Source organism: Crassostrea angulata, chromosome 10, assembly GCF_025612915.1.
Source record: "Crassostrea angulata isolate pt1a10 chromosome 10, ASM2561291v2, whole genome shotgun sequence".
Classification (NCBI taxonomy): Eukaryota; Metazoa; Mollusca; class Bivalvia; order Ostreida; family Ostreidae; genus Magallana; species Magallana angulata.
The window spans coordinates 7964446-8108624 of NC_069120.1; the positions used below are offsets into that span (position 1 = coordinate 7964446).

General features: G+C 34.3%; 12 protein-coding genes and 2 pseudogenes across 27 annotated transcripts in view; 11 read left to right on the forward strand and 3 right to left on the reverse strand.

The window, feature by feature from the left end:
• Positions 1-3573: 3573 nt before the first annotated feature.
• LOC128164389 (neuropeptide SIFamide receptor-like) lies at positions 3574-16508 on the forward strand. The gene is made up of 3 exons (XM_052828179.1): positions 3574-5173; positions 13914-14013; positions 15697-16508. The coding sequence occupies exons 1-3, from the start codon at positions 4900-4902 to the stop codon at positions 16442-16444; spliced, it is 1122 nt and encodes a 373-aa protein (XP_052684139.1). The 5' UTR covers positions 3574-4899; the 3' UTR covers positions 16445-16508.
• Positions 16509-25783: 9275 nt separating this feature from the next.
• On the reverse strand, positions 25784-28528 carry LOC128166190 (epididymal secretory glutathione peroxidase-like). The gene is made up of 3 exons (XM_052831191.1): positions 28208-28528; positions 27093-27328; positions 25784-26585 (listed from the first exon to the last, which is right to left on the reverse strand). The coding sequence occupies exons 1-3, from the start codon at positions 28491-28493 to the stop codon at positions 26328-26330; spliced, it is 780 nt and encodes a 259-aa protein (XP_052687151.1). The 5' UTR covers positions 28494-28528; the 3' UTR covers positions 25784-26327.
• Positions 28529-33690: 5162 nt separating this feature from the next.
• On the forward strand, positions 33691-46926 carry LOC128165881 (protein transport protein Sec24A-like). 2 transcript variants are annotated; one of them, XM_052830803.1, is made up of 23 exons: positions 33691-33991; positions 34364-34879; positions 35128-35220; positions 37064-37156; positions 37543-38441; positions 38627-38860; positions 39014-39123; positions 39231-39333; positions 40142-40268; positions 40393-40502; positions 40766-40832; positions 42087-42251; positions 42372-42529; positions 42620-42721; positions 42836-42959; positions 43072-43230; positions 43352-43525; positions 43803-43913; positions 44029-44207; positions 44315-44452; positions 44646-44843; positions 45513-45616; positions 45793-46926. In XM_052830803.1, exons 1-23 carry the CDS (start codon positions 33901-33903, stop codon positions 45905-45907), a joined length of 4170 nt encoding a protein of 1389 aa, XP_052686763.1. In that variant the 5' UTR covers positions 33691-33900; the 3' UTR covers positions 45908-46926. The 2 variants fall into 2 exon arrangements, with proteins under 2 accessions (XP_052686763.1, XP_052686764.1); XM_052830804.1 differs by lacking the exon at positions 35128-35220.
• LOC128165882 (meiosis inhibitor protein 1-like) lies at positions 46911-63219 on the reverse strand. Its single transcript, XM_052830806.1, has 29 exons — positions 62845-63219; positions 62050-62097; positions 61695-61768; positions 61501-61606; positions 57059-57259; positions 55172-55381; positions 55007-55052; positions 54506-54576; positions 54312-54411; positions 53557-53691; positions 52647-52844; positions 52301-52445; positions 51804-51958; positions 51432-51556; positions 51246-51336; positions 51060-51171; positions 50913-50958; positions 50564-50688; positions 50314-50442; positions 50075-50146; positions 49886-49988; positions 49553-49648; positions 49356-49466; positions 49055-49188; positions 48634-48879; positions 48464-48545; positions 47755-47864; positions 47410-47550; positions 46911-47047 (listed from the first exon to the last, which is right to left on the reverse strand). The coding sequence occupies exons 1-29, from the start codon at positions 63080-63082 to the stop codon at positions 46982-46984; spliced, it is 3516 nt and encodes a 1171-aa protein (XP_052686766.1). The 5' UTR covers positions 63083-63219; the 3' UTR covers positions 46911-46981.
• Positions 63220-65551: 2332 nt separating this feature from the next.
• Positions 65552-88100, forward strand: LOC128164992 (myosin heavy chain, striated muscle-like). 9 transcript variants are annotated; one of them, XM_052829154.1, is made up of 38 exons: positions 65552-65695; positions 66963-67254; positions 67495-67638; positions 69579-69735; positions 69897-69924; positions 70413-70533; positions 72238-72330; positions 72909-72972; positions 73769-73867; positions 74096-74199; positions 74291-74429; positions 74541-74659; positions 74746-74895; positions 74997-75167; positions 75267-75449; positions 75554-75680; positions 76621-76688; positions 76790-76995; positions 77139-77396; positions 77591-77672; positions 77808-78191; positions 78299-78508; positions 78586-78731; positions 78895-78985; positions 81546-81602; positions 81730-81816; positions 81904-82070; positions 82597-82675; positions 83514-83956; positions 84090-84439; positions 84519-84759; positions 84865-85057; positions 85141-85401; positions 85499-85738; positions 85832-86032; positions 86129-86293; positions 86436-86559; positions 87680-88100. In XM_052829154.1, the coding sequence occupies exons 2-37, from the start codon at positions 67048-67050 to the stop codon at positions 86535-86537; spliced, it is 5937 nt and encodes a 1978-aa protein (XP_052685114.1). In that variant the 5' UTR covers positions 65552-65695; positions 66963-67047; the 3' UTR covers positions 86538-86559; positions 87680-88100. The 9 variants fall into 9 exon arrangements, with proteins under 9 accessions (XP_052685114.1, XP_052685110.1, XP_052685117.1 ...); XM_052829150.1 differs by lacking the exons at positions 70413-70533; positions 72238-72330; positions 82597-82675 and adding exons at positions 70802-70922; positions 71698-71793; positions 82341-82419; XM_052829157.1 differs by lacking the exons at positions 70413-70533; positions 72238-72330; positions 82597-82675; positions 86436-86559 and adding exons at positions 70802-70922; positions 71698-71793; positions 82341-82419; positions 87168-87187.
• Positions 88101-91804: 3704 nt separating this feature from the next.
• Positions 91805-93483, forward strand: LOC128167045 (salivary glue protein Sgs-3-like). The gene is made up of 4 exons (XM_052832543.1): positions 91805-92027; positions 92328-92405; positions 92555-92640; positions 92757-93483. Exons 1-4 carry the CDS (start codon positions 91954-91956, stop codon positions 93179-93181), a joined length of 663 nt encoding a protein of 220 aa, XP_052688503.1. The 5' UTR covers positions 91805-91953; the 3' UTR covers positions 93182-93483.
• Positions 93484-94148: 665 nt separating this feature from the next.
• On the forward strand, positions 94149-96660 carry LOC128167048 (anterior pharynx in excess protein 1-like). Its single transcript, XM_052832546.1, has 5 exons — positions 94149-94320; positions 95261-95338; positions 96036-96124; positions 96233-96317; positions 96460-96660. Exons 1-5 carry the CDS (start codon positions 94253-94255, stop codon positions 96479-96481), a joined length of 342 nt encoding a protein of 113 aa, XP_052688506.1. The 5' UTR covers positions 94149-94252; the 3' UTR covers positions 96482-96660.
• Positions 96661-100289: 3629 nt separating this feature from the next.
• On the forward strand, positions 100290-103220 carry LOC128167046 (uncharacterized). Of its 2 annotated transcripts, XM_052832544.1 has the most exons (5): positions 100310-100458; positions 100754-100825; positions 102129-102214; positions 102296-102373; positions 102451-103211. In XM_052832544.1, exons 1-5 carry the CDS (start codon positions 100388-100390, stop codon positions 102558-102560), a joined length of 417 nt encoding a protein of 138 aa, XP_052688504.1. In that variant the 5' UTR covers positions 100310-100387; the 3' UTR covers positions 102561-103211. The 2 variants fall into 2 exon arrangements, with proteins under 2 accessions (XP_052688505.1, XP_052688504.1); XM_052832545.1 differs by lacking the exon at positions 100754-100825 and having other exon boundaries at positions 100290-100458; positions 102451-103220.
• Positions 103221-104701: 1481 nt separating this feature from the next.
• On the forward strand, positions 104702-105876 carry LOC128167043 (uncharacterized). Its single transcript, XM_052832542.1, has one exon. It carries the CDS (start codon positions 104780-104782, stop codon positions 105500-105502), a length of 723 nt encoding a protein of 240 aa, XP_052688502.1. The 5' UTR covers positions 104702-104779; the 3' UTR covers positions 105503-105876.
• A 6046-nt stretch (positions 105877-111922) lies between these two features.
• Positions 111923-114683, forward strand: LOC128167044 (uncharacterized; annotated as a pseudogene).
• A 1913-nt stretch (positions 114684-116596) lies between these two features.
• LOC128167049 (uncharacterized) lies at positions 116597-118135 on the forward strand. Its single transcript, XM_052832547.1, has 5 exons — positions 116597-116694; positions 117021-117098; positions 117498-117586; positions 117684-117762; positions 117909-118135. The coding sequence occupies exons 1-4, from the start codon at positions 116627-116629 to the stop codon at positions 117752-117754; spliced, it is 306 nt and encodes a 101-aa protein (XP_052688507.1). The 5' UTR covers positions 116597-116626; the 3' UTR covers positions 117755-117762; positions 117909-118135.
• Positions 118136-123599: 5464 nt separating this feature from the next.
• LOC128167050 (uncharacterized) lies at positions 123600-125914 on the forward strand (annotated as a pseudogene).
• Positions 125915-127511: 1597 nt separating this feature from the next.
• LOC128165235 (uncharacterized) lies at positions 127512-129553 on the forward strand. 4 transcript variants are annotated; one of them, XM_052829546.1, is made up of 5 exons: positions 127512-127706; positions 128596-128676; positions 129016-129101; positions 129188-129265; positions 129379-129553. In XM_052829546.1, exons 1-5 carry the CDS (start codon positions 127636-127638, stop codon positions 129459-129461), a joined length of 399 nt encoding a protein of 132 aa, XP_052685506.1. In that variant the 5' UTR covers positions 127512-127635; the 3' UTR covers positions 129462-129553. The 4 variants fall into 4 exon arrangements, 1 of the variants encoding a protein (XP_052685506.1); XR_008241029.1 differs by lacking the exon at positions 129016-129101; XR_008241030.1 differs by lacking the exons at positions 128596-128676; positions 129016-129101.
• A 9276-nt stretch (positions 129554-138829) lies between these two features.
• Positions 138830-144179, reverse strand: part of LOC128165234 (disks large homolog 5-like) — a 19812-nt gene continuing 14462 nt past the window's right edge. For all 3 annotated transcript variants that reach the window (XM_052829544.1, XM_052829543.1, XM_052829545.1), the window contains 12 exons: positions 143687-143789; positions 143459-143588; positions 143146-143323; positions 142852-142954; positions 142492-142714; positions 142137-142351; positions 141980-142021; positions 141650-141751; positions 141175-141302; positions 140757-140866; positions 140508-140617; positions 138830-140251 (listed from right to left, as the gene is read on the reverse strand). In XM_052829544.1, the coding sequence (XP_052685504.1) occupies positions 140145-140251; positions 140508-140617; positions 140757-140866; positions 141175-141302; positions 141650-141751; positions 141980-142021; positions 142137-142351; positions 142492-142714; positions 142852-142954; positions 143146-143323; positions 143459-143588; positions 143687-143789 (1551 nt within the window). In that variant the 3' untranslated portion in view covers positions 138830-140144. The remainder of the gene's footprint in view (positions 140252-140507; positions 140618-140756; positions 140867-141174; positions 141303-141649; positions 141752-141979; positions 142022-142136; positions 142352-142491; positions 142715-142851; positions 142955-143145; positions 143324-143458; positions 143589-143686; positions 143790-144179) is intronic.

Below are 144179 nucleotides of genomic sequence, written 5' to 3' on the forward strand. Positions count from 1 at the left end.
CAAATGGGTTTTAACAAGTTCAATATTTGGTCTTTTCAATTACATGAGTGTTTATTTCTGAATAATGCATTTCCCCGCACAATATTTTCATTTCGCGAGGGGATGCTCCGCTTTGCGGTGCCCTTGTTTCAGGTTTATTTTTCTTGACCAGTTGAGATGTCAAGAAATACTTCAAATTATCTATCTAAGTAATCCCTTATTATACTAAAGAATGCTGGGTATTTAGGGTCACTACCCTGGTTTACCGCTTGCTTACAGGACAGCAGACAATTTGTTATTTTGGCCTCCGTATGGGAAAGGTGGTTTCTAATTGTGCAGCAGGCAGACATGTAAAGCATAGGGTGTGTTTCTAATTAACTTTGAAGATGTTTAAATCCCACTTCCATTTCCAAAATACTATAAAGCCCCCAAGTCGCATGGCGGTTTTGCTCCCACTCCCACATTTAAACCCTTCCCACCCTCCAGCTCTTTCTGAAAACCAATCCCTACATTTAAAACTTCATTGTGCTCCACTTCCTCTGTTACAGGAATCAAACGTAGTTTTCAGGCTCATCACCTCTTCATCTTCTCATTTCGTTGACCACTGCCAACAAATTAAAATAAAATCGCAAAATTTTTTTATGTTCATTTCAGAAATGGCGTGTCAGCCTGAGATTGGTCTTGCTCTTTGCAATGTGGTCACATTCATTTCAATTGCCATTAAAAACGGAGAGATAATCAAACCCAATACATTTTGTTAAATAAATGTGCTACACATCACGTGTTATGCTAGCGAGCGGAAGCTCAGAATTTTATGTCCGGACGAGGGGGCTTTTGGAACTATTAATCTAAAACCTTGATTTTCATTATCATGTTTATAAGTTTTTCTCAACACAGGGGTAAAATAACTGTATCTGATTGTTGTTCCCCTTGATTGAAATTGATGCTTTATGAAAACTTGTTGGGATTCGAGTGGGTGCGGGAACAAAGACGGTGCATTACAGAATATGTATTTCTGAAAACTAGACGAGGGCAAAAGAGTCCCATTAGATTTAGCTGTCATTACAATTGACCCTTATTCCTAAATAGTCAGCATTGTGTGGTTATGAACAGACTATCCAGTGTGTTTTTGTAAGTGCACTGAGGTGATGAAGAGATACATATAATCATTAAGAATTGAAAAAAAAAACACGGTATGCTTACAATGTTTAATATGTATTTGATTCTTAATATATTGATACAGCAGCGTTAATCCCAAGATAATAATGTAAAGGTTACTGACATGGAATACAATTGAATAATGTGTGCGCACATTGTAAAGACGCCCACGACTTCGCCCAATTCATGCTAATTGCACAGTAATTACATGACAGGTCCGAAGTATTCACATATAAATTTTCACAATTTACAAATTTGTAAGAATCCTTTTCAAGACAGAATGCTTGTATGCTGCTTTATGATATGTTTGACTTGATTTGTTTGTGCAATTTTCCGTATTTAGAATGTCCGAAAAGTTATATCATTTGGTTGATGATAATCAAAAATAAAAAGAATGTTTTCCATGCATGTATAATAATTTTATGATAAACCATAAGCAAAAAAATAACAACTTTTAAAATTAAAATTAATCAAAAATATATTCTTGCAAACACAGTACTCTAGACGCAGGTCTGTAGCTTCCGGTCTAAAAATTCCGAATTTGTTTGAACCGGGAGCAACAAACCTGCACCTAACAGGACTCCTACATGTTGACTCGATCAAAATTTATTTTTGGCGAAACAGAAATGGTAATTGTTTTAGATTTTTACTAAATGTCTTCTTTGTACTTAAGTGACATATTAGTCGAATTTATCAGAAATGTTTGAAGAAGGTGGACACTTTCTGTAACTGACACGTTTCATGGAATGGTTTTTACACAGAAAGAAACAGATCGAAACAATATATTTTCTATTCTACTGGAGGCAAACAAAGTACCTCACGTATCCTTTTTATCTTTATCTCTATCTGGATCCATTGTTGCTTTGTCCATCTATATAATTAAAGATGTTGGATGTCTAACACATCAGGACCTTAATAAGAAAACTAATCAGCAAAAAGTTTATTATATCCGATTCAAATTCTCCAAACAGCGTTGGATATCCCATATTATTCCATTCATGCTTGTGGCTTCAAATAATGCTAATTAGTCTCGTTATCTGACAATACAATCGTAAAAATGACGGATCAATTTATTTCGATGTGAATATACTCTTAAAGTTCTCATTCGTTAAACTAAATTTAAATACTTGATGAGAACAATTTAAATTTTAAAAATTTATGGTTTAAGAAAAACGCCTCTTTCAATGTTGGTGATTTCATTGTTTTATACAAAGAGGAAAAAGAAATAAGCATAAATCAATTAGACATTACTAGGTGGACCAAGATCCCTGGAGCCAGAGAGCAGCTTTTTTTAAGGTACTTTAAAAAATCTCTTAGCGCGGAAGCAACAGCAAGCAAACGAATTTTGCAGGTGGAGATTCACATTAAAATTTTGATATTTGATTGGGGTTTTTTTCCATATTCCTACATTTCATCTTATTATTTAACAACTTGTCAGTGGACTGCGACGTTTAAGGGTCAAATGTTCCATTCCCTCTGTTAGTAAAATTTTGTATTTCCACAAGAGTCCGAATTTCTCGAACTAAAGAGGGTACTGTCACCATATTTTCACAGTGGCAGTGGTTGATTGCTGGCTTGTGACCTTGAGAAATTTTAACCTCTAAGTATGAGACTTCGATGTTTCCCAGCAAGATTGTGAAAAAAAATTCCCATATATTTTATTTACGGTAGGGCCCGACATTCTCAAACTTGAGATGAAACCATCTCTATATTTTCACAGCAGCAAATCTCTATTATGTGACCCTAAATTTCAGCACTTAAGGTAGGAGACTTTCATGTTTCCAAGCAAGATTGCCTTTATGTATACGAAGTGTGAGAGTACAAGCGTTCTATCAATAGTAAAGTCAAAGAAACTTATGTTTAATAAATCGTGCCTTCTCTAAACCAAGAAACAAATGAACGTGTGAGGAAGCGAGTCATCATGTTCCCCAGGCGGCTTGTTTTCTCTTTCTGAATTCATCTAAATGCAATCACTTTTCTTACTTTCCGTTTTATATGTATTTATGAATATTGTTATATTCACTGTCTTAAGATTGTTTATTACAATGTCTATTCTAGTGATGAATTTCAACTTTTTCTATTGTTTCAACATTCATACTCAGTTGAGTTGTGTTTGCTGTTCAATGGCTGTTGTTTACGAGAGCACGGTAATACCGTATCCATTGTGTACGTAACGTAAGTGGTTTATTTCAGCTTTTTTGTTTTGACATGTCTGAGCACACATTGCAACCCTCGGATTACTTAATTCTGCATGTTTCTGCTAGTTATTTTGGTAATAAGACATCAAACCAGCGACGCTCTATTTCTGACGGATCCTACACGCGCCAAGCGTTGACCGCAGCGACCCCTGGTTTTTGGACGCCGTTCTACTACATGTCATAGAAAACAAGCGAGATCTTATTAGAGACGCGCTAATAAAGGAGATAATCTTTCGTTTCGATTAATATTCAAAGTGTTAGCCATCAAAAACAAATCTGTTGTTGACGCATGCGTTTCCGATTCTTTTGCATGAACGTAATGTATTTACAATTTCAGCGGAACAACTCGCTATTGTCAATATGCTTTTCTCCGATAAAAACAGTAGGAGATGTGAATTAAGGGAGTTCCGTTTTTCACGTGTAGGGAGGAGTGATAAATCTGAAGTTGTGCGTAAAAATAATTTTTCCCTCAAACGTGTAATAATCAGTATCATATCAAAATTAGCTCGGTTTTGTTGTGTAGTATAGTTATAAAAATTATTTCGCTCATAAAATATTTTCGATGAATAAATGATAAAAACGAGATAGTAGCCATAAATTTTATTATACATGTCATTTTCTTGAACTAGGTTCTCATTCCTCTTTTGACACATGATTTCTTTGATCAGCATCGGGATAGAAAACCTAAAAAATGAAATAAAATTACAAGGCCATAAGTATTGAGAAAACGATAAAAAATGATAATTTCCACAGTTCTACAGGGGATAATTACAACATGTCAGCACACAGAAAAACTGTACTTGGCTCACGGCGGCTGATGTTAAGAGACCACGCCGTCATTTGCGGATTTACCCGTCCATAAAGCACTGGACATAATTATAGTCTGTCGCCATCCGCGTATGCATCTTCCCTTGGTCCACTCGTAGGGAATTATGACAGGATTTGTATTACAGAAAATCGTAGCTTCAAGGATGTCATCGTCTTCTAACTTAATCAGGTAGAAGGGGAGAAATTGGATGCAGACAATTAAATAAATATTTTCATTAGAAAAGGGAGATCAGGACGAAATGCACGCTTGAACTCTTGCCATGTTGTTCTTAGATTTTTATCAGCAAATAAAATTTGTATAAAACTTCTTTTTTTATTGCGCACATTAAGCCTACTCACGGTCACGTCAGAAGAAACTTTCCAATTCTTGGAGCATATAATTGAGTTAATTGATAAAAAAGAAATCTTTGGACCAAATGAAGTGCCAGGTTACACTGAATCGTTTAAATGTTCCAAGTTGTGAGCAGGAATATTTCTTAAAAATGAACACCTCCAATCAATAAGGATCAAGTAACGAGAACAAAATAAAAGATCGTTAGGCGAACAGCGAAAACATTAGAGCCCGTCATATTCTCCGCTAGGACCACAATCGACGGAACACGCCGTAGTCGCGCGTATTCCAGAGAGCGAACTCCCCCGACAGATAAACCAGGAACACTAGCCATAACCCCCCTACACAAACCACTTATTTTGGTGAAAAGCATCTACCAGTGAAAGATCTTATGATTAAACTGTAATGGAAAGAAATTCCAGTGGTGATGTTGTGAACGGGACCTCCATTTCTTTCCCTGACCTGAAGCACGACATTGACATTATAGTGGTGTATTCCGTGGCTTACTCTCTCATATTTCTGTTTGCTCTGTTGGGGAACCTTACTGTTATTGCAGTCGTGGTCAGACATCGATGGATGCACACCAAGACCAACTTTTTCATCGTAAACCTCGCCGTGGCAGACCTATTGGTCGCACTGGTCGTTATGCCAATCAATACAATGATTAATATATTCTTAGGTAAGTCAGTTGATACTATCATACAATTAACTTAACAACAATATACCCGGTACTTATGCTAGGGTAAAACTTACAATATTTAAATAGTTTCCACGATTTCGATTTGATTTTCTATTTCAGTATGAAAGCCAGGACATAATTCTGATTAATCTTACTAGTTTCAGGAGTATATGTATTCGGGTATTTTTTATTATATTATCAGAAAATTTTCAAAATCAGAAAATAAAACCAAAACTTTTAATAAGAATAAATGAGTGAATCTTTCATTGAAGTTTTTTTCTTCAACGTTAGATCTGTAATATTTAAAATTTGTAAACTGTGTCGTCAAGCTTTGTTTAAGCTGCAGCATCCAACCAGAGTCAATTAAATCAGATTAAACATGCGGTATTATATTATGAATATATGAATCGTGCGCTCGTAAAAATTAATCAATGAAGTCATATTTTACGTTGTGGAATTTGCATAAACCTCTTGGATTGCCAGACATCTGAAATCTTTATTGCATTACGTGAGGTCTATCATGATATTGCGGTCTCGTTTTTCAAAATTTTTCTGAAAATACGTGATGCAAGACAACAGCCATATTTTTCCATATAGACTGGTATTTTGTATATGTTGTTTAATATTGAAAAGAAAATTTTTTATTATTGTGTGATACCAAGTTAATTGTATTTAAACATAACAACCACAACTCTATCTGAACAATATATGTACAATATATATTGAACATGTTGAACTACTGATGTGACATACCTGTAGATATGTGGGGTTTCTCGTCTCTAATTAAACACTTCTCTCAGTAACCGTGATCATCTCACAAAGAATTAGTTTTTGAAAGAGCCAGTTCGTGTAATTATGTCAATAGGCAAAAAAAAAATAAGACAGAAAAAAGTAAAAAAAAAAAAATATAAAATAGCTCGTGCCTTGAAATTGCAAGTCAATATTGATATTGAGAACAGAAAAGCAAGAGCTTGTGACCCCCCCCCCCCCCCCTCAAGATATGATAAAAAAAAACTGTTTTAATGTCCGTTTATTTGCGTTTTTTAATTTAAATTTTTTTTGGTGTTTTTTTTTTTTTTTTTTTTTGGTGTGTGTGTTTTTTGTTTTTTGTTTGGAGGGGGTAGTTCTTTTACTTTTGTTTGGTTGATTAAGAAAATGCTTTCCCACATACATAAATTAAAATTGTACCATATAACAATTTTCCGAGATTTCTATTTATAACAAACCGAATGGTTTTTCCTCCTTGCTATCGCTTTTGATTATATCTTTAGGTAGTTCTTTTTTTGTATAACGGGTCATTTAATGAATTATTTAGATACAAGTCAAAGACCCGCAACAAATGTCAGTAGAAAATTTACTTTCCTTGGCCCATTTCCCATCCATTTTGTCAACCATTTATATTATCCATTCTTGGTAGTCTATTTCTAATTTATATAACACCATTATTCAATTTTCGTGACAATTTTGTTTGCTTTAAAAAAATCTTTAATATTTCATGTTATTTCATTAATACTCACTTATTCTCAAGACTCATATTGACTAATTGTTTTTCAGTTAAGCTGTGTTAAGTGCGTTTTGTGATATTCTCAATGAAGCCGACATTTTGAAAGGCAGCTCATAGCAGGCGTCTTACCATTAATTTGTCCGTTATATGCAAAACAACGTTGATAAAACCGTGAATGGGCTGGAGCGGATACGTGGACGAGACAGTCCCATTAATGGAACAGCAAAACCGCCATCTATCTCGAACGTTGATGTAACTTGACTTAGTTTCAGATTGGGTAACGAACGTTCGTAAACCACCATTTGCTTTTAAGTCTGGGCGCTCAAGTAGGTCGTAATGGACATCTTGCATCTCTAACAGAACTTTACGACGACTATGTAGCGTAGAAATTTAATCAGAATCCGTCTCCTTTCGAAAACTCTTTAACCGTTTTAAATATCCTGTAAATAATAATGATCTGCGTCCTATTTTAATACAACAAGGAAATTAGAAAATCGGTATCGCAGAGGGGGAAGTAAAACACCTATAAAGCTGCTTTGGCAATAGATTAATTTGTCTAAAGAAAACTTGTACGTAATGTCTCTTTAAAAAATAAAACTTTAACAGGTATTTCTTATTATAGTTAGTGAAAAGGTTGAGCAGTTTGAGAAAATGCGAATTTATATTTCAAGATCGTTTGATAAAAAAGTCGATGGGAGCTGGTAGGAAATAATCTGTTTCAGGTGTTAAAACATGAATTATTAGAGACTATAAAATAGTCCGGGCATGATGCTCTGAAAAGTATATCCAATTATCCGATTTTTTGTCTGTATATAATTGAGTAATGAATTGAATAAAGCGACAGTTCTCTCTTGAACACGTGGTTAAGTCATTTATAAAGCAGCCATCCATTCTTCAAACACGTGTTACTCTGGCGGTTGATTTTTTTTCTGATGAGATGGTTTGCCACGATTTCTGAAAAACAAATAGTAAATATCTTCAACTGTATATACGTTTGAATTGCTTAATTGCCCATTATCCTTAACATTTATCATTCTGGTTGAGATATACAAAGAGACAAATCTACACATCCCATAGTTAATTAATTGTTTGCTATTTCTAACTCTTAAAATGTTCTTCTCTCTTTGCTTCCAAAAGTGATCTTCTATTTTCTGTATAGTCTTAGATAATCTGTGACGAACTAACAATCTCTAAGAGTCTTGTACCTATCACTAAAGTGTGGATATGTTTCTTTAAGTCAACTCTTTTATCTCATTCATTTTTCAACAAAGCTAATAAGAGGAACTACTGTATACGTGCAAACATTCGCCTCCGTTTTATTTTTGGTCCTTATGCCCTCATTGTCAACGTGTGAATTTAAAACTGGGCGTATTAAAAACAATTTTGCAGGCACAAAAGGGTGAAAAATAACCCTCTATACAGTACCTCTTCTGATGATTTACACCTTACACAATAAGTTTTGTAAAATACTATGATGTAGTGACAAAAAACTTGTTATATTGCATCGTGAAACTATTAATCCAGACATGAGTCGGTATCCACACGAATTCAGTCTTGGGAGGACATTCTGAAAACGTCTTAGCTCCACGCACATGGTGCTCAATGCTTTCTGACATCAATCACAGACCGGAAGGAATCATTACACGACACCGAGCAACGAAAATCACAGTCCCTGACTGGTCCCCGGACGTTAAATCTTCGATAAATATTGAACAAGGACCAGTCTATCACAGCACCGAAAGTAATTCAAAAATAGTGTGGGTTATTTAGATTATTGCTCAATCCATTTGGAAAGAATCATTTGGGGGAATATTTTGAGAATTTCAGAGTAGAATTTTAAAATTATTATAGCAAAATAAAAAAAAAATTTAAGTCTACAAGAACTAAACACTTACGAAATACTGAACTCAACCGAGTATCATAAATCTCAGAAGGTAGAGAATACATGAATGAAAATAATGCATGTACAATAAGAGGGTCAATCAAAACATATGAAGAATTTTGCCATAGCTATTTTACTTAGCGTCATATTGTTACTAAATTTGGTAGACATAATTGAGCAATAGTTTCAGATAAATTGAAATAAAAAATATACATGTATATTCCTTTATAACTAAGAATCATTAAAAATTTAATCCTGAGAAAATGAGGTCAAGGAGCACGACTAGATTCTGTGTCATGTCAACAATAAACCATGTAGTGTCTATAGAATGGGCTTAAAACCAAAAGTATATTAAAACATGAAGTTAGACTATATATTGTCATGATATTCTATGTATCAAATTATGACAGGATTTATTTCGTTGAACAGAAGTCAGTAACTAAAGACAGATATTCTCATTAAAATTCACTTTATAAAAAGATGACGTCGCCTGACGTCACAGAGCAACGAGAAGTGGTAGCAATATAAATTTAATTCGCTCATAGGTGTTAAAATGTAGTACATTTTTTGGGTAGTGGTACCGGTAACAGTTTAGGTTTTTTTGTCCCCCGCCGCAACGCGGTGCGGGGACATAGAAATGCCGGGCGTCCGTCCGTGCGTCCGTGCGTCCGTGTGTCCGTGCGTCCGTGCGTCCGTGTGTCCGTCCGTCACACTTTTTTGTAAGCGCTCTCATGCCTACAAATTTTGACGGATTTTCATTAAATTTATACCAAATGTATATACCACTATTACCTTGGTCAAGTTCGAAAATCAGCATTGGTCGATACTTTTTGTTGGAGTTATGAGACTTTGACCGCAATAATGACTCGGTTTTATCCAAAAATTGACCTTGTAAGCGCTCTCATGCCTACAAATTTTGATGGATTTTCATTAGATTTATACCAAATGTTTATACCTCTATTACCTTGGTCAAGTTCGAAAATCAGCATTGGTCGATACTTTTTGTTGGAGTTATGGGACTTCGACCGCAATAATGACTCTGTTTTATCCAAAAATTGACCTTGTAAGCGCTCTCATGCCTACAAATTTTGACGGATTTTCATTAAATTTATACCAAATGTATATACTACTATTACCTTGGTCAAGTTCGAAAATCAGCATTGGTCGATACTTTTTGTTGGAGTTATGAGACTTTGACCGCAATAATGACTCTGTTTTATCCAAAAATTGACCTTGTAAGCGCTCTCATGCCTACAAATTTTGACGGATTTTCATTAGATTTATACCAAATGTTTATACCACTATTACCTTGGTCAAGTTCGAAAATCAGCATTGGTCGATACTTTTTGTTGGAGTTATGGGACTTTGACCGCAATAATGACTCCGTTTTATCCAAAAATTGACCTTGTAAGCGCTCTCATGCCTACAAATTTTGACGGATTTTCATTAAATTTATACTAAATGTTTATACCACTAATACCTTGGTCAAGTTCCAAAATCAGCCTTGGTCGATGGACTCGATACTAGACAGCTTGACCGGCGGGGGACCCAGGAATTCTATTCTTGTTACATCAGCGAACCGAACTAAAATGGAATATCAGTATTTGATAAGAAACGTCATCAGACGTTCAGGGGTTTCACTACCGTAAACGAAGAGATATGGTAAAAAATTGAAAACTTCGAGGTACCTAACTTATGTGAGCAAATAAGATGTCAGGTTGAATAGTGTCGTTTAAATTATAGGATGAAAGGCACAAGAAAGTAAGCGTGATATAAAGATATAGTATTTTGCATACTGTGCATGCGTCATCTTGCTCTGTGCGATAAAACATGCTGGGTTTTTTTAAATCGGGTAACAAAGATTCATTTTCATCAAATGAAACTTCGCACATCGAAAATAAGTGTTAGTGTATAAATTAATCTGTTAGTTATAACTTTAATGATATGAATATATATGATAGACAGTCACGTATCCGATTGGCGTAGTTAGAATTAAGTTACCTTGATCTATTAATAACAAAGTAATAAAGAACAATGTTAAAAAGAAAGAGAAAACCCAAAAGTATTACTAGTATCATGAAATACAATTTCAAACTTAAACAACTTAGGAGCATGTGAAAATCAATATTTTGTACTTCAAGTCAACGAAAACTAGATACTGAGAAAGATGATTTGTCAATTGTACCTGAACCTGATGGATTCAAATCTCGATCTTAAAGTTCTCTATTCTAGTGTCATACTGTAAATTCTGTATTTGATGTATATTGATAATGGCGATACTCAAACAAGACGTTCTCGAGATGTTCAAAAGCAAAAAACAAAACAATAGGACGATAGACGATTTATGGCATTCATATGTTCCATATAGCCTTTTATTTTCGTCTCAATCCTCCCACAGACGTCAATACTATTTCGATTAGAAGAACTTTTATTCAAGCGCCTTACCTTTACTGTTTTTAAACGCCTCATATGTCAAAACATGTATGTCTTTCTTATCTATTCTAAATTATGTGAAAATGTAGATATTTATATGATTTATCTTAATATCATCGTTATTGCCAAAACGTGAATTTACTAAACAACGATTTTGTTATAGCATTGTTGTTTGCAAGGACTTTTTATTGCAAATATTTCTTGTCGCGAATTTATTGGAAAAAAAGCTTTATCGCTAAAATGAATTGCTACAAACCAGTTTATAATTGATAGGTTGTAAAAAAAGGTCGTTTCAAATAAAGGACATGGCATACATTATGTCATCAGTGCAAACCACCGCCAACATGTACATGTACAATACTCTCCCACCTGGAGGATAGAGTCCGCTCCTCGGATCATGGCTTGAGATGTTGGAATAATGTCCGATGTATCATCATATTCCGGTATTCGATCTCCATACGTCTTCATTGGCCTAAAAAAGAATATGAAATCTGACACATAATAACCATTGACTACGTATTCAATAAAAAGATTATGCTCTCTATATAGTCAAGTAAATTGGAATCTTTTAATTTTATATATCTTTTTAAAAAGGTCAAATGGACAAGAAATAAGCACCGAATTAATTCTTTAAGGATAGAAATTTCTCACAGGGAATAATTATTCTCAGGTTCCGACCATAAGAAAACTGACATGTAAGAAATCAAATTTTAAATTTGACAATAAAAATCGCAAAAATCGGGCCCCGGTGTCGCTGGAGACCTTGGTTTAGGCACAGTTACCAAATCATAAGTGTATGCCACACATGTTCGTTGGAATATGTCACGTTCATATGACGCCCTTCTACTTCCAGAGAGTAAGGTTGTATTGCTAAACCTTACCCAACGACGAATCTTGTGGGATTAAACTTAATTTTAACAGGAAAATGACTAACAAGATGAAGTTACAATATTTCTCAGACATGTTTCCCTGGTAACGGTAGCCATACATGACACTCCAAACTTAATAATGACCCGCTTCGTTTCAGGTTTATTTTTTTAAGTTTGGGCAAAGTTCGGCGAAATTAACCTTATCTTTTTTGTACAGTTGTCTTTACAGGGTACAGTAATGACACTGGTATAGGGGTCTTTTATTTTACGGCCTCAGAATTATTATCGGTTCTTGTCCGGTTTGTATCGCTCTCGATTTTGATCAATTCATATCAAAGGTTTTCATTCGTAATAAAAACTCCATTAATAATGCCTTTGGGTCAAGTTCAAGGTCACTCTGATGGATCCATATGGCAGTGATGCGGTTATGAGTCATGAAATATATCAGGGTTCCTCTTTAGGCGGCGAACGACGTAATGGGGACACTCTTTCATATGTCCCTCTGCAGAGCGAAAGTCTCAAGTTTGACAAATCACCTAGTCTGTTTCTTAAAGCCAATATTGTCAGTTCAATAATTCTCAAGCTTAAGTTGTTCTTTGAGAAAAAATATCTGACATTTAGACCAATTTACAGTACACCATGTAGTAGTACATACTAAATTTAGATTGGAATTAGACCATACCGAAGTAATTAGTAATGCCAGACGTATCTATCTGGGCACTTCCAAGCAGTTGAAATGGGGCATGGCTTTCTCTAAGGTTTGGAGTGATATTTAACTAATTGTTGTAAAATAAATAGACCATGTCCATCTGTTTCAATGCTTATCTAGAAATTTTCAAATTTCATTCAATAATGAGTTATGTTACGCAAGTCCTTCTATATTCACTCGGGATCAGACAAGAGTAAGACGGCCTTGGGGATCTATTGACAATATTTTACAACTTTGTCTCGATAAATGATTAAAATGATGGGATTTGGCGGTCTTTGACATTTCGATCATTTATGGTTTGCTACCGGAAATTGGACGCAAAATTCATTTTATTTTGCAAACATCGACTCTCTGTGATTTTTCCAGGCTGGTTATATCAATTGACAACTTTAACATCGAAAGAAACGCGGTGCTTTCGTGAATTAAATAGAATACGTACAGGCCCTAAGCGATTCCATTATTTTCTAAATTCAAAAACACGTTCATATTTTACGGAACAAGGACAATTTTGCAGATTCATCAAGATTACATGATATTAATTGGACAGGTGAAAGAAAGAGATCGTCCAAGACAAGGCAACTCTGAATCTGTAACAAAAATCCAAAGATGATCGACCCTAGGCTCGAATATCAATAAAGCCTCGGTGTATAAGCATGTTTCAAAGGTCAAGGCTACCCCGACACAATGTCTAGGGCATTGCATTGAACAGCGTAATTAAACGCACATATATCCTTTTCACGCAGGGGAAAGCAGAGATAAAATGCTAGCATTTACATCACATGCATATCGTTAATTAAATTGATAAATAGATAATTGAACCCAGTACACTCCAATCGGCACTGACCTTATACAACAGTAATGACCTGTGGTGGATAGTGAGACTAAACAATCAGAAAGTGCAATCCTTTGTTCAGAATAATGCGTTTTCCAAATGTTTTCTTCGATCAAGATGTTTTTGAGAAACTTTTCAAGTCATGTACCGATTTCTGAAAGATTTAGATGTTACAAAGACCAGATAGTTTCGTGCATCTCGAAACGTTGCTCAAGTTTGCGGTTGCAGATCATTTCCGTTTGCAATCTGACAGAAATGACATTCCGTTCATATTTAAGTGCCATTACATCTTGTATGTTTCCACAGAAAGGTGTATCATTACAATCAAAATGGCTTACAGCTGCAAAAAAATTATTGTGATTTTTTTATAACATGATGAATATGTGTCTGTTTAACGACAAACACCATTTTGTTAAAGGTTCCTTAGAAATGATGTCCTTTGAACTGGCAGCAATAGATAATTTAAACATATTTAACCAAACCATTGTCTGATATTTTTTCTCCCTTACAGACTGGCGGTATGGTGCAGTGCTGTGTAAGTTGACGCCTTTTCTTCAAGGAATCTCCGTCTGTGCCTCGGTGAATACTTTGGCAGCCATAGCGATTGACAGGTATTAAAGCGATCCGTCTGAACTCAACTTGATTTGTTTTTTCCCCTCGTCACAGTTGTTTTTATCTCCTCTGTATCGGAATAAAAACGTTCTGTTGATTGAATTGTTGATCGGAAGAACATAATTGTAAATGTCCCATCGCTCTGTTGAACAGTTTTGTAAAATATCTTGGCTTGTTGCTATCGGGGTAGTTTGATTAATTAAGAACACGCGCTTCAAATCACGAGATACATGAGATCGGAAATTCACCTCATTCACCTCATCGCCTTAAGGATGTTTGTAAAATTTGCAAACTATATAAGTAGTAAAATAAGTATGAAACATCCCTAACATGTATTAATTTATTACCATACCATGCGTCTTCTTGTGCAGTAACTCATTTGAACGAATACAACGATACTGATATTTTATTCTTTTTACCGAGGAGACAACGCAGTGAATGCATTTTTTAACGAAAAAGAAGAAGGGCTCAAAGATTGTGCGTGTTTGATATCTTTTGTTGCTATCTTTTGTCATGGAAATTATTGATATCCAGTCATAATACAATAAAATAAATTGTTCTTGGCCTCCAAGCAGTCTGAAATAGAAAACTATGATGATGTGCAGCCATCTCGTATTTCCTTTACACCACAGAAATATTGGATAAGTTACCACTTTGTTCAAAAAGTATGCCTAAGTTGCACTTACACATGCATTGTAGTTACCGTGGTACCAGGATGGTGGGAGGAAGTTGTTTGCTTTAACTTTAATCACTTTCATTCCCGAAAGAATGTGGCGTTTGATAAATGCATCAAATGTTTCCAAGTTTCTGGATTTGTTTATGTTATCACATTTTTTAACGATTTCTTGTTAGAAAATATCCGTAATCAGTTTATTTATTCATGTGCCATCTTTTACTTATAATTTACCAAACATCAGACGTTATGCCTTGGGTCGCATAATATAAATACAATGCAATACATGCCATCCACATTTATGAACTCTGCAAATACTACTACTAATTGCAGTGTCATCGGGTTAACGTTTATTCATGACATGCATTGGATTTCATTTTGGTTGGGTATTGGCTAAAAAAAACCTCGTTTTATACAAAGCACATCATATACAACAAATCGGTTTATAGTGACGGAACAGTTTTTTAATTGAAAAAAATTTTTCGATGGATAACTACTTTGGAATAATTTTTATTCGTGGGGGTTTAATGTTCGTGGGTAGCCAAAATTTTTCTGGTTCGCGGGGACGTAATTTTGTTGGTAGCAAGTTCGGGATAATTTTGATAAATATTAAACAAATGCTTGTATATACATTCGTGGGGATGTAAATTCGTGAGCAAGGGTTAACCACGAAAGCCAAAAACATTGGTCCCCCACGAACAATGATGATTCCATAGTATTGCAAATATGACGAGTCCAAGCACTAAGTCAGGGGTTATCCTATTAGAGTTCCTTTTTTTTTTTTTTGGTTAATGTCAGCATTCCTTTGATGAAAATTTATAGTTTGGCGTCTTACTGTATGCTATAGTTACATGCTATTACGTTATCCCCTATATTCACGTAATCACGTTCAAACATTAGTATACCACCAATTTACTTGATGCTATGTTGTTTTGTTTTATTGTAGAAATGGAAATAATTGACGTCTTTGTGTGGGCCTATTATTTGATGTTTCTTTGTTATTTTGCAGGTGCCTGGCCATATGTTATCCTTTAAGCTACAAAATAACATGGAGAACTTGTAAAATAATAATGTGCGGCATCTGGACTTTCAGCGTGGTCTTGATGATACCGTACCTAGTGGTTTATAACTTGGAACTGTACAGTTCCCACCCGGATCTGACATACGTCTGTTCACCGAGGTGGCCGTCCACGACGTTTGAGACAATCTACTTCCTGGCTGGTTCTTTATTGTTTTGTTATTCCATTCCTCTGGTGTTGATTACCACGTGTTATTGTGTGATTGGATATAAAGTCTGGCACAGGAAAGCGCCGGGTGTGTATGGATCTAACGGTATAATACACAGGTCCAAAATAAAAGTGGTCAAGATGTTGGTAGTCGTGGTGGTACTCTTTGCTGCGTCTTGGTTTCCACTGTGGGTGATACAGATAAAAATGCGAATGGATCCACCGTCGAAAGACGACTTCATTCTATTTAATTACGTCATCCCAATCTGCCAATGGCTGGGCTGTGCGAACAGTAGCATCAATCCAATCGTATACAGTTTGTTCAGTAAAAAAATTCGCACGAGGATAAAAACTATCTTAATGTGCAAAAAAGCAGCATACGAAATTCCACGTCAACTGAGTTCGTACGCCAGTACTAGATATGTGTCGGTAGATTATACTAATGGTCACGTGACACTAAGGACTAACGGATTACAAAAAGAGCGCAAAGCGTCTCGAACAGACAGATTATTCAATAATGTTTACGACTGATTTCCGTTATTGCTGTTTCATTCTCTGTGAAGTTGTTGATGCATAAAAAATAATTTTTCATGAATTAGTCTTGTTGAGTTGCCAAATTATATTCAATCCTCCGAGCTATTTTGTTTGTGGAATGAAAGTCTAACAATATAATTAATTAACTGCCTTATTTGCTCACTTTCATTTGACTATAAACAACACAACACTAAACGAATTACCTTTGATGTTAAAGTTTTTGTGTAGATTCCTCAAATCAGGTATGGCCGTTTCGGAAGACAGACATTTTCAACCTATCATTAGTAACAAGAGATTGTAGTCACAAATAAAAGGGTGTTTCTGATCTATCTGCGGTACAAAAGTGCAAAAGTTATTACACGGCTACCAAAGTAGTATAAATCACTTCAATGAAATGACAATGGCCCGTAGGTTTTTATTGGTTAATTAGAGACTTCAAAGTTTATCGGTGCACTTTCGTTTGGTCTCGGGCACAAACAAATAAAGTCGGTGGTTACGGCTTTATGGTAAATCCCACTTTGAGACACAGGATACTATTTAGACACGTGCGGAATGTTTATTATTTTACCGATATTTTTATGATCAAACTTCTTCTGATAACAGTCCGGTATCTATGCCACAAGTTTATAATCTATTGCATCTATATACCTTGTCAAAGCATCAATGCTGGTGAAATCGATAAGACGCCCATGGGTCTTAACGGTCACTATCTATAGATTAAGCCATTTATTTTTGAAATTAAAAAAAAAAGATTTCTTGGCAAGTTTCACTACTATGTTTTGATAGCCCGATACTAAGAAAAAAATTAACTACTGGTTTAAAGTAAGTTTTATAAATATACGTTATGTTCAACGTATACACTCAATGGTCTTTGTTATTATATAGAGACATAGAAAAATACATTTATTATACTAGGTTTATCATATGATTAATACACCACTCGAGGTAAAGATTTTGTATTTCATCACGATGGTTTCCGAGAGAAGGAAGAAACTTGTCATGCTTTAAGAATTCAATAAAATCAGATTACAATGTTTTGAGAAGTTGAGTTGGTGTCAAAACCGGACCACGAGCAAGATTTGTGCTTCCGGAGACCTGCAACATGCAGGTAGTAATAACAGTCAATACCTATACAATTCCAAGTCAAAAGTTCAATATTTCGGATCTCTTGGAATTCGATTTCCATGCTGTGCCATTTTAAAGCCAGACAAAACAGTTCTGTTATATACATGTATATGGATAGGAAGACGTCCCCCAGCTGACACTTCTGTCAAAATAACTAGAGAAATGATTGCTCACTGCTGTCAAGGGAAAATAGTAAGGAAAGAACAAAGAAACGGTTTCTCTGCTATTTTGCTGTAATCGATTTCATTATATCGTTTTAATTCAAAAGGAGCTTGTATTGTATGAAACTTTCAAAAACCGCTCAGTTTTGTTTTGTGAAAGATGTCATTGTTTGTAGGTTAATGTTGAAAAGCAATATCAATGTGTATAAAACGACTGGTGCGACCTAGCATTGCTAACCTTACGTTGGCATATTTGGAGTTTAATCGGCACTAACCGACAGCAGTGTCACGTTGTACATTTTGAATTTACAGGTTGGGTTTAAATATTAAATTTACAATATGACAACTAATTGTTAATTTTGTATTTACATCCATCCAGTAAATTCAAAATTTACAATATGACAACTGGATGCTAAAATATGTAGATAAAATTAATGTGCTGAACAGTTTGAAAAATATACTTGTATGTTAGATATTTTAAAGCCCACATCGAGAAAGTAACTAGTATGAAACAACATTTTGTGTAAGAAGAATTCATTTCTTGTTCCGGTAAATATTTGTTCTTTTAGCAATCGCAACTTCTCGGGCCTTTCCGGCAAGCTCGGAAAAACACCTCGAATGTATTAACATCACCGGATGTTAGAATTTTATACAAAATGGAGTCGCTTCCCATTAAAATAAGTATCGGCTAGACAGTCTTGTATGTCGCTTCTGTGTTATATTTTAGTGTATATCGTTTACTTTAATGAAGTATAGCTCACATCTCAACAGATCGTAAAATGTGTTCTATTTATTTCAAGTTTTACAAAAAGGGGGGTTGTCATGGACGCCTAGGTAATACATTCGAGGTGTTTTTCCGAGCTTGTCGGAAAGGCCCGAGAAGTTGCGATTGGTTCTTTTAGTAGACAAAGTGTTACAAAAACATTTTGGCATTTGTGTATTCGTGTGTACCAAGTTCACGGTGACTAGGTCCATCATATCCCACACAAAGTAAGTGAAATTATTCCAGATATCCACTCAGATTTCTGATTGAGATATTTTGCTGGAAATTGTTTCTCTTTTCGTTGATGACTGGCACATGCTTGGTTGAATAATACTGCATGAAAAGAATGAAGAAAACAATTTTAACTATGAAATTGTTAGAAAGTTTTAAGCAACCAAGAAAGAAAGCTTTTCCTATTGATTGCAAAATGTTTTTGCAGAAACTGCAATGAAACTGTAATGGTTAATTCGTGTGTGCATTTCTTTGGTCTGCCAAGATGTGATGAATGGATAAATTCTACCCCCCGTGTTGATTTTTATTGACTTTATAGGATCATTATTTTGTGAAGCTATCTTTTATATAGTAAATGTTTGTCCAATTTCTCGAAATTTAAGGGGGTATTTCCGGCGAAGAAAGTTGCAACATCAAACTGTTTGACCAAATATTTAGTTTACATGTATTGATAGTAAAATAAATGAAATCCATTACACTGTACATTAATGACTGTCGATAAATAAGAACAAAAACTTGTTATACAATGTGTTCTAAGGAGGTTGAATGTAGAACCATTTTAACAAGAACTTGGACATTGGGTAGTTTTGTCAAACAGCAATGTGACGTAGGCCTGTCTTTTTCATTGTTAGGCAATTAGCCAGGGCTCTTTGAAATCAACAAGATTTGTTTGGCTGTTGAGCGAAGACTAAGCAATCTGTGCATGTTTCACTCAAAAGCGGCGTCATTTTTTTCTTGTTTTGACGCAAGAAAAAGATAGTTACATGTACATCATACCGAAAGTCCAAGGTCTTTTTGAAATGGTTCTAATAATAATTTCTTTTCTTTTAAGTTGATAGAAACATTTTAAACAATGTCTTGTAAAAATTGAAATAAAAGAAAAGAACATTCATTTTAGGGAAATAGTTTTGAAAAATATGCAACAATAAACGACAAATCATTTATTTAATTTCAAGAGTTTTAGTTTCAAATATCTCGTGAGATTATTAGTTAGTAACCATCGACAATATATTGTGCTACGATAGATTGTGTGGATTTGAGATATATCATGTGAGTCATACAGACAGGAAAAGCGAGTTCTGGGAATAGTAACCACGTGGGTTAAGAGACTTGTCCAACTGGAAGGTACCAAGAATAACATAAAAGCACGTGCCGTTATCATCTTCCTTGTAAGTCTTACTTGGACAAAGGTATACAGAGTTCATATTTTTTGTTACTGCATGGTAGAAAATAAATGTGAACAAAATTTATTTTAATGGCTGATATGTTGCAATGTAAGGAAGATATTTTTTTATTTTGATCTAGATGCGATTTTAAAAATCTACAAAAATGTTCAGTCTTTAAAAAAAGAACATCAACAAATACGCTTTACAGTTCTTTTTTGCGGAAGTATTTGATATTCGTTCATTTCATGTTGTATTTTATCTGATAAATCTATGAAAGCTGTTGTAGAGCATACAAGACTTACTTTCTTGTCATTCTATTTATCATGCAAGCTCAAATACTTGGGCTGAAAATGGTACTTCAGTTATTGGAGAATTGGTTCTTAAGCTGCCGAGCATTTTAATGAATAATAATAACTTGTTAATGAACCAGTTTCCTTCAGTTTACTGATCAACATTTAATAACGATCCTAAACTATTAATTACAATATTGTGGCAATAATATAAAAAAATAATCAATCAAGGATCGCCAAATCATCGATTTTTCTTTTGGAAAAGGTAGAATATGATCATTTTCAATTAGCCTTATCTACTTTGAGTAGATGGTATGTAATTCATCATCTAATAATCCTTCACGAAAAGTGAACCTCATAATGTTATTAGATTTTTTATATATAATGATAAGCTTCGATGACCAGAGTAGAGATAATTCATTTCATAATCTAATGACTGGTTCATCGAAATGATTATACACGGCATAAACTGCCAATAAAATCAACCCCTTGATTCGATGGAGGTGGTCGCTGGTTCGAAATTGTTTTACTCAAGAAAAATCAAAGATACTAAGATCATTTGGTGTGACTTAGCCAATGGGGTTTTTTTTTCGATACAGTCGATGGCTACATACGACGACAAATGCATTTGAGAGCACCAACTTATGGTGCACCCCAGGAGCACGTGAAATGCAAAACCTGCCTTTGGCCCCTCAGGACCTAACAAATAATACGCTTACTTATTAATGAATAAAATACATAGTATTCTCTTTTTATCACGGAATAATGGTTTATTTTACATAAGTTATTGATATTCGATTGGGATGCAGTGATTACCATCTTCTGTTTTGGAAAGATGGCGAGTAACAACGAAAGGGTGAAATTTATCAGTAAATCAGAGTTCCGGATTGAATAAATAATGAGAAGAAAATCTACAAAACCCGATAGTATCCACAATTAAAATAGCTTCACCCATGTGTGTGTGTCTCTTTTATTCCGTCATTGCACAATGTTTTAGTCTGTCTTTCCAACTAAATGTTTGTATCAATCCACAGTTTACTTATAATAATTCACTTTTTAACATAAATTGAATATGTCTCCCTGTATCCCATATACTTTTACATTGTAAAGGTAACATAAGCTTAAATAGGTTAAAAGTAAAGTTTTCTCCCGTATTGGTCCAGATTCAACAGATTCAGATAGATCAAATATTCTACTTTGCCAACTTTGCAATGATGATGGCAGCTCCCTTTGAGATGAAGAAACACGTGTCTGTTCTCACTTCTATGGAGGGAAATCCAGACATGTAAACTTTTAACTTCTACCTCATGCTCAAGTCGGGATTGAAACATCGATCATATTTTTCTCAAAGGCAAACTATGATGAAAGATCCTTTGTGTGAAGTAGATGAAAAGCATAAAAACGCAGTGAATATGAATTGTCAGTGAATTCAATATCAGGAACAAGAAAAATGCAAAACCTCTATAAGATGAAGATAAATGACCTTTTATTCTTTACTCGTCTGATTACCAGTAATTGCTCAAAATCTATTTATTCAATTTTCAATTTATTGGCTCTGAATTTACCTTTACAAAAAAACCAAAACGTCGCTCTCTAACAGGTAGAGTTTATTTCCGTGAGGCTTAATTGTTTCTATCTGCGGAAATATGGTCGGTAAGAAAAGGAACTATTTCTATATTTATCAATTGCTTGTTGATCGATTGGCGTGATACAGCAGTTTGTTTCAATAGCCTGGGTAGGAATTCTATTTCGGAGAAATTTGGTTTCGATTACCGAACCTCATGTTAATGCCAACCCTATCATTTCGCAATCACCGCAATCACTACACGCACATTGTATTACCTTAATTGTTGTTTTAATGCCGAGTTTAATGATGCTGTTTAAAGGTAGGGAGTAGGAAATGGATGTCCCGTTTTATATTATAGTTTGATGACGACGAGGAGAACGTCTTTAACTATTCCTCTCTTCCGTATGCAAAACGTCACATTATTCACAAACATCAAAGATCACGGAATTCTATTGTTCTCTTCCTATGATCTAGAGGAGAATTCTTTGATCGTTTGATAGAAATCGAAACGCTGTAAAACGTCAGTTTGTCTTGTGGTTGCTTCTGACCTTTCCAAATCTAAATGCAGTAACCATCGTAAAATGTCCAGAATAAAACCTCTTGTTTGATGAAACTTCTTCTTTTTTTTTTTTTTGGTATTTAATAACCAAGGGTTCTTTCAAATTGAATTCATTGTTTAAAAGAATACAATTCATAGACTGCTTTCAGTTTTTACTGTTTAATAAATAAAAGTTCTGTAAAAGATCTTAAAGTATCTTTTTTATTTGTGAGTAGTTTTATATCCCATCGAGAATATTTAGTCCCCGCTATGTTTGCTGTCTTATGTTGTCTTTATACAAGCCGAAGGTTGCGCAAACGTAATGTCATACACTAGTATTGCATGTCTAGTTTCATTGGAGCTGTATTATAGAAACTGCTCAAAATTTAGACCATCCTGATTTTTCAATCCTTTTGAAAATTTAGTAGTATATATGATTGAAAAGATAAAGACGTTTAAAACAATATCATTTATTATTTAGTAGTATGTATAATTGAAAAGATGAAGACGTTTAAAACAATATTATTTATTATTTAGTAGACTAAATATGTATAATTGAAAAGATATAGACATTCAAAACATTAACATTTATATGTAATACAGTACGTTATGTATTAACATGTAGTGTTGTGTTTTGTATTTCAGGGGAAATTACAGTGTTGTAAATTTGAAAAGTTCCACATTATACAGTATTTTTATAAAAAGATGTGGGATGAAATTTTTCTAACTAGCAAAATTCTAGGGAACTTTATTATTGTTTTGGTCACCTACATGGTGATTTTTAAGTCTAATTTGAATACACTTTTAAAAAATTCTCTTACACTATCATTAATATTATCTAAACTGTAAAGAGTTTAAAAAATAAACTCTTCAAAAATAAAAAAAAATGTTTAAGAAAGTTAAAAAAAAAAAGCAGTACAGATGAGCAGAAATATTAAACGATGTATCTGATAAACTCTTTATTTATGGGTTGTTTTTTTAGAATTTATACAGGCTTGTCTATCTATCACGCAGAAATTTTATATGAGAAGATAGCACTAACTTGTGATTTTACGTGTAGAAATTTTAGATAGTTCATGTTATCAATGTTTTACACCTCATTTCTTGCCTGCTTATATCTTGTGTGTATTTAAATCTCGTCCTTCAACATCTCTTCAGCTATTCCATTGTCTGCAAAACACAAATGTGTGAAAGAAACAGATTTATACACAATGATTTTACCATATTGCTTGCGCAAATAAAAAAAATATACAAGAGCAAAAAAAAATTGAGGAAATGCCTGTGATCTATTCACGGAGATTCTTAATTTATTTGATCCGTGGTATTGATAGATATGCTCTTTAATGGCATTCCCTTGTTCCCATATTTAGACAAGTCGCTCTTTTTGTGTTAGAGACATTGTGATAGAGATCAAAATATTCGGATTAATTTGTTCCGAGACAACGCATTTATTTTTTTAGCTATTGAAAATGTCCCAGTCCGACATTAAATCAAGCAAAGATGTACAGGACTCACGCCCGCTGTAAACAGATTCCGTGTGAATAAAGAACAGAGGGCAGTGAATCGTGTTCAAATTGTGAGATAACTCCACGTGATGTTCGAAGAGATTTTATCAGATTTACCATGAACAGGGCGCGTAAGATGCATTAAAGGAATTATTATATTCATAGATATGTGGGGAGTATAAAGAGAATGAAATATATCTGAATGGTGTAATGTACTGAAAGGTGCATTATATATTCATCATGAATAGGTTTTAACGATATAATGAGAGAGTGTAGTAACTCACCATGAACATACCTTGAATGATACACTTGGAATAAGCGTCATATATATTAAACATGAGCAAGTCCCATATCATATAATGAACAGAGATAATGGGACCATCATTCGCCGTGAACAGGGTCCAAATTATGTACTGAAATAGTGCATCATGTTAGCCGTGAACAGGGTCCAAATGATGTACTGAAATAGTGCATCATGTTGTAACCATGAAAAGGGTCCAAACGGTGTACTGAACTAGAAGAGAGTGTTCATATTAATCAAGAACTGACTCTGTGTTCATAAAAGTATAAGGGAGTGCATGGTATTCATCACAGGTCCAAGTTGGTGACTTCAGGGCCAGACTGTTGCACTGATGTACTGAGAGGAGTTAAACATACTCATTATGAACAGGCTGCATTTGATGTTCTGAGAGTGAGCTAATCATATGCATTATTAAAAGGTTCGTGAAGAACTGAAAAGAAATGTACCATATTCATCAAAAACAGGTGCTGCATGAATGAATTATTTATGGTCATCATGAACAGGTTCTGCAATATGACAACGCATTTGGAAAAGATACACAGTTTCACTTAAAGTGTGTACTGTAACAAAGTTCGATGTTCTAAAACATAAGCTATCTGAGAAACAGACCAAGCAATTAATACATTTCTGTTTTCATTTCATCACAGTGTCCTGATTCTTACAGTTTTCCATCAAAGACGCTGGAAATTTCGCGCACAGTCTCCAACATCGTAACATTCCAAACGATGGAGAAACCTAGCTGACTTTCAGGTTCATGAGACGGGCGATGGAGTGTGATGTTATCATTGATATATTTCGTATTACTGAAAGATATCTGAGGATAAAATATCGTGATAGTCACGATTAATAGTGTATTTAATAGTTTCTGTAACAAGAAAGACGTATCCCGACAACCGATATATGCAAAAAAGAACATTAATCTTGTAACTATCGTTAATGATTGAAAATTAATAATTATAACTTAACCTTAATTAGAAATAGATGAACTGGTCATTATTCTGGATCGTTTTTTAAATATAACAAGAATCATGAAAAGATACCATGAACACACGACAGACGTAATTCTTAACTTACATATACACATGACTTTTGTCTTTAACTAATTAGTCAATAAGTCAATAACTTTATACAATTAGGAAATAGAAAAGTACTTCTCTGTCCCAAAAACTTGTGTATCTCCACTTGAACCCAGATTTCGAAAACGGTTTTAAACAGCTGAGGGGAAAATCAGACAGATAAGATGGGATCATTTTCCCTTAAAGGAGAAATAGCCCACTACTTGGAGAGATCGACACGTGATTAATACCGGTATACCAACTGTAAACATCAGTGGTCCAGAGAGGCAGATAACAATCGTTAACGAAATACACGTGTAATTATGGTAAGGCGATAATTCTTCTTTACATGAGACGCCTTTTTTAAAAGTGGTGCAGGGTTTTATTTGACCCAATTGCATACAAAGTGTTTTATATGAAACAAATTTGGAATAAAAATCGCCGATTTGTGAGAAAAAAACCCATCTATTCAGATAAAGCAACCACCGGATGAGGTTCTTAGTACAGCAATAATTAGCATATATATATATATAGCTATGTTATATAAAGTCAGATATTATCGAACCTCCAATACTGGTTGGTATAGTCTTATCAGCTTTGCACTTTCAACAAAACAATATCGAAAAATAATAACTCATGTGTAACCTTTTTATTAAATTACAATTCAGTTAAAGTCTACAACACAGCTGATGTAATTCAGTGGACGCTGACTGCCTATCGTTGAGAACCATGTTTTTAATTTCCTAACTGTGTAAAGCTGAGCCCGGTCACCAACATTTACGAATGCATAAATAAATGAAGGCGAACGACATCGAAGTAACTTCCGGTCAGTTTCGAAGATACCTGTCATATGTCAGTTTACAGCAGTTAGAAAATGTACCAACATGATTAACACATATCGATAATATGTATCGAAAAATTTAGTATGGTCCACTGAAAAGAAAGAGAGTGATTGAGTAGAACAATTTTTTTTAAAAAATCATGATTTTGCATTTCCAGAAACCGGAGTGTTAATTTGTATTCTTTTGTTTTGTTTTTTTTTCAAATTGTATCATTTTTTACATATGAAAAAAGTTAAAATTAACAAGAAAAAACACAAATACAAAGAAATATTTCAGACTGAAGAAAATCCTTTTCCCCGAAGAGGTTGTTGGATTCGGACACAGATAGGGTGGACGTCATTTTTTAGGATACTTTGATTCAAGAATCTTCAACTCGGTTTCCAGACATGAGTTACAGGATGGGTCATTAAGAAGCAGTTTCGAAATTTTTAAGATGTCCATTGGTTCCACGGTCGACAGAAATCGGAGCACTGGGACGCCATTACTGTCAACAAGGAACTTCTCGAAGTTCCAGACGACATCTCGGATCTTGAATGTTTTCCAAAAACTTTCGTGTGGATTAAATTTGGCTTCATCGGGAAGTCGACATCGTTCCTGTTGAATATTGACAGAAGAAAAATTAAAATAAAAAATCATATTATAAGAAGGTCAATTCAATAAAAAAATACTGATAAAAGGATTCAAGGTCAACAAGGTCAGACAAAGAAAAGATTCATGTTGACAAAATACGAAAAACACTGATCATAATTCCAAAAGAGCAATCTAATGGGGCCAAATGTTCACGCCTCGATTAAATGACTTAAAGAGTATGTGTTAGCTGGTTATTACAGTGATTTTTTATATGACGATTGTCGGGGTGACATTAACACTCGACTTCATCAGCGTCGCTTCAGACGAACAACGTCTAACCATTATAACCATTCTATGACACTGTCACCAGCCTCCTGCGGCGGTCGCATCATTTCCGCCAGCAGATAGGGCACGACATACCGCCAAGACTGTCTTTGATTCCCTACAGGAAATGCATTACGGAAGCGTTTTTTCCATTTCAATTTACAGTCCGCTACAAATGACACTCTGTCATGCTGAGTTTTTCTATACCTTTAGATAAGTGTACACAAACGATTCCTTTTCGCCGTTGACATCGCCTATTCCCATAATGTCGAAGGCGGGAACAAAGCCACTACCGGGCCGAACGTACTTCAGACCGTTAAAAAGCTCCGTCGCATTGTCAGCCGGTTCCTGGTGGCCGAACTGATTACAGGGGAATCCCATCACCCTCAGGTGACTGTCCTCACCCACGTATGCATTCAGTTGATGGTACTGGTAGGTGAAACCTGCAAGGTAGACCGCAAAGGTATCACGAAAGACCTCAGCATTTATATAAACACAAATAGAAAAATTGTTTGTTTGCCATATCTGATTTTATTATCATATGGTAATGTCTAGGTTTTTATTAAGAATCTGTCAATAAAAGGTAATTGAATGGATAAAATGCGAGTAATAATTAAACGTAGTTGTTGATTAATCACCTCTTCAACCGATACATCTTTATGGTACATTAAATAATATAACATGATTGATTAAAGTCAACATTTTTGTCAATGTATGCAATTGTTAAAGACAGACATTTTACCATCATACAACACACGTATGTTTTAAATAGTAAAGCTTTATAGAAAGTCCCTGTACGATCACCAGTTTGAAAGGAAGTTACGTAATTGTATATAGCTGCAATTTCTCGCCATTAGATATGATATCTGGTTATTCAGTTATGAATGCTGTACCAAATATTTTCTATAATCTGGCAGTTTTTATTAATTATATGATTAAATCTGAGAGGTGATTTTTGTCGGTTATCGATTACTATATATATATATATATATATATATATATATATATATATATATATATATATATATATATATATATATATATATATATATATATATATATATATGATGTCCGAACATCTAAGAAACACTTTCTCAAGTCAGCGAGCTCTGACAGTGGCGTAAAAAAAACAGTAAAAATGTAAAACGGAGTAATGTTTCCAAATTTTTATGGCTTAAAAAGAAAAAGGGAAATATCCTGTCGTTTAGTGTCCAGAATAGCACACAGTTACGCCATATAAAGAGAAATGACAAACGGTTTCCCGAAATGATATCGATCTAACAGCAAATTGCCTTCATTATATGTGTTGAATTTCAAATTACCTCAGAATGTTGCTAGATTAACAACCAAAGTTACATTCCCGGCGAAATGGTGCAGCGTTCGATTGCTTCCATCCAAATCCACAGTTTGCAAGTTATAAAAACTTTGGTCCTTTGGCTTTTTGTCGCATAAAGAATAGAACCGTCCACAATGTGTCGATGAAAGGAAGGGGAGAAGGAGCAGAGAGACAACGAGCGGATTCATGTCTGCCTCTATCCACAACGCACGGCCTTGGAAGCTGTGGCAACAGGCGTAGATATATAACGTTGTATAAACATCTGCTGTCATCCGGGCTTCTGTCTGTTTTGTAACATTTATTTGGGGAACATCATGGGGAACATCTGTTTCAATGGTTAAAAATCACAACATTCACCCACACGTCACCCCTTCAGCTCATCTGTCTATATATGTCATCGAGGGCAAGTTTGTCCCCAGGTGTTTTGTTTTGCGACAATGCAAATTACTTATACGAAACATTCGACAGTTCAAGCACAATAATTTATCGTTAACTGGTATTATTTTAGTAAAGTTAGTAAAGTTCTGCATCTTAATGCAATCTACGGATAAGCACGGCGCCTCACAGTCGGTAGTCTGCTAAAATGTTTAAAAAGTGGCCATTTTATGTATATTGACAGTGTAATTGGTTTGATTAGTTTCAAAATAAGTAGAACTATGGACAGTTTTGTCCTTTTATCCGGGGGTGTACACAGATGTTCATATATTATAATTTAGTAATTATTCTATCACTGATCACTTTATCAGGAACGAATGCATGCTGCGTAAAATAATTTCAATTTCGTTGTACATACCATATTTTACTTGTTTAGTTAAAATGATAAGAGTTAATGAGACATAAATTTAAAAAACGAGAATTTTAAAATTAAGAGAGAGAGAGAGAGAGAGAGAGAGAGAGAGAGAGAGAGAGAGATGACCACATGACAGAGTGAATCACACTTATGGAGAGGATAGGTGTGGCGATTAAACACTAGATTAATCGCTAGATTAATGATCGAGGCGCCCAGGAAAGGACTTCAGGGGTATTTGTCAATCTTGGCAGAGCAATATAAGTTATTACATCTATCATGCTTGAAAATATAAGCTATATTTTATTATAGGAAAACATTTAAATAATGCATACATTTTGTACATTAAAAAATCAAAATACATGTACTTCATTTTCAGATCATCCTTCTGCAATTGTTTCTTATTCGGGGGTGGGGGTGGATGGTGGGGGTCGATTTCTTACATTATCGATCTAAACGTGCCCAAAGAACCCCGGGCATAAAAAAATACATGTAAATACATAACATGAAATTTGATCTCAGGAGGCTCACCAATTAACTCATTTTCACGAGTTGGAAAAAACATTTGAAACAATGTCTTGAATTGTACAAATTCTGAAATTCATTACCTTCTCATTTAGAAAGCAAAGGCACCACTACAGTATGTGGTGTACAAGTAAATAAAGTACAGAATATGACCTTGAAACTTGCTCGTGAATTAAAGGTCAAGGTTTCGTCGGATCCATACATTATGATTTTTGTCGACAGGTCCATTAGATTAGATTGACCATAAACAAATATCAAAAAGTTTGTCTAGAACTAAGTAATCTGATTAAAAAAACGATAGGTTGCCTTAAAGGAAACCGTTTAATAAAATACCAAAGGCAATGGTGGATGTTTGTTGTGCGTGGGCCACGAACGAGAACTCATGTTTTGTGTATTTTGTGTATTCAATTTCTGATAACAGAAATTATCGATTGAGATTTTTTTGGTCAAACAGATTTTCCTTTTTACATGTAAGTGGTGAAAATATGAATTGACAATATTATTTTCAGTATATTCGAATTTAAAAAAAACCCGTAGCCCTATCTGAAACTCTCAATGAAAAGATTTAGTGATTATGGACACTATATATTTACAGCTTAAACATTATATTTTTATATTAAGATAATGTATGAATATTTTTTAAACAAAAAACGACGTACTTCACGAAAACATTCACATGGTCAGTCTACCCAAACGCCTTTGTATTTACTCAGGGTTGGGCGATACATCGTTTTCTAGATTTGCACTATCACTTAAATTCTATAACTCAGCCTATTAATCCAATTAATGCTAAAAAATATTGATACATTAATTTCATTATTCACAATGATGATGTCATGTGCCTTAATTTAGAAATTCTTTCAATTATCTTTAAAAATTTTTAGAAAAGGAGGTCTGTTATAACAAAATCATTCCAAATCAACCGTCGATTAATCGCAATAAAGCTAGGAGTTCAGAGACAAATTAAGTGTTGCTCTAGCTAGAATTATAGTTTTTTATTCCAACTGTTAAATCATATTTATAAGAATCTCCCTATATATATATATAATGTTATGATTTTATATAAAAGTTGTATGTTGTTCTCTATAACGAAAATGCACGCTCTGCAGAGACTTTCTGAAGCCTACTGGTTTCGCATGTTGCGTGCCTCGCATATGTTTATTTATACTTCGTACAATGTATTTGTGTACCATACTGGTGAATCTAATGACTCAAAGTTGAAATAAATGATATAACAATAATAAATAGATAAGGAAATAGGAGGCCTCGATTCTTTCAAAATAAACAACAAAATCTCTTTGTAAGAAGTGGGTATTTTACAGAAGACCCTAGTACATACATAAAATATCAAAAATGACATAAGTAAAGGGGAAAAGGGCGCGTCTTTTAACCACAATGAACCTAAATTAACTTAACTAGGATGAGAATTAGTCTTTAAAAGGTAAATAATTCCTTTCAATTTTAATTCTACCTATTTGACGGCAGATTATATGTCAAAGAATTTTTAAAATGCTGTTAAAAATTGTCTTCTTTATTTGGCACATGCACAAACCTTATACCTCAATATTTTATTTATCTCATTCAATTGTTTAAAACAACTTTTATACACATGTAGATTGATGTTTAAAAGAAAAGCAGCAATGAAGATATTAATAAATACAGTGTAAAGGACAAGAGCGTCCAAGGCCGGACAAATCCCCCGTACCCAGGGTTTTTAAAATGTCATATGAACGTATAAAAAATCTTTATAATTAAAACTGTGCATCACTACATGTACATATATAATAAAGAACTGCATTCTCTTACAAATACATAACATACAATAATACATGCATTTAAAAATTGCTACTTATCTCATTTGTTTTATTTGATGCTTTCTAAGCATTACAGCATGATCTCATATCAATGCTAGCGCTATTTTTATCCGACATTATGTTAAGATTATGAACATTACGTAATTGTTGTCATTATATAAATGGTATTAGATTTTTTTTTATAATAATCCAATAAAAAAGCAGAACATGCTTTACTTAAAAGCAAATGAATTAAAAATAAAACGATTCGAACACCCTCTCCATGGAGAAGGAAGGACTATGAGCCTCCGCTAATCACAGTGAGCGACGCTGACACATTAGAGTACAAGCGAATAGATTTAACTCTTTGACAATTATTAACAAAGTAAAACGTTTTTGGTGAAAATCACAAATTTGACCCATTATGGGTCTAGACTCCATTTTAATATATCAATAATAAAAATCAATATAAACTAATTCTTTAAATAAAAGTACTTTTAGGATGGAGTCAGGACCCATCCATACCTAATTTTGCAATTAAGAACAGTGAATGGTCCAAGATTTAGGCAAAAAACGACGTGCAGCTTAATTTGGAAACCTATACCTGTCGTGTTAATAGAGTTAAATCACAATATTGACTTCCATCGTGAAATTTATAATAAAAACAATGCATACAAGTCAAACATTCATATTTTAACTTGAATTGAAATTCTTTCGGGTGGGGGATATACAACGCCTTGTACGCCCTTGTTCTTTTGATATTTAATATAATCAAGACCTTATTGTTATTTCAAGCTTAATATATGATAAGCTCGGTTCTCGTAATGTTTTACCTGTTTAATTTTAAAGTAATCAGTCATTTCACGTAAACTCTAGATTATTTGATCATCCGATGAAAAAATTTAATATATACAAGGCAAATTTTTCACAGCATATATAAAATGTGGACAAGATGGCTGCACTTTGTAACCCCACCCCCCTTTCAGAATGGGGAATTTCGAATCACGTGTGAATACAATGACCACTTCTGGATAAAAATGCGTTTAATCGTGAGTTACAGTTACAGAAATTATAGCGACATGTACAGAATTCGTATTAATAATGTAATTATGAATAAAAAACATTTGTAATTTTTTAAGGCATCTAATCTATTCTTCGCCTATTACATTTATTGCAAGTTCGGTTTTGTCTTTTGTTAGCGTGCAAAATGCAATTGAATGCTTTTTGATAATGTAGTAGTATACATTTTCAACAGAAATTATATATTCATATAGAAAAATATCAAATAACATATCAAATGTAAGTTGGGGATTACAGAAATGGAAATCTTCACATTGCGGAGATATATAAGAAAAAGTTGAAAGTAATTGATAATAGATCGCATCTGATATTAAATTAAACTTAAATGAAATTTTATACCTTTTGAAAAACATTTATCACCTTAATAAAGTTCATTGTTGTATCATTATTGTAACATTGTTGTTTATCGGGTTCATCGGGGGAGAAGAATCAAAGAACAACATCTGAAGTTAATTACAGATATCGTTTCTTAATTTCATACATGTACTATAGTAAAATATATTTGCCGATGTTACACATATCTTTAAAATTTTCGTTATTGAACAATTGCAACAGCTTGAACATCGATGGTTTCTCATAAAAATATTAATAGGCAATTATATGTGACGCATATCAATGCTAAATTTCATTTATATCGTTTGCTGAATTGCAGGTATAAAAGCTTCATTTTCTCAATCATTTTAATTTGATATAATTTTAGAATCGAGTCAGTCCCCCCCCCCCCCCCCAACAGCATATAAATTTCATTCTATATTGAGACTAGCTGTTTGTCCCCCCCCCCCCCCTTTGTCCTTTCGTTAGTGGCACTGATTGTACGTGTAAAATCGCTGGTCATTTATCTGAAAATTCACAAAGAAAATGTGAAGTTATGAACAAGCATTCTTAACCTTAATTATATAATGCATTTTTTTTTCAATATTAACCGGGGTGTGGGATATCGAAAACCAAAGCCGTTTTGAATTAGTAAGAGAAAAGGTAAATCTTATTTTTAATAATCGTTAATCAATTAATTTAGTTGATGAAAATTATATAATCCATGACATGCGCGGATCTAGAGGGGGGGTCGGGGGGGTCCCGACCCCCCCTGGAAAATGAAAATTTATTAAATTTACATAGTAAAATTATCGCGAAAATATGCCTCGGACCCCCCCTGGCAAACACAATTTTCCTTCGGACCCCCCCCCCCCCCCCCCCCCCCTGGAAAATGCATGAATATAAATAGTTAGTAAAAAGGGAAGTAATCGATTGCCACGTTTGATATGCCCTCGCGCATGACTGTCACAAAGCAACTTCCGGTTCAGAAAATGGACTCGTCAAACAGATAGAGACACCGAATCTTTTTCTTCATTTGAAAGCGGTGTATTTTTCTATAACTCAAGTTTTAATACACGCGAGTGGAGTACTAGATTCTAATACGGAAACTACTACTCTCAAACATAATCTGTTGTTTAAGATGTCGTTATCTTACGGTATTTTGGTGTAAAAGTAAAGAATATGGCGGATCAACATTCACAGTACAAGAGCAGTCCAAATGGACCGCCGAATCTAAACCCTTACTCACAACCAATGCCTACGGCCCCCCCTGGTGAGTCTGATACACATACGTTTTGGTGTAGATTGTTTTTTTTTAACTAAATTTTTCTAGAATGAAACAAGTTGGAGTATTGACAAATCGAAAATGACGTTCACAAGAACACGTTGCAGATATTTTCATGTTATTCATATTCAAAGGTTCAAATTTATTCTGTTTAGACAACATTGATATAAAGCAGCTGGACACATATCGTATGCTTCTTTAACTCAAACTTATTTTATAACATTATAAAACATAAAGTTAACATTATAGTGTTGTAAGAATAGTAATGTCATTCCATTTAGATTTGATTTTATTCCTGTAAAATGATTAACTCTTCAAATTTTCATCGTCTTTTAATATTATTTATTGATTTTGTTACAGGAGGATTGCAGTCAAAAAATGTTCAAGGACAGAACATGAGTAGACCACCAGTTCCAGGAAATTTTCCAAATAATCCAATGTCTGTGGGATATAATTCTTCTTTGAATGGTCATGGTACACCCCCTCCTATGAATAAGTCACCAATGCAGAGAATGCCACCCCCAATGGGGTCACCAGCGAACAGGTTTCCATCACCAATGGTGAATGTTTCAGCCCCGCCACAGACATTTATGAATGGTCCAGTGAACAGGCCTTTAAATTCAAACTCATCTCAAGCTTCTGGAATGCCTCCACATTCTCTTTCAGCATCTGGAAATTTTTCTGGCGGAATTTCTACTTCACCGGTTCCTGGAGTGCCCCGTTCAAGTTCTGCAAATGCAATGAACAATTTTAATATCAGTCAGACTAATTCCCATTCAAATAGTCCAGTTCCCCCAAATTTTTCTGCTCAACCTCCAGGCAGTATAGCTGAGCAAAGATCTGCTTCTCAACAGAGAATAGACACACCCCCAACAGGTGAATTTAGTTTATTTTCTTGTCAAATGATATTATTTTTTTCTTTATTTTTTCATGTGCATATCAAAAGCATGGCCATATTTTTTTTTTCATTAATTTTTGTGAAAGGTTGCACATGCATGATGTGGAGTTCTTTGAAATAGTGTTGAGAATAAAACTGATAGATAAGAAATAATGCTCAAAAGCCTACTAATTTGCGTAATTTATGTTAATTTGCTTGTTTTTTAAATGGTTTGAAACTTTTCTAGAGGGAGGTCTGCCTGTACCTTTTCACGGACAAGGTCAATATTCTCACCAAGTGGGCATGTCTTTAACCCCTGGATTAACACCTAACAATTCAGGTATATCTTGCCTCAAAGCAAAGAGCTTGTATTATCTCAACACCCCCCCCCCCCCTCTCATCTACCCCCCCCCCCCCCCAAAAAAAAAAAAACATCCTGTTCAGTTGATACCAGTAGAAGTGCTTGATCAGTATGTGTCTATCAGTATGTTTTGTCAGTTACTTGTTTTTACATTTGTCTACATATTCACTGGTTAAAGTTCTTGTACAGTAATCATGGTTTATTTTTTACATCTATGCTTGTTCTGCTTAAGAAGCTTGCTTAAAGTGTTGTCTGAACCAATTATTTGTCTCCAAGATCATAATTAGTTGGTTATATTGTAAATTATTTTTTGGACAGTTCTTCTGCCAACAATTTCCTCTGTACTTTTGAACCTAGGAGGTTCCATACATTATTACTTGCAATTGATTACTCAGTGAATCAAGGTTGATGTTTACTTTATGAAAATCAACAGTACATGTAGAACTCCAAATGTAAAAAGTATTGAAAGTCCATATGCTTTAAGAATTTTAGCTGTAAAAACATGTATTACTAGCCTTAATATGAAAATTGCTAACAAATAACTTGAGAAAGAAAAAGAATATTGATTTTTTGAAAGCCATCAGCAACATTGTAATTAATAAAGACATGGTCAGTCAGGCATTACCATCCATGCCAAGTTAAATCAGGTGTTTTGTTAAAAAATATGCAAGTTAATAATTCATGAATTACAGGGGATATTGTCCTTCATGAGTAATAACTTTCAAATAAAATAGATGTTAATACAAAACTGTCCTCCCTTTCCTCTGATATTCTCTGTGTAGCCTCCTCCACCTCCCCTAAATAGTATGTGTGTATACTATTACATGAAAGTTCATAAAGGGAACCCTTGCTTTAATTCCATAATATCGAGGCACTAGGAAAAAAAACGTACACTTTCACTAGCAATATTTATAATTGGTTCAATTCTTACAATAACTTTGTACATAATTTGTATCTGCAAGAAACATTTTAAGTGTGTGACTTTTTAATAACTGCAAGTCAGTTGGACTAGTTAATTAAACTTTTTTTCATTTCTCAAAATTACTTGGCTGTATTCTGAAGACTGTTGAGTTTTCATGAAGGGTACAGTTACTTAGGACCTCTATTGGTACAGACAAGATCAACCCTTTAAGTCATACTTAAACAATAAAATGCTTTCTTTGGTGATTCATTTGGGATATGAAGGTAGCAACATTGCAGGAAAAATACATAACCCATGTTAGCAGGTTTTGTAAAATTTTTCTGCAATGATTGCTACCCTCATAACCCGCATGAATCATCAAAGAAAGCATTTTATTATTTATATTTACATCTTTCTTTTGACTAATTAATAAATTGATTATCAAAAGTAAGTAAAATTCACTAAATTACCGTTAATGTACATAAGTACGTTAGCTAAATGAAACAGCCAAATCGTTTCCTGTGAGACTTTGAGTCTGACAGCATGGTGATAATTTCGTGCACTATGTGATTTTTTTTCGGTCGCTGTAGGCTTCGACTAATCGATAAACAGGGCGTATCAATTTCACTGCTGTCAGTTTCTTGTCAGTTTGAGCCGCTGTAGATTTCGACGATTCGATAAACGGGGCGTGTTGATTTCAGTCTGACTGTTTCTATTGAGCTATGAATTAACTATAAGTTTTCATAAGAAATAGAGGAAATAATACACTGTAGATGTAAATATTATTATATGAAGAGCAGAACAGAATGATTTTTATCTTGAAACAATTTTTTTCTTTAATTTCAATAAAGTATGAATGCAGATAAAGTATGCACTGCAATATACATGATTAAATAATGCGAATTGTATTCTGACTTCCAGAACCAACCTCCACGAGAACCTCTAGAACGTCCTCCCCTGTAGAGACACAGTCTTATGATGCTTTGGAAGGAGGAGATTTCCAAAGCACTCAGAGTAAGAAAGTCCATTTATTAAGAAAAACATGTATTTGCTGTATTCTGAACCATTTGGCTGTGCTATTTTATAATATAAGCAATTTTTTTTTAAAAATACCTCTTTCAATTGACTTGCAGATAAAAAAACTTTATTTTGACAAAAGCTATACCTATAAAACTTTGAAAACTGTGAATATGATTTCTTTTTTTTTAAGATTTTTTTTTCTATTGTTCTGAAGATGATTTGCAAATTTTAATGTATACCTTAAGTATTGTACAACGTATTATGACCAAAAATTTGTTACAATGTGTATTAATGAACAATGCATCTAATATTGTTCTGTATTACCCTAAAATTAAGAGTTGAAAATCAAGTTCATGCCTTTTTGTTTTGGTTTTGGGTAGATCAATCTTTCCCAGGAGTTGGTAATGACGGACAAGATCAACAGAAGCAAAATCTACCTGGAGCTAGTAACACTTTTAACCAGGGAAATGTTAACAGAGGGTCCCCAGTCACCCCCAGGAATCCCTCAACTGCCATAGGAGGTCCACCATCATCATTCACACCAAACCCAACAGGACAGGGCGGTCCCCCTTATCCCTACCAAAGTCAAGCAACAACCCAGGGTTCTATAACTGTACAGCCAGGAATGGCCCCTATGGGAATACCACCAAGAATGGGAACTCCTACATCATATGGGGGTCAACCACCAAGACAGCAGAGACCTCCACAGCCTGGGTATGGTCAACAAGGAATGGGAGTGCCTGGGAGTCAAATGCCACCTGCAGGAGGTCAAAGACCCATGGGTACACCCAGACCTCCCATGGGACGACCACCTAACCCATACAATGTTCCCTCCATGGGAGGTCCTCCTTCATCAGCGGGGGGTTATACAGGTATGCCTCCCACTTCATTCACTGCCCAGGCACCTGTCACATCGATGCCTGGTTCCTTTCCTCCCACATCATTTAGTGGTCAGCAGGTACCTATTGGTGGTCCCCCATTACCAGGAAGTGGAGGGATGTACAATTCAGGCCCCCCATCAGGACCCACAGGGATGCCTCCTATGAGACCTTCAATGCCGCCATCAAGTACAGCACCACCAGGGATGCCACCCATGGCAAAACCAGGGGTGCCACCAAGCTCTACAAGTTACCCCCAGCCACCAGGTATGTTTCCTGTATCATCAGGAGCACCACCACCATCATCTGGAATGACCCAGCCACCACCAGTAGGGACCCCTACTCAGACGCAACGAGGAGGAATGGGAGCCACACCCACACGACCAAAATATCCACAAATGGTAGGCAAACAATTATTATTGACGTAATGGAGAGTTTACAATTGAATGTTGTCAGTATCAAAATTTTTCTACTGTGAGACAGAAATGAAAAATTGATTGAACATAGATTTAGATAATTTTTTGGGCATAAAATTTTCAAGGATCTGAAAATAATTGTGTTTCACTTAGTATGATTTTGTTTGTAGCCAGCATCATCTGCTAATACTTGGCAACCAGGGAGCCAATTCCCTCCTCAGCCATCCCAGCCAGGGGCTTACCAGCCAAATACACAGCCTGGAGGTTTCCCTCAGGGTTACCCAGGGTCAAACGCACAGCCAGGGGTGGGGCAGGGGGGAATGCCGCCATCAGGCATTGGAAACTTCCCTATGTCCTCCCAACAAAGCAATCTTAATTCCAGCTTTGGCTCAATGTCGCTACAGGTAGGAACTCTACCATAGCACCTTTCGTTTAGGCCATGTACTAGTGTTATTTGTTTGCATCATATTACAATATTAAATTGACAGTCGCATATGAAGAAGTTTATTTATAGGTATACTGATTTTAAAATCCTTTATTTTCTGATTGTTTTTTAGGACAGAGTAGTGAATCTATTGAATGAGAAAAACCTCATCCCTCCTGAGGGATTGGAAGTGGTGAAACCAAGACTAAACAATGAGTTCAAAAAGGTCAACTGTCAGGCAGAGTAAGTCAACCTCAAAATTGAATTGAATAAGTCTTGTGAATGTGATGTTTTAGAATTTCTAATGAAGGATTTTTAAAAAAATGAAATGTTTTTGTGTTTGGTTTCAGTGTATTCCGATGCACATTAACTGCTATACCTCAAACCTCAAGTTTATTGAACAAAGCAAGACTGCCTCTAGGAATATTAATTCATCCATTTAAAGATTTATCGGTGAGTATTAGTTTTAAACACTGCATCGTTATCAATTATAAACAGTGTATTGTATAAAGAGCTTATCTTACCCAGTAAAATCTTCATTGCACTCTCCGTCTCTAGAAAGAAGATGAGGTAATTATCGTTTCTATTTACATGTATACCCAGTGCATAACACTATTCCAAGCCAACAGAAATGCATGCTATTTCTTCCATTGTGTCAAATGGGTTCAACAGAAACTCCAATGTTACATGGATACATATTTTTACTATGATATTTAAGTAGATATCATAATCTACATCGTAACTTTGGATTTTCTGGACTTGCTGGGTTACGGCTAAATTGCTAATATTGTGTTGGCCTCTTGTAGACAGACTCTTTTGATGTTAATGTATGAATTATGAAATAATATTCATTGCTCTTAAGTAGAATATTTTGATATACACATATATATATATATCATTAGCCAACTGGGTGCCCAGAAGAAATTCAAATTTTTTGTGAATTTGTACTATGTTTATATTTTTTTTTTGAAATGACACCAGTCTCTTGATTGCTTGCCATAGTCACATACAAGTAAAAGCTATTCTCTGCATCCTTATTCATTAATCCTTGTATAAATCATATGACAATGAACCAAACAAATACTTTAGTAGAAAAATGCTAGTTAACAATACCAATATTTGTCTTCAGTTACTACTGTTGTCTTCAAAGATAATAAAAAATGAAAAGTACATTAATGAAGGATTGCGAGGATTGAGTTAATTGCATGCATATTTTCAATACATGTAATATTGTCTGATGACATTGTTTTCTTTATTGCAGCAACTTCCTGTGATTCAGTCCAGTGTTATTGTCCGCTGTCGGTCCTGTCGCACATACATCAACCCCTTTGTTTACTTTGTGGATTCTCGGAGATGGAAGTGCAACCTCTGTTACAGAGTCAACGAGTGTAAGTGTTAACTGCGTTACAAAAGGAGCCATTTTCTGTTTTCTGAACTTTGTTTTTAAACCATAAGGAAAGGTAGATTTAGTGTGAAATTTTGTTTAATTGTTACTCCTGGGGATTTTTCCAGTACCAGATGAGTTTTCCTATGACCCAGTTAGTAAAACCTATGGTGAGCCCCAAAGAAGACCTGAGATAAAGTCGTCTACCATAGAGTTCATAGCTCCATCAGATTATATGGTAAGAAAACAATTCATATCCAAGTCCCAGTGGTTACACTGAATAAACTAAACAAGCATCTGGGTGGTATCTTGAGCAACAGATCAGATTTTGAATATTAGGAATGACCAGCTGTGATGGAGCCTAATTTCAGCTCCTTCTTAGGGTCGATATTAATGTCGTTGATATATACATGTATTTTTGTCTCTTGATCAATGAATATTTATGGTGAATGGGTAATTAGACAGATGTAGGAGCACTGATCCATGATTTCACTGTTTTAGCTGCGTCCGCCACAGCCTGCTGTGTACCTGTTCCTGCTGGATGTCTCCTTTAATGCGGTAGAGACAGGTTAGTACTTAACTAACTGGCAATCTGAATCTGTTTAAAATATACGAATCAACACTGTTGAAACATAATGTACATTAACCAAAATAATTTGTAGCACAAAGTACATATAGGAATCATCAGAAGTGTGGCATACCTGATACATGTACCTAGTATTTATATAAAAAAGAGACATTGTGTAGAATATTGGTATTAAGGTTGCTCGCGGGTTTACCTGCTTGTTAGAAAACCTACCTTGAAAATTTGTCCACATGATCCATAGGTTTCATAGTTTTATTTCTGAAATTTATTTAAGATTCGTCTGCGCGGTAATAATGTTATCGAGTTTCAAATACAGTGTCATTAATAAAATCAAGCAACGCTATTTCAATGAAATATATAGTAAAATGCACATTTTAACCGAGAAACGCATTACAAAACTATGCTCCAAACTTTTAAACGATTCAGACGAAATTAATCGTACTCAACACAAAAACAGAGAAGATAATTATGAATCAATTCATAAAAAAATATCAGTATGTGTTCTCGGCCAATTTTTGGCAAAAAAACTTTAAAGATTTAAAAGATTTCTCAAAACCTTATATTTTCATTACGACGTTAGCCTGACGTCATCATTTCCTTACTTCTTAGAACACCAAAATTGAAATGCATTTATTGACAAGACTAGCTGTTTAACACATTTTAGAACATGTTAATGCTTATTAGGCACTATTGTGAATGTTATATAAAAATGCAATTAATGTAAGGCTGTAAAGATACAGAAAATTGCTATTTTTGTTTTCATGAAACTCTGAGTCAATCAATGCAAAAATAAAATGCCAGGCAACTACTGACATTATAAGTAAGTAATCGAATAAAGCCAAAAGAAATTTAAGAATTTAATCAGTAGTACAGAATACGGAAGTTATAATTGTAAAAAAAAAAAAGCGAAGTTAATGCATACATTCTATTTTAAAACATGACTTTAAATGAAAGAGTTCTAACGCACACTCATTCTTTATCTTTATAGAACAAAATGTGATAATGTATGTGACATCTTTAAATTATTAGCACTTGATATTATAAATCTTGTATAAACAGTCATAAACCGCATATAAGCTTTTTAAAATATTTTCTTTTATACTTCTAAATATCTCATTTGTCATTTTAAAATAAAATTATGAGTTTACTATAACGGTCAACTCTTTACGTCGATTCCTATTGTGACGTCAGCAAACCCGCGAGCTACGTTAAAGATGTGTGGGGTATATTTGACAGGTTACCTGAGTGTTTTCTGCCAGGTGTTGCTGGAGGAGATAGACAAGTTACCAGGAGATTCCAGGGCTCAGATAGGATTTATTGCATACGACAGGGCATTACATTTCTTTAACCTGGCTGAGGGACTGTCCCAGCCTCAGATGTTGACTGTATCTGATATAGATGGTATGTCGAGTTATCAAAAGAATGGTATTAAAATTTCTGGTATAAAACAAATTTAAAAAGCAAAGTATCAGTAAATGAATTCAACAATGAAGATGGATTTATTATTTTTTTAATTTATAGACATTTTCCTGCCATGCCCTGATAATCTTCTAGTCAATTTACACGAGAGCAAGGAGCTGATTCTTGATTTACTGAATCAGATACCTTCGTTGTTCGAAGAAAATCTGGAAACCGGAAGTGCTCTTGGTGCCGCTCTTCAGGCTGCACACAAACTTGTGGTAAGTGTCGGCTAGTGAGAAAAAGTTGGAGGTTATCTACTGAATATTGAAGAGAAGTGCTTTTTGACTACAAGCTTGTATTTATTGCAGAGTCCTGTTGGGGGTCGGGTTACAATCATGCAGACAGTGCTGCCTACCGCTGGACCGGGATCTCTACAGTCAAGAGAGGACCCTAGTCTGCGGTCAGGAAAGGTTAGACCATTAATTCCAGAAAAATTTTACCATGAGTTTCAGCTCTAAGGCTTTGAATGAACATTGATAAAGGGGAAATATTTTATTTATACTCTGTTTTTCTTTTCCATGAAGAATGTAACAAATCTGGGTCCAGCAACAGACTTTTACAAGAAACTAGCATTAGAGTGCTCAGCTCAGCAAGTGGCAGTGGATCTGTTTATGCTGAATGGCCAGTATACAGATATAGCCTCTATATGTAAGTACTTGATTGAAACATGGTATTGCTCAGTGGGGTGAAATGCTGTTGGAATCTTTATTATGTGATGATATCAATGTACAAAGGTCATGTGAATTTTCTCCATTTTCAGCTTGTATATCCAAGTATTCTGGCGGATGTGTCCATCACTACCCTATGTTCCATGCTGCTAAAAACCCGTCACTGACTGAGAAGTATGAGGCAGATCTGAGGCGGTATCTAACAAGGAAGATCGGGTTCGAAGCAGTGATGAGAATTAGATGTACCAAAGGTAAAAGCACACCTGCTCTCTTTAAATCAACCATTATCTTTTTTCAAATGCATAAAAGTTGACTGTATTTGTTGAATGCACTGACAGAGGGATATTAAGGAGGATGTTAATTGTGTTACAGGTTTGAGTATCCACACTTTTCATGGGAACTTTTTCGTGCGATCCACGGATCTTCTCTCCTTACCCAATGTTAATCCAGATGCTGCATTTGGAATGCAGATGTCTATAGAAGATTCTCTAGTAGACACAAATACAGTGTGTTTCCAAGCAGCATTGCTCTACACATCAAGTAAAGGTAGCATCACACATTGGTTTAAGCAATTCTAAATGTCTAGTTTATGTAAAAATACACATCTAGTTTAGGTAGTTGTACACATCTTTTAAAATGATGTAAGTAATTTTAGATATAAAGTTAATTATACAATCTAACTAAACTAATTTTACATATAATGTTCAGGTACATGTACTTGTAAATGTTTACATCTAATCCATGAAATGGTAATTATACACATATAGTAAAGGTAATCATACACATCTTGTGAAAATAGTCATGTATATTTTGCCGTTTGTAGGTGAGCGTAGAATAAGGGTCCACACACTGTGTCTCCCTGTTACCAACCAGTTATCAGAAATCTACGCAGGAGCCGATCAGCAAGCTATCATTGGACTTCTGGCCAAAATGGGTAAGAACACGAGAATAGGCCAATCAACGTTTTCAATGTACATAATCATGTACACATGTATAATGGGAGTACATGAGGTGTATAATGAAATAAAATCTTTTTAATTTGTTTGTAGCTGTAGACAGGAGTGTCAGTTCGTCTTTGTCGGATGCTAGGGAGGCCCTGATCAATGCTGCTATGGATGCCTTGGCATCGTTTGGTAACACGATTCCTCCAGCTCAAAGGATAGGAAGTCTACCCATCTGTTACACTCTCAGAATGATACCCACATTTATACTGGCTCTGCTCAAAAGTGTAAGATTTCATTTGTTAACTAGACTTTTAGAAAACTTTTCATTCCATCGTGTTGAGCATTTTACATACATATATTTAATCTGTTATATAAAATTTGTTTGATACAGAAAGCTTTCCGTGTGGGCGTGAACACACCTTTAGATGATCGAGTGTTTGGCATGCAGCAGTGCAAGAGTTTGCCTGTCGGTCAGCTTCTGAAGTCCGTGTACGCAGACCTTTATCCTGTCCATGGCATTGAAAAATATGTAAGTTTTATGTGTAAATTGGAAGCAATTTCACAGAGTTAACTTTATCATTTAATCAATTTTTTTTGTTAATCTGAGGTTTTATGCATTTAAAAATAATGATTTCAAATATTTTTACATGTGTACCAGGTAAGTATTATGCCTCTATTTAACTTATATGCATAGATAAAATGTAAATGATATTTATTTACAGAATACAGAAAAGAAGGGTGACATTCTTGTTCCCAAGCTACCTTTGCTTCACCTGTCCTCTGCTAACATTGATCGGACAGGTGTATACCTGATGGACACCTTTGACACCATTTACCTGTATGTTGGCAGTGGTGCTCCACAAGACTTTGTCAGGGAAGTTCTGGATGCACCTAGCTTTACTGCCATTCCTGAAGGCATGGTAAGTAAAAAATTCATTGAATCTTGACCTCAATAGAGAGGTTTAGCAAACCAACGTGTACGTGTAGAAAGGAAAATATATGCATTACTTCATCAGTTTGTGTAATGACGAATTTCTACACATATGTATCCGAATGAACATGTGTATTTGCAAAGTACCCGTAAGGTCAAACTTGTAGCTTCCGTTTCCCTGTTGGCTATTTATTTTAACAAATATGTTTATTTTTTCTTCAGCATAAATTTTCAATAAAATTTAATATGTTATCAGAGTTTAAATACAAGTATCTCTTCCTCCAAAACATGCAATGGCTCTGTTATTTTATTCATCTGTGATAAATAAAAAAATATACATATTTAAACAATCATGTATAATATAACTAACATGCAATTCTCAATTTTTGACTGTGACTAAAATTATCTGCATAGTAGGAGAGGATATCTCAAATTACATTAAACATTTACACGTACAGGTACACGTTACAATTGCTTAACAATAAAAGTAATGTAAGCTGGTACGTGTAGTTCTAACTTGTAACCTACACATACAAGTATGTGTACCCATTTGTCTGCTAAACCTCTCTATTAACCCAATATGAACTTACCCATTAAATTATATTGCTAGTGAAATGATGCAAGTTGCCAAATTTATCTCTTCAATTATCTATTACAGATTGATCTGCCAGAGTTAGAGAATGAGAAGTCTGAGATGATGAGGAATTTTATCACCGACTTGTTAGATAACCGACCAGGAGGAGCAAGTTTCTACGTGATCAGGTATACCTTTCATACATTTTTGTTACAATCAACAAATTTTTACCGAAAAGAGTGTGACAAAATTTGTATCACCACAGTGAATTATAGCCATGAATTACTATTTAAAGTTTGTCAATACTTTATTGAATTGTGATTGAGAAAGCCAAGAAGCTTAGTCCTGTATAAACTATTGACAGAGACGACAGCAAGAGGAGACTACAGTTCTTTGAGCACATGGTGGAGGATCGGTCTGAATCGTCCATGTCTCTGTACGAATTCCTGCAGCACCTACAGAAGCAGGTCAAGAGTTGATGGTTGTCCGGGGGGGACCGCCAGCCAAAATGTTACGCGTTGATGTGATTCCACACAGGAAGGGACAGTTTTAGGGTTTATTGTGACTTATTTATTCACTTCCTGTGTCAAAGGTCAAGTACTATACCGCTACCAAGTAGTATAACTGTGATGATATAAACAGATGTATTTTATGACGATGTGACATTGAACCTGATGTACATGGTGTAGTCATGTATTCCCAAGCTTACAAAGCATATGATGGCATGGTGTGTAATGTTTTGTTGATGCAATTGTCTTTCACCTGGTTTATGTTGAATGAGCGAGTTGGTCCTAACTGTGCAGGGCAATTTCCGAAGCCATATGTATGTTTCAGCTCTTAATTTATAGGGGTAAAGTTAAAGACACATCGAAGAAAACCTAAATGTCTAGTCTTTTAGAAATTTAGAGTTCTCTATATCTTTTCTTTATCCTGTTTAAAATGGATAAAGTAACTGTTTTGATGCATGTTATAAAAATGCTCATACAATATTTCTTCAAAAATGGTGTACATCTTTTGATTTAGAAACTATCGACAACTATGTTCCGAGTGACAAAAAATTATCTCTTATCATTAATTATATTTATCTTACAATGTTTTTAAATGTGCAATTACATGTCAAAGTTGCTGTGCGCTCATACTATCCTTTTAAATTTTATTTATTCGCTGTAACAGTACTTCATTGACTTTTATGTGACATTGATAGAAGATTGGATTGTGAGCTATGTAGTTAGCAGTATGTTGTACGAGGTCAATACACAGTGGGGGTCTCGGCGATTACGAGGCTATGAGAGGTGTATCATTGGTGCTTATTCATGTGTATTGTGTAGCCCTCATTGTGGATAGCCCATTCTGCTTTTATGACTGGTGAAGATCTCTTTAAATTTGTACATACAAATCTAAGTACACTCTGAGACAGGATGCAATCTGTTTCATGTCAATTTTTTTTAGGAAAGAATAAATCTATAATATAAAAGTCAAAAATAAAATGGTTAAAGAATTTCTTTTTATTCAATTGATTCATACATCAGAATACACAGTATTGGTTGGTCCATTCATTCTTGGACCTGAAATGATGCTTGAAATTGCTGCTTGCATTGAACTGGGACAACTTGTAGAAACTGAAAAATTATAAATGAACAAAATACATTATTATAATACTTTATCACAAAATGAAAAAGTTAACAGACAACATATACAAGGATGCAACTCGTAAATTATGAAGTTGTAATCTTTCTGAAAGTTTCCATGTTTATTAACATTCCATAAGAAATCCTTTTCCTATGCATAACTTTCAATAATACCAAAATTCATGAGAGGAGCGAAGCATCAGAAAATGGGACGAGCGCATAGAAATTATTCTATTAATGCGCACAGATACAGATCAAATAGCACAATTTTTAGAACATACATGTAGTATGCATACTATCCATGTATACAAATACAGATCAAATAGCCCATTTGGAAAATTGATCTACTGTACCTTCTTGACAAGATTGCAACACTGATCCGTAAGATGTGAAGATAGAGATTTTTCTTTTAGTTCTTTGAGAAATTTAGAGACAATCAGCATTGTCTCCAAAGATTCTGTGACAAGTGAGTGTCCAGTGTTATTGTCCAACATCTGTAATGTTGAGGTACATCATCACAGGAGGAGACAATATTGTAAATATTCAGGTGAAGAAATGTTTTAGTTTTTTGTTTTTTTTAGTTTTGAAACCTCTCCCTCCCTCCCCCTTATGAAAATAATCTTGATCATTTGGTTTCAACATCTACCCACCCACCTGTCTGGAAAATAGCAATAAATATCTTGTGCAATCATATTTACAAGTTGAAGCATATCGAAAGTTGTAGCTATGGACATAGGGTTATCGTCTGTCAACTGAACCATGACTTCTAGCATAGCAGTGTTCCATGGATGAGAGAGCAATTCCTCATCTGTAAAATAGAATTGAAAAATTACAGGTTGTGTGTGTGGTTGGAATTGTATTTATATATGTATACAGTACCGATCAGACCCAACCTAACACCAGAGTAAACCCCAACTAAACCACGGGTTTACGGTACTTTCTGGGTTTACTAGAGAGGACCCAGAGTAAACCCAGAGTAAACCCAGAGTGGACACAGAGAGTAAACCCCGATCAGAAGTATACCCCTGAAAGCAGACGCTACATGTGTATTCGGAATATACAAGGGGCAGGAATCACAGGCAGTAGGATGATAAGATAAAATACAAGTCTGCTTCACACTTCAGTGCGTATTGTTGACTCCAAAAGCAATTCTCGAGTAAACCCAGAGTAAACCCAAAGTAAACCCCAAGTGGACCCAAATTTTCAAAAAGTAAACCCAAAGTAAACCCAGAAAGTAAACCCGGGGTTTAGTTGGGGTTTACTCTGGTGTTAGGTTGGGTCTGATCGGTACTGTACATATGCATGATCGGGAAAGCAGCATATATTTGGAATATAACACTAAAGTCGTAATACTGAAGTCATCATATTGCTTGTAAAGTCTGATCTAATATATAGGTATCTGCTTACATAATTTGACATCAGTATTTGAGAGATAGGTGATCAATGCTTGCAGACACCACAGTGCGGCTTGTTTTGTCTTCAGACATTCCTACAAAATCATGTAATTACGAGATTAATAACTGGTAACAGTATATATAGAATCAACCTCAATCATAAAATATATTTTTTTTACCTACCTGAACCAGAAACTGTTGAAGATAACAAAACAAACAAGTGATATCTCTGGATATTAGAGGACATCTTAAGTCTGGAATGTATCGTCCTACATTTGAAAATCTGAAGACAGTGCTCACAAAATTACATTTAAAGGATGCGGCCAGAACTTGGAGAAAGCACTGTTGCATGATGGGAGAGCTTGATTTTAGGCGTTTTTCTAAAGGATGTAGTGAAACTGTTATTGTCACGTAGGAGTGCAAGTTTTCCTACAAAAACAAAGTACAATGTATTCCAACCACCAAAACATTTGAAAAAATGATATTAAGTTCAAGTTACATTGTCATATTTAATGACAGATGGAAGACCTGGAATACAACATATGAAGATATACTTCTGTCGTCTTCTCAAATACCAAGAGAATGAGACGATCAAAGTACTCACCTGTGTCGCTGTGAAGTCCATCAGATAGGAGATGATGCCAAAGGTCAGCCCCGACACACTGTCACTGTCCCCTCTGTGTAGGAGTCCTTCAAAGGTCCTCAACAGGCTCACATTCTGGGCAATCATGGGTAACACTAAGAATGGGAATAGATGTATTAAATGGCATTGGCATGATATAACAGATGTTTAAACCATAGGGAGGAGGAAAAAAGGACTTGCATCAGATTGGACTGCATTTTCTTAAAAAGAAAATAATTCTTTTAGATAATACATGTACATGTACTAAGTGTTATCTTCTTACCACTATTGTTGAGTGAATCAGAAGCCTCTATGAACAGAATGATCAGCCTAAGACACATCTCTGTCAGTTCTGGATGTCTGTCCACTGTATCCTCACACAGCCATTTACAAACTGAAACATCACAATTAATTAAATCATGTACATGAACATTGTAAAATAAGATAAGGAAAAAGAGATAAATTGAAGAAGGGATTTACCATGATGGAAAAGTTTCAGATCTCTGCCATCTGTTGATGCAGGGAGAGCACTAAAGGCCATCAGAAATATAGGCAGTGTGTTCTGTAGGTGATCCTCTAAAGACAAGTACTAGTATCAAACTAATTGACAAATCTCTGTAAAATGATAGTCAGGCAGAAAGTACCCTTATAACAGTGAACTTATATTCAATCTTATTAAAGTTGAAATAGTATTTATACATGTATATAAGTCAAAGATGCAACAGTGAATGTGGATTAATAGATTATTTATACATGTACAAATTTCAACAACAAAAATGATTAATGTCTGTAGTACTACACAGAAAATCATACCATTAAGAGTCTTGTCTTCTCTGAGAAATATATCTTGCAGGAGTTGTCTCCCTTTTGCTCTTACACACAAAATAAAATCATCCGAAGAGTCCACTTCCATTACCTGCATTTGTTAAGTAGAAACAACTGTACATAAATCTTACAGAATTTTTCATTGCTTGATGGAACATGTGGGGTTCTTGTTTTTACCTTCTCCAGACAATTTCTTAAAACAACAGAGGACAGGGTGGTTACTTCACTTGAGACAGAGAGCAATGTCATCTAGAAAAAAAAATGCAATCATTATAGAAAAAATTATTTAAAATCAAACTCTTTACCTACAGTGGGTCTAACAATGAATAATGTATAATGGTGGACGAGAATGGATTAAATCATATTAATTTCATGTACAAATGAAAGTTATGAAAAATAAAAATCAGAATACCCACCATGAAAGCCTCTGTGAATTCTGCATTTGCAAACATCTCAAACAAATGATAGTTTTCTTCCAATACTTCGATGAAATCATCTTGGTGCATCTTGTAACTATCAGCTATGCCACTCAACCAACAGTCGATCTTAAAGAGGAAATCTTCTGATTATGATGGAAATGCATCTGATTAAAAATGCACCTGATTACCAGTCAAATGATTTAACTTTATGTAAAGTCTATAATCTCGAAGTATAGCCAAGGCTTACAACAAGAGGTCCAGCTTTGCGACAGACTTCAGAGTCTAGGAACACCCAGTATAGGAATGCTGTGTGGTGGGTGTACCATTCCTTGGCTGGTTCCTCACACACTGTCCTCAGTACCAGGTCACCAGCTAAAGATGACAGACACTACTGAGTACAATCATTAGAAGTAAAAAGAGCAAGGTAACTTGAAATAAGTCTATCTTATTTTGATTGAAAATGTATCAGTGAAGTTTCAAGTGTCGGTTGAACCAAAACTTACAACTATCCAAACATGCACAACCTTACAGTTTAATGAAAATGGTGAGTCAGCTGTTAAAATCATTCTGAGGTTACACACAGTTAAGGTACTTACCAGGGCTTTTCTTATCAACGTTGTTCTGAAGAAGGGAGACTGCAAACTAAAGTCAAATCAAAATATTCAATTTTTTGGCTCATGCAAATATCTGGAGACCAAACATATCAATCATCAAATCATTAATGAAAAGAATGAAATACCCACAGCCCAAAGAAAGACTAGTTGCTTCTTTGTCAAGGGAGAAAACTGGGTAGGATTATACATACTCCCGACACAATTATTGATGATCTCAAGAATTTCCTCTCCAGTCAGGGGTCTGGAAAATAAGATAGTCACAAAACAATGTCATATTTGCTTCATAACTACAAAAAAATTAAGACTCATACTTACATATCATCTAATTTACACATATGGTAAATCAAGAATACATAAAGATTCCTTGTGTCTTCACTGGTGAGGTGAATGGAGTCTTGCAAAGAATCTAAAAATAATGTAAATGAAAGTTATCCACATGCATCTAAACAATTGAAGAATTCAGTACTTCAATCCCAGACTAAATGAACCTAATGCAAGTACGTTTGAGCTTGTGAATGGCATTGTCCACCCAGGCAGGGAATGGGATCTCTGGGGTGTCCTCTTCATGTAAAACATGACAAAGTTGTAATAAGAACTGGTCCTCTACCTCTACCATCTCAGCAACACTGGAAATCAAAATACTCAGAGTGCATACAACTAAAAAAGTAAGGCTCTGATATAGTTCTAAAACAGTACATGGAAGTAAAAATGTCAAAATGTTCATTGCTAACATGCGTTTATCAGCTATACTTGCTTAAAATTATTATAACAACATATAGTTTTTTTTTTTAAAAACTGATGCTTGATATTTTTTTAAGTTAATGATTAATGCAACAAAAGCTATGGGAAAGACTTAGTTTGGTGAGTACAGACTGTGCCCTCCTGTTGATGACAGTAGAGAGGAGTCCCTCTGAGGTCAGCTGTAGCAGGACCTGGGAGCACCTCTCATTGTCTGTACCATACAGTTCCAGCAGCAGCTTCTGAAGCTGTCTACACAACACACGGTTACCTCCCTTGTCAATACTTCTCTGAGGAATAAAAAATCATCATCTGTACAAGCCAGCCCACTCATTTTTTGAAATAGTTCACATTCTTCTTAGCAATGTAGATAAAATACATAAAAATCCATCTGATCAGATCCTACATACATGTTACATATTCCAAACCCATTTACAATAATATAGCAGAAATAACCAATTAATGTAAAAGATTATTTTGTAGACTCTCACTTGATGTATTTCCAATTAATACATGGTTGGTTTTTCCCCCATTTTAATGAAATTCAAATAAGCAATGTTCAATTGAAATATAGCAAATTATTTTTATTGTTTCTATTTTGTACAGGACTATTGAATATAACAGACTTTTACCATGACTAACGGTACAATTTTCACTACAAAGGAGTTGACAATAAAATCCTTGAACTGCTGTATTGAGGTCTCTTTGGGCTGTGAGTCTGGGGACACATAGCTGGTGGTGCAGGTCAAAGGGTCATCCCAGCACTCCTCCACCAACCTACAGGGAGCACCAGAAGAATCAATGCTCACTACCTTGTTCTTTTTTACAATGTCCGTGATCAATAATACAAACATTTACATGTATTAACACTGCAAAGTTAACATCTACTATTTATAACCAAGAACATGTAATTTAAGACAAATAAGAAATCCAAAATTTAAAGATGATAAGTAAAACAATGGCCATGCAAGTACATACTGAATGCAGGATCCATATATAAGTACAGCAATTTCTACAGGATCTGAAGGTCTGTTTTCTATTAAGCCCTTATGTCCCTCCTTTTCCTTAAAGATCGCTGAGCTTAAAGATGTTTCTGCTTTTAAGAGTTTGTTGATCATTAAATTAAGTATTTTCTCCAACTCTTCAAATGGAATGGGTAAAAGTAGATACGATTTCCTTGATGAAATGGAGATAAAGAGAAATTAGTTTGACTTACTGATCCTTTTTTACAAATAATATGTATTCTAACTTTGATGTAACACCTTTATCATATACAGTAAAACACGCTTATAGCAAACATGCATATAATGAATTGATCCTTATAATGATTTTCATTCCCATGGGTTTAAAATATTATGAAGCTAACAGATATAGTGAATTACATGTGTGTTTATAAGGGAGCAAAATTGAGTTTTACTGTATTAAGAAAAAATTAACGTTATGTCCTTTACACAATAGATCATATTTTATAATCAAAGTACTGATAGTACTGAAAAGCACTAACCTAGCTTGGTTCAAAAGGAAATTTACTTTGTGCAAGCTTGGTTAAAAAGAATCGATTTGATTTTTCTATATTTCAGTTTCTGTATGTGCACTATATTTCCTTATTACTTTGTGGCAGCCCCTGCAGTTATGTACGTAAGCCCTGCACATTAGATTTACAATAGCCCAAATATATTTTAGATTCACAATAGCCCATGCAATTATGTGCGTAAACCCGTGAAAATGGTTCTCTAACTAGTTTAAATGATGTATAATTCTACTCATAGGGGGCGGTTATTCGATGCACCAAAAGCAGAAGTCTAACAAAAATAAAGCGCTAAGCGCTGAGGGCGCTTTAAAAATACATGAAATAAACATGGGTGAATTTCGTGTATATAGGACTGACCTGATAATGGCTGACAGGGACTGTAAGCTGGTCAGGAAAACCTCCGGGTGATGCTGCTTTACCCCCTGACCAATCAGCTGGAGGTAGGAATTCACAGAAGAGGCGTTGATGAAAAGGGGCACATTACTGGGCTGTCTGAAAACAATGTATAATAATTTGTATAGACTATATACAACTTCATTCCCTAGTCCGTACATATATCATAGTTACCAGTGCTTATGCACAATCACACTTGCAAATGAAATTTCACACTGACTTGGTTAACTTGATCAAAAGGTACTCACTATCAATGATAATCACTGAGAATTAGGCACTGTTATTTAAATACGATGTTGACAATGGGAGCAAAATTAACACAGGCAAAATTAACCCTATTTGCAAAAATCTTATATCAGCCTTCTTTAAACATAACATATAATGAATGTACATATACTTAACTACCGGTACAGGTTTAAAAGTTTATAATAAAATTCATTACTTCATAACTTTAAATTAAAAAACAAACTGGTAGGTAATCGGCAATGGATCATAACCCTAGATTTATCAATAAGTTAAAAGCCCAGACACCTGCCCAAAAAATATGTGCTTTGGAAAGTAATGGTTGCAATTAGTTGTTTCTTGTTAATCTAAATAAAATGCACTAAAATGTGTTAAATGTTATCTTAAAATAGAGACTAAAACTGCAAGAAGGAAATGCACATCACAAAGAAATCCCTCAAAATAGCTTTTCTGATGAACATGAAGAAGAACTTTACCTTGTCAAAAGAGTTGCCAAGATAGAGAAAGCTGTTCTACAGAGCTCTGAATTCTTTCTTCCCAGCAGGCTATCCAAGGCGTACAATAGAGATTCTAGTCCTGAAAATGAACAGCATATCATCAAACTTTCTATTTAGATAGTGGTTATAACAAAGGCGATAGATTTAAATTGTGATTGATACTCAATACATACCATAGACAGCGTGGCATTTTGTGTAGAACAAATCAAACTGACACAGGGATTCTACACAATCCAGAACAAATCTGAGGATATTCAAGTACTCTAAGATTTACATGTTCACTTTTAATGAAATTTGGTACACAGGAAATAAATGCCATGATAATATGCAATTAAATTTCTGAACACATAAAATGCTGTGGCAAATTAGTCTTAATTGCAAATAATTCTGTCAGTGAGTTCCTGAATGAAAGCTAATTTAATAAATGCTTACAGCAAGACAACCAATGTCAAAATCATTTGACAAATTGTCTTAATTGCAAATGATATTGTTCAAGTCAGTACCTATCGGTAATTTTAAAAAAGTTAAGTAAACGCTCAAAACATATAAAAAAAATCAAACATTAAATAAATTTAGTTAAAGTGTCCAAATGTAAAAGTTGCTAGGCAAAATTATGCATCAAGGATGTTAAACAAACCAACAAAAACATGTAGAACAAATTAAGCATGCCTTACTTTAGTTGGTCTGGGCTTTGACAATGCAAAGCTTCAAACATGAACTCTAAATGCAATGTCAAAATGGTAATAAGATTATTCTTATCCATCTTAATCAAAGATTTCAATTCAATTACAGTAAAATCAAATTAACAAGAAATAGCAATGTAATACATGTAGTAGTACCGATGATGTCCGAGTTTATCACTGCACTGCAATAGTCTTCTCTGTCCCATGATAGGATGCAGGAGAGGACGTACAATGCTGACCTCTGAAGGTCAGAGTCCTTGCTGATGATAAGCTTTTTGAGAGAGGTCAGAAGGGTCAAATTATTCAGGTCAAGGGTCATCAAAATTTTTGTCAATTCTGCACTGCTGATCAAGTTTTTCAGCAAGGCTGAAAACAAAGACAGGTCAAATTTTCAGCAACAATTATTAGTCCGTTTAAAAGTTACAGATAGCTTCAAATAAAGCCACTTCCAACTGTGTAAATAAATACATTTATCTATAATATCTTTAATTCAATATTTCTTGTGCTTAATCAGTTAACTCATGTTGATACAGAGTATAATTGTTGAAATGTCCCAGAGATAGCAATTTTGTACAAGTATATCAAATGATTGGTTATATATACACTTAATTTCACTGAACTTGATATACAAAAATTTTCTTGCAAGTAACTTAAACAAGAGGCCCAGAGGCCACCTCACTCACTTTAACAACGATAGCCATAACTTTGATTGATCAAATCTGCTTTATGGTATCAAATAAATAATATCTTGACAATCTAGTAAAGTAGGTCTTATCGAAAAAGATCTTCAAACTTGAATCGATCCCCTTCACCAAAGAATGCCTTGATCTAAGTTTAGTTAAATTTGGATTAGTGGTTCTGGAAAAGAAGTGAAAATTGTAATTGTTTACAGAAAAATACAGAGTTGCCAGACAAAAGGTGATCAGAAAAAGCTATATTGAGCTTTCAACTCAGGTGAGCTACATGTATTTAATTGCATGTACAACTTTTAGGCATATTAAGCAGTAACTGCATGCAGTTTAAAATAAATAAATGGCTTTAATCTGCATCATTGCTTTTACTGCTTCTAGCACCTGTTGTTTACGCTTTTCTATATCCTTCAACAGAAGTACATTAAACATTTGCATGTTATGCATTCATTGGCATTAGTTTCCATTCAAAAAAGAGATAATATCAAGAAGCAGTAACAAGAAACAAGACTGGATTCTGAATGTTTTACTTCTGTTAACTTCTGCATTTTGACAGCCTTAGCTATTCTATGTAAAAAGAACTCTAATTAAAAACATTGCCAGAATGAAGAAACTCAATGAAAGGAATCAAATAAAGGACTTTTACTGATTTATTTCATACAAACCTGTCACTGCTGAGAGACATGTATTCAATGTCTACATGGTAAATTGGTAATATGTGTGGTTTATCACCTTACCTATGGCATTTCATTGGGGCCTTCAGCTTTTTGCAAGGGAGCAAAAGATTAAAATTTTGATGGCAAAAATGCTGAAAGATTTGAAGGCAATGGAGTATAAATGTAATTCAACATTTGCCCTACTCCTCTGCAACCCATTAAATGATATGCAGTTCAAACTGTAAATAGTGGCATATCCATCAAACATATTATTGCAAAGGTGTCACAAAATCAAGTAAAAGGTAAGTAAAGTAAAATGCATATTAAATATTTGCTTCACCTGCTTTTTTGTCCCTTACCCTTTATAAATCTGGGTTTTGCCTGTAAATGCCTTGTCTTTGACCTTTGGACTTTGGATGAAGGGAGCAAATGAACCTAACCTAATCTTACATCCTTTCAGAAGAAAAGGATGTGAAAAGTGTGTATGCAAGTAGACCTTATATGTAGTCAGTTAATAAAGTAACAAAAGCTTTTTTCCATCAATAAAATTCAGAACACATAAAAAAAAAAAATAAACCACAATAATTGGTATTCTTCATGTACAAACTGAACTACAAAGAGTTATGGATGCAATCAATAAACAAACCAGCAGGCAAAGAGTTACTTGAACAGCATATAAAACTCTGACGAGGCTTTACCCATGAGGTTCCTGAGGAGGTAGGGTGTTTTGGCTGTGTGCAGGAGACAAACTAGCTCCTGGGCCAAGGCCTGCTGCATACTGACTGGGACAAGTGCCTCCCAGGGGCCCACCAACAGGTAGACGAACAGGTAGACAGTGTTACTCTGGACGTCCTCGTCTGGGAGACTGAGGCCATTAATCAGGCCATGCAGTATAGGCTCTATAATACAAGTATTATACAACAAAAATATAGGCTCCACAAATACAAACATTGCACAACAAAGTATTCTCATGACATATATCTCTTACTTTTGTGAATGACATACTGCAGCACACAGAGGAATAATTGTCTACTAGAAGGAACCAAAGATTAAAAAAGAATACCCTAAAGATGGAGCAAACCTCATACTTACAGGTATATCTATCATCCTAAGTAGCTTTTCAGAAATATAAGAAAAGACTATGACCCATTTATGTGCCGAAGGTTGTAGTGCTTACCTATCTATAATATTCTATTTAATATTCTTGTCTTTGCTAAGATTATATGTAAAGGAACCAATTGATCAAACTACATTGGTGCATGAAAGCCACATCATTTTTTGTCCCCCTCCCCATCTCCTGCGTGTGGCAATATTTACAAGGATTAACTTTTTCAAAGGGCACTAAAGGATCAAATCCTTCTATGGTTAGAGTAGCTGACCATTGATCTTTGACAATGCTAATCAATGGGGTTCCTTTCCTCCTTATAAGAGATACCTGTGAAAAAAAAATGTTATCTGTTCAGCAAAGGAATCCTAAGACACTGGGTATACAACAGCTGATTTCAGAAAGGTTTGAGCTTTGACCTATGACCCTATAAGTTAGGGGGTACAAGTTTGATGTACGTCTTTCAGGCAAAGGATTCCTAAGATGTCAAGAGGACTGCAATGAGTCTACTAGTTGATGTCCATAGTAGTTTGCATGATTCTTGATATTTCAACTTGAATTGGAGTCATTTACTCTAAAGAAAGTAACAGTGTGCCATTTTGATGTCTATCAAGCAAAAGGTTTCCAAGATATTATCGACAATAAGACAACATTGGGTCTAGCAAGTGACTGACATACTGGCTGACAGGTTCAATACATATATATATGTCCCTTTTGTGCCAAAATCTGGACATCACAATTGGAATGAAAAGTTCTTGCATTAATTCATCATTCAACTGTTATAGATGTTGACATGACATGAGTATGATTCTGCCTCAGATTGAAATAGTCTCAATATCATAAAAAAAGAAGTTTGAAGGACTTGAATTTATTAATACATACATTAAGTTGTTCCACTTTAGATTTTTTGCAAGCATCATATTTGGATTGAAATGATTTCTACATGGTCTAAGTGGTCATTGATATAACAGAAAATATTTCATAAGTATTAATGAGATACTCTTCTTCCCAATGCATCTTCTTAGGTGCAGGCATGGCCATGGGCCATATGTAAATGTACACATCATAAACTGTAACTGAACTGGTCTGAATTTATTCACATTTACTCCATCAAGTGTACAGGCGAATGGTCCATGATCGTAAGCATTCTAAAAGATCTCTCTTTTTCTTGGCATGCATTAGTGGAATATCACCTGATAATTCAGTATTCTCAGAATCATAAAGATCACATCAGATAATCAGAAAACACAGAGCTAATTTTAGCAGCCTGCCATTTCGAAGGATGCTGTCTGCAGAATGTTTCTAATGTTTTGTTACTTTTCCAGACAGAATACAGAAAAAACCTTTGATCTGGATCATTTATAGTTTTACAGTACTTGAAAAGAGGAATCGAGAGCAATGATTTTTGAAGGCTTTATGTGTATGTAAATACACATCTATAAAAATTACTATGTCTTAAACATTTCCAATTTTACATTTACTAACAGCTTTAATTAGTATGAACTACACATAAAACTCATTTTCTTTATTTAAATAAATCTACATGAGGCCCATGGGCCACATCATTAACATAACTAAATTTTTAAGTACGAAATTTGCATAGTATTCTTACAAATTGTAGCATTGTAGTTCTTGAGAAGAATTCAAAGATTTTAAACATGTTTCCCATATACATGTATTTCTAAATTGACCCTTCTACCCCTGTTAGTGCCCTAGTATTGGCCTGGGTGTCATAATTTTAATAGAATCTACAATATCTGAGGATGCTTGTAATCTCACAAAACGTAGCAAAGTACTTCTTGAGAAGAAGATTTTTGAACATTTTTCTTTAATCCATATCTAACTTTGAATCTCACATGAGGCCTCAAGTTTGGTCGTGGGGTCATGGTTTTTATAATTTGGAATCTTTATAACATGAAGAAGCTTTGGTGTCAATATTGGTATTTCTAGTTCCGTGGTTTTTCATCAGATGTTTTATGTTTATCTCTCCTCTGAAAATGGTTTCACCTTTATCCTACCAAATAAGAATCCTTTTCTCATAAGAATGCTTTGTACAACCTTTTATTAGTTGACACAACTACTAATATTCAAATTAATACAAATTCTGCATCGAGGCAAAGGGTGATAGAGATTGGTATTAATATGTCATATTGTTAGACTCTTCTTAAATTTCATTTATCTTAAATATTGATTGACTTTGCATTGTGTAGTTCATTCAAGGCTATATAATGTTTCATCATGATAAATGAAAGATCAGTTTACTTAGTTTGACTGAACATGCAGCCAAAAGTCATAATTGACAAGATACACTGTAAGAAACATTTTTTTCTCCAAAAAGCATCAAACAAGAAAATATGCAATCATTCAAAAGATTTTATGGGAATAGAAAGTGCCAATCTTATAGATTATCGGTAGTGGATTTTTAAGTGGTTATTTGAAATGATAAAATCGTTTCATGTTGTAAAAAAAATAGTAAATTTTAGTCCTTTTTACTTGTGAATTATTGGAAGCCACACCCTTCAGGCCACACAATTATCAATGTGAATGACAGGAACATATATACAAATTAAAGAAGTCATTGCACCACCCTGAAAAATATATTGAAAAACATTTATGGAAACTATAGGTTGAGTCATCCTTGACTGTGGAATGAAGATTGTATACATGTATTGCTGAAAAAAATTATGCACAGCAATATGCAGGAAATTGTCAGAAAATTGCATTTGCAAATATGCATTATGCCCCGGTATTAAAAAAATTAATCCTCAGTGCTTATTTCAGCATGTTACCTATTATTATAAATGTATCAAAATTATTTTTCCTTCACAATATAGCACCTAGAATGAATGGGATTTTAGAAAACTTACATTTAGCGAATTCTATCAACCTGTGCATATGGGAAAAAAACCATAAGCTTGTACTTATATTCAGCTGTGTGGACTGAAACAATGCAAATGAATTGTCTCTGAGCTATCCAAAGCAACACCAAATATAAAATCAAAAGCCTAAAATAATTGTTGCCAAAAACATGATATTTTGTTTACTAGCCAAATGCCTATGACCAATGAACCAAAGACTCAAACATATTTCTTAAAAGAGCGAAAAATTGATTATAATGAAATTGATAAATAATAATGCTTAGTTTTCTGAAAAGTGTTAAATTCATCTAAACTGATGGCAGATATAACAAAATAAGAACATTTACATAAAACGAACTACCTGTATCACAAGATATTGGTGCTTTCTGTGCTAAGATACTCCCTGACATTGAGATAGGTAATGTAAATTACAAGATCAGAAACATTTTGGAATTTTGCATTACTCACATAATTAGCATGGTATCACAGTATGCAATATACACAGCAGGATTTTTAAATGTATACAAGTTCACCTTGTATCAGCAGATTTGCTCTGATAAAGCATTAGGCTGTTTCTGTTAAGGATACACTGGGCACTGATTGATACATGGGTCTAAAATGAACTTCTATAAACGATGCAAGTTCTTGTCCCTGGTGGTATAAACGATGCATGTTGGAATGGCATTCTTATCATTACAGCATATTTACATGTAAAATTCACATACAGATTAAAATTTTCTTTAAGATTCAAATGGTATGTTATAGGTTTGTTGATTTTGGTATTCTTCAGACATTTAATACTAAACATGTAGTGCTCTACACCTTATGGTACATTAGTATCAGACTCAAACGGGAAAACCTTTTCAAATGGTCTTCACAGGTGTATAAAATTCTATAGCATGGATCTCTCTGTCTCAACAGAGAAACATTCTTTCATGCTCAAAATAATTATTTAAAATCAAGCAATGAAAATATCAAAACCATGCATATATGAATCATCATAGAATCATTTTAGTGTAACTTTTGAGAATCAATCAAAACTAAAATTGAATGATATTTAATAAACTTCATTGCATTCTTGAAAACATATTACCTGGTATATTTTTGTTAGCATTGCATTAAAATCAAAATACCAGGCATTTGCAATGCTTTCATACAACGGTTCATGTAGTCTTACCATACTCTTGACAAAGGATCCCTGACATGGGAGGGAAGGTTTTCACCAGTCTGCCTAACAGGACTATCAGGGGCAGCGACTCTTTCGGGTTCTCTGTATGGAACATCTGTTTTGCAAGAAGTAAAAGTAATGTTTGAAGAAGAAAAGTCAGGTGTTCCTGATTAGAATGAAAACCAACAAATGTACATTACAACCTTCTTCTGTATGTGATCTAAGACACTCTCCAATAAATCTCGAGAATCCATTTTGCCGAGTAGTTTCAGAAAAACTGCGTAGTTAGAAAGATAATTAAAATTAGAGTACTGGTATATACAGTAAAAAACATTTTCCTTTTACATTCACAACTTCTTTGAGAGAAATATACCATGGTATCTCAAAGTAGATTTATCTAGTATAAGAATATTTTGCTTCTCAGGAAAAGATGTTATTGATGCTTGTCATAATTCAAATCATTTAAATCTTTTTTAGTGTTTGATAAGTATGGTCAATATTTTCATAGGAAAATAATGAAAAATATTAATTATGATGAATTTATCTGAAAATATTTACCTTCAACAGCACTCGAGGCAAATGATGATTCTGAACTTTCCATCAAATCTAAAATAAAGTACTTGACCAGATGTCAGAATGTGATAAAATACTTAGCTAATCTTTTCATTCATCTGTTAATGTTATTTTTTGTAATACATCTCTAAATAGATATGGGGTACATTGTGTAACTGTGATTGTATAAAGATGTTTTCTTCTACCAAATTTTGGCTAAATCAAAATTTCAATGCAAGCATCTAGGCAAGTATGTATAAGATTTTAAAAGATTTTAAATATCAAATATCTTACAATATACATTGCATATTTATGACTGGCATCAACAATCTTTTTTTTCAATGTTTGGTACAGTACAACTTAATAACATTCTGCAGCTTAACTTGTCCTTTATAACATGCAGAAAAACAAAAAACAAATTTTTAAAAGAATTTAGTAATTAGCCTACCACATTTTACTTATACAACCTTAATAAGTACATTCTTCACAGTAAACATAAATAAAATACATGCACAGATCTTAGGGAAGTGGGGTTTCAAACTTGGCCGACAACCCCCCACAACCCAACTTCCTGGAATTTCAAAGTTATTAAGTTTAACTTAAAAGAAATAAAATGTTTCATTCTAATGAATAAAAACAGTTTGAAGTATTTATGAATATCATAAATAAGTTAAATAAAAGTAGGTGGTGAACCCCCACCTGTTGAAAATATACTGGATCCGAACCTGATCAAACACCCACAGACTGTCATTTTCAAACGAGAGAAAAAGAAATATGTCTTGAATAACATCTTTAAATTACCTATTAGTACAAATGTAAAATGGACAGCTATTTCAATATTGCTTTGCAAATCATCGATGAAATTTTGAAGTTGAATCAAATGAAGCGCCTCTGCTAAAGCAGGCCTTTTCTTGACCATGATAATGGCGTCATCTTCCAAAGTTTCCGTCAAGCAGGCAAAACAGACACGTTCTTCGCGGTGAGGAACTGTGTAACTCCAGGTGTTACCGTGGAAGTTGTGGTTTTCTCTTTGGTTCATTGCCGTAATTTTTACGTACGACAAGGTAGCCTCAACTCTTCGCCACTAAAGACACCTCTTAGAATTGAAGAGTTACAATGTATTTTATTAACTCGTACCTAAGCAAGTAGTTTTTTTTATGTAAATGTAAATCGTTTCTGACCTGAACGTAATCTTGTAAACAATCTCCAGGTATGTTCAAGTGGTCAATATACAAGCTCTTCTCTTTGATGTGCTGTTGTAAGGTCAGGTTTGATCTCTCTCTCTCTCTCTCTCTCTCTCTCTCTCTCTCTCTCTCTCTCTCTGTTTTAGAGTTCTTTTACGTAGCATTTGTTTGTCAGTGTGATATCTGATTATTTTGCGTTCGGGGGAGGGACATAGGAATAGTTTTTGTTCAACTTTGGGTTGTTTTTTTCTTAAACAAAACTGATTGCAAAAAAAAAAAAATCTGTAAGATCTCTAGGTAAATTATTCCTCAAATTTTAATTTTTAAAAAATTGAGTCAAATTCGCAAGAAATAAACAAAACTGAAAAAAACAAGTCATTCCTCCGTGTCAAATCATTTTTATATATCAAAAATAAATCTTGACTTTTGAAAACCAGATAATAGCATCGAAAAACTGCCCTTCTCCAAAATCTACTTCGTGAACCAATTTTGGCCATGGGAACCGTGCAAGAGATAAAAAAAAAAATTATGTGTATGACATTGTACTTTAGATTTATTGTTGGAAAATAATACATGTATGTCGGAAATCATCGACCGAATAAACCGAATGGAAGTGCATGTTACACAACAGAAGTACGATGTAATTTGTTAGGATCTGGTACAGAATATGGTTATAGGAAGAGCTTGATTGCACAAAATCCTGGCAAAAACGACAGCTGAAGTTCTGTGTTTAACAGAGGAGGTGCCATCTTTCTAATACACCATCGTGTTTTTCATTCACGTAATAATAAAAAACTAAAGAGTTAAAGTTAAACCCAATCTCTGTGCGTGGGTTGTTGAGTAAGTGAATTATTTCAGCGGCTAATTAACTTCTTGTATATTCCTCTCAGGGTTTCTTCTCGCCGAGTACCACCTTCTTAATCTAATCTTAAACACTTTAAACTGTGCAAACTGCACAACATATGAGTGTAAATTGGTTGTTTGATTCGTTGATCAATATGAAATGCTATAATGTGATTTTTGAAATTTTTATTTCATTTATTTTGAAATAAATTTGAAAACTTTGCACTGCGGGTTTTCCTGACGTTGAACTCTACGACAAACACTGTAGACCATATCATAGGCTGTGTTGCATGAGATCGACAGTGAGTTAGTCATCCTTCAAGATTTTAAGGGTCAAGGTCGTTGCTCTGTCAGCAGATTAAGATTCAAAGGTTGGTGGCATCTTGTTGGTTATAGATATCTTTGTGCAGATCAAACTTTAATCGCAATTTCACTGTCTTTTATTTTGTCAAATTGCATCTTATCCAACCCATGAAATCATAAAATAGTAAAAGCTTTTTCTGTACTAAATGAAAGTTTTTGATTGCAAAAAAAAATATGAAAAAAATTAATGAATCAATCAATCAACCACTAAGTCAACAAATGAATGAATCAATCAAAAGTCCAATTTTTTTAAAACATTTAAATTTCAACACAAAGACAACATTTGACACCACCCCGGGGCCACCGACAGATAATCTACTTAATGAAATACCTGACAGGGGAGAACAGTAGTAAGCGTGCCTAGGTCACGTGATATAAATATCTGATGCTGTATTAACTCAACAACAAATAATTTTTTTAAACCAACACCGAGTTAACCAGTGGAATGTGATGGATTTTCAGAATCATTTTATCAGATTTCTCTGACTTAATAACATGCAGAATTGAGGATGAAAAATTTTTGAAGTTGGGAATCTTTAATTACCATCTAAAGCTAGGTTTCATGATTTTGCCACTTTGGCGGCAAAAACTAAAAGTTGAAGACGAGTGCAAGGGATTAGAACTGGCGCTAGTGAACAGTAAAAAGCTAATGTAGTATGTCAGGAAGCAAACTTAAAATTTCGTTTATCGCGAAGATATATTGGATCGACAAGTATCAACCATTTCTCTAGCTTCCTTTGGGGGGATGGGGGTCCGTTATTATTTTTTTTTTCAATTAAACATGTATTGAATAAAAGAAATTTAAAGAAGAGAAATAATCTAACAAAATGGTCCATCAGTAAATGCTAAATTCCACGATTAAGCGATTCTCTTGAAATTAGCTCTTATAGGAGACAGTCATTCATCTATTGGCAAAGTCTTGACAGTATATGTATAAAAGCGTTTGATGTTATCTAAAACACAAACAAAGCTGAAGCTGTCAGAAGCCGTAAAGTTCCGGAGGCTGTAACAAGCCCCCAATCCCCGCGCTATCTGTCGCGTTTTATCACTACGGGGCGCTTACCCATCTTGGATTCCTTGAGCCGCAGCTTTTTTAGGGCTTCCAGGAAACCTCTCTTACAGAGAATATGATTGGTTGCTTTGCAACTTTAGTAAAAGTTTCCTCCAATACGCACCAATTTAGCTAAATTTTGTCGACTGCTACAGTGATTATAAATCTGTACGGAAGCCGAGCCTCTTATCAGAGCAGCCTCTTCACTACTGTAAGTATGTGTGTGATTTCTTTTATAGTTGACTTTCTATTCACCTTTTATGATTATAATTACGTATGCATGTCTTAGTTTGACTTTTGACATGACTACAAAGTCTTGGATTCCCACCGTATTACTGGAGGTATATCATATTTATCAAATATTGCATATGTGTTCTTAAGTCGTTTGAAGTGTAATAATTGGGTTATTAATTTAACCTGATTAATTTTACGCTTCGCTTGGATTTTCATACTTGGACCCTATTCATAAATACATTGCATATTAGTGTAAACGTATTCAATTGCAACTTATGTCTTTCTATTTATACAAATATTTAGGTTACGCCTTTAAGATACATGCATTTGATATATAAATTTGTAAAAGCTGATACAAAAAAAACTCATTCGCAGATCTAGATACCTATACAGGCATTTTTGCTGAATTTTTCTCTTCACCGACATTACAATGTCTGCTGCTATCTCTCACAGCTTGGAAACATCTGCAAAATAATTTCTCTCTCAAACTACGCAAGCAAACTTTAAACGTCTGTAGCATTGGTTCTTCTCAATCCTGATCAAAACACTGTATGCCCCATCCTACTTGATTACAGCCTCGCAGCCCGAATATTTAGATAATTTAAAGTGCCTGATTTCCAGGAACAGGTTTTGGTTTGTTGCTAGAGAACGATTTTTATTTGATTTTTATCACCTTGGCGAAGGTCAAACTATAAAAAAGGGAACGAGCACAGCAAAGATGTAGCACTAGAAAATAAGATAAAAGGCATGTTAACATGCCTATTTCACGCACATTGATAATGAAATATTGTTATTGATGATATATATACAAACAAGTGGACATTGATCAGATACGAATTGAACCCTGCTGAGGTGCCAATTAGCTCTCGATGGGTCTACAGAGTACTTGACATGCTAACAACGAGAAATTTTACGGGTCACTAAAATGGATTAATTGTGTTAATACGTGTTAATCCGCTTATCCACTCCATCAGCATACATATCCTGACGTTTGATGCTGACAAGTAGCACAGTATATGTGTTTCTGGTGAGATGAGTGATGACACAATAGACCTGTGTATAACTATGATATGTGGGGAGAAGCACTCTTAAATCTTTTAGGAAACTTGTATATTCTATTCATAGCGTACATGTAAACTAATTGTGTTTTGCTGTCAACATAGTAGAGATTATAATTAATTTTCAAAACCAAGTGAATCAAAAATGCAAATTCAATAGAACCCTATTTGCTCGTTCTGTTGCAGGCTGTCTGCTCGCTGTTGGCCGTGTCGTTAAGTGTTAGTTCTATTTCTCCTTGATTTCGTGAACAAGTTCGAAGAAACAGCAACCATGTCGAATGTTGGACCCTTCGATCCTCAGGATCCAGATTTCCAGTATCTGGCCGTGGACCGGAAGAAGTTACTGAAGGAACAGACCCAGCCCTTCGACGGCAAGAAAATGTGTTGGGTGCCCGACGAGAAAGAGGGCTTTGTAGGAGCCGAAATCCAGTCCTCTAAAGGAGATGAGATTACCGTCAAGACTATTGAAAAGCAGGAGGTACTGATTTTGCAATGGCATTAACAGGGATGACGATTTAGCCCTTTTTTGTTTCAATAATGTTTTCTTATGACCTAATGTCCTAATGATGCTAGTAACAATGTATAAAAGGAATATGGCATATTCTTCATTAGGGATGATATTCAAACAGAGCTATCATAAAGCTTTGTTTTATAACCTTAAAACACGAGCAATGAAGTAATGGACTATGAAATTGATTTTGAACTTTTTAAATTACAGAACCGTACAGTGAAGAAGGATGATATCCAACAGATGAACCCACCCAAGTTTGAGAAGATCGAGGACATGGCCAACATGACGTATCTGAACGAAGCCTCTGTACTGCACAACTTGAGATCTCGTTACTACCTGGGGATGATCTATGTAAGTCACTCTTCCTTATGAAACACGACGACACGTGATTATAAACTTAGGCCCTAAAAACAATTTTACAAGCCAGTCACTTATTAAGACGTGTGCTCAAAACATATAAATGTCTCATGTACAGAAATTAGCACGGTGCAAATCTAGCCAATCAATCAAACTTTTTAATCATGGGGAAAGGCTACATATGTATTCAAACACTGCACAAAGAAATATCATGTGTCAATATTGAGGAAATATGATACATTATGATACCTTGATACCTTATTGGCATTTGCTGTAAAATGGGAATTCATAACACTTTAATGATTATAATTGTCATATTATGATATGTAAGCCTTCAAAGTGCCTCATAGACATCATATTAAACATTCCGTTTTCCAAAGGACAAACTTTTGACTCTTTGAATTCAATCTTTCAAACAAAACAACTTTTAAAAAATCTATTGGTCGCAAACAACATAGGATCGCAAACAAAATTGTCCTTTCTTACGATGTTACATGATTAGTCAAAATAAATATAGCTATTTTTTCTCAAACGTCTCTATTAAGATAACGTTAACTTTGTAACAAAGGTAGCTCGTCTGCGTAAATTAGATGTTTTATTTGTAATTGGTAGTTGGGCTACCGGAAAAGATCATTACCCGAGCTTACTGCTGGTCTCGTCTCAACCAGTGAATTTGTATACAAGTTAAATGGCAACAAATTTCGTGAATTGTTGTTTACCAAAACTCTTACAAGCCGAATGTACAGGGATATCTGGACATTGGGGTTGGGGCTATCTTGTTGATAGCTGAAATTTCATAGCAAGCGGGCAGATTTTATCATGGTTACACATACTGGCTATCTAAACAGTTATAACATGAAAGGACGCCATCAAATGTTTTAGTATAATGATCATTATTTACAAACTGCAATGCAAAGGCCTTTTACATGAATACAAAGAGGAGTCATAGACAAGAGAGCTAAGAATGCAATGGAATTCAAAGGCAGGCGAGTTCAGAGCACTTAGACTGCGAATTATCTTTTCATCGGGGCTCTCAGATTACTTTTATATTTTGCGAGTTGCATCTCCTACTCCTAATATTTGCAATATTGAAACGTAGATAGCACACCTACATACTCTGCGGAGCGTTCCCTCACCTATCGCAAATACTTATTTGGGTATTGGAAAGGGAGCTAAAAATAACTCACTAGTCGGTAACTCGACTCCTGACGTAGAATATGCAAGTTTGCATATCCCTCCTGGCTGAGCTCTCTTCCTTGGCAGCTGTACAGATATGATATATACTTACCCACGCCGCGGAATGTGCCCCGCGATAGATCTTCATTTTTTGATAATAGATTGGTTCCTAACAGTGTTTAGCAGACAATACTTCCCTATATATTTTGGGAGATTTTGCAACTGAGAATGTGGTCTTGTCAAATTGCCCATTTTTTTCACCACGCGTTTCGAATTCAATGTCGAGTACCTAATTCAAGGTTACACAGGTGATAGTCTTATTTTCTAGTGTTAATGAACACTAATATTGCAAGATTACCAGCTAAGAAATTTCAGAAAAGCAACAATGTCCATGTGTACACATAAATATCAGCTCAAGTAATACCTGTAGTTCTGACAGTCTTGAGCACTTCTCACATTTGGAGAATACAAAACAAACTATTAGTACTTTTAAAACTTTCTGCCAAATTACTTTATTACAGCTTGCCCCGTTAACACGTACATGAAGAAATGTTAGTTTTTAAGTTTAGCAGTATGATACATGTATTTGTAAATTCTATATTCAATGCTAGTATAATTGTCCCTGATTTTAGAATTCAGTTTTGTTTGGTGCAAAATATTCTATTTTAATAAAAATTTGTATTAACGTATTATATTGATTATAGTCCTTTTGTTATTTGTGCTGAAATCAACATTACATAATTGGTGGTGTTTTATAGACCTACTCTGGACTTTTCTGTGTGGCCATCAACCCCTACCGCCGCCTCCCCATCTACACAGAGAGCATCATCGCCAAATACAGAGGAAAGAGAAGGATGGAAATGCCCCCTCACTTGTTCTCAATCGCAGACAACGCCTACCAGTTCATGGTGCAAGGTACAGTGCTTTACCCTCCATCATACTGATTGTAAAAATGGAGCAAAGATGCTTGTGATAACAAAAATAATGCAACAGCCTTAAGAAATGTTCGTTTTATTGCGACAAAATTCTTATCTATTGTTTGCTTTTTTAACAGAATTCCTTTTCATTGTTTTCAGATCGTGAAAACCAGTCTATGCTTATCACGTAAGTATGCGATCTAATGTAGCCCTATCACCAAATCGATTTCTTATCAGCTAGAACAGTGGGCGCAGGGCGTCATCACGCATAGTGAAGCTCGCGTAGAAAATTATTTCAACATCATAACACACCCAGGACTGTTGATATACGGGCTAAAAAGACAAAGATGAATGTTGGGAAAAAAACAGAACTTGTTAAAGATAAAAAATGGAACATACAAACACAGAAAAGGTTGTAGATGAAGGACACCATTGTCCTTTGAAAGATTGAAACCAGATTCCTTTCTACTACCACAACGAATCATTGATAATGCATGTATAACCAGGCAGAAATGATGTTCATTTTATTAGCTCATATATACATAGAAGATTATATGACATTCTTTCTGAAAAACAACTCAGCAAAGTACGTATGAATATTTTTTAAAATAATAACTAGGGGCAAAATATGTATACCATATACATACCTCGCTGATTCATTGTTTTTGAATATAGAGGTGAATCCGGAGCCGGAAAAACAGAAAGTACCAAGAAAGTAATTCAGTATTTTGCTAGAGTGGCGGCTAATATCTACCGTGAATCTCAAAAGCGGGGACACGACGGTGGTCCGTACGTTGTAAGTGTTCAGGTTTTAAGTCATGCAAGTCGAGGGATCTTGATTCAAGAAGTTTTCAAAGGAGACTGCATCAAATCGCTCTAAGTTTTAAGCGATTTCATTAGAGGTTTCAGCCTTTGAAAACTTGATTGAATCAGATTCCTTCTGCATCGGTTGCAGTGGAAGGGGGTAAACTTCAGACAAGGTTTATGCCGCCTTCCGCTGGCCACTAGCTTTGAATGTTGTGATATATAAAGTACAATGTGTTTTGTTAAATATTTTGATATAGAGGAGAGTCTGGAGCTGGTAAAACTGAAAATACGAAAAAAGTCATCCAGTATTTTGCCCACGTTGCCGCTAGTTTACAAAAGAAGAGCGGAGATGTTGAGGAAAAGAAAGATACTAAGAAGGTTGTACGGGACCGCCGCATTCAATGAGAACATGGTGTCACACAGTTCAATGGTTTTCGAATAATAAGATATCCATTTAAAAAGATAAAAACGACATTTCTTTTAAAAAAATAAAATAAAAACATATAGGCTTGCCTTCCCCTAAACAATTCACAGGAAAGTCTCTAATTGCATGGATTGCTCCTGATAATTAGTTTAAAAATGGATGTTCTAGCTAGTTAATGTTTGATCAATGAACAATGTTTGAACGTCCATTTTTATTTTCTGCAACATCAGTGAATAAGATGACCTTAGTAAATAGTTAGTTCAGTTTCAGATTAAAAGCAAATCACTTTTCCACCCTTTTCTATTTGTTCGATCTGTCCTGTGTACTTTTGTGACGTCCGTCTTTCAGAAATCGTAGGCCTCCTTGCATGGTGTGAAACCTCCTTAAGACTGGGCAAGTCTACCGTGACACCATGTGATCATGAATGAACAAGGCGTCACCCTGTGTGCCTCCGGTTTGCTGTTCGTTTTGACACCCACCCTACACGACCAAAGAGTCACTAACCTTTGAACTTGATCGATTAACCACTCACCAGATAAACCGCTCTAGAGTTAGACTATTTTGTGTGTTTTTGATATTTTTTATATATTCTTAAAATGTATTTATACAAATATGATTTTTTAAAGATAATTCAAACGTTTGTGTATTTGTAACACTGTATATTTTTTTCTTCCCCTTCACCCCTGCTCCTTTCCCAATCCCTTTACCCTTATCCCTTCCTAAAAACAGCTCACCACCCTAGAGGATCAGATTGTACAGGCCAATCCTGTACTTGAGGCCTATGGTAATGCCAAAACAACCAGAAACAACAACTCGTCACGATTCGTAAGTAAACCTTAGTGGAACCCCGAACCCTCCCGTTGGACCCTACCCATGCACTGCCTGCGCGTGTTTCTTTCAGTTTCTGGTCCCACCTACCGATGCAGACCTTCACCAACCCGAGCCAGATTTTATTTTTCTTTTGTTTTGTTTTCTACCTTAATGGTTAGTTATCTCCTCTGTATGTACATCTCCTCGTCGATTTTTCTCACTACAGATTTGATTGTAAAACAACACCAAACTGAAAAAAAAATTCAAACATAAAATAAATAATCCCGAAAAAAAAGGAGATTTAAAAAAATTAGTTTTTTTTAATTTACAATTCACTGTAGTGGTCAGTTAGCAGAGGTGGATAGATTTGAGGAGATAGCTAATCACCATTAACCACCTATGACTTGATTAGTTGTTAACGGTGTGTGATGACCTTCCTTTTGTATCCCCGGTACACAGGGAAATCTGGAAGACCAGATCATTCAGGCTAACCCTGTATTAGAAGCTTTTGGTAACGCCAAGACAGTTCGAAACAACAATTCCTCTCGATTCGTAAGTAACAGATGAAGCATCACAGAGCATCTGTCTTCAAATTGCTAATTACTATTTTTTTTTTTACTTCACATGCGAACACAGAAAACTTTTAGATATTATTGTTCAGAACATTGAGTCCAACTGATTATTTAAGTACCGAATTATTAAGTGTACCAGATGTATTTGCAAATCTTACGAGGTAATATTATCCTGTTTTGAATACCCCTATTTCAAAACGCATGTCTTTACCTTACCCATTTGGATTTTACAATTCGACACCCTTTTATAACCGTGTGATTTTGCCACCAAACATTTAACATGTTTTTATCGTAGATTCATCCCGTTATAGTGTAGATCAAAGTTCATTCAAACGTTCCCACCTTCCCATTCATCACTTCCTCGTTCTATCATATCTCTCTCAAAAACTTGTATTTTTTCTTCTAAAGGAACTAGAATAGAGTATTAGAATTTATGCACAAGGATTACTCATGGCATTAAGCATATTGTTTTTCTTAAAACTAAAACTTTTGAATTATTAAATTTCAACTGCAATTTATGCCTTTGGTATTTGCTGAGATGGTTTCACAATATTTTAGGGAAAATTCATCAGAATTCACTTTGGACCTACCGGGAAAATCGCTGGAGCAGATATTGAAACATGTAAGCATAAAGCTATGATTTACTGAAATATTCTGTTGATAATTCAATGGTACAAGTTTCAATTTGTTTTTGTTAGTACGGTTTTATACACATGAATTATATTTTCAGCGCTCTTCAGTCCTCTGGTTCTGAAACTTCATAAGACAATGGTTATTGTTTTATCTCTCCCACCAAGAACCTTTCATACCTTAAACCTTAATCAATTTGTCTGATTACAGTCTTGTTTGAAAACCATTTCAACTCCTTCCTTACCTATGCCTAATAATATGTCTTCTTCTTCAATATAGAAAAAAGTCGGTTTGAAAATATCCCATAACATAAAAACATTTCCAATTCCTTGACACCACCCAAACACTGTTTTTACCGTTTGCTATTCATTCCGCAATAAAATGGAAAATCAACACAACAACGTGTTTTCCAGCGATGTACAAATTTATCCAATTTTCACCTTGAAAATTTTCTTGATTTTTCTTGACAACTGCATGCTGCCCCAAACTCCAACAAAAATAATAAAACCTTTCCTTGCAACACGTCCTATACCTTGATTCCAGGTAGGTACCCTTTTCAGTCCCTGGGTTTTCCTTCCGGTTTGTTACCCCGAGTTAACAGGCATAATGTTTTGGAGGAAATAATATAAGGAAAGAGCAAAATGTGATTCTATCAATATGCTTACAGAAGACAGTAGATTTTTTGGAAGTAGTCGTTCTTTATTTCAAGTTATCTGAGTAAAGATTAAACACTGATGTCTTAAAATTACAAAAACGTTTCTCTGATATGAAAAATAAATCGTTTGCAGACCTGCTGGAGAAATCTCGTGTGACATTCCAACAACCAGCCGAGAGAGACTACCACATCTTTTACCAGCTGTTGTCTGGGGGTCTGAAGGACATTAAAGGTCAGAATTACTGTTAAGGTCTAACTAATTAACTGAAACGATGACCAATTATACCGGTATCACTCAATATTAATCATAATGAACACGTTGTTTATATACATGAAGTTGATAATTGAAAAAAAAACTTATGAAATTAAGTACTTATAAGTGCTTGAACTATCATATTGAAAAATTATCTGTAATTTGTCCTGTACAAGTGGGTTGCTAACTGATCACTTTCATTGACAGAGCGACTCCTTTGCGAGTGTGACCCCGCCCTGTTCTCCTTCATCAACCAGGGAGCTCTGACTGTGGAAGGCATTGATGACGTGGAGGAAATGAGAATCACTGATGTAAGAGTCTATGTTTGTAAACTCAAACTACAGATTAATTTACTTACTAATGATACATCTCTGCATTCATCGATCTCGCTTATCTTTGTAGGAAGCTTTTGATATTCTCGGGTTTACTCAAGAAGAGAAGAATAGCATGTACAAGTGCACTGGTGCCATTCTCCACATGGGAGAGATGAAGTTCAAACAGAGGCCTCGTGAAGAGCAGGCAGAAGCTGATGGCACTGCTGGTCAGTTACACAATTAAAGCATCCCCGTTAATCGTTGCCTAATATATGTAAATGTTTTTAAAATCCTCCAGATATCTGTACATGTTTAATATAAGCGGTACATATTTATAGAGGCTGAAAGGGTGGCCTTCCTTTTGGGTGTCAATGCTGGAGATTTGTTGAAAGCTCTCCTGAAACCCAAGATCAAGGTCGGAACCGAAGTTGTCACCCAGGGCAGAAATAAGGACCAAGTAAGCACACTTCTCTACTCCGTTATTAAATCAACTTCTTAAAAATCGATCTAGACAGTGTGATTTGACGAGACTCTTGTCTGCAGGTGGTTTACTCCGTTGGTGCCCTCGCCAAGTCCATTTACGACCGCATGTTCAAATGGTTGGTTATGCGTGTCAACAAGACTCTTGACACCAAGGCCAAGAGAAACTACTACATTGGTGTCCTGGATATCGCTGGTTTCGAAATCTTCGACGTAAGTTATCTTAAAGATTTGTAATCTTTGATCCAGCGCTGTTTTGAAGTAGTTAAGGAAAAGTTTCATCAGTGTTTAGGACGAAAAATATTGTTTTATAGTTTAACAGCTTTGAACAACTGTGCATCAACTACACCAATGAAAGGCTTCAACAGTTCTTCAACCACCACATGTTCATTCTGGAACAAGAAGAATATAAGAAGGAGGGTATTCAATGGGAATTCATCGACTTCGGAATGGATCTGCAGGCGTGTATCGATCTCATTGAAAAGGTAAGGTGTAGTTCACAATCATTTAAGTGATGAGGAAATCTTGAAGTTTTTATTTGTTTCGCTTCTTGAACTTCAACAATAAATAATGTTTACTTCCAGCCTATGGGTATTTTGTCCATCCTGGAAGAAGAGTGCATGTTCCCCAAGGCCAACGATAACACCTTCAAGGAGAAACTGTATGCCAACCACATGGGCAAGTCTCCCAACTTTGGAAAGCCTGGAAAAGCATCCAAGCCTGGTCTTCCTGCACCTCACTTTGAACTGCATCACTATGCCGGAAGTGTAAGTTTTCTAGAAAATAAACCATAAACCGTCAAACAAAAAAAAACCCGCAATATTTATTAGTATTTATTTTATTACTTACTGACATATATATTGTAAATTAGGTGCCATACAACATCAATGGCTGGTTAGAGAAGAACAAGGATCCAATTAACGAGACTGTCGTGGAGCTCCTCAGCCACTCCAAGGAACACCTTGTCCAGACCCTCTTCGCTTCTCATGATGACCCAGGTATTATAATTTAATTTGTTGCTAACATTGCGTGGCTTTTTAAATCAACATTTTCTTACAATTTTTTTTTGCTATTTAATTTTCTTACATTCTTTTACTAATGAGAGGTGAAGCCATTATTTGTAGATTGAACTTCCACCAAGTAAATGATATCATGTTTCACTAAATAAAAAGCGTTAATTTATTTCAATAACTCATTTATTTGTTCCCCTTTTCAACAACTTTATCGTAACTTACAGGGGATACTAAATGTAAGTACCTGTGATATATCAGGATCAATAGTGACAACAGTACATTCATTGTAGATGAGCATTGAAGGAATTGCTTGTCCAGTTACTGGCCAAAATTTTTGATATTAAAATTGTTAGAGAAAATACGTCGCTTCTCCGCGTTGATCCTGCTTTTGTAGATAGGTATTGTGTTAGAAAATTGTGCAGTAACTTGGAATATGTTGTGATGTTGGTGAACTAGCGAACAGAGTTGTTCATGTGTATAATGATAGTTTACATAGATTTATTCTGCATTGATATTCAGATATATTCTTATAGACTATTGTAGACGATATTTCAAAACGATTCCTCGTATCTATACACCCTGTAGTTTATACGTGTGGCCCAGAAGTGTATTCGTTTCGTTTATGTTTGTATTGTGTACGTGTATGTCTTGCTCCATGAAAAAATAAATGAACAGCAGGTACGTAGCATCGCTTTTTTAATGGAAGGGCAAGCCTTTATAAAAAGTAGAGGTCCAAATAGCTTGAAAATTTTTGTATGTAAATAAAATGCTACAATGCATAAAAATCGAAAGAGCTATGCCCCTCCCGTTGCTCCGTGCCTGAATAACGTTGAAGTACAATGTAGATACGTAGTTGGTAGATTAAATAATTTTTGTAATGACCTTTCTTCATAATCACTGTAACCAATTGTCTCTGTGTCTTTAGCTGATGGTGGTGGCCACAAGAAGAAGAAGAAGTCCGCTTCCTTCCAGACCATCTCAGCTCTGCACAGGGTACGTTATTAATTGTTATAGTTTGTTAAATATTTGGAGATTAGCTGTATACCTTGCCTTAATGACTTCGAAACGTTATTGTATTCTTCTCCTTTTGCCAGGAATCCCTGAACAAGCTGATGAAGAACCTGTACAGCACTCACCCCCACTTTGTCCGCTGTATCATTCCCAACGAGTTCAAACAACCAGGCGTCATTGATGCTGCCCTGGTCCTGAACCAGTTGCAATGTAACGGTGTCCTGGAAGGAATCCGTATTTGCAGGAAAGGATTCCCTAGCAGAGTTATCTACTCTGAGTTCAAACAGAGGTTAGTAATTAGCCCCAGTTCTTTTATCATCTGCAGTCTATGTTTATGTGTGTATTATCGATGCAGTGTTTTATCATGTATGTCGTTTGTATAAAGACTTTAAATACTTACTGTTCTAACAGTAATAATGGTTAATTTTGTAGATACTCCATTTTGGCCCCCAACGCCATCCCTCAAGGATTTGCTGATGGCAAGGTTGTCACTGAGAAAATCCTTCTGGCCCTGCAGTTGGACCCCGCAGAGTACAGGCTCGGAAACACCAAGGTCTTCTTCAAGGCTGGTGTTCTCGGTATGTTGGAAGAGATGAGAGATGAACGTCTCGGAAAGATCATCTCTATGTTCCAGGCTCATATCCGTGGATACCTCGTCCGCAAGCAATACAAAAAGCTCCAAGACCAGAGGTATATGTTTTATTTAGGCTATTAACAGCTACATATGTTATTATATACCACGGCGACAAAACTGGTGTCTTCATTTAAAATGCTTCAAGACCAGAGGTATATATTTTATTTAGGCTATTAACAGCTACATATGTTATTATATACCTGGGCGACAAAACTGATGTCTTCATTTAAAATGCCTTTTCCTTTATCAGAGTCGGACTTTCCATCATCCAGAGGAACATCAGAAAATGGTTGATGCTCCGCAACTGGCAGTGGTGGAGACTGTACTGCAAAGTAAGTAGTCATTTTAATATATGAAACATGATTATTCATGGTCTTCACGATTTTGTTTTATGATATGAAAGAGAGGTGTTTAAATTTATCTGGTTTCAAAGGTTTACGTTGTATAATTGCTCTGATTTTCTTTAGGTCAAGCCTTTGTTGAACATTGCTCGCGCTGAAGAGGAAATGAAGAAAAAGCTTGAGGAAATGGAAAAGATCAAGGAAGAACTTGAGAAAATCAGCCGCATCAAGAAAGAGCTTGAAGAGCAAAACGTAACCCTTCTGGAACAGAAAAACGATATTTACCTTCAGCTGCAGACCGAGCAAGACAGTTTGGTGGACGCTGAGGACAGAATCGAAAAACTCATCAATCAGAAGGCCGACCTGGAGAGCCAGCTGAAGGAGATGGAGGAGAGACTTCTGGACGAGGAGGACGCTGCAGCAGACCTAGAAAGCATCAAGAAGAAGATGGAGTCAGAAAACGACGAACTGAAGAAAGACATTGAAGACCTAGAAAACTCTTTGGCCAAAGTACTATCACTAGTCGTCATTTTCACATGCATGCATTTAAATTGTCCCACTTTATGATGAGATGAAATCAATTAATCATATGATTAAAATTTTATCTCTTTGTATAGGCTGAACAAGAAAAGGCAACTAGAGATAACCAAATTAAGACTCTTCAGGACGAAATGGCATCACAAGACGAAGTAATTGCTCGCCTCAATAGAGATAAAAAGAGTATGGATGAGGGTACAAAACAGCTCAACGAGAAACTTCAGGCCGAGGAAGACAAGGTCAATCACCTCAACAAACTTAAACAGAAGTTGGAGTCTACTCTAGATGAGGTAAGTTTTCGTTCAATTCGAATTGCACCGGGTACGAAATTGCCTGAACGTGTTTAATATTGCGCTTTCGTAATTAGCTCGAGGACAATCTGGAGAGAGAGAAGAAAGTGAGAGGTGACGTTGAAAAGGCCAAGAGGAAGCTTGAGCAAGATTTGAAATCCACTCAGGGCGCTGTGGAAGATCTCGAACGCATTAAACGCGACCTCGAGGAAGCCAATAGAAAGTAAACCATCTCTTTAACAAAAATTTCATAGATTTATCGAATTTGCTTCTCTCATTTCGCATTAAAGATAAAAGAATGATTTAGATAAAGATTAAGAATTTATATAAATTCAAAATTGCCAGATATGACTTTGTACACTGATACAGAAAATTTTCTTACTCAGGAAAGATGCCGAGATTGCCAACATGAACGCTCGTCTGGAAGATGAGGGTGGACTCGTGGCTTCTCTACAGAGGAAAATCAAGGAGCTTCAGGTTCTTAGCATTTATTTGTTAAAAACATATTTAGGTATACTTAAAAATAAGGCATTGAATTGGGAGTTCACGAAAAAACAGAGAAAATAACAAAAAGATTAATACTCAATTAACCCCTGGTTCAGTAGCTGATACAAATTACGATCTTTAAATCCATACATAAGGACTGTAATCGAATAAACTATGTTATACTAATACTTAGATTAAAAATAATTGCTTAATCTAATATTCATGATAGACAACCTACAGGCAATTATCGTTGAAAAAAAAGTTAAACGAAAAAAATGCAGTTTTGCGTAATATTTGTGAAACGTGCACTAACCATTTGTTGAATCTACAAAAAGACGAGAGTGTGTAGCGTTCCTAAAATTGTTGGCATGCGGAAACTATTATAACATATGTTATATAATAAGCTAGCGAAAAAGGTAAGGATAAGGATAGCACCCAATCATATTGAAGGACTTGAAATAGGATATCTCTTGTACGAACTTAGTAGTTTTTCTAACTTCTGTCTCTTGCAATGTGTTCAGTGTTTGTCAGAAGATTACATGAAAGAGGGGTTTTCTGGGGTTACAACTTGAATGGGCCGTACAATGTGCGCTATAATCGTTACATCAGTTTGCTCGAAAAACACAATCTCTCCATCATACCTTAATGCCTTTGACATTTCCAGCCCTGTATAAAAGCCGAAGCCATTCTCTGTCGGCATCAGTCCGTCGTCAGCCTTTGGTGTAGGCGCTGAGTAGGGCATTCTTGAGTATTTGATCACAGTCGTTTCGATTCTGGCATGGTTCCATAGATAAACACCACTGATTAGTGAGAGACAATAACAGATGATCCCTTTAAAGGCTGGATGCTGTGAGAGTGATTCAGTTCTTGTGCCTCCTTGTCTACGCACACATCAGTGGGTCTTGGTAGCTTCAGCAGTTCTTGGGTACAGGAAGTTGACTTTGAAGGAAGCATTAGACTCAGTCGTCAGCCATCTTGACTTAGTGCAGGCTTTTCTTCCTTGAGTGACGTGGTACTTTTTGCAACTTTGTTTTAATTTCGGGAACCATCGACATGGCTGATCAACAACCACTGAAAATGACTGCCACTGTGGATGTACATGAAACATCAAAGGCAGAGGAGGTGTCCACCCCAGCCCCGACAGCAGCCACAGTTACTTCAGTCAGAAGTACAGTCAAAGCTAATGCTACCAAGAACGAACCCCAGAAAATAAAAGAAGCAGCTGCCCAACCTACACCGACGAAAAAGAGTTCGATCACAACCAGTTCTTCATCTACTACATCATCAGGAAAGAAGACGGTATCCACCTCCAAAAAGACGGTTCAGTACCAATCGGATGATATTCTAGGAGACCTTACCCGAAACTACCGAGGAACCAGTCCAGCTGTTCTAGAAGGAATAGCTCACCACCCGGCTTTATTCAGCAGAGCTTACGAACCCGTGAATCCTCGCCTCAGTGCAAAAAGCAAGAAAATAATAAGAGAAACGTCTGATTTAGCCATCTTTTCACCGGGACTTAAAAATCTGCTTGAAGTAGAGTATTCAGATTTCAAATTTCGCTGGCTGCAAAATTCTGCTTGTTTTTTGTTTTGGTTATGTATGTTGTGGGTAAGCAGACGATTTTCTACCGTCAGCTTAATATGGCTCGCGAAAAGGATGTAATGTCACTACACAGGTAAATGACGAATAATTACATAACGTCAATGTAGCTTAAAAAAGCTTTTTCTATATCTCTATTGCAAGCAAGGATATGTTTCATATACCGTATTTTGTATGACTAGAGAAAAAAATATTCCTTTTATCTAATCCTTTGAAAAATTTAGAAAGGAAAACAGCTAAATATCATTATTACTCGTGAATTTGCAGAATATCAAAATTATTGTGATAATGATAATTTAGTGTTTTGAGACTAATTGTTTTGTATAAGTTCCCACATATTATTCGTAGTTACCTATACCGATTGTAACACAGAACACTGGAATCGAGCATGTTCTTCGGCCAGCTGAACGATAAAAGAAAGAATCTAGCATTCCTTGCTATTTTTGCGATGTTATTGTCAGAAGTACATATGTTCTGCTCAAAAGAAAAATGCGATGGCTTATGTAGACGCTTCTTGGAGCTTCTGTTGCATGCCAGTCTCTACACGACCATCTTTGGCACTAGATAGTTCCTTTTCAGAGATGTTGAGTAGTGGAGGCCGAGAAAAATGGAAATTTTATTTGACATCTTTCACATTCACTCCAACACTTATCTGATCATGCATGTGCGTCTGATACACATATTTTTAAAAGCAAAATCTGACAGCGCTCGCCAAACTTGGTGACTCATGCTTTGAAAATGCACTCACTAACATTTTCTCAAGTATTTGAGTCGGCTACTGATAATCCGGCGGAAAAGTGTAGAATACCTCTGAAGAGTTTACTTCGCTTTCTTCTTGATAAATTTCGTATAGTTTTCGCCTCTTCAGTTTAGAAAACGTTTTTGGTTTCGTAAATCTCCTTACTTATTCGAGTACGTGTTGTGATTTAAAATGTCTGTTCGTGATTTACAGGCCAGGATTGAGGAACTTGAGGAGGAATTGGAAGCTGAAAGGGCTGCAAGAACAAAGGTAAAACAACACGTGTCAAGTATAAACTACATTAAGTTGTAGTTATTTCAATAGGTTGAGATTGTTGGTTTAGAAAAGGGAAAGTTTAATGTAAACTATTTTTAGAACTATCGAACGTCTTCTTTAGGTCGAGAAACAACGTGCTGAAGTTACTAGAGAACTCGAAGATCTTAGCGAACGTCTTGATGAGGCTGGTGGTGCAACTTCCGCTCAGGTAAATTACTTCCTCTGTTGAAACAAAGTTTTATCTTTAATGAGGTTGTTAAACTATCTTGATAAACACTTAATCATGTTATTCTAGATCGAGTTGAACAAAAAGAGGGAACAAGAACTGTTGAAGCTTCGCCGTGATTTAGAGGAATCGACTCTTCAACATGAAGCACAGGTCTCCTCTCTTCGCAAGAAGCAAACTGACACCGCTAATGAAATGGCTGACCAAATCGACCAACTTCAGAAAGCTAAATCTAGGTAACTAAACGTTTTAAAACTTACCCAGTAATGGCCACATGTACTATTCAGATATTCAAAACAAATTCTAATTGGAAGATGTGTTGGATTTCTAGAGTATATTATCTTTAGATAGATTACTGATGGCAATTTTACTGACCATGTATAATCAGCTCTACCGATCCCCCGTGCCTCATTTGATTACTGACTCAAATTTGTTTTATCAGTATTATCTGGATAAATTGGTGTTTTCTATTTTGCATAAAATGTACTTAAACCGGGACTTTACAGATTTGAAAAAGAGAAAAAGGATCTGCACAGAGAATGTGAAGATCTGCAAGCTCAAATACAACATGTTACTAAACAAAAGGTACTCCGGCGAGGTGTCCGATGGCGCATGCTCCTAGTAGCAACCATAGTAGTACCTTGCAGTCTAGTGGTTTTTCCTGTCTCCCCGTATGCCATACTGACCATATCCATACTCTAGCCCCATCTTTCTACTTTTGTTTTCCTTTAGTTTGTTATTTAATTTGATATATACTAATAGAGCAGAGAAAGAAAAGGGTCAACTGAAGAGCGAAGTAGAAGATCTCCAGGCTCAGATTCAAAATATTGTCAAAAATAAGGTACTGGAGAGATTTGGCTAGCTCTGCTGTCTGGATGATGTTTGGCTTTGGTTCAAAAGTCGGAGAATTTCTGTTTGAATGACAAAAAAGTGCTATTAGCTCCATTATTCAATGCAGACAACGCTTTTGGATCTGGCCAACGATAATTTTGTTTTCGGCTTGTTTTTCATATCAAATAAAGCATTAATTTATCTTTTGAAAATTCAAAATATAGCTTTACAATGTTACTTTGCTTGCCAAAGCGTGGGACGTAATTTTGTTTGAATCTAAGTTTACGTCAGAACAAAGTCACGTTATTGGGGTAAAACTTGATATTAACTTGTTTTCTTTTAAACTCCATTGTGTGCTGACTAAGCAATTTACTAACGCTTTCCTCGGTAATGCATGTTCAGAGTGGAGCGAGAAAGACTGGAACTGATTGACGAGTGTGAGGAACTTCTCCTCTCCCTGGAACAACTAGAGAAAGAACGGGTACTTTTATGATATGTACACCTATCACCGGGCACATCTGCACGCTACGCATGATTTATTTGTTGTGGATCTATACCTTCTTTATGAAAAATGTAATTGAAGAGGGTTTAGTAATGGATCATGTGAATTACGGGACACTTGATCCCCTTCTTCTTATTTCAATACTCTCATAAAAAATGAATATTAGATCAACCTTATTATAGTACTATTGTACCGTGTTTTTCTTATTTCTTAAAATTTTTACTTGTCTGTTACAATAATATCCAATTACTGAATTAATAAAGTAACTTTTTTGAAAATCAAACTATTTCCTCAAATATATCCATTATTACGCATTGTGATCGAAGTATACTCTGCTCATTCATAGGGAGCTGTTGATAAGGTTACCAAGCATCTCGAAAGCCAACTTTCAGAGGCGAATGCTAAAATTGAGGAAGCCAACAGACAGATCCAAGACCTCAATAACCAGAGGTCCAAGTACAGTCAGGAGTCCACAGACCTTGCCGCTCAACTTGAGGATGCCGAACACCGAATCGGCGCTCTTACCAAGGAGAAGGTTGCTCTTGCTAGCCAGTTGGAGGAAGCCAGACGTTCTCTTGATGAGGAAACAAGAGCCAGACAGAAGTTGCAGAGCGACGTTAGGAACCTGAATGCTGACATCGACACCCTCCGTGAACAGCTGGAGGAAGAGCAGGAGTCCAAATCAGACATGCAGCGACAACTGTCCAAGGCCAACACCGAGGTACAGATGTGGCGAGCCAAGTTCGAGGGAGAGGGTACAGCCCGTGCTGAGGAACTTGAAGAGGCAAAGTAAGTTCTTGGATGTATTACGTGTTTCATTAAAATTGTGTTTATTATTAGATAACTCTTAGTTTCGAAAGAGTTATAGATAAAAGCAAGTGTATATGCTCTAATAGTATTGCCGGTTGATTTTTTTCCTTAGGAGGAAGCTCATGGCCAAGCTTCAAGAGGCCGAGCAAAATGCAGAGGCATCTGAGGCCAAGGTTAGCGCTTTGGAGAAGGCCAAAGCCAGACTGCAGGGCGAGATGGAAGATCTGATGATCGATGTCGAGAGAGCCAACGCCAACGCCAACTCCCTGGAGAAGAAACAGCGTGCCTTCGACAAAACCATTCAAGAATGGCAGCAAAAGGTTAATGATCTTCAACAGGAACTTGAAAATGCCCAGAAAGAGGCCCGTGGTTACTCTGCCGAGCTCTTCCGTGTTAAGGCCCAATATGAAGAAAGCCAAGACTCTATTGAACAATTGCGAAGGGAGAACAAGAACCTTGCTGGTAAGTGTACTGTTCATTTGCATCGTTTATATTCAATGCTAGTGGCAAGTGTTACCAATGTTGACGATATGTTTTGCAGATGAAATCCACGAACTGACTGATCAACTCTCTGAGGGAGGTCGCAGCGTTCACGAAGTTGAGAAAGCAAAACGCCGTCTGGAAATGGAAAAGGAAGAGCTCCAGGCAGCTCTGGAAGAAGCTGAAGCAGCTCTAGAACAAGAGGAAGCTAAAGTGATGCGTTCTCAGCTGGAGATCTCTACTATCCGATCTGAGATTGACCGCAGGCTTCAGGAGAAGGAGGAAGAATTCGAAAACACTCGGTAACTTATAGTCAACCATTTAGCTCGTTGTTATTAAATACTATCGTAGTGCTCATTTGCTTAGTGCTTATTTACATTACAAGCTTCAATTTTATTTCTTTTTAGTCGTAACCACCAACGTGCAATGGATTCCATGCAGGCAAGTCTTGAAGCTGAGGCCAAGGGCAAAGCTGAAAACATGAGAATCAAGAAGAAATTAGAACAGGACATTAACGAACTTGAAATTGCTCTTGATGCTGCCAACAGAGGAAAGGCTGATTTGGAGAAGAACGTTAAAAAGTACCAACAACAAATCAAGGTGGGTCATCTTGAGTCTAGAAAATCTGCATTCTGGTTGTATACAAATACATAGAAAAATAATATGTAAGATTTTTTGAACAGGAAATGCAAACTCAAATCGAAGAGGAGCAACGCCAGAGAGAGGAGGCCCGTGAATCTTACAATATGGCTGAGCGCCGCTGCATGATGCTTCAAGGTGAAGTTGAGGAACTCAGAACAGCCCTTGAACAAGCTGAGAGGGCAAGAAAAGCAGCAGAGAGCGAACTCTCTGAAGCCAACGAACGTGTGAATGAACTTTCTGCCCAAGTGTCCTCTTTCCAAGGACAGAAGAGGAAACTTGAAAGCGATATCCAGGCTATGCAGGTATGCTGTCAACACCCTTATTTTTTTCTATTGAATAACATCCAATGCATAAATACACATAGTTTTACTCTTTTGATACAACAATTTTTTTATTTAGACCGATCTTGATGAAATGAACAACGAAGTGAAGGCCGCTGATGAACGCGCTAAGAAAGCTGTGGCTGACGCCGCTCGTCTCACCGACGAACTCCGCGCCGAACAGGAGCACAGCCAGCAGATTGAGAAGTTCCGTAAGGGATTAGAAGGACAAATTAAGGAGCTTCAAGTCAGACTTGAGGAGGCCGAGGCTCAGGCACTCAAAGGAGGAAAGAAGATGATCGCCAAACTAGAACAAAGAGTGGGTGCAATGTTTTGATTATGCCTGATATTTACATGATTTGGTATTTTTGTGCAGAACTTTGTTAAACGGTACTGTGGTTCTGTTATTTAGGTAAGAGAACTTGAAGGAGAACTTGACAGCGAACAGAGAAGACACGCCGAGACCCAGAAGAACATGCGCAAGGCCGATCGCCGTATGAAAGAACTGGCCTTCCAAGCTGACGAGGACCGCAAGAACCACGAGAGACTGCAGGAACTCATTGAAAAACTGCAGAATAAGATCAAGACATACAAGAGACAAGTCGAAGAGGCTGTACGTATCTCAAAATGTTTCTCATTACCTACTTCTGCATGAACCAATTGATAGTTCTTCAGGATTGAATAAAACTATTGTTATTTGGTTTTGCAGGAGGAGATCGCCGCTATCAACCTTGCCAAGTACCGCAAGGTACAGCATGAGCTCGAGGACGCCGAGGAGAGGGCCGATACCGCCGAGGGCTCGCTTTCCAAGCTCCGTGCCAAGAACAGGAGCTCTGTGTCTGTTACCCGCACCTCTGTGTCATCTTCCTCAATGGTAAGTACAACAACGCATAAAGATATCGATAATGATTAATTCCGACTTAACTTTTTGTAGGATAGTGTAGCATAGACAGGAACAACTAATTTCTCTTGAGTACGAAATTACGCATAGCCTCTTTCTATACAACGTTTTCCAGGGCCCAATTGTTGGGCGAGGGGGTAGCGTTGCCCCAGTCGTTGGCCGCGGGGGTAGTATTGCCAGGGCCGATAGGGCAGCATCCTCTGTTGCTCCTAAATAAATGATCGGTCCCATTTGTAAAGGTAAAAGTATTAGAAACGTAGAGGACATTAGAGTCTGAGTATTCGTGTGTAGGACCAGTTCGTGTGATGTCATTGGAGTGGTGTGATTATAGAATAGTGTTAGACATGTAGTATTACGATCAACAACAAAACTTAGCTCATGATGTCATGTTTTATTTACATCCCCCATGATGGAGTATGACCAATCAGATAGAGTAAGTGATGTTCATTGACCCATCTAGACGTCCCATCCCCGAAGTTGTCCCAGACATTAATGTTCCATGTTGATTTACAAATGAAACTGATTATAGCATGCGAAAACAAAAAAAAAATTCCAGAAAACACCAAACTTTCCTATATAACAGTGAAATCTCATAAATGATCCAAACTCTAAAAAAAAAAAGGCATGTTGATTTGTCGATTTGAGTTTGTTAAATACGAAATTCTCCTCTTACCACTACTACAGTTTTATGTGAAATGTAAAATTTAAAAAGCAAATGAGACCAATTTCCCCCTTAAACCAAGGCATGTGAACTTGCGTTCAAGTCCTTGCAAGTCCTGTTAACTGACTACGTCATATCCTCCTCTACTGTTTACTGACTACGTCATTTCCTCCTCCTCTTCCACAGACCAGACAGTCCGAGTAATCGTAAGTCTCCTCTGCTGTTTGGTTGGTTGTTTTCATATTTTTTCTTCCATGAATTCATTTACAACCTGACAACAAAGTCCGTTTAAAACTTCATCACATCCTCTGCATTTAACATATGTTCATGCTTCAAGCATGGTGTTGATTGTTGTTTTCACACACTGTTTGGTTAAGAAAAAAAATCATATTATTCTAAAATATACAATTCAAATTTTCCCCCCAAAAGATCACAGTTCCGTGTTTGATATCTGCGCATGTCGCCTCCACCCTACGTTGTGTGACACTAGACGACAGTTTTATTTAACAGGAACATCATCTACAGAATTCACATACATTTGTGTGTGTTTGTGGTTTTGTTTTCTTTATTTATGAGTTTGTAAATTTAATTATATTAAAGATTTGCATTCCATGGATGAATTAAAAAAGAATTTGATATTTATTGTACATACCTTAATGACGAAATTTTTAAAAACTTTTTTTGTTTTGTTTTTACAGGGGCCAAGCTCGAACCCAAATTTTCTGTCACCACGCATGCGCGCATCTTCTTCTTATCGCTCTGTCACCCCTTCTTTTGATATTAATGACAGCTATTGAAAAGTGCCGGAATTGTGCAATATGTAGCTTTAGCAAATGCGCCCCATCGTCAACAAATAGACACTGTGAGATTACCAATGGGAAAAAGAACGATAAAATAAATTTTATTAATATTTAGCATGGACTCTCTGTGAATGTGCAGTTTTTTTTTTTATTTATACATTGTTCATTTTGTCTTGAAGTCTTATAATCGGGTACAGCGTCTATCACTTCTGTAGGTTGGAGTGTACTCGATGTATTAGCACAATGAAACAACGATTTATATTTTTTTGGTTTCTGTTGTGTTTTGTGACATAGACAATAAAGCTATTGTATTTATTAATATCACTCTTTTTATTATTTATGGGTTACACAGAGAGATATATGTATATGTATGTTGTTGAATACGTAAATATGTTAAGCCTGCAAAACATTTATCTTGATCAGGGATATGCATATATTACAGTTAAACTGTTCATACAAAAATAAAAAGCAAAAAATTCGTGCAACTCCGACCAGCACGAAGAATTCCTGAACTTTTGTACTAAAATACCTGTTTAAAAGGGGCATTATCACGATTTGGGTCAAGTCCCATTTTTCTGTTTTTATTATTTACAATGCTTTAGGGATGCATGTCTGTTGATCAAATGAAATTTGAGAGTCTGTCATTTAAGCTTTAAGCATGATACAGAGCTCGCAATTCTTTATCATGTAAACAAGGCTCGTGTCCTGTTTTTGTTTACACAGGTTCAATTTATCAGTAAAATCCCTTTTCAAACTGATTTTTATATCTTCTTAATTATTCTAAGCATAAATAAACATTTCCTAAATATGTAAAATACATTCATTTTAGGTCTAAATTTGGAATTTTCACTTTAACATTCAAAATGTAAACAAATGCTTTGTTTACATACCAATGAATTGTAAACTCTGTAACTCACTAATAACTCAACGAATGACACTCAAATTTTGGTTGCCTATTTAAAATGCCGTACTGAAATATTGTAAACATTAAAATCGAAATAATAATTTTTGTCCAAAATCGTGACCATGCCCCTTTAATTCAACTGATTCCTTGACAACAAATAAACACATGCACCTTTTATCGGATACTAATGGCCATTCAGCTGCGAGAGGACATTTAGGAATGTTTATCCATATATAGATCTTTTGAAGTCACCATTCCATCGAAGTTGTTTGAGTTTAAGCTACAGGACATAATGGTATACTTCAGTGACATCAGATTAATTGTACATTGTTGAAAGAAGTAGTCAGTTTATTTCTTACTCCTACATACATGTATATGGACATGCAAACGACCAAACATTTTCATACATTTTCCGTGATGATTTAAAACTTCCAATTATACATGTATATATAAAAGCATACGTCACAAAATCACGGCTTTTGTTGAAAGAGGCAGAAGGTTGTGATATTCATATCTTCAATCCCAGATTTGCAGTATAATTAAACGTATTTCGCTATTCTTTTATTTTATACCCCTAAGTGTTAATTTGTACTAAGCAGACCAACAAATCTAAGGTTACATGCTTACTCAAATTGTCTTATGTTAACAATGTGACCGTAATATTTGGCATCGCAATGGAGCGCTTACTCTTTCGCTACCAGGGTAAAACTACTTTCTGTTCAACTAAAAGGAATCTATAAATAGAACAAAGTCAGAGAAGTTTTAGGCGGAAGAATATATTAGTTACTCATTCAGGTAATGCATTATTTAGATCTACAGACTTTGAATGCATGAACGGGTAGCGGTTTTGTGTAAAGTCCTGCCAACTTAGATTTAAAAAAGACACAAAGAAAGATAAATACATTTTAGCATTGAGCACTCCAAATAGGGAGCGACACACCTGTGTCTGCCAGCGTTTGAATGACGTTTTGTGATGACACTCTTGGAGAAAGAAATGTCTGCTCTGAGGATATTCGTATTTACAAATCACATAATGGTAGATTTACGTTTTCGGTTTTGAAAAGATAATTACAAAGTTAGCTCTTTTCATGAACTTCTAAAAAGTAAAACCTAGCATTTTTAAAATTTTGTTGAATTTTTTAATCCTCCATCTCCCCGAGTGTAACCTCGATGTAGAAGAGTTATTCCGTTAGAGTGCTGAGCGGTTTTGTTGCTGCTTTGTTGATAATATCTGAGTAAAACGTCCACGCTTGTTCAAGTATTGTTTACAACACTAGAAAACGGTTAATGATTAATTAAAAGTTCAGTTTACAATACACATTACATGGGATGAATTTGCTTTCAAAACAATTTCTTTGAAAATTAGAACCTTGTATCAACGCCTGCATGGTAATAAAAAAAAATACGCAAACATGCATACTTGAACCAGGCTAGTTGTCTGTGAATCCATGATAACCAATAGAAGTGTTATACGTTTGATCATTCAAATTATTGTATACTTTATTTCATTTAAGCTAATTAATTGAAGAGCACCCGAAAAAACTGATACAAGCAATACAATCAAAATTGCAAATAATATTAATAAGCGAAAGCACATACACACTTATGCAAACTACAGAAACTTGCAGCTATCTAAATACATAATAAGTATTCCCGCTCTGGCTGTTTTCGTTGTTATGTTGTTATTTTTGAGGATTGTTTGTTTTCTTGATCTGTTTTCAAACCAAAAGTATGCTTGCGTCTAAAAACTGGGTTTTTTAAACTTTAAAACCGGTTTCAATGGCGAGAAATAAAATCGATTCATAAAAATGGCAATTTTGATAAAAAAAATATTCATACACCCATCAGACGGATTGAGGAAGTTCAATGTACGCTCAGTTTACAAGTTGTTCTAAAATCAGAAAGTCTGAAAACTACAAAGTCTTTCACTTGTTTGTGGATGAATTTCCGAAAATCACTGCATTCGTCGACATATTCAGTTAGAAAGTTTGATGATTTTTTCTCTAATTACTGATATTTAACTCTAACAATATGTCTGTTTGTCTGCTATAAGATAAGGCTTTGGGGTACACCAGTGTTTATGGACAATGTGATTAAATCTAGCTACGAGTGTTCTTTATGAAGCATTTTACCACTATTGACTCTTGTCTGTTTAACAAGTTTAAAGGGGCATGGTCACGATTTTGGTCAAAAATTATTTTTACGATTTTAATGTTTACAATACTTAAGTAAGACATTTCTAATAAGCAACCAATATTTGACTGTCATTCGTTGAGTTATAAGCAAGTTACAGAGGTTACAATTATTTGCTCTGTAAACAAAGCTTTTGTTTACATTTTGATTGTTAAGGTGAAAATTCCCGTTTTAGACCTAAACTGAATGTGTTAAACATTAGGAGCTGTTTATTTATGCTTAAAATGAGTAAGAAGATACAAAATCAGCTTTAAAAGATTTTTTACAGATGTATTGAACCTATGTAAACTAAAACAGAGCACGAGCCTTGTTTACATTTCAAAGAATTGTGAGCTCTGTATCTTGCTTATAACACTACGTCTGACTCTCAAATTTCATTTTATTATTAAAAATGCACTCCTAAAGCACTGTAAATAATAAAAACAGAAAATAAAATTTGACCAAAATCGTGACCATGCCCCTTTAAATAATTTCAAAGTTTAAGATCCCGCAATCAACATGAAGTTCATTTGTTAAATCTAAAAGCTGGAAATAAAGTGGCTATATAATGAAACTCTAAAAAATACAAGACAACTAACGTCCCTTTGACAACTGTTCAATGAATATTTGTTACACATGGAATATATAGGACCCAAAACTAGGACTGTGAGATTTAATCCAAGCCTTGGTCTTTGTTAAACATCGAACGATTCTGCGAGTGGCTAATCGATCAAAAATGGCATATGTAAATCAAAAGTTCTACTTCATTCCACACACTTTAAGATGTCATCTTTAAGTTAAAATTAAAAATGCTGCCTACGGTGGATTGTGTTTGACTTCTGAAGAAGTTTTGAATTTGAAATTAAATTTAATTAATGCATTTGCATGTTCAAACAACAAGTATGGCATATATCGCTGAAATTCGAACCCAGTCATCACGGAAAGGTCCAAAAGAAAGTGGACATTCGTTCTTAAGATTTTGACAACCATTGATGACAATCTCAGCATGGTTTAATATTTAAAAGAAAGTTTCCGGTAAAGCTACACATAGCTAGTTCCTGAACTCTCCAGCAAGTTTGGTGTTTCCGAACTGATCATGGGTTCTAAGCTGCTGTATGCTTGCTTGCTGGCGGTCGTCCTGATCGTTGTAAATGTTTCTCAATCAGAAGGGTAAGATTTTTTTTTGCACATCCTGTTTAGAATTTACGGCTCTGACAACTGATTTTGACCCGAGTTTTCACATAAATAATGATTTTATTTACATTAAGAATCTTAGGGATAATAGTAACATTTTGTTTGTTTTGAACGTGAAATTAACAGGTAAGAGTTTACCGGTCTATGTTCGAGATGTTTATCCTGCGAAAGATTTTTTTCTTCAAAAATACAAATTTTCTGTCTATATCTCCATACAAAAACAAACAAGCACAAACGAGAGAATTAAGACTGAAACATTTCCTTCCTTTTCTTCAGAACATGGTGCCCCAAGCAAGCAGTTCGATACTCCTCACAGAAATACTGTACAAAACATTCCTGGTGGAATTGGTTCTGGTATGAACAATTATAATACGTTCTTTATTCGAAAGTTTTGGATACATTTTTGTACGCATTCAAATACAAAAGAAAGCATTTTTAAAAAAATATTGTAAAGAGGTTTGTGCCAAAACATTAATAATTGTTTTAAACAATCTTCTGATCAGTTTATCATATGGATACCGAAGAATTAGCCAGAGTTACATGAAGAGAGAGTGTTGTCCAGGATACAAAGGAACAGACTGTGCTACACGTGAGACACTTGTTATCATACAGTATTTCTGTTAATATATTTAATTTTTTTCTATATGATTGTTATTGTTGTGATTTCATCGCATAACTCAATTCAAGTGTATAACTTTTTAACAGCAATATGCCATACAAGATGTGGAACAGGGTTTATTTGTTCATCTCCCGACAAGTGTTCACCAGATCCTAATTATAAACCACCCACCACCACAACAAAAAAACCTACCCCAAGACCGACAACGAAGGCCCCTACCCCAAGACCGACAACGAAGGCCCCCACTGAGAGACCAACAACGAAGGCCCCCACTGAGAGACCAACAACGAAGGCCCCTAACGAAAGTCCAACAACGAAGGCCCCTACTGAAAAACCAGCAACAAAGGCCCCCACTGAAGGACCAACAACCATGGCCCCTACAGAAAAACCAAAACCTAACAACCCTACTGCTAAACCTACGCCAGACCATACTGCTAAACCTACGCCAAACAGTAAAACACAAAAACCGAATGAATCAAACTCAAACAAAGGAGGGAAGGGCAACAATTAGAAATTTCAACAGTTGATTGTTGACTACGATTTCAGCCTGAACAGTTTATTTGTTTTAATTTACAGATACATTGTGTGTGTGTGTGTGTATTGACTAAAACTTTTCGTGTTTTTACATATAAGGGCTGCCTTATAAATCCGTAGATTAAAATTATGGGATGCTTACTGTCTTTTAGTTCTAGATGAAAACAAAGGTCTATCTTTCTACTTACTAAATTGCACGTGATTGTTACTAGTTTATCAAAATAGATTGTCTAAAATTATGCATGTTAAAGAATTCTATATAATAAAGATTTCTACGTATTTTGCCTTTTTTGTCTTTCGCAAATAATTTATTTGGGGATTATTAGTCAAGAGCTGTCTCTTGCAACTATCATCAAAACCCGTTAAATATATATAAGCACAGTCAATTCTGAATATAAGGTATAAAAATTGGCGTACCTTATAGACAGTCGTATCAAACTTGTGTATGTATGCTTTCTTTATAGATATTATCAATAGTGATTAATTAAGGAATGAATTTAATTTCTACCTATGCTATACGATATAACATAACTTGGGGCAGTTTACGCTTTATAAACTGCGAAGCGGTTTATAAAAAAGCATTGCTTCACAATTATGAAAACTGAAAATTTTATTGACACTCGATGAAATAAACTGCAGCCCAAACTACCCAAAAAGAAACACATTCAATGGGATTTTTTATATGAGTCTTGTTTATAAATACATGTGTTAACTAACAGAAAATTAAATTACTGACTCCTTTTTAAATACATTGTGTTATGGGATTTTTCTATGAGTCATGTTTATTAATACATATGTTAAATAGTAGAAAATTAAATTACTGATTCCTTTTAAAATAAATTGTGTTATGGAAAAAACAACAAAAGATATATTTGTGGTAACAAGTGTTTAATTCAAAACTTTAAGTAAAAGCCATTACTTTTGATACTTTCAGTTTTACTCAACGAGAAATGCCTCGAAAAAACAATTCATTTCGTTTGGTGAAAAACGAACAAAAGAAACGCTACCTATATAAACTGGAATCGGGACCAAACTTGATTCGTTAGACATGGACAAGAAACTTATCTTCTACCTGTCAGTAGTTTTGCTGTTTGGGCAGAGTTATGCCTCAGACGGGTAAGTGTAAATTGTTTTTTTATCGTTATTGAATGTTTTGGAAAGAATCATCAAATAAGTTTGTTCTTAATTTTTGTATTAAAGTAGCAAACGATTATTGTTAAACATGATAAACGGACTTTGGCACGATTTCACGATGAATTCATTTTTTCATTTTTATTGTCTATAATGGATAATATGGATGTTTTTAATGCATTTTCAAAATTTGAAAGTCAAATATTAAGTTACAAGCGAGTTACAGAGGTTAGAATTCCTTGTTTTGTAAACAGCTTGTTATTGTTTACATATGCATTGTATTGGCATAAAATTCACTCTACTGTTGCTTTTGTTGTTGATAATAGTATTTAGGAACACATTCAATCAATTTATCTTGTTACCACAAGTTATTTTGTCAAAGAAATGATGATTTCCTTACTTCAATTATTTGTAAACAAATGTAAGACTCGAGCTTTGTTTACATAACACTGACTTCTTTCCTCAGTATCTCGCTTGTAACTTGATTTCTAGCATTGAATTTTTGGTCAAAGAAATGATGATTTCTTTACTTCAATTATTTGTAAACAAATGTAAGACTCGAGCTTTGTTTACATAACACTGACTTCTTTCCTCAATATATCTCGCTTGTAACTTGATTTCTAGCATTGAATTTTTGGTGAATCATTTAAAATAAACAAATAAATCATTTGATTCTAAAAACTTGAATATAATTTTTTTCATCTCAAATCGTGTCACTTAATGACTTATTATATCCGAATTTATATCCAACTAATGCTTATATTAACTTTCCGCTCTGGTCTCATTGATATCTACTGATATCAAAATACGTTAAAATACTGCTTTGTGAATATATAGACTATTTGGTTACTTTCATCGAATCTTAAAGTTGTTTTTATACATGGGATGCTGAGTTATTTAATTTTTTTCAATCAAATTATTTCAGTAACTTCTGTTACACGAGAGTCACTAAATACGCAGCGCAGCGGTACTGTTCGAGTTATTCTTGGTGGAACTGGTGGTGGTAAGTGGTTCCGAGTGACGGGATGCATTCCAAATTAGTTTTTGTAAAATGATTTGTTGTAGGGTACATGATGCATAAAAATTTGTTGCCAAAAAAGTGTTATTAAGTGCAATTTTTTGTATAACTTTAACCTATTCTTAAGGTTTATATATGCATGATTCAATCTAGGTTCGTATACATTGTATTTAAAGTTTCGGATATGAGCTCATTCCCATCCAATGGCCAGAAACTTCCTGGTTTAAAACCATTGTTGGATTACTGACGTCTTCATTTAAGATCATTATCATTCTTGTATCTTTGACTCGTTAATGTTTTAAGAAAATCAACTGATTGTTTTATTTTTCTGCATTTGATTGATAATTTATGCAGTGCATAATTTAAAAAAAAAATGTTTGTTTCATATATTTATAACTTATAACAAATTATTTAAAAAAATGAAATTTAATCAACGAGCATTTTAATATAAATCCATTGAGAAATGTATTTATTTCATAAACATTTTGGCATAGAGATTTTTTAGGTTTTTCACCTATATATTTTCTTATATTTTAATAAATGTGAAAAATAGTGTGTGTGTGTGTGTGTGTGTGTGTGTGTGTGTGTGTGTGTGTGTGTGTGTGTGTGTGTATATATATATGCTTTTGTTATCATATATCTGCTATAGACTATTCATTTTTTTTAAATTGTGACTTCTCAGCTGGAGCCACTCTTACAGAACGGCCTCTAATGGCTACAGCATGAAGAAAATGTGTTGTCCTGGATACCAAGGGAGTGACTGTGCCACTCGTAAGAACAAGCTAATACTAAATACACTTTTTTATAATCACCTGCCATTAAGAAAGTTCTTTACATAATAATTGTGATGATTTTTTCTTTTCTTTTTCTTAAATAAAGCTATATGCAATCCAGCCTGCACACAAGGCTACAGCTGCGCCTCGCCGAATGTCTGCAAACCTGACTTTATACCTGTGACTCCCAAGTAAGCAATGTTTTATATCTAATAGCTTATAGAGCTCAACCTTAGTTCACGTTCATGTTCATTTTTGTAAGTACTTTAAAGTTTAGCAGAACGTCGATCTACGTATCCTTTGTTATAATTTTTTTTTGCTCTTTGTTTCCAGACCACCGGTCCAAGACTGGTAATGTCCAATTTATCAGCAGACAAGATGAAATCTAAATCAACTGCGAAAATTGATTTGTAATGAAATATGCTGCTAGATATTGTAACGAACCCATTTATTAACAAAAAAAGAAGATATTAATACATACCTATGTATATAGTTTGCTTGTTGTGCACTGAAATTTAAGAATATTTTTACCTTCACTAAAATAAAGAATTTTTAAAAATGTACAATCATGCAACAAACATTATTAACATTAGTAGTATATGCTGTAAAACGGGGGGGGGGGACATTGGTGCTGTATATTATTGGGGTTTTTTTTTATAACAAGCGAATCTTCGATAATTATATTTGTACATGTGTGCCACATGTTGCGTCGGGTGTTTTAACGGTATGTAAGCATTTTTGTTTTAATATCATGTCATGTTTTCTCACAAACCATATGATAAAGAGTGGCAAAGCCGTACATTTGAGTTGGCTGCCGAAAGGATAGAAATATACCAATTTAAAACAGTCGAAGTGATCTTTCAATTACAAGTACTTAATTAAACAATACTACGTTTTCCTCGTTTAACTCTGAGGAATAACCATCTTTCTTTTATATATAAACAGAATAGCAATCGACGTGTTAGAAAGATGGATCTTGATGAATGAGTTAAAGATGACCAAATATTGAGAATATTAGTGTCAAACCTGAAGTAGCATTTTCAACATTGGTATCATAATGGGTATCATACCATGGATTAAACGATACATAACGTACTTTAATACCCACGGAACTATATAAGTCAGACAATCATTTATTGACACATTCATAACCTTTCATTGTAATTTTAAAAAGATTGTTTATCTTTTGCATGTTGTTCCGACCATTCTTTGTATAACTTTAACCTATTCTTAAGGTTTATATATGCATGATTCAATCTTGTTTCGTATACATTGTATTTAAAGTTTCTGATATGAGCTCATTCCCAATCAATGGCCAGAAACTTCCTGGTGTAGAGCAGCAATTGTTAGAGTACTGACGTCTTCATTTAAGATCATTATCATTCTGTATCTTTGACTCGTTGATGTTTTAAGAAAATCAACTGATCGTTTTAATCTTCTGCATTTGATTGATAATTTATGCAGTGCATTTTAAAAAAAATGTTTTATATATTTATAACTTATAACATATTATTTTTAAAAAAATAATCAACGAGCAATTGAATATAAATCCATTCAAAGAACAGCTGACCTCGTCACAGTAAATAAAAAAAAACAATATTGGCACAGACCCTAACGTTATATAAAAATTCTGCATCTTTACCAAATTTTCACAGGTTTGTAAATGGATTCTATACTTAGTGTGTTACATAGAATTAGCCAAAGTTCAAATAAGATATCATAGTAATAGCACTAATAGTAGCTTCTGTCTATAGCAATCTTATGTATCGACTTTTGCTTCTGTAGAAGAAATGTGGATGTAAAAAATTGTGTTATTTATTAAAGAGCTATTTAAACGTTCAAGTGTAGTAAAAACCAGTGAAACTTTTGAAAGAATAAAAGATTTTAGTAACCGTAAAGCTTATCAATTGTCAAATTGCAATAATAAATACGAGAGAAAAGAGTTACAAGCGTGCTGGAAGCATGCCTGGTATTCAAATTAATAAATGCACGGTTATTGTAAGCTTAAGTTATTCAATTTTAGAATCTCAAATATTCAAATGATAAAATATTTTATTTTATAATCAATACCTGTTTATTCCTACTCCGCTGAACGCAAGAAAGACTTCCGTCAATTTCCGGGAATAGACAGCAAAGCAGAAGACAGATAACGTAATAGTATAACTTTACCGGATCAGAGCCTCTAAATGGAACGCATGAATGGTTGTCATGTTACAGACGATCGTTCATCTGAATGAGTTTCTCCCTGACTCCATGACAGAACCACTTTTGTAATCAAATATCCACAATTTGGTTCTCCGGACAGTGCCTGATCCGTCCTCAACAACTGACGTTCTCATTTATCAAAATCCATCTTGCAAGAGTGATGTACGTTCATCATTATAAACGTTTGTATGGGCTGTCCGAAAATATGAATAGTATCCATATTTTACTTTTAATGCATAAATTTTCTTCTTCGACCGTAGATCTGTGATATATTTTAGACGGAAAAATAAAATAAGGAAACTTTGAGAATTCTATTTCTTTTAAGATGTTTGCTTAGAATGCGTGTGAGTGTGTGTGTGGGGTGTCTATGTCCCGCTAAAAAGTAGTTTTCTTAAATGGAGACAGCATTCATATTCCGACAAACTAAGCGGATTTGGACTTGGGTTTCACTGTTAAGGCCTTTTACTGTGCAACCTGGTTAGAGTTTGGTCCGGACTCGCCTTGCTATTTATGATTGGTTACGCTACCAAAATAGTAAACATAACATCAACAGGTGTTGTTGATATACGCCATTATTTACGTCGATACCCTGGTAAATCCGGTTTTGATTAGTCAACGAAACTATTGAATCGTTGTAGGTGTACATTTTACCTTTTTAAACATATGCACAATAATATTCTAGTTTTCCCCACTTTAATAAACAAATTGTATATCTGGCCATAGCAGGTTTAAAACCGGATAATTTTTTTTCATTAAAATTATACCTCAACACAGATGGTTGCATGTTTTGTCATCTAAAAACAGACGGTTTTAAACAAACAATATAAGTTATAAGTTATACCATGAACTGCTTTTGGTACAAACCAAACTATAAGAAACTAATCCTAGAAAACATACTATATTAATTTCTTAAACTCTCTGGAGTTTTGGAAAAAGGGTCTTGTAAGAAATGGTATTCATTGAGTATTCATTGAGTGTTTTGTAATGAAATATAGCGAATTTTATTACCACTTTTAAGGAAAAAGAATATATTCTATTTTAATATTTCTGTCAAAAATATATCACAGATCACTGAAGCAGATTTATCATTTACATTGTGAGCACTAACATTACTTCAGTGTCAGACCATAGAAAAGACCATCAAGATCTCGATTTTCAAAAATAAGATTGCGCAACTGTTGAGGGGGTAATGTGCATTGTCTGGAAATACAAAAAGAGTTCAGTGGATTTAGTATACAAAAGGAGTCTACCATAGACTTAGAAATTCTTTTATGGCTGGATGCTGTCTTTCACCTGTCACATGCCACTAATGACAACCATTTATGGCTTTTTTAGGCTTTTATTTTTAAAAGGTTGACAATCGATGATTCTTGCAACTTTTGATCAAGTAACTGTTATGATGATATATCTATATTTCTGATAAATAAATGACTTTAAGAATTTACTCTTGGCACCAAAAAACGAAATATAATGGAGGTTCTAATGGATATAATGTACGTTTTGGAAACAATGGTAATTAAGGCAAATACATTGATAAAAATTATTATCCATGAAAAGTTATATATGTTGTTGCTCTCTATATTCTAAGAACGCTGGAGAATGAGATTAATACAAGCAAACAAGAACAGTGCGACCTATTAGCCGTTTTGAATACACAAACCTTTCCCGTGGTTTGGCAGAATGCTTTTATTCTTAAAGTTTTAAACTTTAAAATACAAGGTATGGCCACCTGCATTAACTTTGTGAGTTGTTTTGTTAAAGTAATGTTTTTGAATGTTGTTTTCGAAGTCCTGCCATTTTGGACAAACTTGGATTTTTGTTTAAACTTCTATGCACAGTAAAATGAAAAATTCTTGTTGAAAAAAAATCAAAATTTCAACGCATTACAATCTGTTTTGTTTATATCTCAATCTGTTTCCGTGTCACTTGACATTCTATCGTTTTGCCAGTAGATTATGATATCATTAACCATGTGACTTGCGACAGCTTACGTTAAAAAATAGCACTTGACTTTTTAATAATAACAGGGTGTATTTCCAACATTCAACAACAAAAGATGGACAGAAAAGTTATATTTGTTTGTCTTTGCGTGACCGTCTTTTCTTCCTTGATCTCCTTCTCCCAGGGGTAAGAAATAAAATTACAGCAGACAGTTATTTGAAAATCATCTTCTTTTTTGAATGTAAATTATTAATTATACAAACATATTCAGTTTTGAATTAATCATTTTATGGTGATTGTTGTGTACCTGTGTTGCCAATCATTATAACTTTGACTACTAGCGATCTTATGGTTTTTAAATTTGATCATCGAATGTAATCATTTGTAGTTTATATGGGCATTTACAATGGTTTTCCTTTAATTGGTGAAACTTATCAAAACAGTGAAATATGTTAAGATTGTATTCTTTAATTCATTTTAGTGGTTTTTGCAGCAGAATTCAACATCATTACTCTTTTCAACGTTACTGTGCATACCATACCTGGTTCGGATGGTATGTAACATATAAATGATACATGTTTGTAAAACTTGCAAAATTATCTATCAAAAAAGATGTTAATTTTTTTTTACATTAAAGGTTAAACACAACATTTTAATCTAACAAATTGATTACTACAAAGCATGGAGTTATCAGTGCAGTCATTTTGGGTATTTCGACTTAAAGTGATATCAGAACCTATTTTGTAGTATCAGAAAATAAATTTAAATTTCAAAATATCGGTTCTGAGATCAACATAACCACTTTCTTTTTTATAAAAAAGAAGAGTTTTTGAGGTTAAAAATTCATTTTTTTGATATTAGAAAATGCCTCATAATATTAAACAGCGTCATTCAGATGTGTAATGGATATTTTTCGTTTAATTGTTTTTGCTTATGCAAAGCAATTATATTACAATGCCAGGGCTATTAAAAAACTTGATTATGGTAGCGGAATAATTCTTGTTTCTGCACTTTTCCTCTGTGTTCATACAGATAGCGTGTGCATGCGATGCACTATAGGGTATAATCTGGGGTATAACTAGATTTTTAAAGAATTCAAAGAATGAACTAAAATAATGAAATGGTTTATTTACTTTTTTTTAAACTGTAGGAAAACAAATCAAACTAATTCGTGTATAACATTTTGCGTGCTTTTTTTTTGGTTTTGCTTTGTTTGTTTTGAATTTTAAAAATTTATTGAAAAATCACCAAAACATTTTTCATTTAAAATATTTTGTCAAGCCTTGTGATTTATCAACAATATTTACCTAAATTAAATTCTATGTATTCTATGATACTTTTTCCCCATTGTGAATAAAAATAAGAAATCGGCAAAACAAAACTTAATCTTAGAGAATAGCTGCTATACAACAATGGATCCAGATGAAGATGCATCTTAATATGTCACCTAATATTAAGCGACTCAGAAAACCTGAAGTTTTTAAAACATGTTTCAATGTTCATTTGAAAATATGAAGAGGCCTTAATGAAAGCAAAGGCGACTCCAATCTTATTATGAATAATCGGTGTATAAAAAAGATCATTTCTATACTATGGAAATAACCAAGCCTGCAACTTCCGCCATTTTGATCTGTTTATGTCAACCCGAAGTGGCCAAAGTTTGCTTTATGCAAAATAAGCATATTTCTTAGCTGTTCAGTTTGAAGTGTAAACTGTTTATTGAAATAAAAATTTGGTTTAAAATAACCATAGTTTGAAACACAAGTTATTTCCGACCGAGATAATGAACATACGACGAAGGCGTCGATTTAGACGGAGAGCGCTCATGACTATATTTGTTTTTTTCTTTCTTAAAGCCTACATTACGGATACCTACCAATATCAGTTTCCGACGTTGTGATGGGATGCTGTACTGGTTTTGAAGGAAGTGACTGTAGAACGCGTAAGAAATGATTGCTTTGCGATTGAAATTTAATGCCTTTTAAACATCAATTGACTAACTTAACTAACCTTTGCCTTGTAGCAATCTGCCAGACACCATGTGAACCTGGGTATATGTGTACTTCTCCGGATGATTGTACTGTAGATACAACTTTAATCGGTGAGTTTTTATCAACAGCCTGATCCTTCTTGGGTTTTTTCCATCATACTAATATTCAGCACATTAATAAATTTCAGGCACTACGAACGCCCCCATCAATACCAATACTGCGGTCAATGAAACTACCAGTGCTACTGTTGAACCTAGTAATAGTCCCAGTACTGAGCCAAGTGAAAATGTCAACTAGCTGATGTCCTTGATTCTCTTAAATTAGTTTGGGAGCATCGCTCACTCATCAAACGGCAACAATGTAAAATGTAACTCGCAGTCTTTGTTTTTTTTTAATACAATACGCAAATGAATAAATGTCAATGCATTCAACAATCGATTCGGATTCTTAATTCTAACGAAAACGAATAATATAATGTTGCTTTCTAAATTTAATTACAGTGGGGTTTTTTGTGTGGTTTTTTTTGTAGTAACATTCTCTGTTTAATTCTGTTGTCAATATCACAAGAGGTAACAGGAATAATATTGGAATATTATGTATATACCAAGCTTCTTAATATGAAGAATGTATGATTACGTTAAATGTATCATGTGTTCAATGGTGAAATTTTACAGGAATCTTATTAATGATTCAAATGTCGACTACCAAATATATTATATTTGGCAAGAACAAATGTACATGTACATTAATTGTATATTGAGACTTCATATAATTGTCCATTAAAAAAAGTTATACATCAGTAGATATTCTTGATAATGTACAAATAATCAAACAATATGAGTGTGTAGACTATCGTTTTTAAGATCGCGCGGATGCATATCTTTTACTATTAAAAGCCATTATGTATATATAAAATATACCGGTATGAAGAATTAGGTCTGAGGAGGATTAAAAGAGCTTGGTAACAATTTTGGTTAATACTTATTTTCTCGTTTTTAATGTTCACAATGTTTAAGATAGGTATTTCTAATAGACAAAAATAATTCAATGCCAGTCGTCAAGTTACTAGCGAGATACAGAGCCCATAATAATTTTGTATGTAAACAAAGCTCATGTTCCGTTTTTGCTTAAATTTTTAATTCCGAAAAAAAATCCAGATTTAGGGTCATTCGTGATTCAATGTGATAAACGTGATAAATGTGAAGTAATCATTTATGTATCAAAAAGGAAAAACAGATTAAAAATCAGCTTGAAAAGGAACTTTTACCGGTATATTGAACCAATATAAATAAAACCATGGCACGAACGTTGTAAATAAAACAAAGATTTCTAAGCTCTGAATTTTGCTTACAACTCTACGACAGACAATCAAATTTTGGTCAATCATTAATAATGCTCAAATTAAGCATTGTAAACAATAAAAATTGAAAGTCCAAAATCGTGACTATGCCACTTTAAAGAAAGAACTTTGCCAATTCATTAAAAGAGTTTAGAAAGGGTATCAGGTGTGATGGATGATACGTCTTATTGCTTGTATATATTGATCCCACAGATACAAAGAATCAAATATAGGAAACTCTTGTGACATAGATCAATGCATTTTCGGATGTTCTATTCCATTTATATGCCCTTATATGCACTCTGTTGGCCTGTTTAATGTCCAGAAATGAAATTTTACATGAATTAATGCATCTTTACTGTATTAGGTATAGAGCCCTGCCCTGACAACTAATGGCTCGTATCTAATGATTTTCAAAAGTAAAGTAGATACATGTACTTTCTTGATAATACTAGCCCTACATCCCGTTTGCCTGCTCAACGCCCAGGATGAAGGAATTTTAAAGAAATTGATGCATATACACTGTATTAATAACTAGATTTTAACTTAGAGTAAATACCAAGTTATTACATTTATATAAAAAAGAGAATGTGATGTATAGCTTATTGATCAGTTATGATTCATTGTATTCGAAAAAAATTGTATAATTGTCAAATATGATTGAAGATTATTTCTCATAAAGCGAAATTATTCTTAATATGACACACGTCAGATATTTCATAATTGTGATTTTTTATAATAATTTATAGCGACTGTGACAAATAAATGTTTGAATATCATTCGACACAAAAAGCAGACGTATCAGAAAATGGTCAGTACACCGGCGTACGTCATGCATTGCATCGTATTTATCTTGAGTCAAAATTTTAACCATTTACTAGATACTTACTAATCCTATATTGAGATTTAAAATGCAAAGAGAGCAACAAGAAAGGGAAAACATCCTAAATTACATTTTAAAATAAAAGTTGTTTGCGTTACGAAGTATAGCGAAAAATAATTGTCCTGACGACATTTAAACAATACCGAAAGTGTGGGGTTACTAAGTTTAACTTGTTATGTAGTATTTAGCCAATGAAATTTCAGTATTGGGTGTACGTGTTCGAATTGATTCATGGGTTGTCAGTAAGGTTCACTTTCTGGCGCACGCCGTCCCGAGCAAGTCGTGTTTTTCGTCATGGACGCCAGACAAATACAAAGCTCAATTTCTGAAGAAGTAAACAGAGTTGTTTCACATCAGCAGTCCGAATTGTTAAACAGTTTGCAAAATATGATGGACAGTCGTTTGTCAGTTTTTCAGCAAAACATTCAACAAATTTCCGCGTCTCAAATAAGCAAAATTGAGGACAATTTGAATGAACATTATGTGTTTCGTAAAAAAGGAAACGAGAATCTGTATAAACATGAAGCCCGAGTGTTCATTAAGTTGGAGGAGGCCAGAGAACATTTAAAGTGCGGGAGCGACGATGGAGTGGAGTCGGCAAAGAGCAGTATCGCTGAAGGTATTGAGATGGTTAAAAATCGTCAGAAAGTGATTAAGTTGGCAGATTCGTCCCAGCTTGATTGGAAAATAGTGCAAGAGTATCAGGCAAACCCCATAGCAGACGATTCGGATGATGAGAAGAAGATGTACAGAGCACAGATTAGAGCCGAGCGGAAAGTTTTCAGCGGGAGAAAACGACAGAGATTCGAACCCTATCAGAAGAAACCGGCGACCGTCACCCGCATGGAGACAGATGAAAGATCAACGAGCAGTGGAAAACCCGGCAGATGTTTTGACTGCGGAGCTAAGGGACATTGGAGTCGGAATTGTACGAAGAAAGATGACAAAGCAAACAAGATAAGTGAAAATTTAGATAATTTTTTGCCTAATTCAAATCTGGCGCTTTTAATGATATAAGTAATATCATATCTCCAGTTGGTCGTTTAAGATCATGTTACAATGAATGGGAGAAAATTGGGACAGGTAAAACAATATTAGATATTATAAAGACAGGATATAAAATTCCATTCAAAACAAATCCTTCTTCTATTGAATTAAACAACAATAGGTCAGCGAGAGATGAATCAGAATTCGTCACAGGTGAGATAAGGATTTTGATAGAAAAGGAATGTGTGGCACGGGTAAGGGAAAAACCAACAGTTGAAATTCTTTGACGGTGGCCAACAATAGAAACGGTAAGCGAAGGTTGGTACTGGATTGCAGGCACGTGAATCCTCATTTGCACAAGTTTAAGTTTAGATACGAAGATGCTGTCACTGCAAAAGAAATGCTTAAAATGGCAGATTTTATGTTTACTTTTGACTTAAAATCAGTCTATCACCATATAGAGATTTACGAGGAACACCGACAATATAAGGTTTCTCATGGGAAGAAAGTGGCAAAATTTCATATTTCGTATACAATGTATTACCTTTTGGCATTTCTGCAGGAGGGTACATTTTTTCAAAAGTTCTTAGAGAACCGGTGAGGCATTTAAGATCAGAAGGAATAAAATTATAACATTTTTAGACGACGGTATAGCAGCAGGCAGCAGTTTCGAAGTGACATCAAAAGTAAGTTATTCAATAAAAATGCTTTTTCAAAATTTGGGTTTCTTGTTTGCAGACGACATATGTAATTGGATTCCAAGTCAAAACTGTGATTGGTTAGGTCTGCATTGGAATACAGAGAAAAGGTCAAGTTCACATCAGCAACGACAGAATTTATCGTCTAAATTTGTGTTTAAATACGTTACATGGTGAGGTACAGAAAAATGTATTGTATTTTCGTGCAAAATTTTTGGCAAAAATTGTTGGTTAAATTATTTCCATGAAAGTTGTTTTTGGTGATATTGTTAGAATGAAAACAAGATTTTTGTATTACTGCATATCAAGCAAGGCTAGCTGGGAAGCTCAGGTAAAAATAACAGCAGATGCTTTGAGAGAAATTGAATTTTGGAGAAAAAGTGTTTCAATTTTGAATGAAAACGGTTGTTTCATTGATTTTGTACGTGCATCAGATGTATGCAGCTTATTCTTATATTGTGACGCCTCGGATGTAGGCTTTGGTGGTTATTTTGAATGTATCAATGATAACAATGAAAATGTTTTTATGGGGAGTGTAGTAGGAAATTGGACAGCAGAAGAAGCGATGCAGAGCTCAACATGGAGAGAATTAGAAACCGTTAACAGGGTCATGAAAAGTAAAGTCAGTATTATAAGAAATTCAAAAAATGTTATGTCAGACAGTAAAAATGTTGCAAAAATTATGCAAGTTGGGAGCAAAAAGCCATATTTGCAAATCATTGCAAGCCAAATATTTGAAACTTGCACTGAAAACAGCACTCAAATAAGTAATGTATGGAAGCCCAGAAATGAAAACAAAAGAGCAGATTTCTTAAGTCGTGCGACTGACATGGACGATTGGTCAGTACACGATGATGTGTTTCACAGTTACGGAAAACTATGGGGTATGCATACTGTTGATAGGTTTGCTGCACATTACAATAAAAAGTGTGAAAGGTTCAATTCTAAATATTGGTGTCCTGGTACAGAGGCAGTAGATGCGTTTACCCAGGTTTTTGGGTAAGTGAAAATAACTGGTTAGTTCCTCCGCCCAGTTATATACCAAGAGTTATTAACAAAATGATAGCAGAGAAGGCTACAGGTACATTGATCATTCCGGAATGGAAGTCATCCTCATATTGGCCTTTGATATTTGAGGGAAACGGTTATAAAAGTTTTGTAAAATTTTGTTATTATTTACCTGACAAAAAATTGATAACGCATGGCAAGAGTAATAAATCAGTTTTTGCAAAATTTCCACTGAAGTTTAAGATGTTGGTATTGAGAATACAGTTTTAGAAATAAATACATGTTTTAATTTTTTTTATAAATGATATTTCATTTTGGTGATGACTAGTTTTTTCCAGGACTAGGAGTACAGTCACATATAAACAAAGCAGTTACCGATAGCGGCGTTTCATTGGACAGCAAATTGGGGACTTTCAGCGAGCACATGTGTGGGTACCTTTTATAATCAAAGAGTGACAGTACCAACAAGACCTACAAACATGGTTTTTAACGATGGAAAAGTTCATAAATGACCACGAACACAGTGAGATTCCAGCAATTCATGTTGCTTTATATATTACTTATTTGTTAGATTCTGGTGCTTCGTATTCTACAGTAAACACTGCAATTTATTCAATAAAATGGATGCATGAAATCAGTGGTTATCCAGATCCCACAGATAATTCCTTTGTGAAATCACTACAAGAGTCGGCTAAACGATTCACGGGAAGAACAGTGCGCAGAAAGGATCCCGTCGACCGTCAGATGCTACAGACATTGTACGATTTGCATACAAATACTAGTACTACGGACGTTCTTATGCTTAGAAATTTAGCCATGATTTTGATAGGTTTTGCCGGATTTTTAAGATTTGACGAACTAAGTTCCTTGAAATGTAAAGATGTCATCGTTGAACAAAATTATTTACAATTTTTTTTTTGAAAAATGCAAAAATGATCAATACAGAGATGGAAACGAAGTACTCATTGCAAAAGGTTCTACTAGTGCTTGCCCATATGACATGTTTTTACGTCATACAAAGGAGGCAGAAATTGATACGTGTTCTGATCATTTTATTTTCAAGCCCGCTTTAAGAAGCAATGGTTTTTCCAAATTAGTGACAAAAAATAAAAAGCTTAGTTATACTGCAGCAAAGCAAAATATTGTTAATCTTTTAAAAACTGTAGCTCCAGATTTAAATATCGGTCTACACTCCCTTAGATCAGGAGGGGCAACTGGTACTGCAAATGCTAGTGTCAATGAAAGGTGTTTACAAAGACACGGGCGATGGAAATCGGTGTCTAGCAAAAATGTTTATGTGAAGGATTCTGTAGAAAAAAGGTTATATGTGTCAAAACAATTGTAATTATGATTTTTTTCTCCTTTTCTTTCCCTTTCTTTGGTAATGTGTAGGGTCAGCCTGTTCGGTGCGCTGCAATGCAATTAAAGGATGTTTTTATTACGTGTAAGTTATGAAATGAAGTGTGGACCAAAAGTTTTTCGCGTTACGAAGTATAGCGAAAAAATAATTGTCCTGGCGACATGTAAACAATTACGAAAGTGTGGGGTTACTAAGTTTAACTTGTTATGTAGTATTTAGCCAATGAAATTTCAGAATTGGGTGTACGTGTTCGAACTGATTCATGGGTTGTCAGTAAGGTTCACTTTCTAGCGCACACCGTCCCGAGCAAGTCGTGTTTTTGTCTAGTTTTTTTTTTATTATATATATAGGTCTATTTCATATTTCTTAGTTCTATAAATTATTCCAAGAGTGAGGTTCCGCCACTCGCATGTTTGCTGACTCCGCATTTGGCCGCGGATACACAGGTTTCCATAGGATTTTTTTAAACATCTGTTTTTTATCTATGGTTTTTCCTGGGTGGCGGAGGAGGCTTAAATCATGTTATACCATAGTATTATGGATGCACATATTGTTAATTTATGTAACTTAATATTAATTCCTTGTCCAATGGCTTGTTTATGTGTTTGAAAAATAAATCTGGCGTCGGCCTGCTCGGTGCGCTGCAATGCAATTAAAGGATGTTTTATTACGTGTAAGTTATGAAATGAAGTGTGGACTCTAAATTAAGTTGCATATAATAATAAAGCTTTGAACTGTGTACAAATACTGACTTTAGGTCTAAGGTGGCTTCATGATTCCGGAACCTGACAGACATGTATATGGCTAATAAATCATAAAAACAAAATTTGTAAATGGTTATTGATTTCATATTTTGTGCGACAAAACAACTGGCACTTTTGGAGTTATGATATTTAACCATTCACTTTTGTTTCCATATGAGCATACCTTAATAAATTCTAGGAAGGGGTATGATTTTTATTATAATTAAAAAAAAATAACATGAAAAGGGACAAAATCCTTTTGATTCCAATTATATAAATATTGATTATGTTGGTTTGTAATAAGATGACTACGAGAATTCTCTTATTTCATTTTAATAATCGTGAGTAAGAATACCGGTAACATGTTACAATCGCATGTTCATTTGATGAATTAGAAATATAGCAAATCAAAAAGCAAAAATACAATATATTTTGAATCTGCGAAAAGAGAGGTTTGAGCTTGTCTGATCTAAATGCTCGAGTGAATATGTTTGATCGAAATGGTTTTCTCTGTAATAGGTGATGTCGTTTCCTTTAATATTTGTTATCTTTTTCCTACAACTCCTTGGCGATTTTCAGACAAACGTGGCATAATGCAAAGTTTGTCCACAAAGAGGACCACACCCTTCTCAAAAGAGAGACTATAAGAAAAAAAAATGAAAATAAAATTAAGTGATTTTTAAAAAAAGAATCTTCATGTTTTGTTTAAAAAAACCAGTCATATAAAAACTAAACATTTTGGCAGTTGCCCAACCTGACATAGCGACATACGGAGAAAACTTGTTTAAAATAACAAATTAAAGCTGTTAGTGAATAATTTTCATTTAAAAGAAATGTAGCATGACGATAATTAAGATATTTCATTACCATTAAGAAATTGCAATAAAAATTTCAGTTACATTTTTGTTTGAAATTAGTTAAAATATATGTGCAAATACCAAAACATTTTTCTTTTTTATTTGATATTGTAAAACACATCAGCCATAAACTTGAGTTGGACCTTTATGCTCAGGTGAGCGATGCTTTCTAAAAAAGATTTCAAATGTATTAAGTGTGAAATAGATTCACATTCGTGTTTGATCAATAACATTTCCTATGGCCATCTGACTATTTAAGGGTTGGAAAATTTATAAATTGTCTACATCTTACAACCAATATGGATAAACAGTGGATAATAGGAAGTGTTGGTGGTTTGGTCACGTGTGGTAATGTTTGTTTTACTGATTTCTCCCTCCCAGGGGTAAAGAAAAATCTTTATTTACTTTTTTTTATTAAGTAAAATTTATTTTACGCTATTTGACACTCATAAATTTGAGATGTTTAATTTTCTTGTACATTAGGATGATACGATACTTTTTTGTGTACTGTGAAACATGGAAACTTCATATCAATGTCAACAGAACTTAAATGGTCATTTTTTTTTCGAAACGATCAGTTCCTAAACAAACATTTGAAATAAATTGAATCATCTTATTTTCAATATCAGGATAATTCTGTTCTAAAGGCGAAGAAACACCTTGGTGATAAAGCACAAAAAGTAATGTACGGCATTACTTGGGTTAGAAAAAATTGGATTATATGATTTACCGTTTGACTGACAGCTTCCTTTATTTGACAAAATGGTTACTCCTGATCTGTTTTATGGATGCAAAATATGGGGTTTCAAAAATATTGATACTATCGAACGTTTAAACTTTAACTGTTAAATGTAGTACTTCACATTTGATGTTATATGAAAAAAATGGATGTTATCCACTTCATATATATTTTTACAAGAATGATTTCGTTTTGGGAGAGATTAATATGCGGAAATGATGACGTTATGTAAAATCATTTTTATGCATCTGTTCATTTCTCATCTTTTGTTTACATTTCAAGATGTCAACATTAGCATTTTCTCCCCATTCTTGATGTTTGTGAGTGCAATAAAACGACGGCATCCTAACATCCAGACATGTCTTAAACTTATTAGAACCCGATACTCTTAATGAAGCAGTTGGTCAATTGCTTATATGTCATAGTTAGTTAACAGTGTTTCGGCGGTATTAATAGCACATGTCATTTTTGAATTGTAATAAGGCCCGCCTCGTCAGGAGTTCACCTTATGCATTAACCAATTTATCTATTTGAACTTCATTTGGTTTTAATTTGGATCTAATGATTAGATCACCTATATTTTTTTGTTTACTGTATGCAACCATAGGAGTTGTTGTGAATAATTTTTTGCATACTTCGTCATGTTGTATGTTATCCCAGTATTTCATAAGTCGTTTTCTTTTTTGTGCAAATTTGTCAAAATCTCTTTTGTTTCAGGCATTGTGCGACTTAGGACTTGATATAAATTTTAGTCCTTTACTTAGAAGAGAGTGTTCAGCACATGTCAAACAATGTTTTGAGAAGTTTAAAACTTGCATCTCAGTTTTCTTTAAATTCTTTAGCTGCAAGTTACGAGCAGAGATAGATCAGAGCATTTTTTGGCTGCAAGTTACGAGCAGAGATAGATCGTACTCGAAAAAGTAGCTTTTTAGATTTCTGTTCTCTTTTAAAACGTCTACCCATTTTGTCAGTTACGTTGATAAAACTAGTTGATAAAGCTAGTTCCTGAATTCTCCAGCAAGTTTAGTGTTTCCGAACTGATCACATGGGTTCTAAGCTTCTGTATGCTTGCTTGCTGGCGGTCGTCCTGATCGTTGTCAATGTTTCTCCATCAGAAGGGTAAGATCTTTTTTTTTTGCACACCGTGTTTAGAATTTAAGGTGGCTCTATACACCATTTTTTGATGACGCAGTACGCAAAAAAGTAAATCTGGAAACATGCATTTCCGGTACTGGCTGATTTAAACTGAGGTGAATTGTATGGGAACCGCTATTTTGAAAAATGTGTTAAATGAATAGATTTAATTTGATAATTGGAAAATTCATTACTTACAAGTAATGTGGTATGTGACACCTTCACGTTGTGTGGTATTATTTATCGAAATAAACAATAAAATAAAGTATAAATTTTTAAAGAGTTTCTTTAGCATCATCGATATGTTACACCGTAGCGCAGTGGGTTAGTGGGTTCACTACAAACCAGTAGGTCATGAGTTCGATTCCCGTTGAGAACAATAAATTTTTTAACTTTCCAAAAATTTCTAAAACGTATTTTTTGGTTGAATACCGTGAAAGAAAATTCTAAACAGGCGAAAATATTTCAATTATAATATACTTTAATGCACATTAATATCGACACCTAACGGGGATGAGAGGGTTGCTTTGAATTTCTCTCAGGTTGGGATACATAAATCCTATTAGCCTAGTCAATGTTCCCCTTTATTTATTTGACTTAGTTTTGCACTAAAGCGAATATATTCACTTATACAGGGCAAAGTCTATAATGAAATATGCATGTATTTATCATTCCAACATTATATTTAGGAAATTTTCTTCAACTCAGAAATGAAAAGTCCCCAAGGTGTTTGGGCCTTGGGACTTAGGAACGATAACCCTTACATGAGGAACTTTCATACCAAATAAAATTTTAAATATTTTTTGTGTTTATTTGCAATTGTTTTCATTCAATTTTTTATTTCACATTTATTAAAATACATTTTCTTATAACATCAAGCAACTTTTTCAGATGATTTGTCATCAGAGTAAGAAAATATGAAAAAATATGTTTTGGGGAAATACTAAAAAAAATTGCAATAATAACATTTTTGAATGTTAAGAAGTGTTATATTTTTTTTTATGTGTCCGAAGGAAATATCCATCATATGACAAAATAATTTCTCTCAATTTGTTGATAGCTGTCTTTTTAAAAAATATTTTACAAAAACACGAAAAAACATTAAAAAATTCTTTAAAAATACCTATAGTATCCCTATCGTCATTTTGATATTTGATAAGTATATGTTTTGTGGTCTTCTATTGAAAATTTGAATAAACTGTGGGTGTATAGAGCCACCTTAAGGCTCTGACAATTGACATAGACCGAGTTTTCACATAAATAATTATTTTATTTACATTAAGAATCTTAGGGATAATATAGTAATATTTTGTTTGTTTTGAACGGGAAATTTACCGATAAGAGTCTTACCGGGGTTTTTTTATGTTACAACAAAAGATTTTTTTTCAAAAAGACAAATTTTCTCTCTTTATTTCCATTCAAAGAGATACAGCCACAAACAAGAGAATTGAGACTGAAACTCTATTTCTTTTTAATCTGAATTTCCTTCATTTTCTTCAGAACATGGTGCCCCAAGCAAGCAGTTCGATACTCCTCACAGAAATACTGTACAAAACATTCCTGGTGGAATTGGTTCTGGTATGAACTATCACAATTCCTTCTTTATTCGAAAGTTTTGGATAAATTCTTGTACGCATTCAAATACAATTTTTTTTAAAATATTGTAAAGGGCTTTGTGCCAAAATATTAATAATTGTTTTAAACAATCTTCTGATCAGTTTATCATATGGATATTGAAGAATTAGCCAGAATTACATGAAGAGAGAGTGTTGTCCAGGATACAAAGGAACAGACTGTGCTACACGTGAGACACTTATTGTCATACAGTGTCTATGTTACTATATTTAATTTTTTTCTATGTGATTGTTATTGTTGTAATTTCATCGCATAACTCAATTCAAGTGTTTAACTTTTTAACAGCAATATGCCATACGAGATGTGGAACAGGGTTCATTTGTTCATCTCCCGACACATGTTTACCAGATCCTAATTATAAACCACCCACCACAACAACAAAAAAACCTACCCCAAGACTGACAACGAAGGCCCCTACCCAAAGACCGACAACGAAGGCCCCTACCCCAAGACCGACAACGAAGGCCCCTACCCCAAAACCGACAATGAAGGCCCCCACTGAGAGACCAACAACGAGGGCCTCTACTGAAAAACCAGCGACAAAGGCCCCCACTGAAAAACCAGCGACAAATGCCCCCACTGAAGGACCAACAACCATGGCCCCTACAGAAAAACCAAAACCTAATAACCCTACTGCTAAACCTACGCCGGACCATACTGCTAAACCTACGCCAAACAGTAAAACACAAAAACCTAATGAATCAAACTCAAACAAAGGAGGGAGGGGCAACAATTAGAAATTTGTAACAGTTGATTGTTGACTACGATTTCGGCCTGAAACAGTTTAATTGTTTTGATTTACAGAAGATTTTTTTGGTGTGTATTGGATTCAACTTTCCGTGTGTTTTAGATATAAGGGCTGCCTTATAAATCCGTGGATTAAAATTATGGGATGCTTACTGTCTTTTAGTTCTAGATGAAAACAAAGGTCTATCTTTCTACTTACTAAATTGCATGTTATTGTTACTAGTTTATCAAAATAGATTGTCTAAAATTATGCATGTTAAAGAATTCTGTATAATAAAGATTTCTACGTATTTTGCCTTTTTTGTCTTTCGCAAATAATTTATTTGGGGATTATTAGGCAAGAGCTGTCTCTTGCAATTATCATCAAAACCCGTGAAATATATAAGCACAGTCAATTCTGAATATAAGGTCTAAAAATTGGCATACCGTATAGACATTCGTATTAAACTTGTGTATGTATGCTTTATTTATAGATATTATCAACATTATTTAAGGAATGAATTTAATTTCTACTTATGTTACACGATATAACAAAACTTGGGGCAGTTTACGCTTTTTTGGTTTATAAAAAAGCATTGCTTCACAATTATGAAAACTGAAAATTTTATTGACACTTGATGAAATAAACTGCAGCCCAAACTATCAAAAAGAAACATATTCATTGGGATTTTTGATATGAGTCTTGTTTATAAATACATATGTTAACTAACAGAAAATTAAATTACTGATTCCTTTTTAAATACATTGTGTTATGGGATTTTTCTATTAGTCATGTTTATTAATACATATGTTAAATTGTAGAAAATTAAATTACTGATTCTTTTTTAAATAAATTGTGTTATGGAAAAAACAACAAAAGATATATTTGTGGTAACGAGTGTTTAATTCAAAAGTTTAAGTAAAAGCCATTACTTTTGATACTTTCAGTTTTACTCAACGAGAAATGCCTCGAAAAAACAATTCATTTTGATTGGTGAAAAACGAACAAAAGAAACGCTACCTATATAAACTGGAATCGGGACCAAACTTGATTCGTTAGACATGGACAAGAACATATAAGGGCTGCCTTATAAATCCATAGATTAAGATTATGGGATGCTTAGAGTTTTTTAGTTCTAGAGGAAAACAAGGGTTTATCTTTCTACTTGGTAAATTGCATGTGATTGTTACTAGTTTATCAGAATATATTGTCTAAAATAATGCATGTTAAAGAATTATATATAATAAAGATTTCTACGTACTAGTATTTTGCCTTTTTTCTTTCGCAAATAACTAAATTTAGGATTATTGGTCAAGAGCTGCCGCTTGCAAATATCACCAAAACCCGTTAGATAAATAAGCACAGCCAATTCTGAATATGAGATCCAAAATTGGTATACTTTATAGACACTAGTATCAAACTTGTGTACGTATGCATTATTTATAGATATCATCAACAGTAATTATTAGCAAAGAAAAAAGCAGAAATTGTTTAAGCACGCATATTAAATGCACGTTATATTATGAGGCACAAATAGAAACGAATAATGCTTCTGTACTTTAACTCTATTTTTGTACTTTGACTTATTCATTAGGGTTGGCGTTGAAAATTACGGCTCTTGTCTGCAATCATGTAAAAGAAGAAAGAATTGTAATTAGATGAAGACGAATGATCATTTTGAATTATAGACCAACTGATATTTCTGCAAATATCATTTTTGCACAATTAAGGAAAAGAATTATAGACATGACTAATACAAGCACATTATCGAAAGGAAACAGTTTTTTTTCCATCAGAGAACTTTTTAAGAAATTAAATCGGCAGTGACAAAATAATAGTTTCTCATTAGTTTGGTTGATCTTGGTAATGCTTCACAATTATGAAAACTAAAATGTTTGACTTGACGAAATAAACTGCAGCCAAAATTACCCAAAAAGAAACATATTCATTGGGATTTTTGCTATGAGTCATGTTTATTAATACATATGTTAAATAGTAGAAAAATGAAATACTGATTCCTTTTTTAATAAATTGTGTTATGAAAAGACAACAAAATATATATTTGTGGTAACAAGTGTTTAATTCAAATGTTTAAGTAAAAGCCATTTTTTTTATACTTTCAGGATTACTCAACAAGAATCCCCCCCCCCAAAAAAAAACCAAAAAAACAATACATTTTGATTGGTGAAAAACGAACAAAAGAAACGCTACCTATATATAACTGGAATCGGGACCAAACTTGATTCGTTAGATATGGACAAGAAACTTATCTTCTACCTGTCAGTAGTTTTGCTGTTGGGGCAGACGTATGCCTCAAACGAGTAAGTGTAAATTGGTTTTTATCCTTGTCGAATATTTTAGCAAGAATTATCAAATTTCACCGATATAAGTTTGTTCTTATTTTTTATATTAACGTAGCATACGATTATTGTTAGACAGTTTGATAGGTATTTCATATCCGACTAATACTTAATAACTTTTCACCCTTGTCTCTTTGATAACTACAAATTGATATTATCAAAGTGCGTTGAAACACAGCTTTGTTAGTATATAAGCTCTTCGGTTACTGTCATCGGATCTTAAAGTAGTTATTTTATACATGGGATGCTGAGTTGTTTTTTTTTAAATTTCAATCAAATTATTTCAGGAAGTTCTGTTACACGAGAGTCACTAAATACGCAGCGGAGCGGTACTGTTCGAGTTATTCTTGGTGGAAGTTATGGTGGTAAGTGGTTCAGGGGGACGGGAAGCATTCCAAATAAGTTTTTGTAAAGTAATTTGTTGTAGGGTACATGATGCATAAAGATTTGTTGCATAGAAATTTGTTATTAGGTGCCTTTGTGTATTTTTTGTTTCATAAACGTTTTGGCATAGAGGTTTTTTACTTCTATATTTTCTTGTATTTAAATGTGAAGAATACTATATATATATATATATATATATATATATATATATATATATATATATATATATATATATATATATATAGTGTGTGTGTGTGTGTGTGTGTGTGTGTGTGTGTGTGTGTGTGTGTGTTTAATATATATACATATCTGTACTTTGTATGCTTTTGTTATCATATTTATGCTATAGACTATTCTTTTTTTAAATTGTGACTTCTCAGCTGGAGTCACGCTTACAGAACCGCCTGTGATGGCTACAGCATGAAGAAAATGTGCTGTCCTGGCTACCAAGGGAGTGACTGTGCCACTCGTAAGAACATACTTATACTAAATACATTTTTTTTTATAATTACTTGCCTTTAAAGTTCTTTGCATAATTATTGTGATGATTTTTTTCTTAAATAAAGCTATATGCCATCCACCTTGCCAACAAGGCTATAGGTGTACCTCACCGGGTACTTGCGAACCCTGTCTCTGACCTTACAAGTAAGCAATGTTTTATATCTATTAGCTGCATGTGCATTTAAATTATTCCTCTGCATTTTTCCAAGTACTTGAAACTTCTCCAAACTTCGATCTACATATCTTTTGTTATATGAGGGTTTTTTTTAATTGTTGCTCTTTGTTTCCAGACCACCGGTCCAAGACTGGTAACCTCATACATGTAGTCCAATTCAACAGCAGACAAAATTAAATCTAAATTAACTGAGAAATTTGATTTGTAATGAAATATGCTGCTAGATATTGTAACGAACCCATCTATTAACAAAAAAGAAGACATTCATACATACCATTGTATTTAGTTTGATTGTTGTGCACTGAAATTTAAGAATATTTTAACTTTCACTAAAATAAAAAAAATTTAAAAAATTGTATTTTACAGTACAATCATGTAACAAATATTATTATTATTAGTTATTGTAGTATATGCTGTAAAACGGGGGGGGGGGGGGGCATTGGTGCTGTATATTATTGGGGTTTTTTGTATAACGAGCGATTCTTCGATAATTATATGTGTACATGTGTGCCACATGTTGCGTCGGGTGTTCTCACGGTATATAAGCATTTTTTTAATATCATGTCATGTTTTCTCACAAACCATATGATAATGGTAGTGGCAAAGACGTACACATCAGTATATGTGCTGCCGACAGGATAGAAAAATACCCATCTAAAACAGTCGAGGTGATATTTCAATTACAAGTAGTTAATTAAACAATACTAAGTTTTCCTCGTTTAACTCTAAGGAATAACCATCTTGCTTTTATATATAGCCATAATAACAATCGACGTGTTAGAAAGATGGATCTGGATGAATGAGTTAAAGATGACCTAATATTGAGAACATTATTGTCAAACCCGAACTAGTACTATCATAATGGGTATCAAACCGTTGGATAAAACGATACATAACGTACTTTGATACCCACGAAATTATATAAGACAGACAATCATTTATTGACATATTCATAACCTTTAATTATCATGTTTAAAAGATTGTTTATCTTTTGCATGTTGTTCCGACCATCTTTTGTATAACTTTAACCTATTCTTAAGGTTTATATATGCATCATTCAATCTAGTTTCGTATACATTGTATATGAACTCATTCCCAATCAATGGCCAGAGCCAATATTAGAGTCCGGACGTCTTCATTTAAGATCATTATCAGTCTTGTATTTCTAGCTCGTTGATGTTTAAAAAAAATCAACTGATCGTTTAATTCCTCTGCATTTGATAGATAATTCATGCTATGTACCAATTTTTTTAAAATCTTTTTTTTTATATGTTTATAACTTACAACAAATTAATTTAAAAAAATGAAATTTAATCAACGAGCATTTGAATATAAATCCATTCAATGAACATATGCGTCTAAATGTTTTTCAGTAAATCTTGTCACAGTAAAAAAAAATTACAATATTGGCACAGGCCTGTGTATATTTTGCATCTTTACCTAATTTTCACAGGTTTGTAACTGAATTTTATACTTAATGTGTTAAATAGAATTGGCCAATGTTCAAATAAGATATCAAGGTAATAGCACTATAAGTAGCTTCTGTCTAAAGCAATCTTATGTATCGATTTTGGCCTCCGTAGAAGACATGTGGATGTAAATATGTTATTTATTAAAAAGCTATTTGAACTTTCAAGTGTAGTAAAAATCTGTGAAACTGTTAAAGAAAAAAAGATTTTCCTAACTGTTAAACCAATCATTTGTGGAATTGCAAAAATAAATACGAGAAAACAAAGTTACAAACGTGCTGGAAGCATGCCTGGCATTCAGACTAATAAATCCACGGCTATTGTAAGCTTAGTTATTCAATTTTAGAATCTCAAATATTCAAACGATAAAATATTTTATCTAACAATCAACACCTGTTTATTCCTATTCCACTGAACGCAAGAAAGAATTCCGTCAATATCCGGAAAGAGACAGCAAAGCAGAAGACAGATAACGTAATAGTATAACTCTACCGGACCAGAGCCTCTAAATGGAACTCATGAATGGTTGTCATGTTACAGACGACCGTCCATCTGAATGAGTTTCTCCCTGACTCCATTACAGACCCTCTTTTTGTAATCAAATATCCACACAATTTGGTTCTCCGGACAGTGCCTTATCCGTCCTCAACAACTGACGTTCTTATTTATCAAAATCGATCTTGCAAGAGTGATGAACGTTTATCATTATAATCGTTTGTATGGGCTGTCCCAAAATATGAATAGTTTTCATATTTTACTTTTAATGGATACATTTTCTTCTTCGACCGTAGATATTTTAGACGGAAAAATAAAATAAGGATACTTCAAGAATTCTTTTAAGATGTTTGCTTAGAATGTGTGTATGTGTGTGTGTGGGGAGATGTATTTGTCCCGCTAAAAAGTAGTTTTCGTAAATGGAGACCTCATTTATATTCAAAAATTTAAGCTGATTTGGACTTGGGTTTCACTGTCCAGGCCTTTTTACAAAGATAACTGTGCAACGTGGAAAGAGTTTGGTCCTATTTCAGTCTGACTTGCCTTACAATTAATGATCGGTTACGCTACCAAAATGGTAAACATAACATCAACATGTGTTGTTAATATACGCCACGAATAATGTCGATACTCTGGTTAATCCGGTTTTGTTAGTCAACGAAACTATAAAAGGTATCGTTGTAGGTATACATTTTACCTGTTTAAGCATATGCACAATAATATTGAAGTTTCCCCAACTTTGATAAACAAAATGTATATCTGGCTATAGCAGGTTTAAAACCGGATATCTTTTTTATCATGAAAGATATACCTCAACACAGATGGTTCTCTTAAGTATTACCTTTTAAAAAAAACAACTCCGAAAAATGTTCCTTAATTTTTAAAGATAGGTTAAACTCTTTGGACTTTTGGTAAAAAGGTCTTCACTAAGTGTCCATGGAGTGTTTTTGTAATGAAATATAGCAAACTTTATTACCATCTTTCAAGAAAGAGAATTCTCAAAAATATTCTTATTTCATATTTCCGTCTAAAATGTATCACAGATCACTGAAGCAGATTTACCATTTACATTGTGAGCACTAACATTAATATGAATGTGCCAGCCCATAGAAAAGACCATCAAGATCTCGATTTTAAAAAAAAGAAAAAAAAAGAAAGGAATGCGCAACTGTTGAGGGGGGGGTAACGTATTTTGTCTGGAGAACCAAAAAGAGTTCATTGGATTTTGAATACAAAAGGAGTCTACTGTCCTTTACAAAAATTTAGATTATTTAGAATCAAAATTTGTTGTCGTGTACAAATTTTGATTCTCAATAATCTAAATTTTTATAAAGGACACTACCATAGAGTTAGAAAATCTATGAAGATTGAATGTTTTCTGTCACCTGTCACATACCACTATAATGACAACCATTTATGAATTTTTTAAGGCTTTTAGTTTTAAAAGGTAGGCTAAATTATTATAATAGCGGATGATCCGCGCCGAGCAAATCGACATGATCCGATTCCTCTGATCAAGTTATTGTTATAATGATACATCTATATTTCCAATAAAAATGATTTTAAAAATATAATCTTGAAACTTACAAAAACAAAATATGATGGACGCTCAAATGGATATAATATACTTTTTGGAAACTTGAAGAATAAAGGTAAGTACATAAATAAATGTTACTAGATCTCGTTACGAGTAACGAGTAGGTCTTCCGTCCGCTTTGTTCTATATGATGCGATGAAATATCGATACTCTCTGACAAATCTCCGATCCTGGTGAAACTAGGTTTTTTGTTTCAAAACCGGAGACGGACAAACGGAAGTGATTAGTGAAAATAAAAGCCGGTATTTTGTGTACATTTGCCTAGTGTTCATCACTGTTTGTCATACTAGATGAAACCACCATGGAAATCTGTTAAATATGGTAAAAACATGAATAGTTTGAACCCTTCTGGTGTGGACCGGAAGTGCCGATTGACAAAATAAAACCCGTTAAACACATTTTCAATCAATTGTCTATCATTCATAAAAGTTTCGTGTCTCAATCAATTACAGTTACTAAAATCTCGCGGGTATCAAATTTGTCAGAAAGGATATGTACCTTAGATATTTGATATATCTCACCGAAAGTAGATATGTTTGCTTATTCAACATTGTATAGTTAACATATATAAGAACGTGTACTGATATTATTATACATTCCATGGAAAATAAATAAAATAATGAAAAATAATTTTATAAGTGCTTGATGACGACCAGAAGTGACGACGAATCAAACAAAATAATGTAAACATGATACATATTTAGGACTATTATCCAACAAAGTTTGGTTTTTCAAGTCGTCACCGTTTTTTTTTTAGATCTCGTGGAGTCATTGTTTTTTGTCTCTTGACAGGAAAAAGACAAACGGAAATGCTCAGTGAAAATAAAAAATTTCTTGAACATTAGCCACTTCTACTTTATTGTTCATCAATTGTATCAAAATTGTCAAAGAAAAACAGTTTAACTTTTAAACATCTTGATTTGTTTAAACCCTTCCGGTGAGGACCGGAAGTGACAGTTGACAAAATGAAAGCAGTTAAACGCATGTTCTATCAAATGTCTATCATCCGTATAAGTTTCGTGAATTGATCACTTGACTTTCTAAGATCTCGTGGGTAAAACATTTATTATAAAAAGCTATCTGAGATATTTTAGATATCTCACCGGAAGTATATTTTTTTTTGTTTATTTAACATCGGATAGATGACATATGGAAGGATTAATACTTATATTTCAATTTTATATGAAACAAATTAAATGCAAAAAAAAAAAAATTTGAAGTGCTTCCGGTGACGACCGGAGGTTATGACGAACAAAACAAAATAGTTGAAAAACATCTACAAGTATAGGTCTATAATCCTACAAAGTCTGAATGCTCACGTCCTTATCATTTTTGAGATCTCAATGTCACAAGCTTTTTGTCGCGGGACAGCAAACGAACAACAGGAAATAAACTTTGGAAAAAATGAAGAGAAAAAAATCCTCGAAATATCATTTTATATATATATATATATATATATATATATATATATATATATATATATATATATATATATATATATATATATAAAGTCAAATAACCCAGGAACCAAGATTGACCTCACAACTGGCTGAAAATATTTCTCTCTCTGACTGACCAGTACCAAGAACTTGGCGGGAATCTCCCTCAACCAATGAAAATCAAGGATTTCAATAACTAGCCTCAAGACTTATATGAATAAGTAAAATAAAAACCAAAAGTATTGTATGCTTTTATTAATTACGGAAAGTCATCGCGGATATTCAAAAACGCGAATTGTAGAAATTATTGGTTGCATATGCTATTTAATCATTTAAATAAAAACAAATTAAAAATAACACTCTACCACACACAGACAAACAGGAAGAGTGCGATCTATATACCCTATCGAAATGCACAAACATTTTCTCGTGGTATGGTAAAATGCTTTTATTCTAACAGTTCTAAACTTTGAAATACAAAGTATGACCTTTTATTATTACTGGTTCGTTTTGTTAAATTAAATACTTTTTTTATGAATGCCTTTTTCAAAGACCCGCCGTTTGGGACAAATTTGAAATTTTATCTTAACTTCTATACAGTAACAAAAAAAAGTTTCAACGCATTACAATCTGTTCTGTTTATATTTCATTCTGTTTCCGTGTCACTTGACATTCTATCGTTTTGCCAGTAGATTATGATATCATTAACTATGTGACTTGCGACAGCTTACTTTTTTATATAAAAAAGAATAGTACTATTTAATGATGAAGTTAACAGGTATATTTCCAAGATTCAACAACAAAAGATGGACTGAAAAGTGTTATTTGTTTGTCTTTGTGTGACCGTCTTTTCTTCCTTGATCTCCTTTTCCCAGGGGTAAGGAATATGATTACTGCAGAGAGTTTTTTATGAAGCTTTTTCCTTTGAATGTAGCTTTTTATTTATTCAAGTAAATTCATTTAAAGCAATATAAGCTGTATTATTTAGAATTGTATTTTGCTGCAAAAAACTGCTAGCAGGATAAGTGTGCCTGTAAATGAAACTTTTATGATAGATAAGATTTGTAAAAATCATTAATTTTTGTCAGGAGAAAGATTTCACTTATAAGAAATGTGTAGCCGATCAATTTTTGTACAGGACGACAATAATTCAATTTTGCTCCAATTAAGACTTCTATAAACTTTTCTCACAAAAACAGAGCTAACAGAAATTTAAAAACCATGATATTTTTGCCATATTAGTAGAAAATAACTTTTTTTTTATTTCAACATGAAAATTGCAGCTTATATTGCTTTAAATAGATATTAAGATAGTTGTTGTGGACATGTTTTGCCCTTATTGTATGTTCACAAACAAGACCACGGGCGTACTACTTTTTGATGTTTGTCTTTTTACAATAAAGTCACAAAAGTGGCATAGTGCAACATACATTTTTGTTACTTTATAAAAATGGAGGACTCGGGTGGTTTAGTTTTGAGCTGATATATTGATGGAGGAAAATTATTTCATAGGAATATGCGTGGAATAATTCTATATGCAGGAGTGGTCTATTTGAAACAATATCTATAATTATAAATAGAAGAATTTTAAGATTTCTTTAAATATTTGTTATATACAGCATCTTAATATAGTCAACGTCACAGGATGTAACCTATGTAATTGTTTCTCGGTTTATTGTGGGAGCGTCATTGAAAATTTTCATTTTTAATTTTATTTCAGAGGTTTTTGTAGCAGAATTCAATATCACCACTACGTTCGGCGTTACTGTGCATACCATACCTGGACCGGGTGGTATGTAACAAATAAATGATATAATAATTATTATGTTTATAATACTTGCATAATTATCTATCAAAAAAAGATGTGATTATTATTACATTTAATATTGGGCACATTAGTCTATTCTAAAGAGTTGATTTCTTCAAAGCACGGAGTTCTCTTTGCAGTCATTTGGGGTATTTCGAATCAATCATGTTACAGTTCTTGGGCTATAATTATGGTGACGGATTATTCTTGTATGTGCATTTCTCCTCCGTGATTGTACAGATAGCGTGTGCAGGCGATGCAATCTGCATATGGGATATAAGGAAAAAGTTAAATAATGAAATGATTTATTTTCTATTTAATTGTATGAAAACAAATTGAACAAATTCGTTATTTATTTTTTTTGCCAGTTAAAGTACTGATTTGAAATGCCCGGGTGTGGCCTGCATTACATTAAAATCATGGTGCTATAAGAACTAGTGTCAATGCCGCTATTTCAAAGATGTAATTAACGGTCATACAATCAGTAAAAAAAAAATGTCCCTTGGTTTTGTTTACAAACAGGACATCGATGCATTAAAAGAACTAAAAGTAATTCAATTAATTAATATACCCCGCTGATAACTTTTCAGGTAGTACATCAGAATTTGCTTTGTAATTGTTTTTAATGACGAGGATTCATCCCAATTTGTCACCAGAATTCTGGATATCATTTCAAACAATTTTCCAAACAGAATACATCTTAATTATGAATACATTTCACTGATGGTTGCTCTTCTTTCTTTCTTGAAGCGTTTATTATGGTTATCATATTGTTGAAGTTCCCGAGGTTGTGATGGAATGTTGCTCTGGCTTCAGCGGAACCGACTGTACAACGCGTAAGAAATGATTACTTCGCAATTATATAAGATATAAAAAAACTTTTGTCCGTGTATTAAAATCTATTTACTGATTCAACTACCCTCTGCATTAAAGCAATCTGCACGACATCCTGTGAACCTGGGTATAGTTGTACTTCTCCTGATGAATGTACCCCCAACACAACTTTCATCGGTAGGTTAACTCAACAGTTCAGTCCTTTCGTCGTTTTTTCATATCTATTTATTAATATATTAAATTTTTTTCAGACACTACGTACACCCCAATTAGTACCAGTACTATGGTCAATGAAATTACTACAGCTACTACTGAGCCAAGTGAAATTGTCAACTAAAGCTGGTGGCCTTTATTCTCTTAAATGATGATTGAGAGCTTTTCATATATTCATTGAAGAGCATCAATGTAAAATAGTATATGTGACTTGCAGTCTTTGTTTCTACACTCTACAAATGAATAAATGCCGACGTATTCAAAATATTTTTGAATTCTAAATTATAACGAATACAAATAATTCGATTGTTCTCTCTAAATCTATATACAGTGTCATTTGTAGTACATATGCAGTTTTTGTTGTTGATTTTATTCTGTCGTTACAAATGTTAAGAGGAACAATATAGAAAGATTAAATATTTCTAGTTATAAAGTATTTACGGTTACGTTGAATGTTCCATGTGCACAATGTCTTTAGGAAGGATTCTTCTTAATGATCCAAGTGTCTACTACCACGGTTTTGACAGTTGGCAAGAACAATTCAAATATACTAAGTGTGATGGATACTGTGTATATAATTGTTGTTAAGATCACCAGGGGTGCATATCTAGAACTTTAAAAGTCATAAGGCATACTGTAAACGTACTACATTTCGCTGTGTATTCTATTTAGCGCATTTGACGGAATGTGGCTTCCGCTAAATCAAGTACATCGTTAAATGCCATTCATATATGCACAAGAATAGTTAAATTCAGGAAAACGCTAATTCAAATATTCGCCAACTTGTTCAAAAACTAATTTCCGCCAAATATCGTACATGCCAAATATAATACGTTTACAGTATTCATGATGTTCAAGATAAAGGAATTTTAAAGGCGTTGATGCATATATACGCTGCATTAGGAATAGATTATAACTTAAAATAAATACCAAGGTATAACAATTATATTAAAAAGAGAAGGGGAACGTGATTTATAGCTAATTGATCAGTTATGATTCATTGTATTTGAGAACAATTGTATTATTCGCAACACCAAGATAATTGAAGATTTGTTCATAAAGCGAAATGTTTGAATATCATTCGACACAAATAGATGACGTGTCAGAAAGTGGTCAATACACCGACAAACGTCATAAATTGCAGCGTATTTATGCAACATCTGTGTACATACAGATCAAGTACATCATTAGAATTAAGCTGGACAATTTAATTCACGACATTACCAACTTTATAATATCTTAAATTGGTTCCATTGGTGCATTAGATGATTATTTTTAAAAGCGTTATGCTGTACAAAATAAAACTTTTACCACTATAAGAAATTGAAAGGTGTATAGTGTAGCCGTAATATCAACAGACGCGTAAATCAAAAGTCGTTATACCTGCTAATTGAATCAGCGTAAATCGAAGGAGGGTGTGTTTTCTTCATAATATTTTTCATAAAATGAAACTACTGATTAACCGAATAAAATAGTATTTAAAATTTATGACCTAGCGCAAAAAACTGTATCAGAGGTGACGACGAAAGAGACAGAAGTAAAATTCCATGTAGAAGAAAGAAAATATTTAGATACAGAATTAATTGGTGACATTGTTAGATGGTCATTTTATCTTAACATGCTGATTGTTTTAAGCTAGTTTAATTTGTTAAAGTATGTACAAGATTATCTCTCAAAATAAAAGGAAAACAAGAGTTACAGAAAAACTATCAATGTTAAAATCACGGATATCGGTTTGATAATACAGGTGATTATGTATCTTCTCTTATTTCATTTTAACACACGAAAGTAAGAAGAACACGTGTTACTTGCAATTAACTGAAATACACCCCATATGAAACATTTGTGTTTTTTAATACAATGAGATGTAGTTGATGATTTAAGCAAAAATAAACAACCTACAGGTCTGAAAGTACACTATATTGTTGACTATTTGAAGTTGATACAGAAGAAATCATTTACAACAGGCATAAAAGATTCGGCAAAATATGGAAAAGAAAATAATGCTTACATATCTGTGTGTGATATTGCTTCCTATCATGATTCCCACCTGCCAGGGGTAAGAATTTTTAAAAAATCGGATATTGTTTATTACTAATTGACAATTTCTTTTAACATTATGCACCCATTTTAAAAACAAACAATTTTCTTAAATTGAATAAAGAATTTTGCTTTTCTGGAAGGAATGTTGATTGAATAATTTGTGAAACCATAAGGACAGTTTAATATGAATACATTAGGCACATCTACAAATGTAAGTATTTATCATATTCCTAAATACTTACATCTATAAATGTAAGTATTTTAGAATATGATAAATCATTTAAATCTAACGTACCAGGATTCAACAAAAGATGGATAGAAAGGTGTTGATTGTTTTTCTTTGTGTGACTGAATTTTCTTTATTGATTTCTCCCTCCCAGGTGTAAGAAATATTATAATTACCTCATAAGTCCATATAAATAACACTTTTACTTTCATTAAGTACAAGAAATATTTATGATGACATTTATACATACTGTGAATACATTCAATTAGAATAAGCTGCATATCAGTTGCTTAAACAATGACAATGTAGTTGTTTTGTTTATTTCGCCTTAAAGACAATATATTTTCTTTCTTTTTTCTTTATACGTAATAGATTTAATGTACATGTATAACTAATTATTCTTAGTTTGTCGTTTATTGCCCCATAATAAGAGTTATATAAAAATATTAAGTAGATTTTAATTTCATCTTTGAAATCTACAGACATTTCAAAAGTTGACTGAAAGGCGTGTAAATTAGGCGAAGTAGTGTTGAGGACATGTTAAGTTTAACTGTTATACAGCAGGCAAAACGTCTACATCACTCAAGCACCAGGTTTGTCAAAAAAGTTATTATTTAATATTGAGGAAGAAGAACCATAACTATTGACACTGTATATATGTGTTTTTTCTGTAATTCAGAAAATTTTGCACCAAAAGATGGCATTACTACGCTGCTCAGAATTACTGTACATGGTATACCGTAGCATGGGTTGTTTGGTGGTATGTAAAACCTATAAAATACCTGACAAAGTAGACATAGTAGTTATCTGTTAAAGTATGAAATGCTAGTATTTAATCAAAGAACTATTTAAAGTAGTGTACAAACATAAATTCTTTCTGCAAAGTTTATAAGTGAAATAGAACATATTTATATACGAGAAAAAATGATTTTCATTAATTGAAATCAGATGAGATGTTACACAGGTTTTTAAATAATTGCCTTAACCAGTACTGAGAAGTCTAAACTAAACAGGCTAACTAAACAAAGAAGAGCATATGATCTATATCAAGAAACATAATACATTGTGCTAGTGAAATGATTACCATGTCTTGCCTTAGCACTCGCACAGCTTACAGACGGATTGTCGTTTATGAGCTTGGAAAGGTGTGTTGTCCCGGTTTCACTGGAAAGGATTGTTCAACGCTTAAGAAATAAAAAAAAAATTGAATTAATATCTTTATCTTTCATTGAAATACAATTAAACCCTTTAAAGTTCCATTTGTCTTGTAGCATTCTGCCGGAAACCATGTAAAGCTGGGTATGACTGCACGTCACCAGATGAATGTACCCCGAACCCCAATTCTATAGGTGAGTTTTGTTAACACGGTACATATCTGAACTTATCTACTTTTTCGTTGTCCAGACAAGAGCTTGTCGATAAAAATACGTATACATATCGGTATTGTTTTTCGTTATTTCAGCCTCTATAAGTAATGGCAACAGCAATGGCACTGTTAACAACATCATTACTAACAGTACTGAATCCAAAGTAGAGGTCAACTAGCTCCTTTCCAGAAACCAAAAACTATAAGAGGGACTAAAGATATATCAAAAGATTAACACTTGTCCTGCTACTTGTCACATCCGGATGTCAATAAATTTAACGCATTTAACGACTTTCATCTTTTCATATTATTGGTCATAACGTTCTGCCGCCGTGTTGTCAATGTGACAAAAAGTGTGAAAAATGATCTTAGATAAATAAACACCCCCTCCCCGTATGATCCTACCAATTTTCATTTTATAGCAGATGATGGAGAAAACACAACAAAAAGGTTCAAATTTCGGGAACCCGCGTATCAGAGAGTTTTCCATTATTTGACAAACGGCCGTCTTCATATCAAAAAAATAATTTGTATAAATTTGTGTTTTCCATATACTTCTGCATACATGTAGCCTAACAAAGATATAGATCAAATGTAGAAATTGTTTGTGTTTGTGATTGTGATTGGTCTTTTGTTAAAATAAGTCAGGTAGATAATGTATTGTCCAGGAGAGCGTTTAATAAGTAAACAGTGTCCTTCCATTAAGTTTCTACTTATTGGACGGCTATAGCTGACATTCTGAAAGCTGCAGGTAAGTGAGGTCAACTCAGAGAAACAAAATTAAAAAAAAACAACCCCAAAAACCGCTAATACTAGTTTCTTTAATTTCACGGAATTTATCAGATTTTTGCGGGTAAACTGCGTAGAATACCCACAAAGAATTGAAATTTGAACATGTATATTCCAATACGAAGAGAAAAGTTTGTCAAAAAATAAATAACCGATGGCACTGATTTTGAAACGCTCATATGTACTTAATTAAAGTAAAAGAAAGTTATAACTTAAGAAGAAGAGAAAATTATGTACAAATACGTAAAAAAAGAAGAAGCAAAGACCGAAACAAAAAAATAAGATGGGTAGAGGAGGATCGCAAATAAGAAACATTCCAACCCCTATACATAAATTCATACAATTTGTACTTCTTATACCATTTAAATATAGTTTTGAGAAAACAGTTGAATTGAAAAACTCAACTGTTCTCCATTGATTTTTTTTTTAATTAATTTCTTAAATTACTGTGGTTTTTATTTTTAGCTCACCTGAACCGAAGGTTCAAGTGAGCTTTTCTGATCACCCGTTGTCCGTCGTCCGTCCGTCCGTCCGTCCGTCCGTCTGTCTGTCTGTCCGTCCGTCTGTAAACTTTTCACATTTTTAACTTCTTCTCAAAAACCACCAGGCCAAATTTAACCAAATTTGGTACAAAGCATCCTTATGGGAAGGGGATTATAAATTGTTAAAATTAAGGGCACAGCCCTTATCAAAAGGGAGATAATTGCGAAACAGTAAGTATAGGGTGCATGTCTTTAAAAATCTTCTTCTCAAGAACCACTGCACCAGAAATGCCAATATTTACACAAAAGCTTGTATATATAGTGAAGATTCTAAATTGTAAAAATCGTGACCCTCGGACCAAAACTGGGGCCCCAGGCGGGGTTCAAAGTTTAACATAGAACTACATATGGAAAATGTTTAAAAAATCTTCTTCTCAAGAACCACTGCACCAGAAATGCCAATATTTACATAAAAACTTGTATATATAGTGAAGATTCTAAATTGTAAAAATCGTGACCCTCGAACCAAAACTGAGGCCCCAGGCGGGGTTCAAAGTTTAACATAGAAATACATAGGAAAATGTTTAAAAAATCTTCTTCTCAAGAACCACTGCACCAGAAATGCCAATATTTACACAAAAGCTTGTAAACATAGTGAAGATTCTGAATTGTAAAAGTCGTGACCCTCGGACCAAAACTGGGGCCCCAGGCGGGGTTCAAAGTTTAACATAGAAATACATATGGAAAATGTTTAAAAAATCTTCTTCTCAAGAACCACTGCACCAGAAATGCCAATATTTACACAAAAGCTTGTATATATAGTGAAGATTCTAAATTGTAAAAATCGTGACCCTCGGACCAAAACTGGGGCCCCAGGCGGGGTTCAAAGTTTAACATAGAACTACATATGGAAAATGTTTAAAAAATCTTCTTCTCAAGAACCACTGCACCAGAAATGCCAATATTTACACAAAAACTTGTATATATAGTGAAGATTCTAAATTGTAAAAATCGTGACCCTCGAACCAAAACTGAGGCCCCAGGCGGGGTTCAAAGTTTAACATAGAAATGCATAGGAAAATGTTTAAAAAATCTTCTTCTCAAGAACCACTGCACCAGAAATGCCAATATTTACACAAAAGCTTGTAAACATAGTGAAGATTCTAAATTGTAAAAACCGTGACCCTCGGACCAAAACTGGGGCCCCAGGCGGGGTTCAAAGTTTAACATAGAAATACATATGAAAAATGTTTGAAAATTTTCTTCTCAAGAACCACTTCACCAAAAATGCCAATACATACACAAAAAGTTGTATATATAGTGAAGATTGTAAAAATCGTGACCCCCGAACAAAAAGTTGGGCCCCAGTAGGGGTTTAGATTTTAACATATATAGGAAAATGTTTTAAAATCTTCTTCTCAAGAACTATAGTGCAACTGTTTGGGATATTACTATGCATACATGTACATCCTTAAATAATGTAGATTCAAAAAATTGTAACTCCCGGACAATTGATGGGCACCAAGAGGGGTTCAAAATTTAAACATTTTAAAAAACATAAAGGAAAAGTTTAAAAAATTTTCTTCTCAAGAACTACAATGTTTTAGTTTGTGGAATTTCTATGCATGCATCCTTCGCTTATGTAGATTCCTAATTGGTAAAATCGTGACCCCCGGACCAATACTGGGGCCCCAAGATGGGGTCAAAGTTTATTATAGAAATATAAAGGTAACATGTTAAAAAATCTTCTTCTCGAGAACTACAATGCTTCAATTTGTGAGATTACTATCATGCATACAACCTTGGATAATGAAGGTTCTACAGTTTTAAAATAGTGACCCCTTGACTAATACTAGGGACCCAAGATGGGTTTAAAGTTAAATGTAGAAGTACCGGTGTTGTATAGCAGTTTTTCCCCCATAGTAGCTTTTCCCCCCGGAAAACCTACTATATAGTAGCCTTTCCCCCCGGGGGGAAAAGCTATTATATAGTAGCTTTTCCCCCATAGTAGGGTTTCTCCCTCACGTTTTTGGTTCAGATTTTATAAAAAATATTTATGGAAATCCAGTAAGGATTAAAATCAATATTTCTACACTCCCAGGTTGCATACATTAATCTGTACAGGTTAAATTCCGTTTTGCCGATTTTTTATATTTATAGACAATGCTGAAATTTGAACATATGTGTAATGGAATTACACATAGAACTTAATTTAGGTAATTTATTGAAAAAAGTTTTACAAGTTATACACTTATATGCATAATTCTGTGTTCTGAAATTGTATTAAGCGAGAATGTTTTAGGAATTTTTTGATAAATCTATCAGACTGTTTGTTTGTTTGTTAAAATTTCATCCAGGCTAAACCTCTGTTTTAGAGAAATTTGTTTCCGATGTTTCAGAGTCCGATTTTTAAAATCATATTATAATAATTATAGTGCATATTCTTTAGGGTCCAATGTCTCATAAACTAGAGACGACCATATCACCATATTTTTATAGTGGCAGTGGTTTACCACTTGAAGACACTTCAGTCCTCAGGGTAGGGGCCCATGATGTTTCAGGGCCCGATGTTTAAAACCCCATTATAATGATTGAATAGTGGGAGCCGAATATCAAATTCTAGAGATGACCAATTAACCATATTTTCACAGTGATAGTGGTATACCACTAGTAGATGACACCGAAAATGTAAGCCCTCATGCAGGGTAGGAACTTTTGTTGTTTTAGAGCCCGATGTTTGAAATCCAATTATAAAGAATATGTATTTTTTAGGGCCTTGTATCTAAAAAACTATAGATGACCACATGAACATATTTTTACGGTCATTTAAAAGTAAGAACATCATTTAAAAATACACAATCACTCATACAATTCTTTATCAAAATGATATATATGTAAATGTATATCATGTAATAAAATATAAAATGTAATATGAAAATTACGTTTAATTCTGCTACTTTTTTTTAAATTTACGAACAATTTTTTTTTAAAAAGGTACGCGGGTAAGATTCTTTATTCTTCAAAACATTTAATCAATTCATCAGATGATTAATGATATAATAAACTAGAAAACTGACCAGTCAGGAAGGGCCCCGCTATGACAATTAATATAGAGAAGTGAAAAACACTTTGAATTCCATCCTCTTTATATTAACAGTGATGAATAATAAATGTCCGGCAGAAGACGTGAAGAACTGGAATATATAGGATCTCGTGATTTGTAGTTGGATATGATTTTCATCAAACAATTAAAGTGTTTTTTTCTTGAGCCTTAGTGAGGGGATAAAACACACAAGTTGGATAAAAATCATATTATACTACAAATCATATGAGATTCTATTTATCCCATGTTTTATACACCACAATCAATGTTTACACTGTTTATAAAACTCCACATTATTTTACTTCATTATGCTTACGCAAATCCCATTGTAAAGTCACAACTGTGGGATATCAAAAAAAATATCCAATGAGTCATATCCACGGGATAACGTGGGTTAACATGGGATGAAATAAAATTTGTTTAAAAAAAACAAAGAATTGATACCAATGCAATGATACCTCGGCTTTGCCTCAACTTCAAACAAACATCACTGCAGACACATGTGTACGGTAATACATATAGCAGATAAAGACAGACCTTAGATTTTCTGAAACAGGCAAGATAATTTATCTCAGGGGATTAATTATCCTGCTTTCCTTTAATATAAACATAGCAACCAAATACAACAACAACACCAAAACATCCATTAAAAAATAAAAAAAAAAGAATCGAAAAACTGATATCTAATAAAAAGAAAAAAAATTAATTTATTGTAATTCATATATTTTTTTTTTATTTTACAGAATATAAGTATTTGGACTAGAATGAAATATATTCTTTATCAAATATCATCCTTTAAACTGAGGGGTAAACATATTAGGGTGCAGCTCATGGAATGAGAGTTTAATTTGCTTCAAAACAAACATCAGTGCAGACAAAGGTGCTCATTAATCTCGATATGACAGATAGAGATAAGCCTATAAATTTTCTGCAGCAGGCAAGATAATTAATCCCAGGGGATTAATTGTTCTGCTCTCTCATCCTTTTCTTCTAAATTTACAATAAGATTTTTTTTTTCAGAAATGACAGAATGGGGTTATTATCTGATTACCTGTTAAAATTAACAGCATTAAGGCAGAAAAAAATAAAATAAATAATTAAAAAATAAAATAGTGAAAAAGGATATCTTAATATATATCTTGATTTTAGAATTCAATAAAATTATTATAAATCATTGTGTACGGTATTTTAACCAAAATAAAATATGAATATTATATTTTAAATCCATATTTCAAAGAATGTACACAATACTACACATCATTCAAAATTGACCTTAACTTCAAAACAAAGTTCATTTGCAGACACAGGCAGTGCAGTAATTAATCTTAATGTGACAGATAAAGATAAAGCTTAGGATTTTCTTCCTGTGGAAGGTTTATCAATCCCAAAGGACAAATATTGCACAGCCTTCCATGTATACAATGATAACATTCTCAGCAGTTATCTCTCTTTGCCCATTCATTCTCACAGTTATCTCTCTTTGCCCATTCATTCTTATGCATAGTTAGGAATCTACCCCACCACCCCAGCTACAAATCAGAAGACATAGAGAACCAAACTTAGCATCAAATACGTATTTCTGCCTACTGAACTACACATACCAAATTTGAACTTGATTGGGCAACCATAAAAAGAGTTATTAGAAAAAAACAGGAAATTTGTGGACGGAAGAGTGACAGACGGACGGACAAAAGGAGGGACGGACAGAGTGATTACTATAGGGCACCCGCAAATCCTTGCTGGGCCCTAATAATTAGATAAATAAATCAATGAACTTTTATTCATAGAAGGAGAAACCGAAAATCAAAAATAAATAACCAACCTAAGCGCATATACGGCTTTTTTACTTGTTAGATGATTAGAAAAACAAGCTTATATTTTTAAAAAGTCAGCTCATCACAATATGTGTTGGATGTTTTTTGGGTTTTTTTTTAATTACCCTTGTTTAATTGTTCGAAGAAATAATATGGTACACAAGTAAATCTTTATTGCAAACATACGAAACAAATAGTATAAAATATTTAGGTAATTGAATTGTATATCTTGATTTATATGGCATCGTTTTCGTTATTGTTTATTTATAAATCACGTTGCAAATTTAAAAGTGGAAAAATTATCAAAAAGTGAGTGACAATATAAACATAGAGTTAGTTCAGGCTCCATTTCACATTTTCCAAAGTAACCAGCAAAGATACCGACATTGTTCTGGTTGTGAAGACATTTCATTGTTTTTTAAAATGTTTGCATCATAATATCTCGCGTTTCGTAGAAATGTGCTTTAAAATATGAATATGCGTAACTTTAAAACGAAATGGTAAATACTAACTTTACACATGCTTTTAATACATAATTAAAATACCCCTTACCGATGATTTTGATCCCCATCAATCAAAGCAAAAATAAAACATTTCAGTTTCTCATCATATCATTGCATTCTGTCTCCCGTTTGATATTTAGAAAAAGAAATATATTATTGTTTTTAAGATCGTCAATTCTAACGGTATTCATTTAAAATTGATAGCCTTTTGGACGAAGGGAGTAATACATTTCCACTTTTTATTCCCTTCCTCTACAAAATTAAGTCAAGATTGGTCAGTTAGTTCCCTGGGAGAAGCTTATCCATTCATGTTAATACATTGGGAAATTAAAGTTCCAAACCGGCGTATTTTCACTCAAATGTGATCTCACGTGTTCATAACGACGAAGTCAAAACTGTCGATAAGCATCGATTAGATGAAAAAGATCCGAGGTATTCCGAAATCCGTGTAAAAGGCGTTCCAAAAAATGTGAGAACAGGTGAAATAAACGATGATGACACATGAATGTTATGAAGGCGCATGCCTTAGTTCATATTTGGGGTTGAAAAACCATGTATTTTATTCTATGTATTAATAAATGCCATAATTATCCTTTATTGTGGGAAATTAATATCATATCAATTAATGCAAATTATTGTCACGAATGGTCCGCAATAAACATGGCCGGAAAGTAAAAATGGGGGAAAATCCACTATATAGTAGGTTTTCCGTGGGGGAGAACTGGCTATAAAAAGGGGGAAAGACCACTATATAGTCAGCTTTCCGTGGGGGAAAAACTGCTTTATAGCCATTTTTCCGGGGGGAAGAACTGCTATATAGCCATTTTTCCGGGGGGAAAGATGGCTAGGGGGAAAAGGCACTATATAACACCGGTATATATGGAAAATGTTTAAAAATCTTCTTTTCGAGAACTACAATGCATCAATTTGTCAGATAACTACATAAGCACCCCCAAATAGTGTAGATTCGAAATTATAAAAGCCGTGACCTCAATCTAATACTGGGGCCCCAAGATGTGTTCAGAGTTTAGCATAGAAATAAAGAGGGAAAATGTTGAAAAATCTTTTTCTTGGGAACTATAATGCTTCAGCTTGTGAGATAACTATGCAAGCATCCTTAAATAATGTAGATTCCAAATAATAAAAACTTTAGCACTGGACTAATACTGTGGCCCCAAGAGGGGTTCAAAGTTTAACATAGAAAGATATATTGAAAATGTTTTTAAAAAGTTTTTCTCGAGAACTATAATGCTACAGTTTGTGAGATTACTATGCAAGGATCCTCAAATTATGTAAACTCTAATGTAGTGGAACCAAGAGTTATCTTTCTTGATGTTCTGTACAGTCTGAGAGTTATTCCTCTTGAAGTGGAACTCTTCTACGTTCAGTTTTTCAGGTTGTGTATGTGCGGTCCCACCGCAGTGCTACATATTTTCATTCCTATGTTACTATTTATGTTGTTCAAGCCAACCATAAACCTCGGACCATAACTGGGTCCCCAGAAAGGGGTTCAATGTTTAAAATAGAAAAAGCATATGCTACGAAATGTAATGTTACAAGGAACTGCTGTTCAGGTGAGCGATGTGGCCCATGGGCCTCTTGTTTTATTAAAACCGTTCTAAATTTTGAAAAATTATATTTTCATTAATATTGGTGATTCTATCTAATACATCAATAGTTAATGAAATCAACTGAAAAAACCCCACAGAACAGCTGATCTTATCATTCCAATTTAATTCATTTCTCCTCTCACAAACATACAGCTATCAACGATGAATGACGCTTTAATAAGTCGAGTTTTATTTCGCCAAATGGAATTAAAATATTTCTCCTTATGCTTCAGACTTTTTTAAAAATCAAACTCATGTACATGTATAAACATTTGTTTTCCATGAATAATTATTCATCCCTGATAAAAGATGTATGGGACTTTTATTTGCAATTATATATAATTTTAGAAAATTCTAAGATATCAACATTGTAGAAAAGAGGGAAAGCATCAATGTCATTTTAGTATTGAGGATAACATATTGTGGTTTTTAAACGTTATAATTTCATACATATGGCCATACTTCCATATCTTTATCTATGCAAACTCAAATAACAAGGAATGTAAAACAGTGTCTAAAATTGACAACGTCCTATTGAGGGAGTAGAACCTTCGCAGCCAAGATTGTCTCTATGTATATTAATTTTTCTCTTTTCAGAAAATTTTGTACCAAGTTGTGGCAGTACTACCTGTTCAAAATTACTGTACCAACTATTCTTGGTGGCACATGTGGTGGTTTGTAAAGTTTATAATTTATCAAATCAGATTTATCTACTCACATGAGTTCTCGGTCTTTATACATGTAAATAAAAAAACCTTAAAACTCCTTAGATTTAAAGCTTTGGAAGCATATAGTACACGTTAGCCGAATATTATAAACTTTTGTAGAAAAATTTTATTTCATAACTTAATCTGTTTTTACATAGTTTCTTTGAGCTGAAAATTCTTTATCCAGATTAGTCCTCCCTCGTGGGCCAAGCCTCTGGTAAGTGAATGGTTATTTGAATGCAGTTTGAGTTATCTGCCCCTTTATTTGTATGCTACAATTCAACATTCGGAACAGTGTTCACGTTTACCAGAATAAAGTTTAATTAGCAGCAATATATTCGAAATACTTCTAGTTCACTGCCATTAATAAATTCTCTTGCATGTAAAATTTTAAAAATAACATATCTTTTAGGATTTGGCTGTTCACATCAAACCTTGATGACAAAAGTGCATCAAAATATGTGTAAAAAGAAATACACATAGAAGGTAAGATGGTGAAATTCAATATAAAGCATGTTAAATAAACACCAAGACTTGACCTATTTTCCCATCATTTTATTTCTCACTTTCTCTAGTGCAGTGTCCCTGATTAACTAAACAGGAATTTGAATGTACAAAAATTGACCATCATCTCTTAACCCAATAATTAGACCTATTCTACCCAGTGCTATTCTATCAATGGCTGAACGGCTGTTTACAAAAATAAGCATACAAATTATTTTTTTGAAAAAATGCAGCTTTCGAACTGAAAAAAAAAAATTAGGGTGAGCCTAAATAAAAAAAACATACAAAATAAAATTAAAATTAGTTCACAACTTTGTTAAATACAATGCATTAAAAAAAATTGACAGAAGCTCTAAAATGAAACATCTTAAAGTTATATACAGATAAATCATTTCATGATGATAATTTCATCTGTTCCAAATAAAGATCTTCACAACTGAATTATTGAATGCCTTGAAGTAAACGTAGACAGCACACAACATTAAACATTAAAAGAAGCAACTTCTAACAAAGCTGACCCACTAGCCGCCTGCTGTTTGAGATCTCAATATGAACAGTTTCACTGAACTCATGAAGTAAATGTCAATGAATAAAAGTATACTATTTGGGGATGCGTTTCACAGTTGATTCATACACTACAGATACAGCTATAATGACAATTTCATCCTGTTTCCGATTCCTAACCATAATGAATTGCCAATTTCAGACTTGTCACTAGTCTTTAAGTGTTGGAATGGTTTTTTCTTTAAAAACGTTATATACAGCAGGTTGCCATTAACCCAACATGGGTTTGTGTCAATGCTAACGTAAAAAAAAATATAAATAAATCCTCTGAAGCTGTATTAATAAAAAAAAAATCAAAGATACACAGCAAATGTATTAAAAAACTGCACTATTTTTGCTCATGCACCACTAAATATAGAAACTAGGTCACAACACCAAAACTGTGTCTATTGACACTTTTTATCACAGTTGTAAACAAGACGTAAACATTTGGACAAATTACTTGCTATGATAGTAAAAGATGAAAAGGAATGAAAACTGTTGACAAGGCTGTGCAGACTGCTGATTCAAGCTAAGAATTTGCAGACCGCCAATTCATGCTACAATCCTTGCCCCTCCTATGAGACAGTCATACAAAATAGTCCATATGTAAGCAAACTTGGAAAAAAAAAATATGCAGTTTATAAGACTAGAATGTTACACATATCCTCTGAATAATGACAACACCTCCACTGTATTCTGAATTCCTTAAGTAACAAACAAATTGGCTACATCTGATCACACTCTCAGATGGCACTGTTGTCCATTGAATGGGGATGCCAAAAGTCTGATCCTGTGGGTACCCCCTCACACTCGGGGACACACTGGAACCCAGATGGCTTTCTTCTGTTCGTTTGCTATCACAGTCTTGACTTGCTGGTGCATTTCTGCCAAGTTGCCACCCTGAATTACAGCTGAAAATCAAGAAAAACAACTTCATTATTCATTTTGTTCACAAATTATTATCTAGCACTGTAACACCTTGATATATTGCATATCAAGATAACTGTATATGTATAATGTTTTCATTTTATTTCATTTTTTTCATGTTTCTTGGGAGTTTCACAAGACAGATATAATATGTAAAATGTTCATTAATTCAAAATGTTATACATAAAGACCCAAAGGAGCAACAGTGATAGACATTTCCCAATAAATTAGGCAAATTACCAGAGAACTGGTGCTGGTAGTCCTTTTCTAGCTTCTGGAATTTGTCATACAAGTCCTTTGCAGACTTAGCACTGAGTTTCTGGGAATGGAACTGAGGATCTGTTATCTCCCTTCAAAACATAACAATATACATCTTGTTTAATTGACTTTCATGGACCTCTTAGCGTCTTAGAAAATGGCAATTGGAATAGATCTACATGTAATATGTCTAGAAGATTACCGATAAATGACTTTTGCACCAGTTCTTACCTAAGTTGTTTATATGACCGATGCCTGGCAAAAACAACAATGGGGTAGATCTGAAGTCTGTGCAGTCTCTCAATGGCTGACGGACTGATGCTGAGCAGACAATGCTTACCCTGCAGGAACCACACAGATTTGAAAATCAATCATAAATTTAACATAGAAAGTTTACATTTAAAATTTGTCCATTCAATATGTATAAAACTTAATTGTAAGTCAAATCAAAATTTAAAAAAAAAAAAAAAAAGATCAACAAGTTTACCTTATAAGAAATATGAACTAGGTACATCTGTAACTGAATTAACTAATTCTTTCTCTTTGGTAACTATTTTATTTTGAGTTAAACAATACTTATTCTATTTTACTAGATAAGGTACAAGAACTGTTTTCAAGACAGACTTTTAGATACTGATAGCTCCTATACCTGATCACATATCTCCTTGATGATTGAGGTTTTGATACACTGGAACTTGTCCTCCTCCTGCCAGTAGTCAATGTAGATGCCATCTGCGAGACCCTGCTCCATTACCTGCTTCGTGGTCTGCATCACAGCTAAGTGAAAAAAAAAGTAACAGAGGTTACAGCTAAGTGAAACAACAGTAACATTGGCTACAGCTACTGGTAAGTGAAACAAAAGAAACATGCTAGCTAGATCTACAATGCCATTTTAGACATTCTTCAGTTTTGGAAAAGGCAATAAAATCATACTGATCTAGAAAACTGGTACTGGTAAATAATCCCTTCCCTTGCCAAATCTTTCAATTCAGAAAGAACGCAAATCAGAAACTTTGCTAATAGAGATAAAATGTGCCATTTATATGAAACCAGCCACTGATTTTATTCACTCTTATTCACACAAAGAATCATTACTGCTTCAACTTGAGTATCATTGTACTTACTAGGTTGACCAGTGCTGTATTTGTCTGGAGACTCGGCCACCAGTTTCTTGATCAGAGAGTCAGCCAAGGGAGCCAACAGAATCACAGGTCGGATGTTTTTATCTGCAACAGAAACAAATGGTCATATTTAACATATAAATACCGGTACTTATTCAGTGAAAAAATGCAGTGCTATATAAAACAAAGAACGATAAAGATGAGCTGTAGCTCTACTTAATCATTTCTTTTTTTTATTCAGAAATTGGTTTCCTTAAAATTACATATGAGATATTCAAAAATTTCTGACTTGTTTGTGACCGTATGAAATCTTTGATGCAAATCAAAACTTACATTCCATTCTCTCCACTTTTGTGTACTTGTTGAATGCCAGATCTGTAAAGTTAAATAAAATCAACAATGATTTAGATGTTTTTTAAAGAAAATAATCAACAGAGAATCATTCAGTTTGGTTAATTTTGCTTTCACTGCAATTTAATACATGTATTACCTTCTAAGACAGGTACTGAATCACTGCTGAGAGATGTCTCAGAGAATGAGTTAAATTCACGACTGTCTTTGGAGTTATTTCTCTTGTGTTTGGTCCTTCTTCTGAAGAAACTACTCCGAGCAGATCCAGACATCCGGCGAGTTGATCCGCGGATCTCCTCAAGGTCATGAAGACTAAGACTCTCAGAGTGACTCCTTCGGAGCTCCATCTCTAGCCTTAAAAAATAGTTCAAATACATATACATATTGCCTGTAAAATTGTTTTTTTTTCTCTGTTCTAAATAAAAAATTTGAATTTTTGACAACATATCCATTCTCAAGGTACTCCCTTGATTTTCACCAAGTTATTTACTTACTTGTCTTGGCTTGGAATGATTCCTTTGTAATTCAGTTTATGGCCATCGTCATCAACCAGCCACGCATACCAGTTGTCTGGTTTGCCGTCGTATAACGTATTCTCGATCAGCATGATGTCATCCTTCCTAAAACTCAGTTCTCCGTCCCCAGTGGGCTTGTGGTCAAAATGTGCCCGCACATAGAAAGACTCACTGTTAAACTGGTTACATAGATGTCGATACTCTGTAAATAATTTGCTCAGAATATAAATTCAAATTCAACAGTACAATAAATCTACTTAAGTATCTATTGTTGATGCTTACTTGTTTGATACTTTAAAGTATAGGATGTGTATAAATTGTCCTTTTTTAATTACTTACTTGCAGGGTTATACTGTGCTTGCATTCTGACAAATGCACAAGGTTTGTTTAATTCTGTGGAGGCTTTCTCTGGGGTAATTGTTAAAAAATCAACATTGTTGTACTAAAAAACAACAAAAATACATAGTTTAGTTGTAGTTGCAATACATAGATAATTATATAAACTGTAGAGAGCAAATTAATTCAGCTAACACACACATACCAGGGTATTTTGCATATTACATTTTGCGTGCATTAAAAATCTTTTGAAACAGTTCAATTTACATATCATTACAAGCAGTTTTTAAATCTTACCTCCAGAATTTGGTCACCACACCTCAAGCCATCGTGACCAAACACACAACTATTCGGTTGGACCTCTTTGACAAAAATTCCAAAGTTCAGTTGGCCAACAATGGCAACACCCAGGTTCTCATTGGGTAAAGATTTCATTGCTGTTATCACTCTGGGGTGTTCAGAGGGCAGATCAGAGCTACAGGTGTAATGAAGAGCAGAAATCAGAAATATTATTGTATCCTTAGAGAATCCTACTTTCATTTTGAAATCAATATTAGGCTATCATTTTCTTCTCTTCCCTGTAACTGTGTACCTGTAGATGACTTTATACCTGGGTATCCTGATATGTGTGCTGGACTTGGAGCTGACTTTTCTGGGTCTCCTGAATGTATCCGACTCAGGAGAATTCATTGGAGAAGTTCCAGTGCTCTCTCCTGACGAATCAGCTGCCCTGTTGTATTCTAATCAAACAAACATTCACATAGAGTAAGATATAGAATAAGATCAATAGAAATCAATGGACGCTGATTGATTTTTTCAGTAAGGTGACTTTTCTCACCTTCAGGATTGTACTGCACAAGAAGGCTCAATGTATTTCCAGTTTGTCGTAAAAATTTAGCTGCCATATCTTCTGTGGCCGTTCTCATGTTTATTCCACAAATCTGAAAGATTATTTCACAACAATGTAGAGTCAGGTATTTTTCAATATGAATAATGTATGTCATAAACCATGATTGTTATTGTTTGTAGTGTAAAATGGCACTAATTAATTAAAATGATGGGAATCTGTTAATTTGTGATGCAATTCTATTTTATGATAAAAACATGATTCCATTTGGAACATATCAGAAATTTTCCTTTTAAAACATATCTAAAAATGGTAAAAAAAAGTCAATACTAGTGGAATACAGATTTCACAGAATTGGCTTCTGAAGCATGGGGAAGCTCAACTTGACTAATGCACAGCAGAACAGATATTAGACCATTCACAGCTACATGTACTTCTTGGAATTTCTCTAACAGCTAACAATTGTTACAGGGTAAAATATGTA

What these genes read in the sequence shown, in the direction of transcription:
- LOC128165235 (XM_052829546.1), top strand. Translation starts at nt 127,636, where the DNA reads ATGGAAAAGAAAATAATGCTTACATATCTGTGTGTGATATTGCTTCCT. An exon ending in ATGATTCCCACCTGCCAGGG is followed by an intron (nt 127,707 to 128,595) that starts GTAAGAATTTTT and finishes TCTGTAATTCAG; the next exon opens with AAAATTTTGCACCAAAAGAT. An exon ending in TGGAAAGGATTGTTCAACGC is followed by an intron (nt 129,102 to 129,187) that starts TTAAGAAATAAA and finishes TTTGTCTTGTAG; the next exon opens with CATTCTGCCGGAAACCATGT.
- LOC128167043 (XM_052832542.1), top strand. Translation starts at nt 104,780, where the DNA reads ATGGACGCCAGACAAATACAAAGCTCAATTTCTGAAGAAGTAAACAGA.
- LOC128164992 (XM_052829150.1), top strand. Translation starts at nt 67,048, where the DNA reads ATGTCGAATGTTGGACCCTTCGATCCTCAGGATCCAGATTTCCAGTAT. An exon ending in GGGTCTGAAGGACATTAAAG is followed by an intron (nt 73,868 to 74,095) that starts GTCAGAATTACT and finishes TTTCATTGACAG; the next exon opens with AGCGACTCCTTTGCGAGTGT. An exon ending in TAGAAAACTCTTTGGCCAAA is followed by an intron (nt 78,192 to 78,298) that starts GTACTATCACTA and finishes CTCTTTGTATAG; the next exon opens with GCTGAACAAGAAAAGGCAAC.
- LOC128165881 (XM_052830803.1), top strand. Translation starts at nt 33,901, where the DNA reads ATGGCGGATCAACATTCACAGTACAAGAGCAGTCCAAATGGACCGCCG. An exon ending in TTGGCTCAATGTCGCTACAG is followed by an intron (nt 38,861 to 39,013) that starts GTAGGAACTCTA and finishes ATTGTTTTTTAG; the next exon opens with GACAGAGTAGTGAATCTATT. An exon ending in AAGGTCAACTGTCAGGCAGA is followed by an intron (nt 39,124 to 39,230) that starts GTAAGTCAACCT and finishes GTTTGGTTTCAG; the next exon opens with TGTATTCCGATGCACATTAA.
- LOC128164389 (XM_052828179.1), top strand. Translation starts at nt 4,900, where the DNA reads ATGGAAAGAAATTCCAGTGGTGATGTTGTGAACGGGACCTCCATTTCT. An exon ending in AATGATTAATATATTCTTAG is followed by an intron (nt 5,174 to 13,913) that starts GTAAGTCAGTTG and finishes TCTCCCTTACAG; the next exon opens with ACTGGCGGTATGGTGCAGTG. An exon ending in GCAGCCATAGCGATTGACAG is followed by an intron (nt 14,014 to 15,696) that starts GTATTAAAGCGA and finishes GTTATTTTGCAG; the next exon opens with GTGCCTGGCCATATGTTATC.
- LOC128167049 (XM_052832547.1), top strand. Translation starts at nt 116,627, where the DNA reads ATGGACAAGAAACTTATCTTCTACCTGTCAGTAGTTTTGCTGTTGGGG. An exon ending in CAGACGTATGCCTCAAACGA is followed by an intron (nt 116,695 to 117,020) that starts GTAAGTGTAAAT and finishes AAATTATTTCAG; the next exon opens with GAAGTTCTGTTACACGAGAG. An exon ending in TCTTGGTGGAAGTTATGGTG is followed by an intron (nt 117,099 to 117,497) that starts GTAAGTGGTTCA and finishes GTGACTTCTCAG; the next exon opens with CTGGAGTCACGCTTACAGAA.
- LOC128165882 (XM_052830806.1), bottom strand. Translation starts at nt 63,082, where the DNA reads ATGAACCAAAGAGAAAACCACAACTTCCACGGTAACACCTGGAGTTAC. An exon ending in TCCCTGTCAGCCATTATCAG is followed by an intron (nt 52,845 to 53,556) that starts GTCAGTCCTATA and finishes CATTTCATCAAG; the next exon opens with GAAATCGTATCTACTTTTAC. An exon ending in AAATACTGATGTCAAATTAT is followed by an intron (nt 47,865 to 48,463) that starts GTAAGCAGATAC and finishes TCTATTTTACAG; the next exon opens with ATGAGGAATTGCTCTCTCAT.
- LOC128167046 (XM_052832544.1), top strand. Translation starts at nt 100,388, where the DNA reads ATGGACAGAAAAGTTATATTTGTTTGTCTTTGCGTGACCGTCTTTTCT. An exon ending in TTGATCTCCTTCTCCCAGGG is followed by an intron (nt 100,459 to 100,753) that starts GTAAGAAATAAA and finishes AATTCATTTTAG; the next exon opens with TGGTTTTTGCAGCAGAATTC. An exon ending in AGGAAGTGACTGTAGAACGC is followed by an intron (nt 102,215 to 102,295) that starts GTAAGAAATGAT and finishes TTTGCCTTGTAG; the next exon opens with CAATCTGCCAGACACCATGT.
- LOC128167048 (XM_052832546.1), top strand. Translation starts at nt 94,253, where the DNA reads ATGGACAAGAAACTTATCTTCTACCTGTCAGTAGTTTTGCTGTTTGGG. An exon ending in CAGAGTTATGCCTCAGACGG is followed by an intron (nt 94,321 to 95,260) that starts GTAAGTGTAAAT and finishes AAATTATTTCAG; the next exon opens with TAACTTCTGTTACACGAGAG. An exon ending in TTTATACCTGTGACTCCCAA is followed by an intron (nt 96,318 to 96,459) that starts GTAAGCAATGTT and finishes CTTTGTTTCCAG; the next exon opens with ACCACCGGTCCAAGACTGGT.
- LOC128167045 (XM_052832543.1), top strand. Translation starts at nt 91,954, where the DNA reads ATGGGTTCTAAGCTGCTGTATGCTTGCTTGCTGGCGGTCGTCCTGATC. An exon ending in AATGTTTCTCAATCAGAAGG is followed by an intron (nt 92,028 to 92,327) that starts GTAAGATTTTTT and finishes CCTTTTCTTCAG; the next exon opens with AACATGGTGCCCCAAGCAAG. An exon ending in TCCTGGTGGAATTGGTTCTG is followed by an intron (nt 92,406 to 92,554) that starts GTATGAACAATT and finishes TCTTCTGATCAG; the next exon opens with TTTATCATATGGATACCGAA.